The 143,429-nt window shown below is 47.1% G+C and overlaps 8 protein-coding genes and 1 non-coding gene across 9 annotated transcripts in view; 3 read left to right on the forward strand and 6 right to left on the reverse strand.

Annotated features, from left to right (window-relative positions):
- Positions 1-4,630: 4,630 nt before the first annotated feature.
- On the reverse strand, positions 4,631-4,749 carry LOC135807614 (5S ribosomal RNA). The gene has a single exon (XR_010551887.1). It is a non-coding gene; the product is annotated as a 5S ribosomal RNA (ribosomal RNA).
- Positions 4,750-5,770: 1,021 nt separating this feature from the next.
- LOC135808203 (phosphatidylinositol 3,4,5-trisphosphate-dependent Rac exchanger 1 protein-like) lies at positions 5,771-49,124 on the reverse strand. The gene is made up of 40 exons (XM_065321362.1): positions 48,694-49,124; positions 46,735-46,923; positions 45,676-45,783; positions 45,026-45,127; positions 44,217-44,378; positions 43,671-43,810; positions 43,379-43,428; positions 42,890-42,994; positions 42,606-42,752; positions 41,886-41,936; positions 41,212-41,311; positions 40,165-40,265; positions 39,569-39,672; positions 39,243-39,292; positions 38,946-39,024; positions 38,668-38,740; positions 27,605-27,840; positions 27,189-27,328; positions 26,602-26,690; positions 25,617-25,842; positions 25,261-25,423; positions 24,594-24,740; positions 23,862-24,000; positions 23,476-23,552; positions 20,391-20,494; positions 19,952-20,012; positions 18,607-18,765; positions 18,307-18,391; positions 18,002-18,070; positions 17,357-17,494; positions 16,640-16,681; positions 16,080-16,297; positions 14,646-14,754; positions 13,892-14,035; positions 13,355-13,469; positions 12,203-12,269; positions 11,494-11,666; positions 7,546-7,648; positions 7,091-7,158; positions 5,771-6,674 (listed from the first exon to the last, which is right to left on the reverse strand). The coding sequence occupies exons 1-40, from the start codon at positions 48,808-48,810 to the stop codon at positions 6,566-6,568; spliced, it is 4,659 nt and encodes a 1,552-aa protein (XP_065177434.1). The 5' UTR covers positions 48,811-49,124; the 3' UTR covers positions 5,771-6,565.
- Positions 49,125-50,370: 1,246 nt separating this feature from the next.
- On the reverse strand, positions 50,371-52,664 carry LOC135805875 (uncharacterized). Its single transcript, XM_065319994.1, has one exon. The coding sequence runs from the start codon at positions 52,569-52,571 to the stop codon at positions 50,943-50,945; it is 1,629 nt and encodes a 542-aa protein (XP_065176066.1). The 5' UTR covers positions 52,572-52,664; the 3' UTR covers positions 50,371-50,942.
- A 1,900-nt stretch (positions 52,665-54,564) lies between these two features.
- LOC135805876 (aldo-keto reductase family 1 member A1-like) lies at positions 54,565-72,685 on the forward strand. Its single transcript, XM_065319996.1, has 9 exons — positions 54,565-54,735; positions 59,167-59,219; positions 61,308-61,490; positions 61,991-62,078; positions 63,388-63,492; positions 70,614-70,731; positions 70,925-70,981; positions 71,231-71,367; positions 72,167-72,685. Exons 1-9 carry the CDS (start codon positions 54,721-54,723, stop codon positions 72,386-72,388), a joined length of 978 nt encoding a protein of 325 aa, XP_065176068.1. The 5' UTR covers positions 54,565-54,720; the 3' UTR covers positions 72,389-72,685.
- An 841-nt stretch (positions 72,686-73,526) lies between these two features.
- Positions 73,527-79,375, reverse strand: LOC135805877 (uncharacterized). The gene is made up of 5 exons (XM_065319997.1): positions 78,969-79,375; positions 77,306-78,058; positions 76,333-76,842; positions 75,681-75,800; positions 73,527-75,050 (listed from the first exon to the last, which is right to left on the reverse strand). The coding sequence occupies exons 1-5, from the start codon at positions 79,224-79,226 to the stop codon at positions 73,992-73,994; spliced, it is 2,700 nt and encodes an 899-aa protein (XP_065176069.1). The 5' UTR covers positions 79,227-79,375; the 3' UTR covers positions 73,527-73,991.
- Positions 79,376-79,554: 179 nt separating this feature from the next.
- On the forward strand, positions 79,555-87,509 carry LOC135805878 (uncharacterized). Its single transcript, XM_065319998.1, has 5 exons — positions 79,555-80,048; positions 83,177-83,932; positions 84,403-84,912; positions 85,557-85,676; positions 85,887-87,509. Exons 1-5 carry the CDS (start codon positions 79,803-79,805, stop codon positions 86,952-86,954), a joined length of 2,700 nt encoding a protein of 899 aa, XP_065176070.1. The 5' UTR covers positions 79,555-79,802; the 3' UTR covers positions 86,955-87,509.
- A 4,933-nt stretch (positions 87,510-92,442) lies between these two features.
- LOC135807139 (uncharacterized) lies at positions 92,443-110,021 on the forward strand. Its single transcript, XM_065321175.1, has 11 exons — positions 92,443-93,453; positions 94,759-94,870; positions 95,315-95,476; positions 96,259-96,429; positions 98,642-98,715; positions 99,030-99,227; positions 100,029-100,127; positions 101,099-101,227; positions 101,634-101,714; positions 106,722-106,781; positions 108,939-110,021. The coding sequence occupies exons 1-11, from the start codon at positions 92,911-92,913 to the stop codon at positions 109,065-109,067; spliced, it is 1,758 nt and encodes a 585-aa protein (XP_065177247.1). The 5' UTR covers positions 92,443-92,910; the 3' UTR covers positions 109,068-110,021.
- A 1,292-nt stretch (positions 110,022-111,313) lies between these two features.
- LOC135805882 (uncharacterized) lies at positions 111,314-117,727 on the reverse strand. The gene is made up of 2 exons (XM_065320002.1): positions 113,549-117,727; positions 111,314-112,280 (listed from the first exon to the last, which is right to left on the reverse strand). The coding sequence occupies exons 1-2, from the start codon at positions 117,367-117,369 to the stop codon at positions 112,028-112,030; spliced, it is 4,074 nt and encodes a 1,357-aa protein (XP_065176074.1). The 5' UTR covers positions 117,370-117,727; the 3' UTR covers positions 111,314-112,027.
- A 3,178-nt stretch (positions 117,728-120,905) lies between these two features.
- The window catches only part of LOC135805881 (uncharacterized), a 101,764-nt gene continuing 79,240 nt past the window's right edge, over positions 120,906-143,429 (reverse strand). Inside the window, exons 5-6 of the mRNA XM_065320001.1 lie at positions 138,865-143,429; positions 120,906-122,830 (exon numbers count right to left, since the gene is read on the reverse strand). The exon at positions 138,865-143,429 is cut by the window's right edge and continues 9,205 nt beyond it. Of these exons, the coding sequence (XP_065176073.1) occupies positions 122,099-122,830; positions 138,865-143,429 (5,297 nt within the window). The 3' untranslated portion in view covers positions 120,906-122,098. The remainder of the gene's footprint in view (positions 122,831-138,864) is intronic.

Here is a 143,429-nt window from a genome sequence, read left to right on the forward strand (position 1 = left end):
CATTGCCCGGGCAACAAAATCCAAAGTTGTGTCCGTCTACAGAAAAAATGGCCACAGAAAACCCCAACCCCAACACACTCACTGGCACACATCTTCCCAAGCGATGTGCCTTCTTTGTCGGGAATGTTAGCCCTGGAAGTAAGGCACAGTCCATTGTAACCTGGTGCACTGATAGGGGCGTTGATGTATACGCATGCACAATTGCCGAAACCCAATACTTTGGTACCTGCTATGCACGCGTTTCTGTCGCGGAAGAGTTTGAGCAAACGCTGCTTGACAAGGAATTCTGGCCCGACACCATTGCGCACACCGTCCGCAAATGGCGCTATGCCGACTCCGCTAGCAAGTGATGGGTCCTCCGTCACCTAGCCAACAGCTAAATCCTCTTGCCCAACCCGTTGTGCCCCACGCAAGTTCATCACACCCTTCCCCTCATTGCGTTACATATTCTTCTATATCTAGTGGTCATATTCCACTTGCACCACCATTCCTTCCTGATTCTGGACGACAAACTACTAAAACTCCTAATCAACAGCAGCTCCACGACGCCCCCTACCACAAACTAATGTCGGTCTTCACCCCGTTGAGCGCTCATGCTTTCCCGTTTTTCGCGGACCACGCACATTCTATTAACATTGTAACTATCAACTGTCGCTCTGTAACAAACAAACTTCCGGAATTGTACGCAATATTATCATTATTTATTACAACATTTCAAGACTAGGCGGAAACACCGGCCAATGTTACGAGAGCGGGTGATTGCCAACCACGGCGATAAAATAATAGAAATAAGGGGAGGGAAAAAGAAAGAGTAGCAAAACGAACAGCAACAACAACTCCGATTATGTCATGCCAACAAGCCCACCATAATATGTTTAACAGAAACCTGGCTAAGCCCGTCACTTTTATTCAGTGTTCCAGGCTACACATGCTTCCGTAAAGACAGATCTACACATAAGAACCTGAGATCAAACCTACGTGGCTATGGTGGCGTGGCCATTCTCATACGTGATGGGACATTTCCACATTGCACCCGTCGCCATGACCTTGATTCTCCCCAAAGCGAGGCCTTATGGATTGAGCATGGTGCACCGGCAGGTCTCCGGGCCAATCCGCTACTCATTTGCTGTCATTACCGCCCCCCTTCATAATCCCTTCTTGATATCACCTCCTTTTGCGACATACTTACCGACACGCTGTGTTCCTTGGACCTCTCTTTATTTGATGTTTTTCTTACCGGTGACTACAATGCCCACAATTCTGACTGGTGGAGTGGTGACACCACATCCGTGCTGGTACGGAGCTATCACACGTGTTCTCTAGCTTTGGCCTCCAGCAACTTGTCAATTTCCCCACCCGTGTCGCTCCGAATGGAAGACTGTCCTGTCTAGACTTGCTTGCTACGAACCGCCCCCTCTCTGTACGCTCTGTTGACGATGCTGCCCCACTTGCTGCATCGGATCATTTTCAAGTCATTACAACGCTAGCCTACAACATTGCCACTGCTAACACCTCCTCCAACATTACTGCTCTCAGACTCCTACCTCTCCGCGACATGCCTTCCGCAAGGTTACACCCTCCACTTGGTCAATCATCAACTCTGCACTTTTTGCCTGTGACTGGCATCTTTTATTCACCTCCACTACTGTTGATGAAGCTGTGGAGAAGTTTACCACAGTTCTTGATGACGTGCTCTCCTTCTATGTGCCACAATACGGAGCAAGACCCGCTACACCCAAACATGGCAGCGGCACCACCCTCGTCAGTCCAGCCGTAACCCCAAGATCCCTTGGTTCGACAAAGATCTCCAAGGTGCAATTAAACTCAAATACGACTACTACAGCTTAAGTAAGAAGTACTCCACCTATGTAAAAAGGCGACGCGGAGACAATAATCTTAATAATGCAATGAATATAACTAAATACGCACTCATATCACAACCATGGGGACGAATAATGTATTCCAGAACGTTTTCTTGTCACAATTATCAATGGAATTCGTGACTAAAGAGAATGATGAAACTACAATAGGATTTATACACTTGGAGTGAAACAGCGAGGATACATTGTTCCTAGGTTTGTGCTATTTTTCTTACTATGCTTGTATCCTCGCTGTTTCACTCCAAGTGTATAAATCCTATTGTAGTTTCATCATTCTCTTTAGTCACGAATTCCATTGATAATTGTGACAAGAAAACGTTCTGGAATACATTATTCGTCCCCATGGTTGTGATATGAGTGCGCATTTAGTTATATTCATTGCATTACTCCACCTATGCTAATATTTCTTTATACAAAAAAAAAACAGCGCAATCTGGTGAAGTCATTGTCACGTTCTAAGTATCGACCATATTTACGTTCGCTCACTACCACCCTATCTCACCCCTCTTCCAGGCCTAACCTGTATACCTTTGTTCGCACTCAAAGGACAACTAGTACACGTCAAGACATACCTCCGTTATTAGCTTCCAATGGTTCGATGGTGACTGACCCCAAGTCTGTAGCTAATACTCTCAATACGCAATTCACATCAGCTGGTATTCCAGACGACCATTCCTCTCCAATACCACCTCTGCAACGTTCTGCGACTGTGTCTTCTGATCTGCGCTCTATACATACCACCACATCATCTGTTCGCAGCTACCTAAAAAGACTAAAAAGCAACAAAAGCCCTGGTCCTGATGCCCTACCAAATGAAGTTCTCAAAGTTCTGGCTCCATCTCTGGCGTACCCACTGTGCCTTATATTCAACCTTTCCTACTTCTCCGGCATATTTCCTGATCGTTGGAAGATCACTAAAGTCACGCCCATCTACAAGTGTAAAGGCTCCCGATCACAAGCCTCAAACTATCGTCCAATGTCTCTTCTCTGCTCCCTTTCAAAAGTATGTGAAAAGGTATTTTACGACCAGTTGTATTGCCACATTTCACCATGCCTTAGTCCTTCCCAATCTGGCTTTCGGCGCAACGACTCAACCTCTGACCAACTAGATCGTCTAGTACAAGAGGTTGCCACCCTTCGTGATGCTCGACACCATATTGCTCTCTGTTTCTTTGACTTGGCAAAGGCCTTTGATACTGTCTGGCATCGTGGTCTCCTTGCCAAGCTACATATTGTCTTTGGTGTGTCTGGCCCTGCTCTGTCCTGGCTGGAGTCCTATCTGAGTAGCCGATCACAGTTTGTTTCTGCCCTCTCCATCAACTCTGATCCTCTACCAGTGTCTTCTGGAGTTCCCCAAGGCTCCATACTTGGACCTCTTTTGTTCGTAGCATACGTAAATGATTTACCCTCTATAGACCCAGGTGTCTCGTTATTTGCTGATGATACAACCCTACTGTCAGCATCCTCGTCCTCAGCGGCTCTTGTACCTCGAGTGTCGGCTCAGATATGCAGTGTCCTACGCTGGATGCAAACATGGCGACTTAGACCCAACCTGACTAAAACCGAAATAATGTTCCTTCCCCCAATCTCATCCATGTCACTTTTACACCATCCTTATTTCCCAGAACCCATAAAGGTTGTTTCCAACCATAAACACCTGGGAATAATGCTTGATGATCGTCTCTCTTGGTCTTTCCATAGTGATGCTCTTTGCAGCCGTTCAAGCTCTGCCCTAGGTGTTATACGTCCCCATCGGCATTTCCATCTTCCTTTCAAATGTAAAATTTTGTTTTACAAACTGTACATCCTGCCTCTTTTCATGTACGCTGCTGTTAGCTGGTGTGGCTTGTCCTCGGTTCTCGCTGAGCATCTCGAAATCCACCATAGAAAACTTCTTCGTATCCTGTTTAGTCTACCCCCTCTCTACTCTTCTGCTTCCCTGTTTGTCCTTGCAAATGCTTGCCCACTGTCGATTCACCGTCAAAAATTAATTTGCACTTTTGCTCACAAATTTAAACTAGCTCTACATCCTCCTCCTCTTAACGTACGTGTTCAGTTGTTCATTCAGTCATTCATTGTTCATTGTTATTAGTCGATGGAAGTGAAAGATATTGTTGAGAATAAATAGTTGTCCTCGTGCCGTGTGGGGTCGTTCGTTCCTGATACTTTAGAGAACCAGAGGGTTCCGAATCACAGATTGCTCCCAGACAAGATGCTCTGTTGCCCTCCCCTTGGCTAAAACGTCCTCCCTTGTACGCTCTCCACTCTGTTGCTTACTCTGCTTGGCTTGCGCTGCCCGCTACTACGCGCAATGCCAGTACCCTGGACGCATTTAAATCTGCTCACTAGATTCACCATCACCTGTCCCTCCCATGCTTCTCCGTCTTGACCATTACTTTTCTTCTTTTATTCACCATGGTTGGTTAACACCCACATCTCCCGTACTGGCTGATTTTCTTCTCATGCCATGAGGTGTTGTCTATAATACTTCAAAGTAATAATAATAATAATAATGTACATGTACATGTGCATACCATGGCATGGGCCATGGACATGCACAGTAATCAGTATTAGGAAATGTGCGATAAGACTTTCGAATAGAGGGGGCCCGGGGGGGGGGGGGTAAAGTCTATTCGAAATGCGTTACGTTTACAAAAAAAAAGTGCGAACTTATGCTACTATACTAGTACTTCGATGTAGAGAGAAGAAGAAGAAGAAAAAAACTTGATGAAAGAAAAGAAGAAGAAAAGAGTCTACAGCACGAGGTATTCCCAGGCGGTCACCCATCCAAGTACTAACCTCGCCCGACGTTGCTTGACTTCGGTGATCGGACGAGAACCGGTATTTTCAACGTGGTATGGCCGTAGACACCATTCTCCAGTCGGCGACTCCTCTTATAAGATTCGTCGTCACTGCATGTTCGCTCCTTCCTTGTCCATGGCCACTGCCACAAGCTTCTCACCTTTCAAACTGGATTCTAGTCAGTGCAGGATGAACCTTGAAAGCAATCATTCCCCATGGCATGATCGTGGCTGATGGACGTACTTACTGTAAAATGGGGTATTCACACCAGGGAGTAGTAACAAGACGGCAACGTCTGTAGGGCCTTCCCTATCAAAATAATAAATTCTACTACTACTACTACTACTACAATACATGGTCACAGTATTGTACTACTCCCTGATTCACACGGCAAAATCTCAGCCACTTTTCTCGTTCACAGGTAAAATACCATAGCAGTGAATACCCTATAACCTGAGCCTTCCAAGTTAGTTACAGTCGGAAGGTTGTAGGTTTGCGTTTCGGAGCTACAGGTGTCATAACTTGCTACATGTTGTCCTTCAAAGTTTCTTTTATCCAGTATACCGGTAGTATGTACTGTAAATATACAAATTTTCGGCAGCTATTTAATTTCGGCTATATTCGGCACCGACCCAAAACGCCTAAATAATTAAAACGCCGATGAAATTTTTCACAGCATCTGTCGCACTAGTGTCTATACCATGCCCTCTACCCCACGCCGAAAATAAATCACCGCCGAAATGTCAAAAATCGTGAAGTGCCGAAATTTTGTATATTTACAGTATACGGAGGAAATAGAAATGTAGTCACCAGCTAGCTCAAGTGGCCACAACCTAGGGCACCAGTAAGACTGGCAGGGCACTAGCCGTCACAAGGAAAAGGACCTCCAAAACATCTCTGGCAACGTTCTAAAATCGGCAGAATTTGATTGCCAGGTTTTCTGGAAGGGTTCATGCATGCTTTGTTACGGATACAGAAAAGGAGATGAAATGTTTGCATGGAAACTTTTCTACATCCTTTTCCATAATATTATCTAGTGTGTATTGGTAAACCAGCATGCCACCGCACTCTTCCGGCACATCCAATAATAGGTTTCAGTACAGAAGGTTTCTGATTGAAAAAAAAAAGCAGGGCCATCAGGCAACCGATCTAATTCCACGGCTCTGTTAGGAGTGGTACATAATCATTGTAGAGATAGAGAGACAGAGACAGGGGGATGGGGGGAGTGAGAAAACAGACACGTGAAGAAAGGACGAAGCGAAGAGGAACAGAGCGGAAACATTCAGAGCAACAGATGAAACAACAAGAAACGGTCAATAATTTGAATCTACTCAAGGCGATATGGTACACAGTACAGCGTCGCTCAAGCAAGCTGACAGGAGGGGCAGGGAGAAAAGACAAGAGGAGAAAACAGCTGTTTGGCTTTTTCATGGTGGGCTTGACTATAATATTTTGCTGTTAGGGGGCGAGCCTCCTTATGTATGGCAAGTTAGAAATACATATCTATTGAGGGTGACAAATACCATGGACAAATCAGAGAGAATAGAATATTGCAATGACAAGAACAACTATGGTGAGATCTACAAGTTTACAGCTAGCAAGCGACAGATCCCTTTGCTGAGTAAGAAAAGTATGCCCTAAAGGAACGGAGAAAGTGCTACCGACACAACACTGACTACATTCAAAGTGTGTATGTATGTGTGTGCATGTTGGCAACCTGGGCTGCTATTTCATGAACACGACTATCGAGTATGATTAGATATATACAGTCATAGGCACTAGCGCCAAAAGGAGGTACACGTGCACATTTGTATGCATTCATGTTGCCGCTAGGCCAAGGGAAACAGCACTAGTCCGTTTATCACATTGACATGCCAGCGGCCTCATCTCTTGCGAAATATGCTTTTGTTCGTTCGCTTCTTGAAGCCTGTTGGTTGACTTGACAAGTCCTGCTCTTTCTTGAGCACGAGATTAGCAGGTGGTGAACAGACCCTGTTCACATACATGAACATACCAGTAGAGACAATGTGTAAGGCAAAACATGTTTTGTTCCGAATAGAGCGCATCTCAGACAAGGCTTGCTGTATATTTCAACATAGGGCCAGCGATTCAACAATCTGCTAAAACCGCACTTGTCGGCGATTCCCAAATTTTCCTTGCAGAATAACACTTTTTCTCAATTTCTTACAACTAAGAAAGATAATTGGTAGCGTTGGAAAAATCACGAAAGTTTGTTTTCCAAGGAAATCCGGGCACCGAAGGCACGTTTCCATAGATCGCTGGCTATTTAACGTTTTCGAGCCGTTAGAGGTTTGGACTGCACAAACATGCAACTGGCAAGAGTGTTGACGGTGCCACAGGAAAGGATGAGAGAGAGAGAGAGAGAGAGAGAACCGTTAGGTACTTACGGAAGTGGCTCCCGCGTGAAGGGATACTTTGTTAGCGAGTTCTTCTCCATTGTCTGCATGAGCACACCCTGAAGAAAGGTTTAAAAAATACGTAAAGGCAAAAAAATTAATACCATTGTAATGATACTGCAGTACTCCCCAATGAAATACAGAATTGCCGTTGGGCACAGCACTGGGAATCTCGGCGCATACATGTCGGACGAGCACGGGGCTGCAGTATGTAGTATTATGACACTAAATCCGTATTACACTAGCTGCTGCTGGTGCATAATGAAGTATACACAAGCACTTAATTCCGACTCGGGCAATACTTCATTTCAGGTATGCCGAGTGGCAGAAATGACAGACTCGATTCCTGAATTGTTGGCACACTATTCCCAAAATAAAGCTGACAGGATCGCTTTTCTAAATGCAGGCGGTCATAGAACACCAGAACAAGAGGCACCGATACTTACTTCGCTCCTCAGCAAGTCACACGCTTTCCTCAAGTTTGCCAGGGGCAGTTGATGCGATCGGCACAGGAGCATGGCTGCATCCAATGTCGTCGCGCAAACGTTCCTGCAACAAGAAGCCGTGAGAAGTTGGGATATGCCAGTAAGTCAACGTGCGGCATAAAACTCAATTCACACAGCCTGAAACCTACAGTTGCGCTCGGTGAAATCCGGCCCGAAGTGCAAAGCCGGCGCCGCGAAGCCAGCTCCCATTACATCACTGGCGATTTGTGGGTATGAACTCAAATGTACGCACCTCGTGTAAAAGTTCGGAGTGCACGTGTTGCATGCTAAAAACAGTTCAAAATTTCTTTCATTCACTTCATGAAGTACAGCTCAAGATCAAGAAGAGATAGAGAAGAAGGACATTGCCACTCCCAATGTGTGGGCTCTTCTCAAGAAGAGAATAATTCCACATCGCTGCGAGAATGCTGACCAGCTGGTGCAGGCACTGCACCTGGAGTGGGACTCGTTGGCTCCTGACACGGTTTCCCCATACGTGGAGTCAATGCCACGTCGTGTTGAAGCCCTAATCGAAGCAGACGGTGGCCACACAAAATATGGAAGCCCTGCTGCTCTGTGTATGAAATAAACTGCTTCGAAACGATCTCCGTCTTCTTTACTTGTGCTGAACTGAAATGAATGTTACACTTGTCTTTGTTTGGCGCGGTTTTTTACACTTTGGTGTAGCATGCATGCGTATGAGTACAGCACAATCATGCACAGTTCATACGGCACACGCGCACACCAGCACTTGTACAACTTTGAGGGCGTCAAGGGCCGCATCAGTACTGGGCGCCAGTTATGCACTTCGGACCGGATTTCACCGAGCGCAACTGTAGAGTGTTATAGCATACATGGTAGAGTCAGCCAAACTGCATACTAACAGTTAGCCTTTAGACTAGGGCTGAAACGGTTACACATTTGTGCTTAACGGTTAGCTGTTAGCATAACGGTCGGTTAACCGGTTAAAACCTATAAGACTGCAACATGGAAACTTCATTGTTTTTGACGCCATTTTCATGCCTTGTCTGAAGAATTTTCATGGTTCTGTACGAAATACTCGAAAATAGGTAACATCCGCTGGGTAGCTAAAAAGTGGAGTGCACAATTTTCACCTTACACCTGAGGTCATAACTTTGGTGTCCTTCACTTGATTTTCACAATCTTGGGCTCCTTGGAAAGCTCCTGGTGAGAGCAAAGCGATGATGCTAGGTTCCATCAAGCAACCTCCACATATCAGGCGCAGGAACACAGCAAAATCGTTTCCAAACCCGATATGCAATCAAATCCGTCCCATCAACGCCATTTCACTTTCTTCCATCGCAGAACGCACAAATATTTTGAGACGATTGAACTTCAGGCCGCTTTGTCACTAGCAGGGAGTCGTCAAATACAGTAGGTATTTGACGACTCCCTGGTCACTAGTTTGTGCTCAGTCGCTCCAATTGGCCAAAGGCACGTAAAAAAGGATTTGTTTCACAAAAGGTGGTGATGAGTATCGATCGAAAATTTGAATTTGCAGAGATAAAAATTCGGCATGCGATATCTCTGGAGTCAAACATCGCAGATCTTCGGCGATTGTTGCAATGCAGAGCTCAGAGTTTCCGCTACCACGTAGAGCCTTCGATTGTTGAATTTGAACAAGAAATGACGGAGTTATGAAGGTTCCTATTTTTCGAAAAAATGTTCGAAAAAATCGCTGCATAACCGTCGATCAAACGGTTATCCGTTTGTTTGGCCCTAACGGTTACATAACCGGTTATTCGCAATAACCGTTTCAGCCCTACTTTAGACTCAACATGTCAATCCGCAAGGGCACATGTGCGCGACAAGTTGCAGCAGTTGAAGGATACCTCTTGTCGAGCTGGAAAATAACACCTACACCACCTGAGCTACTAACATTATGCAGCAATGCAACATCAATTCACAATAATATTATTTCGAAGTATTACCGTAACTAACTAATGATTTGCGTGTGCAAATTTCTGTATGAATATGACGTCAATTCTGGGTAATAGATATCCTTAGCTAAAAAAAACGTAAACGCAAACCTTTCCGGATCGTACAAGCTGACTTTTCCCTTAGCACAATGGGCGTTACAGTTCAGACGAAGTAGTCGTGACAACCATGGCGATATGAATATTCGTGGAAACAAGTGCGGGAAATTCAAAATTTTGAACCAGGGATTAGTTTGCTGTCATTCTGAAGGAATACCTTGGCGAGATCTTTCACTCTGGAATGGCAAAGGCATGGCGAAAATGAGTTTTCGCTGTTCTCAGGTCCTTGGAAAACCTTCCTAAAAGCAGCACCGAAGACTGTAAAGGCTGATTCACAATACAACTTTCTGCGACGCGCGATTTGCGACAGTTGCGACAAGAAACTGCCTGTCGCGAGCTGTCGCAAGCTGTCACAATGCACCTGTCGCGGAAGTTGAAGAAAGTTCAACTTTTGCGACATGCGACATACACAAATGGAGTACAGTTTCGACCCTGGGTGCACATGCAGTGCACGTGCATAGTACTACTTGTGCATGAGGATGTCGCAAATATGAAGAATATTGTGAACCGTGTGTCGCTGTCGCAGCTCGTCGCATGTGTCGCATGTCGCGTCGCAGAAAGTTGTATTGTGAATCGGCCTTAAGGTGGCTGGGGCGGTACAACTTTTTAGGGGTCATTTTGATCACATTTTGACTGCATTTTTGAGTTTATCGGCAAGGTGGAGATGAAATTTGAAAATGTTTTCTGGTGAATCTCTGGGGAAGAGCCTTCTCTAGCTTCCTATAGTTTTATTTTTACCTTTGGACAAAATTTGAAAAAGTTTTACGAAAGGTCCGTGAAAAAATAACACGAACCTTTCATGAAACGTTTTCAAATTTTGTCCAAAAGTAAAAATAAAACTATAGGAAGCTAGAGAAGGCTATTCTCCAGAGATTCACCAGAAAACATTTTCAAATTTCATCTCTGCCTTGCCGATAAACTCAAAAATGCAGTCAAAAATTTCCCAAAAAAGTTGTACCGCCCCAGCCACCTTAAGGGTTCTCCAGCTCCAGCACGTCTGGGAGAGGGCGATGAATTTCTTCCTCAGGAGTGCCGCGGAACCGGTCCTTTGTTTCCCAGATGGGAAAGAGGGTGAAAGGCACGAAGCAGAGGACGCAGATATTGTCAACTGAAAAGCAAAACTTGCAAAAAAAAGCTATAATTTTATTATGTTACCAGAGGAAGCAATCTCGAATCTGATCTCGATCTGATCTCGATCTGCACATGCTTTTTATCTCCCGCCAGTTACAAAACAATGCGAGTTTTTGCATTTTTTGCAGAATTTCCATCACGAACGTCGGCCCGTTATTTTGAGCTCTGTAACGTTTTTCCGTTACCAGATAACGTATTTTGTCACGGCTGGGAGTGAGTACCGTAAACGTTAGCGTTATCATACTTTTGCTAAGGATATCTAAGAATATTTAATTCCCATTTGCAAATTTCTATATGAATAATAATGCTATGAGTGTCATAGTATACCGTTACAATTACCTCCGTATTAGCGTCTATGAACTACGAGGACACTGTCGCAGAACAACGGATCTTTTTTTCTTCTCTCCCCCCCCCCCCCCGAGATTTAACTCATTTGTGCAATCCAACCCCTTCCTTTTCTATTTGTTCTCTTCTCTTTCTCTTCTTCTGGATGGCAATCTGGCTGAGCTGTCCCTTTGTTCTGTTTTGTTTTATACTACCTATGTCCAGCATAAACGAATGTGTGGGCTGAGCAAGTGTCGAAGACACTTGCTTGGCTGACTCGGCCGCGGGAATGCAAATAATAATAAAAATATCAATGTGCACACCAATAAGATAGAGGTCGGCCAGTTGGCATTTGCAGCATTTCAAATGTTCAATGCATGTACACAACTTCACATACCGACAGTTTCCATTCAAGCTGGAAGAGACGCGTACTCCACCGCAGCGGTGCGTGACTTCACTGGCCAGTGACAGGACTGCAGCGGAGTTGTAGATGTTGTCTCCCTTGCCGTACTCGACGGTCTTGCTCAGTGCGGAAATAGTCTCGCCAAGTGTGTGCAGTGGTTTGAGAAGCTGTACCAAGAAACCATGGAGAGATGCAGGAAACACTTGCCGGTAGTACACTAAGCATGTTGCCATATTGCCTCGACTTTACTCTCTACAATAGCTTTGAACTAAATCCTATATAAATGTATATAGAAGTCCATAAAAAGGGGATACATGTACAGTCAGAAAATGCAACAACTGACTATAATCTAGTTCAGAGGCGGGCAGTTACTCTTAATTCGTATCCACGTGTCCCTTTCCTTTTTTACATTTTCAAATACTGGCTCAACATCCCTAGACATGTAGCTCAGCACCGAAAAATACAGACTTGAGGGCGGCCTTTAGCCTACGAGAGAGGGCTTATGCACAGATTCAGCCAAGACCCTAGAATGTACGGTAACGACCGAGCCAGTACGTGGCCAATTATAGATAGAGATTCACAGTAACATGGCGAAGGTTTGGGTTTGGAGCATCAGGGTTATTTGTTCAGAAACGCATGCAGCAAGCTTCAGGAAAGGAACACAATCATAATAATTCCTTTCGAAGATGGAAGAGCCCCTTACCCGATCGATCTCCACCATTTTCTCCTCAGGGTTCTCTGGGAGGCGAGACTTATCAAGCACACATGACCTGTAACCAAAAGAAAATAGGACAAAAACAAAGGCTGCTATCAAGGCTACCATCACAGGTACTAGGCATATTCATTTCTTTTGGGAAGCCACAACGTTCCACCATGTACCAGTACTGTGCAGGTGAACTTTCATGTCCACAAAGAAGACACAATAACGTTCCACTGTACTGGTAGTAATAGAATGAACAGAGGAGGTTTCTTACGACAGCAAAGTCATAAATCAAAATTTGAGTACCGGTCTAATCGGTAACACGCTCTGCTCCGTGGTAGTGAGCACTCTCCGCACACTGGGTGCATCCTCCGGAGTACCATTCTTCTCAAAATCCATATCAACAACTTACTACCTGGAGTGCAAATGTGGTGATAAATATGTCGGAGAGACGTACCGCAGCCTCGCTACCAGGACAAAAGAACACAACGACGACGCACGCAACACAGTGAGCGGCACCGCGCTGGGTGAGCATTTCGCGGCCAAGCATGCATCTGACCCATTGCCATTGGGAGCAACGGCTTTCTCAGGTATCCGGGTTCTCGGTTCTGAGCGTGACCGCCCCAGGAGGAGGATCCGGGAGGCGATCAATATCAGGGAGCGATCCCCGGAAATTAACAATAACAGTGGCTGGGATCTGCTATAACACCACCTTACTGCGAGTGGCGCGGGGCTCTAGACACCTCACTGGTGGTGTGAGACTGGAACTGGGCTGTTATCACTGCTGTAGCGCAGTATCTACTTTCCTCGCCGTTTGTGCTTGTGTTGTCATGTATATGTAGTAATGCACACCCGCCATGACGTGCTTTGCACTTCTCTACGCGCGCTGTCACTATGTACCGCGCTTTGCTTGCTTGCCTCCTTCTTTTATACTGCTGTTCTTTCCATGTCCACTTCATTCCTGATGATGGTCATAAAGACCGAAACGTTGTAACGATACCAATGGATTTGTGTGAAATGCAGTGCTCTCTTGAGTGTAGGCAGGTTGCCTGCAAACAATTCAAACAACTTACTAGTACCCACAAATGGACTCAAACACAGGGCACACACACACACACTAACATCTTTACTCTATGTCACTATGCTTCCGCTTACCGGAATATTTTGTAGTACTCTCTCAGTTTGTCAACAGAGGTGATGTTGCAGCTGACTTGGAAAGTACGACGTCCTTCGGATGATGCCATGGCCTCTTTCGGAAGCGGGCACAGATCTATGGGAAAAGGAGCAGGTGAGAGAGAATTCATTGTGGCCACAGCACTACCACAACTTGCCTTGTGCAGGTTTTTCCCCGTATGTCACCGTACTGTGCATATAAATTCCCTGTGCCATCACATTATAGCATAGGCCTAAAGTCATCCCGGTTATCCAAACCCTTCTGGGCAAGCATTTTCGATGGTGTATTCTGATGATCCAAACCACCCTCACATCCACACTGCCTCCACTTCAATCTGTTCTCATATTGCTAGAATGTGGAGTAAGTGTATGTGTAACGTACTTTCAGGGGACACAAACAGCTGTACTTTATAGACAATTGTGAAGAACATCCCGCAAGTGATCGTCACAATACATGCTTACATGCTGCTTACGTAGCTCTGTTTTTCACACAGTACTGGGTAATCATTATGTACTTACTTGCAGAGAAGACGCATGGTGTGATGCGCACGGAGCCTGTCTGCAGGCTTAGTGGCAGCTTCTCGTAGCGGCAGTCATCGATGAAGATGGTGACATCCAACTTATACCTGCTGCCAGTGATTTCGACAATAGCCTTGTCCCAGCCTAGAATAGAAATTTAGCAAGAACCCGGGCCACACAGAAACAGACACCGTCATTAATAAGAAAGTTCTGCAAGTTCTAATGTAGATCGTGTTCTTATCTGGTGCGGTCAGTAAAGTAAAGAGCGTCTGGACCGGGTTCCACAACAAATTACTTGAAGTACATACACATGTACATGGATTTCCTTCAAGGCTCTGGTGGTGGCGACCGTGACAACTTCCGTACACATCCGATATGCTGCAATGGTTGATCCGTGTCAGATAACTTTACGCCAAGCAAGGCATGACTCGATTGCAAATGATATTATCTAGTTTAGATTGTACCACAGAATGCATTAGGCGATACGGAGTACATTGTACATCTACTGTGAAGGGCATCTACATGGGCATCTACATGGGCATCGGTTCAGGACAGCAGGAGTTCGACAAGCCAGCATTTAATAAGGGCAGCTGCAGCAACCCCCAGCAGATGTGCAGAAGGGCCTGCAGGAAGTGCTATAATAAGATGTGGTGCTTCCTAGGTGCAAGTCTCTTGTGAGTCCATGATCAGAGCAGTGGTGCACAAACAAGCAGATCTACGCTAGTGATGGTGGTGTAGGCACGCCGCCCCTTACTCTCATCATTCTCGGCCATTTTCTTTGTCCAGCGGCGGATGTAGATGGTGACATTCTCCAACTGTGACACGGCCGGAACAGCATCCTCCAGCATCGACATCTCCGCATCCTATAAGAAAAGAAAGAAAGAAGCACACCGACATGCACATGAAATAACTTGCCAGGTAAGGCAGCTTTATGACTGGCAGATGTTGTACCTGACAGCTAACATAACAATAGACAAGCGCTCAATGTGCAAGTGCATAGCTGATACATTGTATTGTATTTATTCAACATTGCCTGACTCGTCAAACGACTGCCAATGACAAATCAATACAATCATGACAGAGGCAAATCAGTGCCTCCTTTGTATGTTTATCGATGTCTTTAATACTCTTTATATGCTATGTACTAGTAGTACGTACACGTCAGCAAAGCAACGCAGAAAATTCCGACAGGAGCAAGAAAATGAAAAGATGTGATCCGATGCCATGTTCTGTGCACCAGCAACTCAAGATCCTGCATATTGGACAGAAGTGTATGCCCCTACAGTCCATTTCAAAACTATAGACGCGGCGTACCTAGGCAAAAACCGTTATGCCAGCATCTATACCACATAACATCTGTGATCACTTTGTGCATAAATTTTTCCAAATTGGGCGTCTGTTATCCAATCGTTTAGAAACTAGATGAGAGTAATTGTGGAGCGGACCGGAGCAATATTCCGAAAACTATTCTCAAAAAGTTCCAGCCAAATTTGAAATATTTCAAAAACACTGCACGTCTATAGTTTTGAAATGGACTGTAGATTCCGGAAATTTAGACAGAGGATGAGCCGGATGGATTTCTTGTATGCTGCATGGTACATCTCTCTTGTAAAAGAACTTTGGCTACACATACATATAGGTCTGGTGGAAATATCAGGCAAACTTTCGCCATTCTAAAAGAACCAATTCACCTACACATCTGCGTTCACTATTCTAGTACATATGCTATATGTCTTGTGTTGTGTCAACTGTACCCGATTAAGACCATTACAAAGACAACAATGGCATAACACTGCTGCGTTACGAACAGTGGGGAGGGCGATGACGATTCACCACTGAACACCACAACTGTGCCATGTATACATGTAACTAACTGTGCCATGTACATTTTTTATACATGTACTACCGTAAAGGTCCGTAAATAAGTACGTATTTACTTTCGATTTTAGTGACCACACCCGTACTAACTTTCGGGCGGGTACTGACTTTCGGACCTGACTTGTGTGTAGTGGAGAAGTCATTTTCATGTCAATGTACATGCTACGTGCTGCATGTGCGCACCGTACCGGTACTTATTTCGGGCAGTATGTTTATCGGGCTTGACTTGACTTCAACAGACAGGGCCAAAAGATTGAAGGGGGTATTTCTTTCGGGCAGGTACTTATTTACGGACTTTTACGGTACTTACCACCGTGGGGTCAACAATGACTTCGTAGTCGGCAACTATTCCGCAGTCGGCCAGCTGCAGCAGCCATCGGTTGCTCATCAGCTCAGTGTCAGAGTGATGCTCTGGGAGCGGATTCAGCTCACCGCCCAATGCAGACTCCAGCTTGGCCAGGAATCCCGACATGAAGGAGGACAGAACTTGGGAGAAGACAGCGTCGCGCCGCTGTATAAGCTGCAAGTCTGCGGGAAGAAAGCGTAGACAGAAGGCCACAAAGGTTGAAGCATACGTATACTATTACAACACAGTCATTCATTGCCCGTACTGAATTTACTGTAACCCCATACTCAGTCGGATCCCTTAACAAGTGAAGATTCTGCAACTTGCGCTCCAATAGGATAAGAAAAACCCACCGGATAAACAAATGGGTTGCTGAAAGTTCATCACAGTACAAGTGAAACTGAATGAGAAGCGTGCCTGGCAAACCAGCCACCCAAGAACACTGAGTGCATGCTCAGAAGTACGTGTTGATGCCAGCGTATGCACTGGCCCGCATTCAATAATTATGAGAATGCACAACTTACCATCATCTTGAGCGATGGTGCACATCAGACGATTAAAGATTTCTTAGAAAAGCAGCAAAAAAAAGACAACCGAATGGGAAAGTAAATAATTAGAATAGAAGAAATCACATGGAAACGAGTTATGAACATTGGCGTCCAGTTTTGTACAATTCGTTTTCGCAAAGCATCCCCTTTCTTTATCCCTGATATTGCTGACCCACTCAAGTTGGATGGTGTGTTGCTTTGCTTCTTCGAATTGTAGTTAGACCGCATTGTCATGTTATTAACTGGTCTCGTCATCTTCTTGTAACGGTCGGCATTCTTTGTTGCCGTGGGACTTAGCTTGTGCACATTTTCGCTGTGCTGACCATCCTCTCGTTGGTTCTACCATAACCATGAATCTTCCAAGCTGGAAGGCTGTTGGTTTGCTCAGTGGAGATGTGTTAGAGCTAGGTCTTAGGTTGTTGAATGTCTCAGTAGCCTGTCAGTTTTTGTGCCCTGTTTTCGCACTTTCTGGCTGCTTATTATCTTGTTACAGTGGATAGTTGGTTCATAACTCGTTTCTAAATGGAAAAGTGTCATTCATTTCTTTTTCCTCTTTTTCATCTCACTGATAATTACCATGCAATCACAGCAATCTTGCAGTACGCCCAGCATATCACATCATAGACAGCAACTAATCATCATAAAGCACTCCCAATCATTCGAGGCAGCTGTGATGCACAGGTAGAGACTTACCTGAGTGTAATGTATTGAGGTTCTCGAACAATTCCCAAACACACTTGTCAAAGGGTGCTTCATTCGCTTGGATGAGCGCCGCGAGACGCTCGTTCTCCTTCACCATGACATTGGCTGAGCTTATGCTACTTGTCAGAGCTGCAGAGGACGCAGCAAGTCGTGAGAGTGTATGAGCAAAACGGCAAAAATACAGAGTTCTAAGCTTGTACTAAACGGAGGACAGTGCTACTCACTGAAATCCGATTGCGTGAGTCGAGTTAGCACCCTGTACCCATGCACAGCCCCCCCCCCCCCCCCCCCGTGTTCACAGGTCTGGGGGCAGCACAGTGCAAGCCTTTACACTGACTTGCATGATCAGATTTCCGTCAGTAGCACTGCACATGTATACGTCGGCACATTCACACAGGTCACAGGTCAACAGTGCCATTGAAAGCTATGAAACTACATTGTACTTCATACTAGTTCATAGTCACAACGAACTGTGCCTGTTCTGCTCGATGGCATATCGGTGGGAATATCATGAACTTGCCAGTCAAGAACCACACGCATTCATATCACAAGCCTATCTCGTTCGTCAGAATGGCAGCACCACTTCACGAGTGGCAATGGCAATGAACGGCAGTAGCTATCAGAAAGTGTCTGTACCTTTATGTGCCGCCGAGATGTTCGGTTCCAGGTACTGACTGATGGAGGTCCTGCGCTCCTTATCACCCGCTACAATACAACACAACGCGTACAAGAGTACGAGTACAGTAAAGTCAAGAGGCTGTCGTTGTTTCTGCTGATGATGCAGTACTAAGGCTTTCCATTCACGACTTGCTCAAACTTTATGCACACAAGCGGATCAGCAGTAACGCACGTTGCAAAGAAACACACGCCATCACATTTACATGTAGAGGCACATGGGAAATATTCTTTGCGGGTTCAGATGGTTCACAGCAATGGCCTACCTCCTGCACTGATTAGCAGCCCATCGGTCACAAGGAAAGCATTCACGACGGCCTTGTTGACGCAGCTGCCCAGGTATTTCGTCACCTGGTCATTTCACAGGAACAAACAGAAAACAGAGCACAGTGGTCGCATGATTCAGAGTCAACTTTGTGAATAACGACATCGGGCATAGCAACACCTCGCGACTAACAACAGGAAACTGGGGAAAGACGATTCAATTGGCTGTTAAACTGCCCAACAGTCGACACGTCCTGTGCTCGTGGATGTGCGAGCACATAGTCCTGTAGGACACTCCTTACCTGAGAGCAGAACGCCATGGCACGCGACTGAGGTGTCATTGGACTGTTGAGGTTGATGGTGGCAAAGTCCTCGGTGTCATCGCCGCCTTCGTCCTCGCTGACACCACTCACAACGCTTGCTAGACTCACACAGCTCGATGACAAATTGATGAACGGACTCTGCCATGGCAACAACGACAACACAAATTCAGTACTCACACGGGTACAGCTTCAGATGAAATCAAGGAATAGAGAACAGAATGCAGCGCAACAGTACTACTGTATTACTTCATTGCCGTGGCCGCAATGCATTCTAATACTTGCTTATCAGAGAGTAGAAACAAGTGGTGTGGTCAAGAGTTAAGGTGGCCGTGCTAGCTGTAGGCTGCCAGGCAAACACAGACTGCCGCAAAAGAATTGCTCCGTCAGCTTATCAACGGGCACGGCAATTCTTGCTTTGGAAGGGAAATGGCTAAGCAACACATTCTCTGGCACAGAAAAGCTCCAACAGACACAACACACACAAAAGACAGGCAAACAGACAGACAGACAGACAGACAGACAGACAGATACACACACACACATTTATATTGATACAGGAACCAGCTACAATTCTGGCCAGATAAATTAGACCTCAAGATACAAAGTAGCGCCGTACTCAAGTGAGCAGAGCGGTGTATGTGGTGCTAGGGCCGCGAAGTCATCGGTGCTAATTAGGGGTCAAAGGGGTGTTCCGGGTACCCGCCCGTTAATCTCTGGTACCGTTAGTAAAAGGGTACCCGTTTGGATTTCGATGATCCAGTCAGTACGGAACAACACCGCTGGGATCGCGCATTCCCGGCGGGAATCAATTATTTACAACTCCACCCTGCCGGCCTGGATGTCTGCATGCATTGTTGTTGCATTTTCGCACCTAGTAGGTCTGCCTCTGCAACTATCAGACACAAATAAATTCGCGAATCACAATGTGATATCAAAATGCATCCGGAGACCAGATCCAAATGTAAATTAAAATCATTATTTATGTAAAAAACGCGCAAAAATTAAACATGGCTGCTAAAGGGTACCCGTTTACCCGCCCGGTAAGAAAATTACCCGTTCGTTAGTTAAAGGTACACCCGTTTGACCCCTAGTGCTAATATATACATGACGGCGGATTTCTCTGGCCAGGACTTTACAATAACTAATTGTATAGAAGAGCACTTCCCAACACACACACACATGCGCACACACATGCACACACACACACACACACACACACACACACACACGCACACACACACACGGCATACATCTATCACTAGAAGTCTCAGCAGTCCGGCTTTGTTCGGCCAAGGCCTAAAACTGCGTGTAAGCCACAACTCACCGGTCCGTAAGATGGGTTAGAGGACAGTGATGTCCGTGCATGATAATCATCACCGGATGCTCTGTAAAGATGTGCAAAACGTTTGTACAGAAAAAAAGAGTTGGTACAACATGTACCACAACTCCTCCCCCCCCCCCCCCCCCCCAACACACACCCAGGCACAAACACACCGATCGACGAAAACTTCGAAAAGGCAATGCCATAGAGAATTCTCCACTCACGATTGGTAAATATTAATTGAAGTCGAAAATCTGGCTCAGCCCGAACTTCTTCTGAAGTACATTTCTAACTACAAAAAACAATATGCACATTCGTACATTTGTAAGCAGAGTTTGTAGAGAGAATCCTGTACAGTGCAGAGGTCCCTACTGATATAAAAATCTGAGTGTTTGTTGTATTGAATTAGGGCATAGGTGCATCGAGCAAAGAGAGAACTCACCGATGAATGACATCAGCTGCTTGACACACGCGAGCACATAGACGCTGGCAGTTGGTCAGCATAGCCCGAACACCCAGAATGCTGTCCAGTGTTGTCATTTGTGACTGCAGAATACACGTGAACACAACACACGGCACAAACGGGGTAGTACAGATGTTGTGCAACATGTAGAAGTGGGCGGCTCACCCTCCTTAATTGGTACTTGGTACAACAAGCGATGGCTTACACAGAGGTAGAAGTACTGTATCTCTTAGCCTGTCACCAGGAAACCCTATATATAGGGTTTGACATAACGCTACACATAAAGACCCTATATATAGGGTTAGGACCCCTAAAGAAAGGGTTTGATCAGTCCTCACAACTGGGCACACAATACACACAGTTTCACTTGGTTTTTTTTGATATTTTCACTGGATTGCCATTGATGTTAGCAGGAGCGCTCCTACGACGTGCGCGAGTGTCGCCGCATTTGCTGCTTCCGACCCACGTGTGGATCAGCTGATGCAGAAACGGCAATGGCGGGAGCGGCAGCTGCGACAGCCGCTGTTGATGCTTCGCCTTCTTCTTCAGGAGCATCCGACGCTGCTGGAACATCGACATCATCATCCTGAGTCGACACCAGGTCGCCAGGAACATTCTCATCGCCCGAGTTCGTCTCCACTAACTCAAGTTGCTCTTCCTCCATCGTGAAAAATCAAACCCTAGATATAGGGTCTAGAAAATGTTACGACAGCGCTGCACTAAAACTAACCGTACTCGAAGAAAACAGCAACAAAATGATCACGGTCTTCAGCAAGAGAACCGTACGTACATTCTACGTATGTAGGCCCAGGCGTCTAGTTGCCATAGCAGCCAAGCGGGCTCTCAAGAGAGCTCAAGATAGAACGCGCGGCTGAAAACCCTATAATATAGGGTTTGACAGGCTAAGAGATAGCAGGAAATTTTCGGACGGAATTTATTTTCGTACGATTTCGTACACGGCCTCTTTTGTACTAAAATTAATTCCGTACTAAAATTTGTTCATGTGAAATTATGTACACTATACATGGGTACTGCTTGCGAACACATGCATTTAGCATGCAGCACTGTACGAAAATAAAATCCGGACGAAAGGTCGAAATTCGGCTTTGTCCGAAAATATTTCCGTCTGAAAATTTCCTGCTATACAGTATATACCGAAATCTTGTGTATAATCGAAAATTCGCTGTTTTCTGTCCTTTCACAAGTGCATTTTTGTTCGATTATAAGACCATGGTCTTATATGCGAGAGACAAACATCGCATCGACATGTACATGTGTAAGTAGTAAGTACGCATATTATTGGTAATTGCCAGTAAAATGTAACCATGATGAACCTCGTGTGGTTTTGTGATTTTCATTCACTTATAAGTGCATGTTCTTATAAACGAGAGTGCTCTTATATTCGATAATAAGAACATGTCCTTAAATTTCGCAATCGGTACTTTCGCATGCAACTGTAGCGTACACAACAACGCACATTCACAAATTCAGTACACATTTCCTTCTATCAAACTTTTTCTTTCCCTTCTCTTCAGGATAGTACAGGGAATGTTGGAAATTAGGAAAAAACACATACCGTATTTCCGCGCATATAAAGCCATGGCGTTATATCCGAATATAAGGCCACCCTCACTTATAAAGCCATGGTGTTAGAAGTGAACAAAATTCAATGTGGAGGAAGTTGCATATGGCGTTAAAGGTGAGTTCAATTCTTTCAGTGAACCTACAGTAGCGGTGATTCTCTCTGCATGTGCCCATCCCCACGGTCACATGCCATACCGCCACCGTACCTTCACAAAGTTTGTATGCCACCTTGTACACAATAGGTTCACAATTTGAAATTTTCAGGGAAAATTGAAAGTACATGTACATGGATGCTCGACATGAACGTCCAACGGCACCGCACGAGAACTCGAAGTTCATACTCTGCCGATTTTTTCCATGTACGCGTCTCTCACTTTTAGCACCATGGCGTTAAAACCGAGGCTATTTTCTCCAATAAGTTGGTCCAAAACAGCGATGTTTCACCTATAACGCCATGGCTCTATATGCGCGGAAATACGGTAACTATAAAGAAAAAGAAAGAAAAAGTCAACACTTCAACATAGGCGATAAAATGATTTAAGTGTTAAAAACTCAAAAACAAAAGCTGCAAGTTGTCGACAAACACGTTGAACACGCGAGGGAACACTTGTCACACTTTCATGCGCGAGATTACGGTATTTATATTAGGTACAAGTATGCGTCGCTGGCTGGTTTCTGTAATTTGAGCACTTTCTAGCATGAGTACATTGGGTTATCCTAAATATCTGTGCCTCTTGTCACCATGGTGGTCGGCTTAGACCGGTCTCACTGCAGTTCAGTCCTACTTAGCATGTACAGGAAACCTTCAGGATAAAGTAGCCTGAATATAAGCAAGAGTACATAACCCCCAAGAGTGTGCAACTGCCTGCACAACCTCTATGCTGTGCTGCGACGGCAGAACTTCACATCACGTGACATGGTTCAAAAGGTTATGCTGGCAAACAGTGCAAAGTGACCACAAGAGAGTTGTACCCAAAGCTGGGCTGCGTACAACCCTGTATCTATCATGCACAGAGTGCAAATAATGTGTACGGGTTCATCACGTGATGTGAAGTTCTGCCGTCGCAGACCCCATAGCTGGAGTTGCACACTCTTGGGGGTTATGTACTCTTGATATAAGACAACACGGACTATGAAGTATTATTTTGAGGACCATGCACTTTCGCTTTGCATGCACCAGCCGTGGGTGAATACTAGTATACAGTAGTCCAGCAATAAAGTTGGGATTGCGCAGACCTTGGAGGCACGCTATACTGAGGTGTGACTGTAGTTTTCACTGATAAGGCCTCACTGGTTAAAATACGTAAAACAATTACCTGTCTAAAGTATTGAGTAAAGTACAAAAATACATTGTCTAGATGTCGTTTTGCATGGGCAATCCCATCATAGGCAATGCATTGTAATCTTATGCCAGAAGTATCACCAGCCCAGCTCCAAAGACATACAGGGAACCATGCCACAGAGTTCTAGCACCACTCACCTGCAGACCACAGTTGCCCATCTGGTGCACTGTTGACGGAGCTGCGCATAGCACGCTATGGTGTGTGCTGTGCAATGCTGGAATGCACACACGCACGCATGTAGAATAGATACGCACACACGCGCACGCACGCACACGTGCACGCACACACACAGAACAAAGTGCATTAGACATGAAACCAAGTACACTGGTACAAAGGGGAGCGCATTAAATAGAAGCATAGCTTAAAACAACATTAGATGAAACAATCACAGTCAGACATAGTCCCCATGATGATCATTGATTGACACTGGCTGAGTGCCTGCGGTAACACTGTACAATGGTAAAGCGGCAAATACATGTAGACACAATTATATTTGGCACACTCGTCATACTTCACAACTTACATTCACCAGATATGGTATTCGTCTCAACCACTAGTTCGTAGACGTGACAGTTCATCGGGCAACCAGCATACGAGATACGCGCGGAGTCTTTATTGCCTTTGAATGACGGGAAGTGAGTTTGACGGAAACTTGCCTCACACTGAGGGTGAAGATGAAAACAAAACACAACCAGTTGATGAATGATAACAAGACCATAGAATGGACCATAGCCAATGAGTCAATATGAGCCATACTCCAATTTCCACAAGCAAATTAAATGCAAAAGGTGACAAAGTTATTTAGTAGTACAGTAAAACCTGTAATGGCGACCACTCGGATATGGCGACCACTTTTCCTTGTCACGGACGCATTCACGTTCAAAACACCTCGGATAAGGCGACCACTCGCTCAATGCGACCGACGACCACCCACCCGCGACCGCGTTGCACAGTGCTGGTCATGTAAATGTACGCATTGCATGGTGCACCAGGCATGGTAGATCTACACATCAGTGCAGGAAGTGTAGATGTACGTGGTGCATGCACGGCATTTGACAGGTCTGAGGACCCCAGGCACATGAGTCGTGCTAGAGTAGCATAGGTGTGTGCACTGTGATGCACTGATCAAAATGATGTATCACATGTGGATATGGTCACGTGACCCACTGAACCTGGATAAGAAGACCACCTGGCCACGGCGACCACTTTTTCTCGTCCCTTGAGGGTCGCCTTAGACAGGTTTCACTGTATTTACCTGACGATACGTGCCAACGTGACGGTTTAGTCGGCGGTTGTAGTTGAGCAGGTAAGATGAGAAGGGATTGTTCTCAGGCAGTGTGTCTGATAACCGCCGCACATCCTCCGACAGGGCTGCATCCTCGGCTGCCCACAATGCGTAGAGCTGTGGGTACACAGAGCAGGGAAGAACACCATCATGGCATGGCTGTAAGAACACCATCATGGCATGGCTGTAAGAACACCATCATGGCATGGCTGTAAGAACACCATCATGGCATGGCTGTAAGAACACCATCATGGCATGGCTGTAAGAACACCATCATGGCATGGCTGTAAGAACACCATCATGGCATGGCTGTAAGAGCACCATCATGGCATGGCTGTAAGAACACCATCATGGCATGGCTGTAAGAACACCATCATGGCATGGCTGTATTATACTAGTGTACATACTGTAGACTGAAACTCTCCTTCTCAGGCGCGTGCACGTGCACGCGCATGTGCGTGTGCATGGTGCGTTGAACACATGTGCATGGTGCGTTGAACACATTTCCAAGCGGAAATTAATTTTAGCTATTATGTAGCTGAACATATGTCACGCAATTACCAGATGCATGGGAAACACCCACATAGTGGAACAAGAGGTACTAGTATGGATACTTTACATGGGTGCAGTGTATTACCTTTGCTGGCATACTGTAGGTAAAGAGCGACTCGATACTGCGTTCCTGAACCTGAACCGTTGATCCATTCGGTGTGCTATAGTTGTAGAGGACGTTGTGGATTATGTCAGGTAGTGCCACCGTGATGTCAAACTTCTTGTCTTCTTCCGCAACCCAAGACAAGCTGCATTCATACAGATAAACAAACACACGTACACGCGTGCACACACGTGCATGCACACGCACATACAGCAAATGCTTTGAAGTGGATGTGGTGATGTGAAGATGGAACAAGTGATTGGACTTTTTAAAAGTAGCAACTGATATCCAAATCATCTGAGAGCAACACAGTGAACGCTGCTGAGTCACCAACTTACATTTTCTTGGCATCTGAGTCCGGATTTCGATTGTCGTCGACTACGATGGATGGAACGGCAGCAGTAGACTGAGTGCGCAACACCACTGTATGATCATCGTCATCTTCTAGGCTTTTACCGAAAAGAATTTTCATGGCCACGGGTAGACCGGCTTGTAGAGTATCATGGTCATCCACACGTGCAATAGCAAGACCCGGGAACAGACCGACACGAGAGGCAGCCGAGTCTGCAGGAGCAGTGGATACAAGAGAAAAACACATCAATAGGATTTGATGCATTGTACGTGGTTCTTGGGCCCAATGGTTTGGCATGAGGTAGAGCTAAGCACATGATCATAGTGCATTATAGCATAGTGTAGCCAAGTCTGTATGTGGTGCTGACCGCCCAATGGCGTACAGATAGCCAAACTTTACTGCCAGGCTGTGTTACTGCACACATGCAAACACACAGAAGTCGACAGTTACAATAACCAGGCAATATGATGTTGCCTGAGGAGCGCTGCGCCTGTAACTCTGAGTTGCAACAAATCGTCCTGACTTCAATGTTAGAACGCTCAGCCTCTGCCCCGGGTATTGGGCACTGTGTGAGCAGTGCAAGTCATCTACTGTGCAGATCTAAACAGATTGAGATAATTATATGCAGCGGCGAAGCGCCACAGATGACAAGACTCTATTGATCGGGGTTTCTTATTGCAGTGCTCACTAAGCACAGGTCTTATGGCAAGACACGATGTATGTTAATCAAATCAATGAATGTGAATAGCTAAACTGGGCGCATCATAATTCCTTGGACCACACCGGCTAACATAAGGGAGACTGTCAGAAGACTGTCGCCATTCGAAACGAAATGCTGAAATTAGAATCAAGTACTAAGTTACTATTACTGTCCAGCATGTAAGGCTGCAGCGCGTGAGCACCCGATGCACAGCACAACAATGCCATCTTGTTTAATGTGTATCACGCTGAGAATAGGCAAGAGAACTGACCTGGCACGACATGTGTGATGCTGACTGGCTGTGAACCACCCATGCTGTATCCATACTTCTCACCAGACGCCACCTGCATTCGCTTCATCCTAAAACAACACATGCATCAAAGCACATGCTAAGCCATAGTAACATGTCTGTCATGAGCGATGGAGCTAGCCAATTCTACAGGATATATGCTTGCAGTACTTCAAGTGCACATGCAGGTATGTGACTGGGGTGCGGTATGGAAGAATTTCCGGACTCATGCTTCAGCTAACTGGACTGGACATATAAGGCGCGGCCAAAACCGACCGGACATAGCCCTCAAGCCTGGAGTTCCTTGCTTAGGCATGCGTGTACATTTCTAGGACATCGACACCAGTTTGCCCTAGAAGGCGCTGGGGAACATGGAACTCCACGAAATATGTGGCTGGTATGACAAACACGGTTTGACAAATAATGACCATTGATACGGGTATGACAAGATACAATCAGGACTTGGGCAAGCACACGTGAACTGATGCCAGTGTAAGTAATCCAGCCAAAACGGAGGGAAGGACGCATCGACACACTGGCACACTGACACACGTCGCAAGTGCACTTACTCTGTGGAAGGCGACATGTAGGTGAGCGACAGCCATGTCGATCTGTTGCGCAACAAACCCACGATGGACTCGACGTCAATGCCGACCACCGAAACGCCATTGACAGTGTGGATATTGGCACCGACTGTCAGACCTTGAGTCTGGTTAGAAAGAATTTGAACAGAAAGACCACGGCATGGTTTATGACTATTACACGCTGCTTGTATTGCAGGTCTTCACGCACTCGGAGAAACAATATTTTGATCACGCAAGGGCAGGCATGATCAACAAATCAATAGTTGTGCCCCGAAGTGATGATGAATAGTAGATTCAGCACTACACCTGCTGATCATCCAACACACTACTACTGCCCAGACCAGTCACACTGTCAGAAACTGACAGTCACACCACTACTAGCATGTTCACATTTGACTTACAGCTGCAATGCCAGTCGCAACTACCGAGGACACCACGTTGGGCCGGCTGCTGTTGATCGAGAAGCCGAGTGTGTCAGTTTTCGGCCGAATGTTGATGGCACGAGTAGTGGCCGCTGACTGGACTTCCAACACCTGACTTGCACCAGGGGCTGCTAGCTCTGTCTTTTCCTTGAGTTCGTCAGCACAGAAGCGGTAGTGCATGTCCTCCCGGTCTCTGAACTGACTCTTGCCGTCCACTGTGGGACACGCAACGTAAGTCACACGAACACACATACACATGCACGCACACACACACACGCGCACACACACACACACACACACACGCACATGCACACAGAGTCACAAAATACGCCACAGTGGAAAATGTGCTGCACTGGCAGCACAAGTACATGTATGTTTGAAAATGTGGACGGCTCATGAGGAGGCACAGTAAATCCACGCAGCACAACAACTAATCATAGTAGAATGATTCTACTATTCAGAGGTGCTCAAAGTGCCTGGTGGCAAAGCTGTATTTCCCATCTAAAGCTGGCATATGTATCCAATTAATGGTGCGTGAGGGTTGCATTGAGCATGAAACACTCAGTTACATTGGGTAATGGAAATCCTGCTCGACCTGTTCTGTCATGACTAATCACTGATGTCGCTAACAGCCTGGCATTGCAAGACTAGAACACAGTAGTGTTCATTCTCGCATCAAAATGCTCATCCGCCTGAGGACTTGGAACACATTTAGCGCTGAAACAATTAGTACTAAACAGGGAAGTACGTTGAAATGCTGCAATGCATTGTGCTACAACACCAATGCTCATTGAAAATTGAAATGCAATTGCCTGAGGCTGTGCACCATAGCAATGCAACTACCTGGATTTATTATTTATAGCAATGTGTATTTTTAACTATTCACACTCTTCATCCGTGCTCAAGAATAGAACTCTGGTGGGGACAGTGTCGCTCTACAAGTACAAACACCGCGGTCCGCAGGCGCGTACGCAGGGGTTTCCCGTTGCCCGGAACCCCCCCCCCCAACCCCAATGTTCCAAACGAGCAATGTTTTTGGGCATTTTTGGTAGGGCGCACGATCGATCTGGTAAGAATGCAAAACTTCAACAGATCGCAACTCAGTCAAATCTCGCTCAAATCCAACGATCCAAATATCCAGGTCGAATAGAAAACTCTCAGCTGTCGGTTGAAATAATTTTCGACGCGCTGCGAGCAATGTCTCTTGAGATAAATCATTCGTAAGTTGAGCCGCGATCTCGCAATTTCAAAAGCTCGCAGTGCGACTGGAGTATCCAGAATTTGAGACTTTTCGTCGCGTTGATTTGCTCAATTTTGCAGGGGCTTCACTTGTGATATTTTCAAGAGAACACAGGCAAAAATCGAAACTCTGGGATCAAGAAAAACGAAATCGCTGGAGCAGGACGCGTTTGGGCCTTTGGGGCATTTTTTCGCACCGTCGCTGCACTCTACCGCTATAAATAGCCATATCGCTGGATATGTACATGACTGTACTGTGTCCTGGCTATCATGGTCGACCTCATTCTCTCCCTGGTACCTTTCCACTTCCAGGAAGTCCAAGATAATTTTTATTTTTTATTTATTTATTTCACTCAACTCGTGGTTCATGACCAATTGGCACGCGAAGTGCGAGAGAGGGGTTATAGCCAACCACGGCAAGAAAAGAAAAGAAAGGAATATAGAAAAAGAGAAGAAAGAAGGATAGACAAGAATACAGCAATGAGATCCTATCGTACTACATTATGCGATCGGAGTGCATTTTTAAAGCTGGAAAGACATTTTGATGTCTTAACATGCTGGGGAAGTTGCAGCCAAAGGCTGTAGGACAAAAACAGAGGAGAGTTGGTAAATGCGGCTGAATTAGCACGGGGAAGTGAGAGACTATTACGAGTGGACCGGGACAGAGAAAACCAATTGAATACGGAGAGATGAATGGGAATTTTACCTAGGCGAATTCTGTGGATCAAAACGCAAAGCTGCTGTTTGCGATTATCTTGCAGTGGCTGAGTATTGCTGATACAATAGAGCTCAAGACTAGGAAATAAACGCTGCTTGTTAAACAATATTTTAAGAAGAGAGTTATGTTGGATTTCAAGTTTGTTCACAAGATGTTGACTTAGACTACACCAAGACTGACATGCATACTGGAAAATAGGTAATAGATACGAGCGATAAAACATAGAACGGCATGTATTTGGCAAATGAGAACGATGAGGATATAGGATGCCGAGAACACTACTAGTTTTCTTGCAAATATAGTCTACATGAGGAGCCCATGTTAGACAGTCGTCAATAATTATACCAAGGTGCTTATGATCATGGACAATTTCTATGGTCGATGAGCTGCCAGGACATGATAAAGACACATTACAGAACTGATCACTAGCACCGCTACAGAAGAACATCACTTTGGTCTTACTAGTGTTCGGTCTCAGCTTCCAAGTCGACATCCAAGAAATGGTGGAGTTTATCTTTTTCTGGAGGTCATTGACTAGCAATTGCTTGCAACTACTTGAAGCGGAAACTGTGGTGTCATCGGCGAACAGTGAAACATTAGGGACAGACATCGGTAGATCATTGACGTAGACTAAAAAGAATAGTGGCCCCAGGATTGACCCCTGTGGAACACCAGAATTAATTGCCTGGGGAGACGAGAGGGTGTTGCCGACGCGTACAGCCTGTAACCTGTCAGTTAGGTAGCTTTCAAAGAAACAAAGCAGGTTGCCACCAATGCCATAGGCACCCAACTTGGCAATCAGGCCTCTATGCCAAACAGTGTCAAAGGCTTTCGCCAGGTCAAAGAAGCACATGCCAGTATGTTCTTTCAAATGTCGGGACTGCATGATGTTTTGGATTAGGTGGACTAGGTGCAGAGCTGTGGAGTCCCCTCGCCGGAAACCAGACTGCATGGTATGCAAGTACGGGGACAAGTGTCGATATAGCTGATCGTACACAATGCGCTCAAACAGCTTTGAAATACAGCACAGTAGGGAGATGGGTCTGTAGTTCGCTGCATCCGACCGGCAGCCTTTGCGCTTATAAATTGGGACCACTAATGCGTATTTCCATGCGGAGGGAAAGATTCCAGACGACAGAGAGATGTTAAAGAGCAGCGATAACGGATATGCTAGGCTGTCTTGGAGGTGTTTCAGGATTTCGTTTGGTATACCATCGTAACCAGGAGACTTCTTATTGGGGAGACTGCGTATGTATCTGGTTACAGTACGGGATGAAATCGTCAGCGATGTAAACGTTGACTCTACAGGTATTTGGTGGATAGGAGGAACTAACCATTCAGGTCTATCCTTAACGCAGAAGCTGGTAAACTGCTCATTCAGAGCATCCGCAATATCAAGAGGCGCAGTGGCGGAACTTTGGTCAGACCGTGTGATTGCTGTTGGACTAGAGCTCAATGACGATGCTGATTTACGAAGAGTTCTTATAAATGAGTGAAGTGATGGACGCTGGCTGTCGTTGAGAGAATTAGTAATGGACTGGATGTATTCTTTATGGGCTACACGTGATAACGTTTTTGCTATATTCCGCTGACGTTTGTACTGCGTTGCATTGGACGGGGTAGGGTATTTTTTATAGATGCTGTAGAGGTCATGCTTTCTCTTAATGCCTGCCCTGAGCACTGGTGTCATCCATGGTGGATCCTGGCGTAAAGGGCGGCTTCGGTTTCTGGTGGTTGACTGGTGATCGCGGTGAGAAGAGCAGACTGAGAGAGACGATTCGAGGAGGGACGAGAAGTTAGAAACGGCTGTATCAATATCAAGGCCGCATAAAAGGTCACTCCAGTGAGTTGCGGCAATTTCAGCATTGACGCCTTCCCATTGCGATTGAGTGAGCAAGTGATGGCTGAAGCGAGGCGGTGCAGTGTCAGATGTGGACTCTCGAGACTGTGCTATGTCTTTAGCTATGGAGAGCCTGCCGAGGACGATTAAGTGATCGGAGGCACCCAGGGGGCTCAGGGATTCAATGGATGTGAACCTCTCGGGAATGTTTGTGGCGACCAGGTCCAGGCAGCTACGGGGCCCATTGGATGTAAGATGGGTGGGGAACGTAACAAGTTGAGACAGTGCTATGGAGCGAAAAAGGTTACACAAGGCAGAGCCTGCAGCAGATGTTGAGTCGGAGGCACACCAGCTCTGGCAATGGGCATTAAAATCACCAGTTACAATGGTAGATGATGGAGCAGGTAGCTTAATGAGAGCAGTCCGCAGAGTGTCTACAAATATTGTAGGTCAGCAGCGTGCTGGTTAGGGGGTCTATACAAGCAGGCAAACGACAGTGGCTGGGATGAACCTATGGGAGTAGCTTCAACAGCAATTGCTTCAAAGTTCTGTTGGCGAAATGAGTGAATCTCTCTCACTTTGCTGAAGGCGGTAGTGAGCACCAGGATGGCAACACCCCCATAGCCTGTGAAGGGGTCAGGGTTAGAGGGAGTTTGCGGTCGGTCACGGCGGAATACTGCATAGTTCGGCAAGTGTAAGGTATGGTTGGTGGTGAGCCAAGTTTCGGTGATGCAGATAATGTCAGGCTTCTTGGCATTACAAAGGATGGAGAGTTCACCGAGTTTGTTGTTTATTGAGCGTGCATTTATCACCGCAACAGACACGTGGGAAGAAGATTGAGTAGAATGGTTAGAGGAGCTGGAGATAGGATAGAAGGGCTGTGCAAAAACATTTAGTGTAGAGTCCAGGCTCGAGGAAACGGTTGAAGTAGTTGGAGGGTGTGGGTTGAAGGGGAGAGCGTTGGGATTTAGGATGCATGTACTGCTCATTTACCTACACTGTCAGAGGAGAAGCGCCATTCGCGAACACGTACGGAGGCAGGCCAGAAGTCATCATATGGAGATTGAGTGAGTAGTGTAGTGTAATGAGTAGCATCATGACAGAACTCTATCCCTAGGCGTATCATTGTCTGTCTCCAGATTTCTCCTTCCTACTCCCTACACTCACTCGCATTGATCTAACGTGTGTACTGGTATAAGAACCGCAGCCTGCCTGCTGTACCATTGACTCATGCATTCATGTACCGCTGCACTTGCTGGCTGCGCATCACTAACCCTTCCCCTTCGATGGCACAGTCCCCGCACTGAATGCAGTACTCGGGGTGTGCGTGCGTATTCATGTCTGACTGCACTGCCCTCGGGCTCCATCTATACATGGCATCCCGTACTGGGCACGCTGCTTCCGGTCGCTGCTGTGTGCACGCAGCACCGCCGTCCATTCCGCTCTCTGCCTTCTTTACACAGTGATTCCCGATTGGAATCACTCTTCGTTTCTGCTCTCCTTGTAGATAGTTGTGCTTTTCCGTGTCCGATAATGTTCCCCCTTTTGCAATAAACAGTCAGGCGAAACTACTCTATAGTCCATTTCAAAAAGATTAGCAATCAGGTTTTGGTCTTAAAAAGTATGAAGATAAGGGAAATTTGGACAACAAAGTACATAGAATGGCTTGCTAGGACACGGCAAATTGTTCTGTGAAGGTTTCGGAACAATTGGACCAGCCGTTAAGGAGTTAGAATTTCGGCCAGGTTTCCGGCCTTTTCCCATGGTTTACAATTTGCCCTGGATGTCAGTATCGATTTTTTTATCAAACCCAAGATTTATCCGTTCCTTTTTGGCCTTGTGGTTATGAATGCTGTCTGCTGACCATGAAGTTGTGAGTTCAAATCACAAACTATCTTCGTCAAACTTTTTTTTTCATTGTTTTGGTGATCACGCTGGTACAAAAAGTACAAGCCAAAGAAGGTGGCTGCGCCAAACGACTTGTTGTTGTTGGAGCTCGCGTTTTCTGCCGAACTTGCTGACACTTGACTGGTTCACGCCATGTGAACACACCCACAACACTGAAACGGTGTGAGTGAACACGGAAGTCATTGCGCTGTAGCTACGTGCTGTTGAATACAACGGCACATCGATCGATTTCTCTTTGAGAATTATTTTAGTATTTCAAGATCGCCAATTTATTTGAATTTAGGAGTCAATGCCGTCTTCTATCAGCTTTCACAGGCGTCTGCTTTTCTCAAAATGTCGTCGAAGTCACACGGATAGCTTTGCCAAGTCATGGCCTTGGGAATGAGTCTGTGTCGATGTCGTTTTCGTCACATCGTGAGAGTAAATTGCATCGCAGCTCAAAGAAATTGGGCACGAAACGAATTGGGACCCATCCCGCTCATCAACATTCACCACACTTTCGACATGTCCTCTCTGACTCCATATCGATACGAGGAAGAACTCGTTTGTTGTAAACCAGACGTACATGTACCGATGTGAGTGAGTTGTCATTTTTCATGCTTTCGCGCGGATTATTTCTTCGAGTTCACAGTGAGTTTTTCCAGCCAGCTCTCGAGCGCGCATACAGTAAGACGGCAAACTCCCCGGGCGATCGCCAGGATTGCTAATCTTTTTGAAACTGACTGTAAGTAGCTACCGCTACAAGTAGAACTGAAGTTATGATCCAAAGAACATGAAAAAATGGATAATTTTGAAAATTTCCTAGGGCTCTTTAGTAAGGGTTAAAACGAGTCATTGTTTGCGATTCGGTTGGAAACCCCCCTACAGTCCATTTCAAAACTATAGACGCGTACCTAGGCAAAATTGCCGCAAAAACCGTTATGCCAGCATCTATACCACAAAAAATCTGTGATCACTTTGTGTGTGTGTGTGTGTGTGTGTGTGTGTGTGTGTGTGTGTGTGTGTGTGTGTGTGCGTGTGTTGAGTTGAGTCTCTTGAGGTCAGTTTGATCTTTTGAGGCTCTGTCTAGTTCCCGTCTTCTACTTACTTGGAGCTCTCCCTAAGTTAGTTCTCGCCCCCCAGGGCTCTCCTAGCCTTGCTAGGAGAGCCCCTGGCGTCCAGATAGAAATACAGGTCGGAGAGGCTCACGGCGCGTCTTCCAGGACAATTTAAATTTTGATATTGTCACTGGCGCGCCGCTCTCCGTCCTCCATCCGCAGTGGGCTAGCTACCCCTCGGATGTCGCCTCTACCATCCTCAGCTTTTCAGCAACCAGAAAACGGGCGACGTCGTCGCAGGCAGGATCCCCCCAGCAGAAGCGATTCTCTACTAAAATTCGCTTCGTGGAATGTCAGAACTCTCGTGAATGCTGACGGCCCAATCGAAACTGCTGCGTCTGGACATAGAGTAGTCGAGGACAGGAAGATCAATACTGTCATAAATGAGCTGAAGAGACTCGACATCGAAGTGGCTGGACTTCAGGAATCGAAGTGGTTTGGAGCTGAGATCTACAATGTCGCGGATTCGATCGTGTTGTCGTCTGGACGTCCCGTACCATCTGAAAATTTCAAACGCGGAGAAGGAGTCTGCATCGTCCTGAGAGGCCGTGCACGGAACGCTTTCTCGGCAGGAGGAAACCAATGGACGGCGGTATCGTCGAGAATTGCACAATGCAAGTTGAAGTTCGTCCACCACGGAAACAAAAACACCTGGATCAATGTGATTGCATGCTACGCTCCAACTTTCAGATCAAGTAGGGAGTCCAAAAATGAATTTTTTGCATCCCTGCAAGCGAGCGTAAACTCAGTGCCACCAAGTCAACAATTGATTATCCTTGGCGACTTCAATGCACGGGTTGGTCTCATCCAGAGTGCTGATCCATGGTATGGGACTTGTGGAGATAATGGGATAGGGGAAACGAACCACGCTGGACTGGAACTGCTCCAGTTCTTGACATGCAACAGCCTCACTGTGTGCAACACCTGGTTTGCCAAGAAGCGTATCCACAAGTATACATGGCAGCACCCACGGTCGAAGAAGTGGCACTGTATCGATTATGCCATTGTCAGGCGGCAAGATCTGCTAGCCTGCACAGACTGCCGCGTTATCCGTAGTGCGGAGTGTAGTACCGACCACAATCTTGTATGCTTATCGTTCTGTCTGTCGTACACCGTCAACTTTCGCACCGGAGTAGCACGGCGTTCACGCTTTAATATCCAAGCTCTCATGACCCGCCCTGGTATGACCGACGAACAATCTAATGCCGTGCAGGCTACTCGGCTCCAATTCGCCTCCGGTGTGCAACACCATCTGCAATCGTCTGGGCCAGCTGATACCGTTGATGCCAAGTGGTCGGCATACAAATCTGCCTTGACCTCCAGCGCTGAGGCACACCTGGGCAAACCCGTTCGACTACAACCAGACTGGTTCCTAGCAGCAGCAGACATCCTCCAACCTCTTTTTGCTGAGCGCACACGCCTCCATCAACAGTGGCGTCAATCAGAGCTGCCAGCGGACCACCGCCGCTTCCTCGATGTCCGAGGTAGATGTCGTACCGCAGTTGGTGCAGCGAAGAGTGCATGGTTGGAGCAGAGAGCTAGCACTGTGGAGCGTGGCAAATTTAGTGGTAAGCACGTTTGGTCCGCCATCCGAGACATTCAACGGTGCTATTCAGGACTCCGATCCGTCACCATCCATCCGGTCCGTAATGCTGAGGGCATAGTTTGCACGTCTTTGGAGGAGCAGGAAGACTGCTGGTCCACTCACTTCTCGAACTTGCTCAATGTCCCCAGTACCTTCAATGCCTCCACCGTTGCTAACATCCCTCAACGTGAGCCTGACGAGTCTCTGGCAGTCACACCAACAATGGAAGACCTTGTCGTCGCCATCAGACACCTTGCAAATGGCAAAGCTGGAGGTTCCTCGCGTATAGTCCCCGAGCTTGTGAAAGCAGGTGGCCATGATTCCCTGGACGCATTGCTGGATCTCGTCCAACTTGCTTGGACGACGGCCACTGTTCCGCAGGAATGGCGCGATGCCGAGTTGGTTCCTGTTCCCAAGAAGGGCGACCTGTCCAAATGTGATAATTGGCGGGGTATTGCCCTTCTTGATGTTGTTGGCAAGGTGTGTGGCCGCATGATTCAAGATCGCCTGCAGTTGTTGGCTGAGTCGGAACTCCCAGAGTCCCAGAGCGGCTTTCGGCCAGGCAGGGGCTGTGTTGATGCCATCTTCTCGCTCCGCCAGCTAATCGAGAAAGCATACGAACATCGTCAGCAGCTCTTCTGTGTGTTTGTGGATTTGAAAAAGGCGTACGATTCTGTACCACGCGCTGCTCTCTGGGTGGCCTTGGGCCGACTTGGGGTCCCGCAACAGCTAGTGGCCCTGATTAAGGCTTTCCACACCTCTACCTCTGCCTCGGTCCGAGTTGGCAACTCCACCTCTGATGAGTTCCCTGTGGTTAATGGTCTCCGACAAGGATGTGTCATGGCACCCGTTCTCTTTAACCTGTACTTCGGGGCGGTTGTTGAGACATGGCGTGCCCGGCTAAAGGATGCAGGTCGTAGTCACTCTGTCAGCATCCAGTTTTCCATCGATGGCCAACTCTACCCCCGCTCATCATCGCGCAGGGCTGGCGAGTCACTGTCTGTTAGTGACCTGGAGTATGCTGATGATGCCGTTCTCGTGTCTGAATGCCGTAGTGATGCTGAGTTTGGTGTGGAGCTCTTCTGTAGTGTTGCTCGAGAATTTGGACTAACTGTGAGCATCGCCAAGACGAAGATCATGACGGCGGGCCATGGGGTCTCTGCTGAAGACTCGGCTGACATCGTTCTCCCCCTTGGCACTATCGAAGCCGTGCCGAAGTTCACCTACCTAGGATCCATAGTGACCCCTGACAGTCGTTCTTCATCCGACATCAAGCGCCGTATTGCCGAAGCCTCAAAGGCCTTCGGAGCCCTCCAGAAGGTATTCACTGACAGATCTCTGTCCCTCTCTAGTAAACGCCACCTGTACATGGCCTGCGTTTCCTCAATATTACTGTATGGCGGAGAGTGTTGGACCCCACTCCAACGGGATATTAGAAGTTTGGATAAATTCCACCATCAATGCATCCGGACTGTCCTCAGCATCACCAAGCCTCGTCAGTGGTCCGAGCGGCTGTCATCCACAGACCTGCGGAACCGTTGGGGAGACCCAGTACTGATGTCTACACGCCTCCGCAATCGGCGTCTGGAATGGACTGGGCACGTTGCGCGTATGGATGAGGATCGCACCCCCCTCCAACTCCTCTTTGGGTGGCTGCCTGTGCCTCGGCCGTTTTGTGGTCCCCGGCGACGGTGGAAAGACACGGTGATGACCGACCTCAAGGTTGCACTGCAACAGCCATCTCAGTGGTTCATCCTTGCTCAGGACCGCCAACAGTGGAGGGAAGTACGGGTTGCCCCTCAGTCGAGCTCCACCATGCCCAAGTCTGTGCATTGCGCAGTGTGTGACCGGAACTTCTCACGGGTCTCAGATAGGACGCGGCACAAGTGCACCACTCAGAGACGGCTTCCCATCCAGCTCCAGCGTGGATCAGTGCAATGCCAGAACTGCCAGAGGTGGTTCCGCAGCAAGGGTGGCTACTCTGTTCATCGATGCCAGCCTGTCACGAGTTCTCCTACACCAACAGTCAGTCTGTCTGTGCCACTTTCAGCTTGTTGCCAGCAGCACTGCCCAACATGTCAGCGATGCTTCCGTTCTGCGGCCGGGTTCAAGCGTCACAACTGCAATCGTGGTGCGAGACCATCTGCTGCTGAGAGAGCAGGTCTGCCCCTCAGCTGCCCACGTTGTAAACGCAATTTCCGCCGGCAGCAGGACCTAGCCAGACATTCGCGGTCCTGCTTGTGATCCGTGTCCCGTTTTCTGGTCCCCTTTCCATAGGGGTGACACTTGCCCCTCTGGGCAGTCATGCTGCTAGTAGTAGTAGTAGTAGTAGTAGTGTGTGTGTGTGTGTGCATAATTTTTTCCAAATTAGGTTATCCAATCGTTTAGAAACTATATGAGAGTAATTGTGGAGCGGTCCTGAGCAATATTCCGAAAACTATTCTCAAAAAGCTCCAGCCAAATTTGAAATATTTCAAAAACCCTACGCGTCTATAGTTTTGAAATGGACTGTAGAGGTGACCCTGCGTACACGCCTAGTCCGGGTGTGCATGCGTAAGCTGCTTTGGGTGCAACACATCGCACGGGTGTTGCTCAGCCAGCGTAGCTCCATGCACACGATGCACGTTCAGAGGCATGCAGGATTGCTGTACATACCATGTGACAGCAGACCTTCGCCAAGCAGCTCATCGCAACATGCCTGCGCATCCTCCCGTGAACTGAAGTCATTCTGCACGGCACATGTAGAAAGCAAAAAAACAGAAACAAGTTCTGAGAACAGAGCTTTGAGCAGTAAGCATACTATAGGTACTGGGTGTATAAAACAAAATCAAACTCAGGAAAGCTACATGGGTGCTGAGTAATGGCAACACACACACACGCACATACTGGTGATATCAACAGGCACTGGGCAGATAGACGGATGCGCTTCTTACATGTGCTACTAAGAAATCGACGAGCTCTTTGCCGGTGAACGTGTGCTTGATGCCAGATCCCAACTTATGTTTGATATCCCTGACAAGAAGAATGGACACACACGCAACAGAGGCAATCAACACAATATCTTAACATCTTACAAAGCCCCCTGAAAACACACACACACACACGTGCGTATGCGCGCGCGCATACACAGAGCTGGTCCTAAAGAAACCTCGCTGCCATGCAAAGAACATCAGTCCAATGTTTTCAAATTCTGCACGAACAGGGACAATGTGGACATAAGTACCACTCACCGAACAATTGGCGTTGTTAACATGTGCAAGCGCACATAGTACTGTAACGCCTGTGCACAGGGAGGAAAGCCAAAGAAAACTGAACATTAGATGGAAACATGGGCAACATGTAAAAAAATAGCAAGGAAGCCAATAAAAAATGGTAAAGTTCACACATTCGCGTTACCACCGGCTATACAATTGTGTTGAAGAACACAGCAAGAAAGCCAATGAACCGACGAAAACAAGGTTCCCCAAATCAAGAATATGAATTGCAATACACGAGTGAAAAACAAACCTCCCCTTCACTTGCATCCACTTCAACCACCTGTGACCTCACAGCTTACCTTCCTGGAGAATGCACTCGACTCGACGCGTGCCTCGAAAGTGCCATCGTCGAAGCGAAACCGGTACAGGAAATTCTCGTTCTTGAAATGGGATTTGTCGCTGACTGCAGACAGAAAACATACACAAGAATGCCAGTGTTGATGTACTCACTGTGAATGTGCACAATCCATTACTACAACTGTTAGCACGTGCATATTGAAAGCATCACTATCGATGTCGATACAGGATGAACAGAGGATGCAAAACAGGCCATGTACTTGCAGTGCACAACACGGTATTGAATTCCATGTACTACTCAAGGACAAAAGTATGTACTTCGAGTACATGTATCTTGATTCGAGGTCACGGGTGCATTGCTAACACATGAATTCATCTGCGAAAGATGCAAAACTGTAATAGTGACTACTTCAATGGTAGCCCTTGGTTCAGCTGTATGACCCTCTTTCCCCTCCCCAATCTCATCATGCTGGCCAACACGACATCCGCAGGAGGTAAGGTCAGCTCCAGATGGACGGCATAATGTCCTTGGAACTGAGAGAGGTGAAAAAATGGCATGGAACGAGCCAGTGCACACGCGGAGAGTGATAAGTCTTACCATGATGGATGATTCCATTAGAGACCAGAGCACATCCTAACTCCACTGCTTCTTCTTCACTTTCACATTCTTTGGACTCCAACATAAACTGAACAAATTCCCTGGAGAAGTACAGGAGGAGGAGGATGACGACGAAGCAGTTAATCTCCATGTGCAATTTTCAGAGCACTTCAAATCTATCTGTTGCCATCTGTCGTGATTACTTCTTACTGCCATAACTGACAAAATTAATAGATTCACGAACTGATCACAATTGCAGAGCCTACATGCGTGGCGGTTAATTAAATGATAATAGAGAGGTTCCGCACTACGTAAAGTTGAGCAACTTTATGTTAGGGGGCGGCAAAACCCCGTGAATTCGCGAGTTTGTACTCCACTTACGGAAAATTGTCTACGGAGAGTACGTAGATAGGGCTCTGATAACGTAGCTGGTCCGTAAGTGGATTGGGGCACAAATTTATGACTCTCTCCCAGGTCGATCTGGTCATACACTGCCCTGTTCGGAGTTGCCAAGGGCAGCTACGTGATTTGAAAATTTCGTATGGCGGAACCCAGATGCACATGCAGTTTCCGTAAGACTTTCCGTAGATCGACTATGATTTTTGCTAACGTAATAATATATTACGTTATGCGGAACCTCTCAACTAAAGCTATAACATTACAAAAGTTTCCTCGGAGACAAAAAAAAGCTAGAACACCTAGGAAGAGCCTGAAGGTTGCCCTCTTCCGAAGTGTTGAAATATTATTTTAGAACAGCTCACTTCTTTGCGGTGTTCTACTTGCCGTTAATTCAGACCCCATGTGGCGTCTCTGTCTCACTCTGGCCAGCCATGTAACAACAAATCTACCCTGGCAACTTGCAGACTGCTGCCCAGTGTATTGTCAGCACATCACCATGACTACCCTGGCAACTTGCAGACTGCTGCCCAGTGTATTGTCAGCACATCACCATGACTACCCTGGCAACTTGCAGACTGCTGCCCAGTGTATTGTCAGCACATCACCATGACCTGGGGACCTGTACTGTATACTGTAGGTCATACTCACATTCCTGAGAAGCACTTCGCTTCGCCGTTCTTCGAGCCGACGACATTCTTGTGATCACGTATTGTGCCAGATTTGCGCATGGCCTTGTAAACGCGATCACCTGCAAACACAGAAATTGAAATGGAAAGGCACATCAAAAACGCTCGAAATCCTGCAAAAAAGGGGAAGGCTGTGAAATGTGTCACCTGTGAACTCTACAGGAACATGAGAATAGGGACAATCAGGACCAGACCGAGCAGCCGGCGATAGTGCTCAATGCACCAGTGTGCAGAGCGGTATACATGAATGCAGGAGACAACAGACTCTTTTGCTGTAACATTAAGTTTCACACACTGGACGATCATCAGTCGGACAGCATGCCCACAATTTTGTTCAGAGCGGGCCTATGCACCGTAGCTGCTGTATGAGTTAATGTGCACGTGTAAATGTAATACTAGTAGACCAATGGGTCAGCACCGTTAGGTTTGGCTGGACTAGTAAAGCACAGACACACACAGACACACAGACACACACACAGACACACACACACACGTCATCATCATCGCAAACAGTGTAGTAGGGCAGAAAAACTGCTAACAAGAATGATTGGGATGGAAAAAGACCAGCTGAAAATAGTGTTGGCCAGGTGAAATGGCAAAGCTAAGAGTACCAAACCCTTTACTTGGATAACTCACCACGAGCTGCGATAAGAACATACGAATCTTGCAGAGACTTCAGCTTGAAAGCTAGAGAATGAAGACAAGCACCATCAGACAACACACAAAATTACACAATGCGTTTACCCTAAATAGTTTTCGTCCAACTCTGGTCAGGGAAGGTACAGTGGAAGAAAAGAGAACAAGCAGCATAGAAGGCAACATCTTGCTGGAAGTTAGTGCTAATCTGGTGCATTGCACAGTGAGGTGCAAATAGCAACACTTGGCCAAGCACAATCAGTGGCAAAAGTATCATGCAGATCAGGGTGGGATAGCATAGTGCTGAAGCACGGTGAACAGAGCAATAATGAATAACAACTTGGTGAGAAATCCGTTGTATGGCAACACTGGCCAACGCCTAAATGCACTGCTACTTCACACAGTCGGACGGTTCTTTCTCAACGTTTCGGTCACTATGACCATCTTCAGGATGGAGTAGGCAAGGAAGCAAGGCAGACTGTAAAACAGCAAGCTGGCTAGGTGTGTGCGGAATACAGCTTGCTGAGAGATGACACAGCGAGTGAAACAATTGGAGCAATCGTGTACGCTTCATCTGATTTCACGAAAACATCCAACATGGACAGAAAATTCAAGATGGTGGAACTGGAGATCAAACACCGAACAATGGCACGAAGCCAGAGGGAAATTTTGAATCGTGTTTTCACTCTGCCCAATGCAAGATCACCAAATATCACTTACCTCGCACTTTCTCACGCTCAAATAAGATTGACTCGACCCACTCCTTTCTCTCCTCGATTGTTTGCGTCATACACATGAATGCCTTCTTCTTTTCTTTATCCTGGATGCGCCAGCCATACTGGTAATGTACATTGTTGTTGACAAAACCTGGTAGAGCACATCAAAGCAGTAAAGCAAGGACGTGCATGACACTGAAACAGGGACTGCAATGAAGTACTTATGCTCAATTGTGTTGTGCAAGACCAAGTTGGAAGGAAATATCTTCAAGCAGGACACTAACTCACCAGGTCTCTCAACCATCTCATCAATCTCCAGCATGTCCAGCAGAATACTGCCCTTGAACTGGTATACATTAGCTGCTGTCGCTGATAGACTCAGGTTTGACATTGCTATGCAAAACAACAATAACAACAACAAACAACAAACAACAAACAACAACAACAACAACAACAACAACAACAACAACAACAACAACAACAACAACAACAACAACGCCAAACAAACAAACAAAGTGAATAAGAACACAAATTTACAAAACAAGGTTTTACTCCCCACCAGCTGGGGTCAGGACAAAAACCTGGTGGTGATATCAAAGTGTGAATTTACTAGACATGTGATCTGAAATCTAGCATTGGTAGAAGAAAATTTGAGCATGACATTCAGGCTGTGATATTGCATGTAGCTCATCTAGGATATGCATTGTGTGTGTGTGTGCGTGTGTGTGTGTGTGTGTGTGTGTTTGTGTGCACGTATGTGCATTGTGTGATTCGTACGTGTTATCTCAACGGGCGGCTTCACTGTACTTGTAGTCCTAGACTTCCTCCTGCAGATGAAACGAAGAAAAAGCCGCATGCACACATACCATGAAATGGTGACTGAAAATGGCACAAAAAATCACGGTCCGATTGAGACTCGGCTGAAGGCCGAGTGTTCGGCAAGCGTAGGAACGCCACCACTCTCTATGGATCAAGATCAAAATGGATCAACATGGCACAACCAGCACACAATATCAAGGTGACACTTCACTTTTTCACGTCATCAATCGCTCAAGAAGTAAGTCCATACCGTTTGCCATCCAGCTTCTTGCACTGAACCAGCAGGTGATCGAACAGAAAGAAGTGTCTCTCCTGTGCCTTGCTGGCAGTGATCTTCAGAAGCACACCACACCTGAGCAGCTCGTTACACGTGTCCACCAAGTTTGGACCCTGGACAGAGCAAGCAGCACATCAGGACGACATACAGTAGTTCAAATCAAAGTAAGCAAGGTGGCAACACATTGTTGAGAATGGCACGATCTATGAGGTGACCAGTCATATTCGGAGTTTGTAAAAGTCTTGGGACTTCTTGCAGCTTGATGTGTTCAAGAAAATACACTTGGGTGGGTACACCCATTCCCGCAACACTGCAAAACTGAGCAGGTTAGAATGTTTACCTGACGATGACCACATGCCGAAATGTTGCAAGGTTGAAAACGGAACTGGCTCAGATCTAGGGTGTTGTGTAAATGTGTCTGACCACTCAAGTATTATTCTCTTTATATACATTACGTACATGTGTTCTGTTTAGGCATATTGGCGAGGTTGGACAACATGCAGAGCACTAGTAGCTTACCTCCCAGCCTTCTATACCCGCCTGCCAGTCCATAATTTCCTCTAGCTTCTCCATTCTTCTGCGCGCCTCGTTGATGACACTGCAGACCTCCTTCATGACTTCACACGCATGGTTGCAGTCCTCGTAATCAGGATGATCTGGCCCGGTGTGCTTGCACAATTCCTGTAAAGAACGCGCAAGGCCACACAAGACACAAGAAGCATTAGAATCGGAGCACACATGTACAAGACGCACACACTGAATGGAGACCAGCAGCGCGAAACAACAACTTTCCAGGGAGATCCAACAAGAGTGGGTGATCAACAGTTAGGGTGAAGTGATTGCCAGTGGCCGTAATTGCATCGACAACAGTTTCTACTTCCCTGACTCTTGCCTGCCAGATGTGAGCACATAGAAAAAATGACCTTAGTCATCCATAAGCAAAAGTAATTTCATTTTGGCACGTTCGGTCACGGAACTCTATCCTGGCTGATTGTGTGACAACCGAGTGGAAACGGGACATGCTATTACACGTATGCTGTACCCGTCTGTTCCAATCAGACATCAACTTGCCACCACCACCACTGGATGCGATCTTCGTCCCATCTCGTTTACCAGACCAGCAACAAAACTGCATGTACTCCAATTCCTATACTAATCCTTCAGTCGGCTGCTTCAACCGAACCGCAACTAATCAGTGAAGGCAAGGGAATATTGAGTGGCCAGAATATCCAAGCACTCCTTTCTATACGGACACAGTAACGAGAAACAAGGCAGCACGGTTGTGTTGTTGCTTGTATGCCGGCCAGCCAATAGCTGAGAGCACTTACCCGCATCAGCAGTGGGTACTTGCACACTCGCTGCACTGGCGAGAGGAACAAGCCTTGGACATTAGCCACTGTAGCTGCCTTGCCTAGCGTCATTAGCTGCGTCTGAAAAGTTAGCACAAGCACATAAATGGAGAAAATCCACTCTCACCGTGTTCAGTATTAGGTACAAAGGGAATGAAAGTTTAGCACAATGGCAATAGCCTCCCATGCAGGATCCAGACAGTGATGCCTGGCATGCCGCTAACTTTGCAGCATGGCCACTTCCAGTACTTGCCACTTAGAAGGCAGAATGTGTGTCACTGTGTGTCACTGTGTGTGTGTGTGTGTGTGTGTGTGTGTGTGTGTGTGTGTGTGTGTGTCAGTGTGTGTGTGTCAGTGTGTGTGTGTGTGTGTGTGTGTCAGTGTGTCAGTGTGTCAGTGTGTGTGTGTGTGTGTGTGTGTGTGTGTGTGTGTGTGTGTGTGTGTGTGTGTGTATGCGCGTGCATGCATGCGTGCAAACATGTGCGTATGTAATGAAGGGAGGAGGGGGGGGGGGATTTTACAGACTCAATCATTGCAATGTACAGAGAGGGACACTAAGCGGGACACCCATCGGTACTGGAATGGAGCAACTACTAACACGCCCTCCAGGAGAGAGGCAAAGTGCTTACCTGGAAGAAGCCCTTGAATGGTTCACGTTTCATGACATCGCTGACAATAGTCTGCGCACGTTCGTAGTTGCTACCATAAGTGGAGTACTCCATACGAAGTTCATTTTTCTGATCCAGTCCGAGAAATGATGCCATCCATGGACAGAACAAAAAGGAGAAGTCAGAAGTTTAGTAATACGATAAGATTGGCATATGAACAAAGCTGATGACAACTTGCTCATGGACACATGGCGTGTGCAAAGTGTCACCAATATAATGGCATTGCACAAGTTAATGCAATGCACAATGAAAGGCAAAGTAACACTGACCAAACCGGGTTTTTTTTCTCTAACCCCGAGCTTTGTGCTGAGAAACACTCATCAGACAGTGATCAGGTCCAGCTATTCGCTTGCTATGATTATCAGGTGATGAGTGTGCCGGCATATCATGGTTGAGGTGAGGTGATCCTTTCAAGATCACGGGTACATGTATGTTGGTGCTTAAGTACTGCCAGATGCTTGTGCAAATTATTATTATTATTATTATTATTAACTGATAGCAATGTGTGGTATAGGTCCTAGCCAATGGGTTGTGCTGATAGCCTGATAGTAGTAGCCTGATACTATAGTGACAGTTGTGATCTGCATAAAAGGATCAGGCGGCGCCAGGTATCAATGCTAGAAAAATAGCAAGCTTGATAGGATCTCAGGAATGGGGCGTTCTGTATGTGTGTGCTGCAGTATTGGGGCCGATGTTGATGGTGCAATATCTGCTCCCATGCATCAGTGGCTCCCATCCTCCCCCACGAACACACAAATTGCAGCACATGCATAAACAGAACGCCCCATTCCAAAGAACCTGTCAAGCTGGCTATTTTCTAGCATTGATGTCTAGCGTAGCCTCACCCTTTCATGCAGATTGCCAGGACCCAGGAGACATTGTGTACATGCAAAGCAGAAAATCCATGTGCTATGCATGCGCGCATGCACACACACACACACGCACACACACATGCGCACACACACACACACACGCACACACACACACCGCCGCCACCACCGCCAACGGGTGCAGTCTTACACAGGTGAGGAAGACGGAGGCAACCTTCAGGTCGGCAGTGATGCCATCCTGGACGATCTTGTCAAATGCTGCCACCATGGTGGTGTGCAGCTTGCGCAGGTTGCCCGTATTCAGTACGATGCTCTCGATCATCTCATCGGTGAACTCAGGGTGTTCCGCTTGCGATGATCGCATCTGATCTTGGATACCCTGCGTCACAGAATAAAACACCCAGCATAAGTGCCATCAGTCACACAGAGACAGATCTGGTAATAGCACTGATGAATGAGCACGCCTTAGAGTAACAACTTTTCTCACCTCAATGAACCATTTTCATCTTTCTTCTTTCCCTTCTCCTTAGTTGCCTTGGCTGGCTAACGCTCCCCCCCCCCCCATCCATTTATTTTGGATACTGCCGTTGGACAGTGAATAAATAAAAGAACAAACTAAAAAATATAAAACACAGAGCCTGACTCATTTATTCATAAGTTACACCAAGTGAATTAGCGAGTACAGTCTGAAGCACATGATTTGCTGACTCTCTTGCTTGAGCACATGCCTGTGGGAAGGGCGTGGTGGGTCGGATCCTTTGAGGTCTTGGACACATGCAGCTAGCCAAAGTGCAATCATGGATGTGTGTGTGCATGTGTGCGTGTGCGTGCGCGCGTGTGTGTGCAGGACAGACGAGGCTGGCGCCTCGCGTGCAATCGTCCCCCGCCGGCTGTGCCAAAGCCTAGAGTGTTCATTTGCGGCTGTGGCAGGGACTTCTGTCGGCCCAACGATCTAACTCGCCACAGGAAATACTGCAACTCCTGATGCTATCATTGCACGGAGCAATGGGCATCCAAAGGTCCCAAAGGTCCAAAGGTGTGTGTGTGTGTGTGTGTGTGTGTGTGTGTGTGTGTGTGTGTGTGTGTGTGTGTGTGTGTGTGTGTGTGTGTGTGTGCGTGTGTGTGTGCCAGCCACTTCAGTTGGTGGGTGTGCATATGCCAGATAGTGGTTGGGTTTGTTGTCATCAGGCTTGGCTGCTTGAAGGCATAGCTTGAAGCTGCATGTGTGCTTGTCAATTTTGTTGGTTTCGGGATCCATATTATTATTGTCTATTTGACTTATAGAAGAAGAGGTTGGTGCGACTTGGTGTGACACAATTCCTTGATTTATAGAAGTATCAAGACTTAGTATTACATTCACAGGGATACATGCAGTTGGATCGTGGGTCAGATATAACAATGCTGTCGATTCTATTTCTGCACCGTGTCCTCACCCACATACTGCAGTGTGGTGAGCCCATAAGTGTGATCATTTCCAAGTCCAAACTGAATCTGGGGATGTCAGGGGTGTCGGCCAGTGAGCGGTGGTTCAACAGACAATTGAGAGTCATCTTCCCAAGAAGCTATTGGAATCTCTCTCCTCTCTCCTCGCGAGACCCATGTGACGAGTTTCTGGCAGTGAGCAAGTAAAGTGTGTGTGTGTGTGTGTGTGTGTGTGCGTGTGTGTGTGTGTGTGTGTGTGTGTGTGTGTGTGTGTGTACGGCACGTGATCTTTTGATATTTTGCGTTTACAATCCAGTGTGCATGGGAGTAGCCTGACTTTTTATTTTAAATGTGTATCTGCAACACATGCATGCTCTACACTCCGCTACAGCCTACAGTAGCATACAGACACCAATGCAAGTAGTGGGTGCCCATCTTCCGGAGCGTATGCATAGTATAAATCAGGTTTCTGTACAAGACCACCAGTACACCGTACATCTATTATGGATATGTACAGCGTAGCAGAGTACATTCTCAAACAAAGAATGAAGATTCATTTGTTGGTTGACACAGCGCAGGAATTTTCAAGCATGACTACGTCTATCAACAAGCACAATCGCCGATTTCGTCAAGCTCGAGACTGTCATGAAGAACACAAGGGTGTTTCGTGCATCCACCATAATGGAATTGCAATACCCAGTCAATGGAGAACACAGAAAAAACTTACCGTCGACACAAACTCCAAAGTCTGCAGATACGCCCGCTCCGTATCTACAATTTCCTTCACGGTGCATATTCGCAGTCTACTCGTCTTTTCCCTTTCCTTACTAGCTGCATCAGACATCTTGGTAGGTTTGGTGGAATTTTCCAAATTCTACGTCGGCAAGGCCACTGCTAAGCAGCTAATTTTGTATCTTCTCTCAGGTTGAACCATCCAAACTCCAAGGATGTCCCAAGGCCACCATATCAAGGTTTCCAAACCGCACACTTTCGTTAGGACAGATAATGATTGTAGAGTTCCAGATGCCTGACGGACGCAATGGCTACCAGTGACGATCACACTTCCGGCAACTACGGAAAAGTCAAACTAACTTCGAAGGTCTTCACACTCTGACCTACTGACAAATCCTTTTTCGTCGAAACAGTACAGCCGAGTGCACGCCAAAAAGTGCAAGTGCATGAATGATTCTGATCGAAACGGTAGAGTCTACGGAAAACATGCACAGAGAGAGGATCCGAGAACTTTGCGGTTCGTTGTCTGCACCAGGGAGTACTAAAAAGCCGTTTTTTAGTACTCTCTGTTCTGCACTCTGCAAGCCTTTTTGGACTTGATCAAAATAATGGAAGTCAGTTACCTTGGTTTCCCGCATCTGACGCTATCCTGGCGCATGGCCATGGCATGGCATGGCCAGGCTGCATGCTGTCAAGAGTACATGTACAATCATGTATCTCGTACTCTTGATGCTGTCAACTCTGAACTGTCATCATGATGCGCGCTATTACCATGTATAATACACTACCATGGCTACCGACCTTATAAAGCTTATTGCAGGCTCGTACACGTAGTCGTACTGCGTACCGGTCCACGCCTCCACGTGCCACAGGGGGAAACCGGAAGTACGAACGCTGTCTCGGTCGACGAGTTTCACTTATAATTTGTAGGCATTGGCGGATAATGCTCGAAAAGGTGGCAGATTCTGCTCGAAAAGCAGTGAAATTGGCAGAACCATACAAACCTTATGGCGGGCAATTCCTCGAATTCTGCTCCACTTCTTTATCCGCATACCAAACATGCATGAAACTTACCAGAAAAAGTACCGAATTCTGCCAATTTTTCTGCCGGCATTATCCGCTTATGCCTACTGTAGTTTCACTGTCCGATCTTCTTTCAACGACCAGAGTACAGTACTAGTATGCAAATTATGTACGAGCAAGCTGCACTTTTTTTGACAAAACAGGATGTTTGTACGGGGCAATCATTGTTGTACGCATCCTGAACTTTACTTGGCGCGAGTTTGCGTTGTTCAAAGTTTGAGATTCGGGGCCTCTCGCAAAATTCGCAAACATTTTACGTCGCAATAGTTCACAGTACTCCCTAGTTTTGTGTTCACTTGCTGTGGGATTTTGTGTGCCTTTTCAAGTTCTTTGAGAATCCAAGCATGTACGATCTCGTACCGGTATACATATATTTCCAGAAAAACAGGACAAGACAGTGTCAAGTACCAGTAGAAGCGCTACACCAACTCACTTGATCGCATAATACTGTACATTGAGCAGCAGTGAAGTACCGACAACCGCAGAAAGCTGATTACTTCAAGAAACAAAAATCAACGGCACCCGCTTTACCCTGCCCGCTACAACCACTCCCACGTGCATATTATAGCTTTACATGAAGTCGGAAAGAGAGAATTCAATAGACTCTTGCTTTGGAGCCTGGCACATCTTCTAAAGAGCTAATGCCAGCAACAAACAAGCAACATATTTGTCGGGAATATCACACGACGAAAAACCGGCTGCCTGGAATGGATTGGACTGCACAGGCTCACACTTCCCACAAGCCTAATTGGCAAATGGCAATGGTGGTCTTGGCGACAATAATTTAAGCAAGAAAAGCAAAACTTAAAGCACATTTGAATAGTGCATCGTACAAGAGCCTCTTCAGTCTTCATGCAATGCACCCTTGTACTGACTCACAACCGGGTAGGAAGTTAATAATAGAAACCGCCGCCTGAACCTAAGCAGACGTAAATACAAGGGATGTTGTTGTTATCATGACACGCAGTCTATTGTACAAAAAATGACCTTGTCGTCCCCAAAGGTGTGTGTTTCATGAAGGCCAATATTGCAGTTCAATGCGGTAGTATCGATAGCATAATACTACACTGTAGTTCAGTATATGAAATATTATTGTTATTTGTATTTACAGTATGCTACATTGTGCTATATACATGTCAGTTGCAAGCAGAGGGCCGAAAATTACCACTTTCCGAATCCGTCATGGCCGCCGAAACCACCACCGCCGCGACTTCCACCACCACCACCGCCGCCACGATTTCCACCGTACCCGAACCCAGAATTTTGGCCTCCACCACTGCCAAATCCGCCACTGCCACTGAAACCACGGCCGCCACCGCCACCGCGACTTCCAAACCCACCAGAAAGATTAGAATTATCGCCAAACTTGCCACCACCGCCACGGCCGAACCGGTTTCCACCAAACGCACCAGGATCTCCTCCAAATCTACCACCACCGCCACCGCCGCTGCCGCCATACCGTCCCTTACCACCACGAGGTCCACCTCCAGAAGCGCCTGGGCCAAGACCAAGGCCATGAACAATTCCTTCCCATGGCTTGGACTGGTCATGCTGCTGGTTGTAGTGAGGAGCCTCAGTTAACTCCACTTCAACTTCTTTCCTCAAATCCATCATGAAAGTACGGTCCTGGCTGTAGCAAAGGAGAACGCTGACACCCTCACGGCCTCCACGGCCAGTGCGACCGGAGCGGTGAATGTAAAACTCAACACCACTCGGCGGAGCACCGCACTGGATCACCAGCTCCAGATCAGGCACATCCAGTCCTCTTGCAGCTACATCGGTAGACACCAGTACTTCAAAGCGACCGTTCTTGAAGTCACGGAACACCCGGGTGCGCTGGTCTTGGCTCTTGTCTCCGTGCAAGCTGCAGCAAGAGATACCACAGCGAGCTAGGTAATCACCAAGGTTCTGCGCAGAGCGCTTGCTCGGCACAAATATCAAGCCCCGCTTCGGGTTGTGTTCTTCCAGAAGACTCATTATGCACGCGACCTCCCGGCCTTCGTCACACGGCATGACGAGGTGCTTTACAGTGGATGGGACGCGCTTCATGTCCGAGGTCAAGTCCACAAATTCAGGATTATTCATGAAGCGTGTGGCCACGCTGTGTGCAGCACGGGGCATAGTGGCACTAAACATCATGGCTTGCTTGGACTGGGGCAGCTGTGCCAACATACGCTCAATCTGCATCAAGAAGTTAGGAGTGAGCAACTCATCGGCCTCATCCAAGACAAGAAACTGAACATCATTCAGTGGCAACTCGCCTGCCTCGTTGAAGTCATTTAGTCGCCCAGGTGTTCCGACGACAAAATCAACATTGCGCAGGCCTGTTAACTGACGATACCGGCTATCACCTCCATAGCAACGGGAAACCCTCAAGTGTGGAGCCAAATTTTCAACCGCTTGTGCAACTTGGATACAGAGTTCTCTTGTTGGTAGAATGGCCAATGCACGTGCACGTCCAGTTGAAGGTGTTTCCGAAAGAGAGTGAACAATGGGCACAGCAAAACACAGAGTTTTCCCACTGCCTGTAGCTGCGCGTCCAAGCACGTCTTTACCAGCTAGGGACATTGGGATCGTTCTCGCTTGGATCTCAAACATAGATGCAAATCCAAGCTCCTTCAGACGGGACTTCACACGGCCAGCCAACGGCAATTCATCAAAAGATCCTTGATTGAATTCAGAGCCTGCATTGTCCGATGGTTGCGGTATCTGAAAGCGCTGCCCAGAAGTCGATAAACTTCTGCTAAGAGCAAGAGAGAAGGCTCTCCTCGGAATGAGAGATAAAGCCATGGCGAGGATAACAAAACGAGGCGATTACACTAGAAACAACATGTTCAGAACTTCCTTCGCTGTGAAAATAATTTCAAAAAACATTATTTAGATCTTTCGAAGCTGAAATCTTTTGCTTCTCTATCCTCAAGTCTCTCATTGCGCAACGAGGGTCAGGTCAGTCGGTCAGTCGCGCAACCAGCGCGCAACAAACTTGACGCCATTTTGGAGCTGTTGCCAAGGACAGTTGCCTTGGTACCTGGCCAAGCTTTCACATGGAGTCATTTGTACGACTGCATGATTTGTACCAGGGAGTCGTAAAAGCCCGGGAGAGGACACGGCACACATTCCCAGAAAACATCTTTGCCTCGCGCTGCCGGGGAACGCTGCCAGGGAACGGTGTTGCGAGGCAAGGAAATTATTATTTTCGAAAATTGTGATGTCTTCTTGAAATACTAATTGGGACATTCTCCGATTTCTCTTAGAGCACGGAGACGATTGCTCCGTCGAGTCTTCTGATCTCTATTTTCATCCTCAATTCTTCCAGCTGCCTCACTCATTCTCTCTCAGTTTATCGAAGTTAATTTATTCTGAGGCGATGGAAATGCAAGATAAATCCCTAATTGTACTTCAATTTTATTTGAGTTGGGGTGAACGAAATGAGATTTGTGGAAAATGACGCCACTTCCCGTGTTAGCCGCTGGTCGTATCATACAGCCCATATTCCATTGCAGGTGATGGGCGAACGTTCGTGTTGAGATCCGCTGAGTTTCCTCGTACTCGTGGAGTTGAATTTGTGGCAGAAATTGCACTGAATTGCAGTCAAATGGTTGTGAATGAAACGAGATTTGTGGAAAATGACGCCACTTCCCGTGTTAGCCGCTGGTCGTATCATACAGCCCATATTCCATTGCAGGTGATGGGCGAACGTTCGTGTTGAGATCCGCTGAGTTTCCTCGTACTCGTGGAGTTGAATTTGTGGCAGAAATTGCACTGAATTGCAGTCAAATGGTTGTGAATGAAACGAGATTTGTGGAAAATGACGCCACTTCCCGTGTTAGCCGCTGGTCGTATCATACAGCCCATATTCCATTGCAGGTGATGGGCGAACGTTCGTGTTGAGATCCGCTGAGCTTCCTCGTACTCGTGGATTTATGAATTTGTGTCAGAAATTGCACTGAAATTGCAGTCGAGTGGACTTCTGTGCGTGTGTTGTGAGTGAATCGCAAAGGCTCCCTTCCTTCAGCATCGTCAAAACGCAACATAGAGCATTATTACGCACTCGTTCCATGATTCATGATATTGCCTGGATTCTTTTAAAAACAATCAATGTGTGTTCCCTATCTATCTACATTGTACATGGTTGCAGGTCGTTATTTATTATGTAGATCTTGTTAAAATTTTCTACACTTTTCTACTCGTATACTGAGTACGCGGTGACTTTAGCCGTTTAGGAAACGGAAGGCTCAGCCTCCAGGTTGGCCAGAAAGGTTCTCAGTGAATCTAACCGAAGTCTTGGCGAGTGTACAAAAGGTAAACCTATCATTTGTACTTCATAACGGAATTGTGCACAAAAATGCACACGCACGCGTGCGCGCACACACACACACAAACACTGTACAAACACACAGAAAAGTACAAGCACATGTGCACATACACACGCCTCCCCCCACACACACACTCAACTCCCACCCCCTGTACCATGTGTACTGAGTCTGACAGACAGACACACAATCATCTGATCATGTTTATGCTTCCTTCGCCACCAGTTTCGGATAATGGTGTCAACAACGAGTTGTAAAATATTGGTATTTTAGGACTCCCTGCCCCGAAGACGAGCACAGCGCCGTGGATCGTGCAGATCCGGCCGCGCCGGCCTACCGTGCTTCACTTTCTGGCCGAGGCAAACATCGTCCGCGTGCGCGCATCCCGTGTCCTCTCCCGGGCTTTTACGACTCCCTGATTTGTACCACATCCACACCCGGTATACCCGGGGGTACCCGTAGTCCCGTACCCGGATTCGAGGTAGGGTTGTTTTTTTTAATTCTTGTAAATGTAATCCGTGTCCCTGATGATCTACAAAGTCATTGTAGATCCTGAAGAGTCGTGACTACATTTTTGATTCACTGCTGGTAGGGGAGTCGAGAATCGATCATAGCCAAAGACGAAGATGACTTCATTGCAGGTCAGTGCCAAAACTCAAGAGTTTGTTTTGTAACGTGTCTGCAGGTACATGTACAAGGTAATCGTTGGGAGAATAATTATGGAAATAAGAAGATTTAATACGAACGCACTCATCAGCAGTCACATGGCAACAGTTGAGATTTAAAAGACATTCACCAGCAAATTCATCAATTTTTTAAATTATCATCACAGCTAGCTGGTGCCAAAAATATCCCGACATATCACTAGTGCCGTAAAATCCCACCAGGGCGCCCCTATCTCCGCCCCCCCCCCCCCTTCGAGTAGGTCCAGGTGGGGAGGGGCGGATGGGCGAGTCCTATTTGCCGCATTCAGTACTCAGTACTTGAAAAGTACTCACCCTACGAAAACTGTTTGTGCATCTCGTACACCGACCAAAGGTCAATTGCAGGGAGTCGTACAGACCCATCAAAAACTCAGGGTTTGTGCGATCCCTGGTCAAGAGGGTGGGCATCGTTTCGTACATTTCCAACCGGGTCGAGCACACGTCTGCAGTACAGTACGGCATCACAGAGTCATACGAGGATACATGTACAATTAATCACTTCCCTGACCAGAAGTCAGGGAGGGGCGCATGGGAGAGACGGGGTGCTCTGGCGGGATTTTACGGTACATGTACCAGGGTTCTAGCTTCTAGCCATGAAAAAATGTAGGAGGGGGGAGGGAGGCAAGGGAAACAAATAGTTCGCCCATCTTTTCCATATTCCACTATTGCCTTTTACCAACAACAAGTATTCAATGTACGGGTGCACAGAGCACCCTAAAACGATCAATTATTTGTGGCTGCATTTTCACTGTGTGAACTGAAAACACAGAAAAATCGAAAAATGTGTATGGTGGTGCGATATCAGAGTAGGGGGTGGTGGGCATGGTTTCCATAACAACTTTTCCAAAACCGTGGTTTCACCCGAGTGCGTGGGTGTGTGTGCATGATATGGTGCAGTGGTATGTGCAGTCGATTTCCAATCGGGAAGTTGCGGGTTCGATTCCCGACGATTGTGGTCACACACGTCTTTCTTCTCTTTCTGAGTCTCCTCCAGACTTTCTTTCGTTCTCCTGGGTGGTTATAGGCCATTCACGTGATGTGCAAACTCACTTTTTTTAATCGTACCGTTTCCAAGGATGTTTACTTGTACCGTATATTCTCTATTATAAGCGCAGGTCTCCATTACTAGCACAGTCTCTAATACTAGCACACTGTGAGCACCTTTCGAGACATTATAAGCACGGTCTCTATTATTAGCACAGTCTTGGTGGAAATCAATGCGGCATGCATGATATCTAGCATGTATTTCTTCTTGCCCTGTATGGATGTATTGGTTGAAACAATATAAGCACGGTCTCCAATATAAGCGCAGTCTCCAATTTAAGCACGGGGTAGAGGGGTGTTGAAAAAATATAAGCACGGCGCTTATAATAGAGAATATACAGGTATACGATAAACTTGAACACACGTGTGCAACTGATTTTTGAACTTGGCCAGGGCCCTTGTGCTCACGATTGTACTTTGCACGCAAGCAGAAGTGTCGGTTGTTGAAACTGTGCACTACAAATGTAGCGTGTCAACTATTATTTCAAAAGGGAAATTTCAAAATGAAAAACTTCCGGCATTTTCAGGAGGTCACTATGGATACATTGACGCGTGCAAAGTTTGGCCAGTACCCTGTGAACTAGGTCACGGCTTGCAAGTGACTTCATGGTCAGACGCGTGCATGTGTTTGCATGTCCTGTGAATGGCCTATTCCCAACAACCAGTGCATGCCGGAGTATGTGGCGTGATGTGTGTGCGGGAGAAAGATAGAAAACGACCAAAAAGTAGGAATTCACTTGCCAGAAAAAACCCATAAGATTTGAGATAGCTATGCTGTGTAGACCAGGCTGAATAGTGGCGGTCAATGCTTCAGCCTTGCAAGCTGTTGAATGGTACAATCCCAGCACAAGTTACTATGGCTTCTGCTGTAGCATCGCTATCATCGCCTCCGGCGTTGGGCGTCAAACGGTGTGTGTGTGTGTGTGTGTGTGTGTGTGTGTGTGCATGGGTATTGTGACGATTTACTGGTATCAGACTATCGAGCATGAACAGAGCAAGCAAAGTTGTTGATTCTACGTTGTGTTTATGAACTTCATTACTGTAAAGCGTGAAATTTTCGCGGCGTTTTGAGTTCGCGTTTTCAGAATCCGGACAGGTTTGCGAGGTTTTAATTTTGCGATTGCAGAATGTGCTACTATATAGTACTGTGGCATTCTTGCTAAACCTTTCATGGATCTCCTTTTCGCGCTGTCTAAATTTCGCGATTTCCACGTGGTCGCGAATTTCGCAGAAATTAGACCATCGCAATAATTTCACGGTTTACAGTATGTATTTGCCGAAATCCAAGAGAAAGAAAATACAGCAACTGTATTCCAACAACGATGGGGAGAGAACCCCTTCTTTTTGAAGGAAAAAACATCAAAAGGAACCAGAAAGCCAGAAAAAGGATACTGGGGAAATTCAAGTGCAACATAACCGCACAATGTATGTAGTACAGTGCAGGAGAGCCCTGCGCGAGTACGCAGGATCGGAAGAAACATTCGAACTGACGGAACACGTGTAGCACTACACCGTACACGTGTACCGCGTGGAAACAAACAGAATAAAGAAAGTACAAAAATGTAATGAGTTATGACTACCTTTCCACCACAGTAACTAGATAGTGAATCCAAGATTTATTCTTATCCACAGTAACTAGATCATATACAGTCAGCTGTGCGGACTTGACTGTCAGTGTCGCTAATGCAGACCTTCATTCACAATGCGACCGAGTCGACAAATCACGAGCCAATTTGTCAACTTTAACGTTTGGGTTTGCCCAACGTCAAAACACAGGACTCCACACGCGAACTCCACTCAACAGCTCCAGACAACACAGGTTATGGATGGAACGATATAATACATGTAGATCGTGTTATCCATTTACGGGTAAGTGGAACGGGACCACAAAGTCAACCTTGATGATACGAACACTATCCAGTCGTGGGACGGCGTTACGACTAGGTTGACCACTTTGCGATACAGTTGCATGTTGTTGTGGAAGAGGCAAGTAGTCTTGGCGCCATAGCTGCCAAACTGGGTGAGAGTATGCTGTTGCTCTTGCCATCTCTTCTTCAGTTTCTCTGATGGTTTCTCTGGTGCTGCCAAGTACTCACCGTCATCATTGTTGTCCTCCAAACTTGGAAGCGCCATGTCCATCTGCTTACCTTGCGTCAGGAAGTGTGCTGGAGTGAGCACCGTGACATCAGTGTCACTGTTCTCACTCGGGACATGCGTAAGCGGCCAGCTGTTCAGTACTGCCTCCACTTTGATGATGAGGGTAACCATTTCCCCAAACGGTAGCTTCTTCTGGCCACTGGACTTTCGCAACGTTCTCCCCGTCAGACCGATCAAATGTTCATAGATGCACCTTGCCACGGTGCTAGCTTGGTTATGAACTTCCACCTAATGTTCTTGAGTGAGATAAATTTCTGTACGGCCGGATCAGACGGAATGATTGAGATGAATTTCTGTACGGCCGGATCAGACAGAACCTCCTGCCAGGTGTCAGTCAGTGTTGTAGCCGCCAGTTTGAATTGGGTTGCATTGTCGGAGTAGAGCATACCTGGCATACCACGCTGTGACACGAAGCGTACTGTACGCAGTACAGTGCAGGAGAACCCAGAGCATGGGTGCACAGGATCCGAAGAAACTACAGCAGAACACGGGACGCTTGACTACACGGCATTGCTGTGCTTTGCGATAAAACATGCCAAGGATTATGCGAGGTCAACGCGTAACTTGTGCCAGAATGCCGATGGTAGGTGATTATGCCCGAAAATTGCGAGCCAGCGTTATCGCGTAATCGGCAGGGGTATAGCAGTAACAGTACAACATAGCAATGAAATGTTAACCATTGGTAGATACACCAGGGGTATGTCAGAATGGCGGGTGTTGGGAGAACGTTGCACTGAAGTACAGTCTATTTGGCCAGCCTTGCGTATACACTCACACCTCGTTGATCCAGGCGGTCCGAGACCGGGCACTGCCCGTAACTTTGAAATGTCCGTAACTCCGGATCACATGCATTTTGTTGGAGAAAGCCATAGATATTATTACTTCACTATTTCCACGAAAAGTGACTAAAGAGTAGTAAAATGTCCACTGAAACCTGCCCAGGGGGTGCCTGGTAGACCGAAGTGCCCGGTAGACCGAAGTGCCCGTAACAGTTCAGGGTCCGGGTAACCAAGGTATGAGTGTACCGTTACTTGCATGACAAAATGACGTTGACTATTGTGCCTTCCCGTGCTACTGACTGTGTCGGGTGATAATGCAGTGAATCTGTTAACGTGCAACATGCTCTCTGTGTGTATTTTGTTTTACGTAATCGCATTGTGGCTACAGGTTGAAAATGTCCAGTTGAACACCGGTGCGAAAATGCCACTTCTCGGACTCGGGTTAGCAGTTACTGTCTGTTGTGTGTTTAGAAATACAAAGTAGAGACTTTTTGTTTGACGGTGTTCCTTGATTTCCTATTTGTGGTTGTGGTAGTGATACGTATGTGCTGTAGAACTTGGAGTCACAGCAGATGCTAAAGCCTTGCTTCGTTTTCCATGTGTCCTTTGCCACGGTGCAAGTGGCATATGGCATATAGCCGTTAGGAAATGAACCTATTGCTTTGTATTTACTTTGTCCGTAAGACTGAAGCGGCACGCATGGAGGAGTCCATGGCATGTCTCATTGTTCAGCGGGGACATTTTCGCTCCACCCTCCTGGTCATTCGGTGAAAATCTGAGGACAACGGTTAGCAGGCCTGGGCAAAAATGAGTGGCTCTTAGTGCTAGGCAATCTCTTCTTATCCACGATAATTCTGTCGGAACAAGGCTATGCGCTGTCTTTGCGGAAGGTTTTTAAGTTATGAGCTTTCATTGTGGAACCGAGCTTCTGTACATCGCTGTTCTACAAGCGCTGTGAAGTTCTATTCTGGGACTTGATGTTCGAGGTTGCCGATAAACAGAACGCTGTCTTTCTTGGCGTCTTCGGCGCAACTAGCTGCCAATACCCTCCTTCGCTTTCATCCATGTTGGGTTTGGAGGATGGTCAAGCCGTTTAGGGCTGGGTACGGGCGTTGGCGGAGGTTTGATGCACGAGTGCCTGTACAGTACCATGTCTGCCAGATAGTTCAGCTTTCTTTCTCCTTTTCAACTTGGCCTTGGATTCCACCATTGCCGAAATTGGGCAACTTTGTGTATCACTAGTATTTGGAGGGTTTCATATGGGGCACCACCTGCAGCTCTTGATCAGCTCTGGAGAGTTCACCAATATTTAGATGAAACCCTCCCAATACTAGCAAGAGTACATAACCCCTCAGAGTGTGCAACTCCCTCAGAGTGTGCAACTCCCACATACCCTGCTGTCCCGACAGAATTTCAAGTTGACGTCATTATTTATGACGCAATGCTCCTTGCACCAGTGATTTACAACATGTGTACGGGTGTCAACGCATCACACGTTTTTCTTTGCAATAATTTGTACAGGATCGACCGGCTTCGGTCAACCACAGGTTCCGGATTCGTCTGATAATCCGTGTACAGTGCAGTGCGCATTGCATCATCAAAATGACGTCAACTTGAAATTCTGTCGGGACAGCACCCATAGTGGAGTTGCACACTCTGGGGGGGGGGGGGGGGGGGTTATGTACTCTTGATACTAGCAAGAGTACATAACCCCCAGGAGTGTGCAACTCCAGCTATGGGGTCTGCGACGGCAGAACTTCACATCACGTGATGAACTCGTACACATTATTTGCACTCTGTGCATGATTGATACAGGGTTGTACGAAACCCAGCTTTGGGTACAACTCTCTTGTGATCACTTTGCACTGTTTGCCAGTGTAACCTTTTGAACCATGTCACGTGATGTGAAGTTCTGCCGTCGCAGCACTGCATAGAGGCCGGTCTCGAGGCAGGGCACCATTGTTTTTGATCCAAGAGTACCCGCGACTCCCCGGGTTCCCCTCAGATGTGTACAGTATTATGACGCAAAGATCCGATTCCGCTCGACCAAGACCCTATGCAGAGCTGGATCAGGCGTTGCACACTCTGGGGGGTTATGTACTCTTGATACTAGTGATACACAAAGTTGCCCAATAAACTTTATTCAATTTTCAATTCTGAAAAGATGTACCGTAGTGACGCGCATATAAGCGCATGTGCCAATACCCGGGCATAAGCGCACCCTCACAAATAAGCGCATGGGCTTAGTGAACCTAAACGCAGTATGTGCATAATTATGCATGGTACCGGTACACTAGCAACTGAAGCGCATGCGCATATGCATATGCGCCTATGTGTGAGACAAAACGACCTGCAAAAAAATTGCAAAAAAACGCAAAAACTCACTCATAAGCGCATGTGCCTTGATGTGCGTCACTACGGTAGTAGTTCTTACCATAGCTATGACCTTTCCTCAAGTTTAAATATGTTTATATTTGTTTCTGTGCTTGGTTCAATTATGTTTACTGCTTTATTAATGCTGCTTGTCAGAACGTGGCTGTCCGAGAAAGGGAAAGTTGGCGAAGCTGTCCAGGAGGCACTGAAGATTGGCTATCGCCACATCGACTGTGCTCACATCTACGGCAACGAAGATGAGATTGGCGAGGCGCTGGCGGCCTCGTTCACTGGTGACGTGGCCAAGCGCTGCGACGTGTTCGTCACCTCCAAGCTATGGTCAGTGGCATGCAGGGCCAGGTAGTACTGTGCTGAACACACAACGGGGGAATCCCCATTGCCCTCTGCAGCTGTTTCATGATGTCAGGCAGTGACAAGCATGGTGCACGTCTTGCAGTTTTATGATGACTAGTGCTGTGCATAATTACATTGGTACAACGGGATATTTTTTTACGGTACATGTATCCCACCGTGATGCAAAAAACCTCTCTCCCGCCTTAGGCTACTATTATAGTTATATGAGACACACTGTAGACTTCAGATACATGTAAAGTCAGTTCAAGATACAATGAATGAGTTACTGTTGTTGGGAGCAAGAACTGGCATAGTACTGTATTTCCGCTGTAGATGTGCGCGCTGCACTTTTATTTCGGAAATTAGGCTTGAAATCCTTTCTGCAGCTTACACCTTGGCAAAACTGATGATAGTCATGGTTGCTGTCATCTTTTTTCCCGAAAGCGTTATTTGTACTTGTATTTGGTTGATGCCTAATAATTTAGGTCGACTGACTTTGCACCAGGTGACGTAGAACCAGCTTGCCGCCTAACACTCAAGAACCTACAGCTGAATTATGTGGACTTGTACTTGGTAAGAACTTAATAAAAGAAGCATGTTGCAGCACAGTGCTGGTGCTTGCCAGTGTAGTTATTCTCTACCTGTTCATGTGTACGCATGCTGGCATGTCAGTGTGGTCATTTTGCTTGTGCGCGCACTTGTGTGTGTGTGTGTCTGTGACTCTGTGTGTTTCTGTGACTCTGTGTGTGTGTGTGTGTGTGTGCGTGTGTGTGTGCGTGTGTGTGTGTGTGTGTGTGTGTGTGTGTGTGTGTGTGTGTGTTCTCTGCTCTGGTGGAGGACGGTTGTACTTTTTTGGGCTCTTGTTTCTGGCCTCCGTCCGTGCTTGTCCTCGCCGTTATGGACGGTCTGGGGTGTCCCCAGCCGTCCAGGCCAACAGTGCCTGACGTGGGGTCTTCAACGACAGGAGACTTGGTCGGATAGTTACGATGCCGACACTCTCCTCGTCGCCCGCACCTCGGAGTCCTTTGTGAGGCTTTGCAAGCCCGCGAGTGGAGCAAACTACCACACGAAGACGACGACTTGGAACGACTCTGAGCATTGGCTCATGGAATGTTCGCCCTGTTGTGGAGAGTGATGGACCAGTTCAAGCGGCAGCTGTGAGAGGAATCGTTTCCGATGATAAAGCAGATCCATAGCTGCCAGAGATGGCTCTCTCGAACATGGTCTCTGAGTCCCGGACCTATTACCTCTCTCTCAGCGGACTGCCGTCACTCGTCGTTCCATATTGTTGGCCCCGCAAGGGGACACGTGACCGTAATGGCAGTGTTTACCATGACCATGATGTGTGTGTGTGTGTGTGTGTGTGTGTGTGTGTGTGTGTGTGTGTGCGCGCGCATGTGTGTGTCATATGGTGCATTGGTATGTGCAGCGATTTTCAATCGAGAGGTTGCGTGTTCGATTCCCGTTGATTATGGTCATACACGTCTTTCTTCTCTTTCTCAGATTCCTCCTCACTTTTCTTTCATTCTCCTGGGTGGTTACCAACAGCCACTGCATGCTGGAGTATGTGGTGTGATGTATGTGCGGGGAAAAAAATGAAAACACCACAAATAGGGATTCACTGGCCAGAAAAAGTCACTTCAAATAGCTGTATGATATAGACCAGGTTGAATAGTGGCGGTCAATTCTTCAGCCTGGCAAGCTATTGAATGGTGCAATCCCAGCACAAGTTGCTATGGCTTCTGCTGTAGCATTGCTATCATCGCCTCCGGCGATGGGCGCCAAAAGGTGTGTTTGTGTGTGTGTGTGTGTGTGTGTGTGTGTGTGTGTGTGTGTGTGTGTGTGTGTGTGTGTGTGTTTGCATGCGTGCGTGTGTGCTCAGTTGCACTGGCCGGTACGCTGCCGACATGGATGTCCACCTCCAGGACAGTTGGCAGATGACGACATCATCGGATATTCACCTGAGCTGATCGCTGAGACTTGGAAGGTTAGTGCATAGTTCTGCTTCTCTGTTTCTGCAGTACAACATATCCTGGGGATGGAGTGGCATGCAGTACAACATATCCTGGGGATGGAGTGGCATGCAGTACAACCAAGAGTACATAATGTTGTACTACATGTTGTACTGCATGCCACTTCATGCCCAGGATATGTTGTACTGCATGCCACTTCATGCCCAGGATATGTTGTACCAAGAGTACATAACCCCCCAGAGTGTGCAACTCCCACATACCCTGCTGTCCCGACAGAATTTCAAGTTGACGTCATTATTTATGACGCAATGCTCCTTGCACCAGTGACTTACAACATGTGTACGGGTGTCAACGCATCACACGTTTTTCTTTGCAATAATTTGTACAGGATCAATTGGCTTCGGTCAACCACAGGTTCCGGATTCGTCTGATAATCCGTGTACAGTGCAGTGCGCATTGCATCATCAAAATGACGTCAACTTGAAATTCTGTCGGGACAGCACCCATAGTGGAGTTGCACACTCTGGGGGGTTATGTACTCTTGGTACAACATATCCTGGGCATGAAGTGGCATGCAGTACAACATATCCTGGGGATGAAGTGGCATGCATTATCCCATGGTACGGTACTATAGACCAGCGACAAAATGCACTACACAGAACCGTGAGAGGGTGGGAGCATGCCAATGCAGAGTGCACCGTTGGTACAGTGAAAGTGAACGGAGAGAACTTACCTCCGCGACTACGTCCAAAACCAGATTCCACACAAACAAACACCGAACTGCAATCACTATTCAACTCAACACTACGACACAAAGGAGACTTCGAAGTGCATCTGTTCTCATTCACTCTTTGTAAACTCGAAAACTACACAAAGTATCACCATCCGAGTGAAAATTACTAATTGCAAGGAGAGATACCGTAACAACACGAAAAGCACAAGACGTGAAAGCGAGAGGAAAAATCTTGTACAGAATATTCAACACGGTGTGAAAGAAGGAGAGCTCAGCAATCCATGTGTGATGTAGATAAGATATGGATGCAAGATGCGACCCGCAGTGATTATCATGACATTGTATCCAGTACGATTACCACAAGAACAATCTAAAACGTAGATGCTGCTACAAATCCAGTATGCCTATAATATAACAAGATCAACGTTCTTCTGATTGCATAGTGGCCGATGGTGATACAACCAAGAGTCTTGATACAACGAAATGCACTTTACTCACTGGTGCCAATGTCCGACGATATGTACAATGTGGTTACTGCTGCACGGACAGTGTTCAGCAAGGATCCCAAACCGTTGAAAGTTCCACGCCGATCCAATGACAAGGAAGTCAGCACCAGCATCCATAATGACGTTGTATCTCGCCGTGACTTAAAGTATGGCCCTTACTTTGAACCAAATGACTATGTATCATAACAGTTAACAGTGCAATCTTCGTCAATTCTCTAGTCCAACTACTAAAATGCAACTTGTCTCCCGAGCTCCATCGCTCTCAAACCTTGACTGGATTGAAAAGAAAGGCAGCATCTTGTTTTTGGTATAGCTGTACCTTGGTAATTGTATTCAGAACGCAGTTGCGTCGATCCCCAAAATGCGTAGATGTACCTGGGATAAGTAGGATATTGACCCGCGTACTCGGGTGTTACCGTACCCTCATATCATCCCTCCTGCTACGCAGTCTGGATGATATTCGGGAGGTAACACCCTCGTACTTGGGTAATATCAAGAGTGCATAACCCCCCAGAGTGTGCAACGCCTGATCCAGCTCTGCATAGGGTCTTGGTCAAGCGGAATCGGATCTTTGCGTCATAATACCGTACACATCTGAGGGGAGCCCGGGGAGTCGCGGGTGCTCTTGGATCAAAAACAATGGTACCCTGCCTCGAGACCGGCCTTGCGCTGGTGTGGAGTGTACGCATGACATCAGAAGATCCGATTCCGCTCGACCAAGACCCTATGCAGAGCTGGATCGGCGTTGCACACTCTGGGGGGTTATGTACTCTTGATAATAGGGAGGTTTAGTCCCACGTAATCCGTGGGTACTTTACGTGTGTGTACCACGTGATACTCAGTGACCCACGTACAGACGTTTTCTGATTCACGACATACCGTGTATGGAGGCTCACCCACGTTCCGCCAAAACGTGGGTGAAAATCAGAATGGAGCGCATTGTGCGAGCTGTGAGGGTGCTCAGCTGAAGAAGTTTCCGAAGCACGAAATCAAAATATTGGATGAGCTTCTTAGGCCCGGGTAGCTTCGTCTTTGACCAGGTTTGGGCCTTTCGCTTTATGCTTTTGTTTGTTCCGTGTGACTAAACACAACATTGCAACGTGGGTGCCCTTCATCCACTTTACGTGGATCACCCACGTACGCGTTTCCGTTACGTGGGAACTAAACCTCCCTAATATCCTTTAAATTATACTTATAAAAACCTCCATTGATTGTCGTGTAGGGTTAGAAGTTTCTATACTTCATACACACCTGTATAAAAAACCTGGTGGCTATAAAGAACCTGTATAAAAAACCTGCCGGCTATAAAAAACCTGTATAAAAAACCTGTATAAAAAACCTCTTTTTAGGGGTAGATGAGAACAAGAGATAAGAGTATTCAAGAAAACAGTACAAACAGATGCAGAGCAAGATCAGAAGAGCACAAATTGAACTGGAAAGGTTAAATAGTCCACTCAAGAATGGTAAGATGAGAGACACATACATATGATCAAAAGGAGAGAATTGAGCTACTCACTCCTCGTCTTCCTTCTTGGGCCTCTTCGCGGCCTCCTTTTTTCTTGTCCTTGAGGACGGCATCGAGGAGCTTGTTGGCCTTGACAAACACGCCACGCTTCAAATCGAAGCCCCGGTCACGGTCATTGACTTCTCTCTGCAAGGCTCCTCTTGCAGCTATTAGACTGGCCCGTTTATATTCCTTCTTGTCATGAGTTCTCACGGAGCAGTAAAACCTTTCGAGGATTTCCGCCAGTACCTTGTCTTCGACAGTAGCAAAATCACAAGACAAGCTCTCCTGCATCAAAAAATCGCTGAACACCTTCAACCAAAACTTCGTTGCAACTTTGGTTGACTTAGGAACTGCTGATTCCAAAAGTTTCTTGCTTTCTTCTTCAGAAACGGACGCAAAACGTCCAGTAGACGTTGAAGAAGCCATTACACTCGTAAACCAAAATAAACAACACGAGGAGAAAGTTGAAACACGAGGAGTAAGTTCGAGCATGCGCCAAAATAGGTACGAAAATCCAAAATGAAAATCGGTTTTTATAAGTATAATTTAAATAAAATACATACTTCGTCCTCGTGTTTACTCGAATTATAAAAAACCTCCACAAAACCCTCGGCTTCGCCTCGGGTTTTGTGTCGGTTTTTTATTTCTCGTAAACACCTCGGACTCAGTATGTATTTTATAAATACGTACAACATATCCTGGGGATGGAGTGGCATGCAGTACAACATATCCTGGGGATGAAGTGGCATGCAGTACAACCAAGAGTACATAACCCCCCAGAGTGTGCAACTCCCACATACTGTAAATCATATTATTTTAACGACCCGCAAAGTTAACGATTTTCTGATTTTTAAAGGTTAACGGTTTGAAAAGTTAACGATTTTCTCAGACAGATTCAATAATACTAGGACTGCTCGTCAAGGACATTCATTCATGATTGTTGTCCATCACATGCACAGTATACCTCGATGTCAGGAGAATAAAGAAAATGAAATTTATCCAGTGTAAGAGCGCAAAAATTCAAATTTTTCGATCTCCCGCCGCTTCGGCAAAATTCATCTGAGAGACTTCGAAGTTGTTCGAGCCGACTGCTGAGCGTCTCTGCTATCATCTAGATCTTTCAATTGTTGAATTCCGTTGAGAATTGACCGAGTTACGATCCGTTGAACACGCGCTGCATGCCATAATGTGAAATGATCGATTTCAAGCGTGCGAGGCCCAAATCATACGACTTTTGCTAACGAATTTTAAAATAACGACAAATCTTTGCTCGTTAACTCGTTAGATTTACTTGTTCGTTACATATTCATGATTTACAGTACCCTGCTGTCCCGACAGAATTTCAAGTTGACGTCATTATTTATGACACAATGCTCCTTGCACCAGTGATTTACAACATGTGTACGGGTGTCAACGCATCACACGTTTTTCTTTGCAATAATTTGTACAGGATCAATTGGCTTCGGTCAACCACAGGTTCCGGATTCGTCTGATAATCCTTGTACAGTGCAGTGCGCATTGCATCATCAAAATGACGTCAACTTGAAATTCTGTCGGGACAGCACCCATAGTGGAGTTGCACACTCTGGGGGGTTATGTACTCTTGGTACAACATTTCCTGGTGATGAAGTGGCATGCAGTACAACATATCCTGGGCATGAAGTGGCATGCAGTACAACATATCCTGGGGATGAAGTGGCATGCAGTACAACATATCCTGGGGATGGAGTGGCATGCAGTACAACATATCCTGGGGATGAAGTGGCATGCAGTACAACATATCCTGGGGATGGAGTGGCATGCAGTACAACATATCCTGGGGATGAAGTGGCATGCAGTACAACATATCCTGGGGATGAAGTGGCATGCAGTACAACATATCCTGGGGATGGAGTGGCATGCAAAGAATACATGTACCGTAAAGTACCGCCAGAGCGCCCCGTCTCGCCAGAGCGCCCCACCTTGATTTTACAGCCAGAGAAAGGAAAATCGTATGGCAGAGTGCAACGAAGTTTGTACGATGTAAGAAGCTTAGTGTTAAAGGTCACACTTGGCAGGTTTTTGTGTGGAGCTTGTGTCCGCTCGAAGGTACGGATTGACTGCCACACGTGCTATATGTGTACAAGGTTCATGTCGTATGACCTACAGACAGCAGACCACCTCCACAATACGACCACGAAAGGATGAGATGGTGGGGCGCTCTGGCGGTACTTTACGGTACTAGTACTTTCACCGAATACCGAATACATGTACAGTGGAGATTGGATATAACGACAAATCGAGTTTAGGCCCTCTTCAGACTAGGTACAAAGCAGCCTATAAATCACATTTACATAGAAGTTTCCAAGACAACAACAAGAATCTGGCGGGAAGCCTAAAAAGCTGCCCAATCCTTTCAGGCAGGGTGCCAACCCTTGTACAAGGCAACTTTCCTGCATTTATCGTACTTTCACCAGGCAGTTGTACGAACTTTGTACCCGGGTACGACTGTCCGCTGCTTTCACACATCCCAGGCCCCTTGCGCAATTTCGTAGGGTCAAAGGTTGCCTGTATATTGCATGTAGAATGTGTAGTCTGAATGCAGGCATGGAAAAATGTTGCCTTTTGGGTTTTATGTGATTTTGTACTGGATTTTCTATGTACGTAGTCTGATGAGGGCCTAAGCGACAAATTTATGTTGCCCGAGTCGTTTAGCAAGTCCTTTCTGTACATTATAGATCGGGTATAACGACCTCGAAAATAACGACAGATCGAATTTACTCACACTTTTTTGATGCCCGAAAACCTGAAAATGCGTATAATATAACGACTTTCCTCTTTTACCAGGCGGGTTGGCATGCATGGGACATGTGTGTGTGCCATGCCCGGACCTCTGGGTCACTCCACGCGTGCTGGTAGCCGCAGTGCAGCGCGCGGTGTAGTGGCTATATGCATGGCTTTTGGCTTGAACTATGCATGCAAGACACATGCGCATGCGCATCTGAAATCCATATGCATTATAATTATGCACATGCATATCTGGAATACATTTCTGTCATTTTGATATACATATTGCATTCTAAATGTGAAGATCGGATTTAGTGACAGATCGAAGATAGCGACATGTTTTTCTCCCGAAGGAGTGTCGTTATATCCAATCTCCACTGTAGTACCTTTCTGCTTGAAACCATTCAGGCCTTTTCCCACCACTTACTGGCTTGGCTTAGGGTGCTAACTAAGGACTTGGTTAGTAGATTGAAGATCATACCAGGTATTATTTGTTCTGCAGTCATGTACATGTAAAGTGTTTTCGTGGTATTATTTGTTCTGCAGTCATGTACATGTATAGTGTTTTCGTGGTATTAGGCTTCTAACCAGGTTACTAATAGTAGGTGTGTGTGGGGGGGGGGGGGGGCAGGGGGGACTGTTACCCTACAACCCATTTTCCATTTTCCGAAATTGTCCTGCCATGCGAAATGCAATATATGGGGGCGAACACCCGACTTTCCTCCAAACAAGTACCCTCTGTAGGAAGTTCAGTTCCGGCCCATGTCAGGCCAAAAATGCAGTCACAACTCACCTGTAGATTTTAAATGGGGCCCGGATGACAGCTCTTTGGCCTGACTTCGAGCCCGCTTTTATCTGATCCCATGGCCAGTACTCCCTTGTCGATGCTATTTTTAGGTAGCTGAGGTCATTACCTTTCCATTGATGCCACACATGCCTTGCTTGAACAAAAATGACTGCCGCGCTTTGCGCGGAGGCAAAGCGAAGCACTGATCTCGACCAGATGCATACTCGGCCCCGGGATGAACACCTGATTTTCGTGTTTAGCAGCCTCGAATTAATCGAAAACAAGAGGGTTCTAGAACATTTAGGCTCGTGCTTTTTCGCGGTAGAAGGGAAATGATCACAGAAACCAGCTCACGCGATTTCCTGGTGGTGGACGAAAAAAATCGAGTGAACATATTGTAGAAGTGGTGAAGGTGAAAACGTGTGAGTTGTGCAAGTAGGCGCGCACACCATGCATGCGCACATCCTGTATCAGCATGCACTTCAGTTCGCACCTGCATGTACGCACGAGATAGTGCAGTGCGGCCGGCGAGACGTCTGGCAGGACGGCAAGTGAGGCTACCACTGAGGCCACACGTTGCTCAGCACCGGTGGTATTCACGGTAGTTGCTGGTACGGACAGCGGTGTAGTCCTCGGTCAACTAAGTACGCCTCTCTGTTCAGCTAAAGTTGGGGTACCACCAGCAAGGTGTCTTGTCTATAAAACTGCTTAAAAAAGTTGAATTTGAAATTTCTTCTATTTTGATCAGACAAGATATCCTCTCTCTACATGTGCTCTGGATTGGTTATGTTAATGTTGCATTTCCTGATTGGGTTTTGTTGGTCTGTCTTGTACAGGAGATGGAGAAGCTGCAGGCGGCGGGGCTAGTCAAGGCTATTGGCGTGTCTAACTTCACCATTCAGCAGCTGACGGCACTGCTGGAGACTGCCGACACAGTACCTGCGGTCAACCAAGGTATGAAGAGAACAGCCAGACTTTGAAAACTGGTATAGCGGTGTGTGGACGCAATCTAGCTTGGACACACTTGTTATTGTAAGTACATGACGTATTCTGTGTTAGTCGCGTAGGAAAGAAACGGTGCTGCGTGTGGTGACTTCATGTTGATGTCGTGCTCTGCTGTTTTCTTTCTATTTCCTTGCCCGGGCAGTGGAGAGCCATCCGCACTTCCAACAGAATGCCCTGAAGGAATTCTGCTCGTCGAAAGGTGCGTTGATGTTTGCAAAGTGATCACTTTCTGTACTGTTTTTTTAGGAGTTTTTACTCCCACTGTGTGCCACGTGTGCTTTGCGTGTGTGTGTGTGTGTGTGTGTGTGTGTGTGTGTGTGTGTGTGTGTGTGTGTGTGTGTGTGTGTGTGTGTGTGTCCCAACTGAATGAATATTGTAGAGTGTGATGTGTCATGCACAGTTTTCAAGTATATTTCTCATGGACTGGATATGTTTTTGTCGACCCTAGGCATCGTGTTTGAGGCATACTCACCACTGGGTGCTCCATCGCGTCCACCGCGTGCTAAGAAGGAAGGCTCGGCCGTGCTGCTGGAGGATGAGGTGCTAACGTCGCTCAGCGAGAAGTACGGCTGCTCGCCAGCTCAGGTAGGAGAAACAACCGATATCGCGCTAGCAGCTCTAGGCAATCTCTCTGCGTCGCACGTCCTCCTTTGCAGGCATCTTGCACACCACACACACCACACACACCACACTTACGTCTTCCCAGCATCTGACACTTGACTGTGTCATTGTCATTTGGTGTGCACCTGACACCGATTCCAGTACAGTGAAAGTGCCAGTCTAATCCGAGCAGCAGCAGCAGCAGCAGCAGCAGCTTGGGACAGAGCACTGTCTGTAACTAGGAATTGCCCCTAACTCACAACATGCATGCTTACTGCATGCAAGTAAACTTTTTTTTAAAGCCGATCAATAGTTTTTGGGCCGTTTTTCATTGAAACGCAATTTTTGTGACTCTAGATGGGTGAGAAAGGTGCCCGGTTTATGGATTTGCCCGGATTAGGGGCATCCACTTTAGGGGAGTTTGTACTCGTACCCGCTTCATGGGCAAGAAGTGTATGGAGTTTTTTCCTACATCTCCGTATTAAAATAATGTTGCAAACACGTCTTCGACCTTTGGGTGTTCTTAGGCTCGGATGTTCAGCCGAGAAAAAGCTGTTCTTGTACCACTCAGATCTTACAAATGGTAGAGCTTGGGTTCAGTGAAATCGGAAAACTTCATTTAACGAAAATCACTAAAATTTAGTGATGAGTAAAACTAGTACCCCGGTTTTGCAATGCTTGTAGTGGATATCGTGCATGGAAGAAACACCTGAGGGTAGTAAGTACATGTTGTCTTACAGGCTGTATGTGCTACTTCCATCCTGCTCTGCTGCTTTATCACCAGGTTTCTTTGGCATGGGCATACTCGAAGAAAATTGTTACCATTCCCAAGACGGTGACGCCGGCGCGGCTCAAGCAAAACCTGGAGAGTGTCACCGTCAAGCTGGACGATGAGGACATCAAGAAGATCGACGGCATCGATAAGGATATCCGCCTGCTTTATGGTGGGTGGGCGCACAAGAAAGGGCAGACGGCGCACGACTTCTGGGGTGGTTCTGGCGTGTAGACTCACTGTCGTGATCTCGTTAAGCTCATGGGCTTGTGTTCTAGTGCCGTTGCGAATTTCCCAGTTCTCATTCAACTTGTGAACCCGCAGACTTTGCCTTTGCGACTCCGATTTATCCCGAGTGTGCTGGACACACCGCTCTTTATGTGCCTTTCTACTTCTTTTTTCTACTACTTCAAAGTACTTGGATTATTTTTGATTTTTTTAGTCCCTTTTTGCATACATGTAGAAAGGATGGATGTATGCTAGTCTCTTTAGTTTTTATTCTTCTGAAAACAAAAAGAAATAGTTGCCTTTCTCGTCCAGTCTCAGTTCGCCATGGATGTAGCAGTAGCGCAAGCAAATTGTCCGCAACGGTCCTAATAATGGGTACTTATGCCATGTTAACGTAGTGTTAGGTACCTCCTCCCGTGCATTCTAAACTTCTAAAGCCATTTTCCAAGCTGGCCTGCATGCACCCTTGTACTCACCTTTTGTCTCCTTTTGTCACCTTTTTTTCCATTGGCCTGGGTAGCTACTTGGGTGCCCATATTTGCCATAACTACAGGCCCTTTATCTTACATTCTCCCTGACTCGATCTCTCTCTCTCTCTCTCTCTCTCTCTCTCTCTCTCTCTCTCTCTCTCTCTCTCTCTCTCTCTCTCTCTCTCTCTTCCATAATGTAGTGGTTTCATTCGTCTTTGTCTCCGTCTCTCCATCACCCCTAATAAATGTCGTTCCAACTACCTGGTCCCGTTGTCCGTTGTGTCTGGGAGGAGCACCCTTTCTGTATCTCAACAATGGCGCCCGACTTTCGCTGAACCCGTAATAAATATCATTCCACCCACCTGTTCCCGTTGTCCACTAACACGGCCGCATATGTGTAGGATGGCCGGTGCATGTCACTCATGATTATTATGTGCATGCTGAACCTAGGTCGAAATCTTTAGGAGGGGGGGGGGGTACACATGTCCTCTGTGCCTCATGCGGGCTACGCGCCTGCACGCACACACACACATACACACACACACACACACACACACACACACACACACACACACACACACACACACACACACACACAAACACATAATTATGTGACATTGTGTGTGTGCGGGCGCACGGGCACACGTGTGCGCGCGTGCGCGAGAGAGAGAAAATAAAAGAGAGCACGTCGAAGAAAAGTCAGGCTAGAGATTGAGAAATTGACCATTCACATAAGAATCCGGCAAGTTGGATTCTGACGACGAGATTTCTGTATTGAACAACGCATGCACTGCAGCAGATGTTGCTGTGGACATAATTGTGCGCAATGCGAATGCGACCACTCTGCACGCATGGAAAGATGTGCAAGTACCTGCACATGTAGCATAACATCCAGGTACCAAAGAGTCGTTCTAATATGCAGCTCAGACCAACTAAAGTTACACTATTATAAGCTTTCAAAGGGAACTTGACAAATCGCTCTGTCCACCAGGCGCTACAGTGTGAAGCAAAATGTTCCTTAGATAGAACCCACAAACTTCGAACGCCAGTGATGACACGAAAATGGAATGCCAGTGGTGGAAATAAAGAAGAATATCAGAGGATAAGCACTTCTTGAGAGGCACATCATCAATGAAGTCCTATAGAAACCCATGGGACTCTTCATGGCGTCTCTTCATTTCCGGTAGGTTGAACAGCACATGTTCATGGCCAGTGATTTCCAAGTCTGTTGTCAGCTCCTCAACCTGGATATTGTAGCGACCAGGTCGGATAGCCTCCACACCATACTCATCCACAAGAGCTAGTTCTTGAGGACCTACCGTCAAATGAACAGTGGCTGTTTCACCAGCTGCAAGATGGACACGGCCAAAGTCAAATAACTCCTTCAATGGTGCATCCGGCTGTTCTTGCGCCGTGATGAATCCAAGTACAGACACGTCACTGTCCATCTTGCCAGTGTTGGTCACATCCACTGTGTATTCAATGCTGTCTTCTTGACGACCAACTGCAGCTGCATTAAAGCTACGGTGTGACGACAGGAGTGGTGTGCTCCAATTGTAGCTGAATGTAGTGTAGGATAAACCATCTCCAAACGTCCAGAGTGGTTTTCCAGTGTAGTAGCGATATGTACAGCCTGACTCATTACGCAAGTCCATGTTGAAGAAGCTTCTTTTGGTGAAGTCAGCCGGGTAGATTGTGTAGGGCAGTCTCCCTGATGGGCTGACTTTGCCGAAGAGAACATTGGCAACAGCATCTCCGCCCATTTCACCAGGGTAGAATGCTTCAACAATGGCTGGAACGTTGGACTGGATCCACTCGATAGCAAGCTGGCCGCCATTCATCAGAACAACAATTGTATTCTTCTGGGCAGCCTGGACGAGCTCTACCAGTTCTTGCTGCACACCTGGCAGCTCAATAGAGTTACGATCACGGCCTTCACTCTCCTGCCCGCCATTGATGCCAATGAACACGATGGCGACATCGCTGGCCTTTGCAGCAGCTACGGCATCGGCGATGCCTTTCGTGTTCGAAGAGGCAATGTCACATCCCTGGGCGTACTTGACCTTGCTTTCGCCCAGCATTGCCGTAATGGCCTGCAGCGGAGAGTGGCTATTCACCACTGTGTTGGTACCATGATAGTTGCTAAGCATGTCTTGCGTAGAGTTGGCATGTGGACCCAGCAATGCCACCATGGCTTCCTATGGCAACAGATATGGGAAAATAGAATATGATTGGCACAGGTTCCAAGATCACATTTTATTCTTTTTTCCTAATTATTTTGCAATGATTACAGCTCACAAGACAAAAACCTGCATAACGGGAGCACAGTGTAGTCACTTTTATGTGGTTGTAAAGGCAATACCTGTTTATAAAATAATACCTGCGGGGTGCATGCAATGCAGCTATAGCTAGGTTTTCGATGAGGCATCAACATACAAGAGCCATCATCAGCATTGATCATCATCAAACAGTGCTGTGCTGTTCCCCAACCGACTCTTCTGGCAATCGTGCACCCTCCAAGACTCTCAAACCAGTGCAATTGGGCAAAACTGAGCCAAACAAGGGAAGACTGCGGTAAATGTCACGGATTCTTGGCTTGCAGGTGTCTGGGCGTCGTGAAATGCTTGATAACGACTACTCACAGCAGTTGGAATAATAGCCGCAGTTTTCTTAGTTGAGGCTGCAGCCACTTTCAAACATCATTACATGCGTACTGACTTGGAGTGACTAAGTACCAGATTCATACCACTACAAGCTGAACACCTAACTAGGGAAGCGGACATGGCTGATTGCCGATCTCGGAGCTCTACAAATGAGCATTCTAGTACCTTTGTTGGGTCAAGTGGCAGTATTCCACCCTTGTTCTGCAGCAAGACAATCATTTGCTCAGCAGCCGATAGGGCCAGTTGGCGATGATCAGCTGTATCGACATTCGCCGGTCCCAGGGTCTAGCACAAGAATACAGGGCAGAATTGGAGAATACCGCAATGATGGTGAGACCAGTTCACTTATATTACAATCATGCATGTACTTCACTGCATATAAGTACCGTGATTATACGTATGCTTGGATGAGACAATTGTAGTGAACAGTGCACGAAAATGGTTCCCACAGCTCCTTGTGCATGTTCCGCAAATGATTCAATGATGACCTGGACACCATTGAAGTTAACACGATCTCTTCAAGCATATGGCCAATAGATACCCCGCACATGAGTAGAGCAGCAGCACCTATACATACAGCCAGCTCAGCCAGTGTTCATAGTCCTAGCATTGCTCTCCTGTACATACAGCCAGCTCACCTAGTGTTCATAGTCCTAGCATTGCTCGCATGTACATACAGCCAGCTCACCCAGTGTCCTAGCATTGCTCGCAGCTTTGGTGCATGGTGCCATGCATCAGAGCGCATCTCACTTGTTCACCCTGGCCTGTACTATTCAGTCCATGATGCAGTGTTTGCATTGCTGAAGGCAGAACTAACCTTGTAGTATTGCTTGTCCGCAGGGTCCAGCAAACCCAGCCAGAACATGTGCTTCAAAATTCTTCTCACAGCAACATTGAGATCACCCTCGGACAAAGATCCTCCATTGACGGCGTCCTCCATGTGGCTGCCATAGAACCCACCACAGTTCAAGTCGCAGCCACCGAGCAAGCCAGCTTTGCACGTGTCACCCGGCGTAGATGTGTACTTGTGCTTGGCAATGATGTCATTGATAGCGCCGCAGTCGCTCACGATGAACCCGTCGAATCCCCACTCGTCGCGCACGATAGTGTTTTGAAACAGAGAGTTGGCACAGCTCGGCACTCCGTTGACGGCGTTGTATGAGCACATGATTGACTGGGCGTGAGCACGCTGTACACATGATCTGAATGGCACCCAGTAGTACTCGACGAGATCACGGTCGCTGACGATGGCATTGAAATGGTGACGATCAACACCACCCCAGTTCTCCAGGTCGTATGCACTGAAGTGCTTACATGTTGAAACTACCTGCACAGCCGGGTCAGAACACCAGAACCGACAAACTTTTAAATTGGGACACAGCACACTACAATACGCTTTAACAAATTAATAGTTCATCATATCAGGTGATGTGATGATCGTGCCTTCATCATCACTGCGGCCTCATTACTAAACGGTGGGTCTTACCTATAGTATACACTGGGATAAGATGTACACTTGCCCAGTGCATATATCATGCAGAGTGCGGATGTATTACTCCATAGGAGTTTGGATAAGAAGTACCCCGGATACAAAGTGCACTTTCCTGTTCCCCATGGATGTCTTGTCTTATCAGAATTCCACCGCATCTATCATTATAATTCACTATAGTCAGAGCAGGACAAATATGCCATTCTCCTGTCGTTGCTCAACACTAGTACAATGTATCTGGGATGTTCTCTATGTTTGAGTCACATCTGGTTCTAACACGATCACCAGTACCTCCTCTTACTTTCAAGTACTTAGGATCCACACCTTCTTGCAGACCTCTGGAGTAATGAGCCACATACTCGGCTGTCAAGAAAGGATCCTCGCCAGGAACTTCTTGACCTCTACCCCAGCGTGGATCTCGAAACAGGTTGATATCAGGCGCCCAGAACGCCAAGCCCGTGACACCTTGGTTGTTGAGGGCACGCGCTTCAGTGGAAATGGTGCTGCTAACGTGAGACCAGAGAGAACGATTGAAGGATGCCCCGAGAGCCAAGCCATGTGGAAATGATGTTGGACAGCCGGTGCTATCGGATCCTGACGCAGCACCACAGCCACTCAGAACACCATGCAAGCATTCGGAAAACTGTAGCTTTGGTACGCCAAGTCGTGGTATGCCGGGATTGCGGTTTTGGATGAGCTGTGCCTTCTCATGGAGCTGCATACGGCTCAGCAGATCATCTACTCGATCGTCCACAGCGACTGATCTATTGCAAAATGGGTAGGAGTTGAATGGTGCTGTAGAGCAATTGACCACAGTCCCGGCATCCAAACACAGGGCAGGATTCTGCACGTACCGGAACAGGCCGCTGGTTTCATTGTAGATGAACTGTTCGTTTGCAGCATTGGTGCATGGCCACACATAGATGTTGCTGCCCGATGTGTTGCCAAAGTCTTGTGCGTCCACACAATGTCCATTCATAAGGCTAACAATGGTGTTGTGAGTGGTGTCGTATTTGAACTGCTGATTCCATGGTGTAGTGGTAGGGTGAAAAACCTACGTTGTAAGGCAGACGACCACACATACAACGTAACAGTTACGAACATACCCGTCATACACACAGACAGACACACAGACAGACACACAGACAGACATACAGACAGACATACATACAGACAGACACACAGACACACAGACAGACACACAGACATACATACAGACAGACATGCAGACAGACATACAGACAGACACACAGGCAGACATACAGACAGACAGACACAGACAGACACACAGACAGACACACAGACAGACAGACAGACATACAGACAGACATACCTACATGCATACCTACATGCATGCCCAGAACAACAAGGCATAAGGCTAGTATTAGTAGTTGGCTGCAACTCTGACTTTCACGCCATGCAACCATCAGACAACAAGAATATGCTGTTGGCCATATCTGTATTTATACCAGGAGAAATGTGTGTGATTTTTGTGGTGTGATGCTATTCTTTGCATACATACATGCACACAGACAGATCGCCGGAGAGACAGACACTGGACCATGGCACTGTACTATTGGACCATGGCACTGTATTATTAATTTTTGTCGGTGCATGTATTGCTGGATGCACATGTACATGTACATGTGCATCCCTCCCCATAACATTGAGATTGAGACCAAACAGGCAGTAGATGCCTTCATACATGCCGACGACCATTCATAAGTTAATTACAAGCTTAGTTATACACCAGTACTACTGTCTATAGTGCACGGCATGGACAAGATTTTAGAATGGAGCATTGGAGGATCACGGCTCATATGCATGGCACAGGATCCCGGACCAAAGCCAAAGGCCTCAAGGCCCGATATCCCTATTTAAAAGCTACATTCATTCCCAGCGCAACATTGATGTCGAATGCGTGATACATGTATTTGTGACGGAAACGATCAAAGATTGCGTACCTGCAAGTTGGCTCCGCTATCGTTGCTGTATTGCAGAATATCCAGCACCATTCCATCGGCTTTTAGGGCAATGACGTTGTTAGGGTAGCCACCCGTCTTGATCACCCACTCCTGCCGCTCACCGCCCATGCACTCCCAAAGCTGCACGTTGGTCGAATCAGGAATGTCGTCTCTAAGCCGCTGTCCCGCTGCTTTCTCTACCGCAATGCCGAGGGCCACTGTCACGGTGAGCCAAAACAGCGTTCTTTCCCACGACATTTTCTCTGTTGTCTTCAGAGCACGTCCTTCAAAGACGAATAGTGAATGTAGCAACTGATTACTTGCTTCTATGCCTTCAAATTATTTTCATCCAAATCTTCAATCTAGACGTCCCATCCACACATGACTCCCTTATCAATACAATAACGTTGTGCCAAAGCAAGTCCGCAGAGCGACCATGGTCCAACCCACATTTTGACGATTCGCCGGGTTACATCACGTGATGCGCATGACTCTTCGATCCGGTGACCATTGGTTGACCATGGCCCGGGCATGGTTGACATCTCCGCTCGACACAGTCCGGTAATCTCAAACCTTCTCGCGGCCCCGACGGTGTAATATGTAGGACGCGGACAGCCTTGATGTCTTGATCAGTGCATCGAGCCAGCGGGTTTTCTAGGCAAAACTTGAGAGCGAAGACGTTCCGGCGTTCAGAATTTCTTCGACCATAGTCTCATAGAGGAAGAGCCAATCCATAATAGCTATTGACAGCTGGTCGTTGGGAATTAATTGATCATTTGTCAGCATCGGATTGGACAGTGGCTTGTTTCTGAGGAGCCGCGTTACCATTACACCATGAGTGGCAAAGCAGTAGGCGTCGTGGTCATACTGACCGTTGCTGCCGCTCTGTCCCGCTGCAACCTGACTGAAGATGTTCCAAACTTCACAAATGTTCAACTGTGGGCCTGCGATGGCGGATTGCGACAGCAGTGGACGATGCAGACGGGTGCGTATCCTAATAACACTGTCAATATGAAGCAGCTACCCAACATGGTCTTCGACATCAACGGATGGGGAAATAACTCTGGATCGAACCTTCAGGTAGGAATATCATCATTCCTGCGGCTTCCAAGTAACTCCTGCGTGCATATCGCGCATGGCTGGCGAGTAGCCTACACAGACAGTGGAGGCTCGCCCTTTGGGGTTTATCTGTCCCACGTACCACAAGCAGGACTATGGTTGCATAGTGACTGCGATCGTGCATCTGCTCGCTAGCCGATACAAATGGATACTGTGTAGGGACAGGACCAGTCTATGCGTCCTCTGGTCACTTGTGTGCAACAATGAATGAATAATAATTTTATAGTAGAAAGTTCAACTCGGATGGTGAGCCAATTAAATTATGGTGAAATAGGAGAAGGACAAAATCGGTTCCTTGAAGTACTTGTTGCCATGATGCATAGCTCGTGCTCTTCTTTGTTGCGCTTTCCTTCCCCTCTTGGACCTTTCCGAACCTGAGCCTTCCAAGCTGGAAGGTTGTTGGTTTGCGCCTTGGAGAAGTGTTGGAGCGAGGTGTTAGGTCGCCGAATGTCTCAGTACTCCTTGTCAGTTTTGTGCCATTTTGTCGCACTCGCTGACTGCATAATAGCCCTTGGCGGATTATGCCGCCATAATATTTGGCATAATCTTGGGATTTCGTCAAAAAATTATGCTCCAGCATAATATACGGATTCCAACGTGTAAGGTCGGCATAATCTTTCGGTTTAGACAAAAATTATGCTTAGGGCATGGCCGTGTGTGTATGCGTGGTTTCTCAATCCTCTATGTACAGCGTGAATACATAGTGGAACCGAGCATAATTCAGCATATTTGTTGGCATAATTGTGGCATAATCAAAAGCATAATTTGACAATTGGCCGAGCATAGTCCGCCAATGGCTTCTGTATAACATCTGGTTACGTTGGTGGACAGTTAGTCATAACTCGTACAAGTAACATGTTGTCCTTCTCCTACTTCACCATAATATAGTAGAGTACCGATTATCCGCACCTCTTGGGGCGCGGGCTGTCTCCAGGGGGTTCGGATGAGAAGATTGTTCGGATAAGGGAGCAGTCACACATCTATCTAAAACATTCATATTCCAGCATGTTTTCATCGTTTTGCTTTCTTTTTGGCAGCACAACAGGGACTAGTTGCACTTCAGCTCCCCAAAATGACACTATCGTTATACACGTTGACTGCAACCTGCTGTAAGATATCTTGTGCATCGCTTGAATGGTGCTCCAAGTGGGGAATATCAGCAAAAACCTCGAAAAAGCTGCATTGTCCAGCCCGACCAGGCGATCTGGATAATCAATTACCTGGGTAGTTGACATCCGGATAATCGGCGTTCTACTGAGACTGTGCCACTATATTGAAATGTACTGAGTTCCATGGGAAGCCTATGAGATGACAATAGTCGGTTGGATCCCCAAGTGAAATTTTTATCAACAACAACAGCGATGCGCAGGGGAGACGGGCACCACTCTCCTTACTCTTCACTAGGTACTTGGTTAAATGGGGAGTCAAAGCCTTTTGATGAAAATAACCATGCTCGTCTCATTCACAGCGGCCTCGTCCTGTGCACTGAAGAAAGATTGCTCTACCCACCTGGTACTTATGCACTGTGAAAATGGAGGACGAAATTACGCTGTAACTACAATAATGAGGCTTTGGCACTTGTGCAAGTCACTCAGAGACTTATAGTGAGTCTTATCCTCTTAGTGCAAGGTGCTGCATGCATCTGCCGTTGGGCTGCTCCGGCTTAAGATGAGTCGTCTGGTGCAAAGCAAGATCTCTGAGACTGTACGGAATCACTACAACAGAAGTACTTCAAGTAGCAACGGCCATTGTATGTACTACCGATATCAGTTTTCCATTCCTCATACAAACCGTAGTGCCTGGGCTTTATCTACACAAGGCCTGGGTGTTCCAAAAAACCTCTTTAAAGTTCTGCCCTACCACATCCCAGCTCAAGCGTCTCTTGAAAGTATGCTTTCATGGATAATGCTAGGATGGTCCTTTTTTTTTTTTTATGACTTGGGGCTCCCCGCGTGCTAGAGTGTACGTGAAGTGTGTGGGTACAGTGAGGGCTGCGTCCCACCCGCCTGTGTGGATTCACAGGAAGTGTGAGTTACGAAGTCTGAAGAAAATGTTGAACAGTCTCTGCTGGGATGACGACTACACCATAGCTCAGTGGTTAGAGCATCGCTAGCTACAAGCGAGGGTCCCTGGTTCGAGTCCTGGTGGTGACAGTCAATTTTTTCTTCAGACTTTTCCCGTTTGTCTCTTTCCCTCAAACTAATGAAGATGTTATGACTTGGGGCTCCCCGCGTGCTAGAGTGTACGTGAAGTGTGTGGGTACAGTGAGGGCTGCGTCCCACCCGCCTGTGTGGATTCACAGGAAGTGTGAGTTACGAAGTCTGAAGAAAATGTTGAACAGTCTCTGCTGGGATGACGACTACACCATAGCTCAGTGGTTAGAGCATCGCTAGCTACAAGCGAGGGTCCCTGGTTCGAGTCCTGGTGGTGACAGTCAATTTTTTCTTCAGACTTTTCCCGTTTGTCTCTTTCCCTCAAACTAATGAAGATGGTCCTTTCTCCGAGAGATTTCTAGTCTCTCTGTTTTGTGTTTTCTTCGCTTCACTTATCTATCTTTTCTCTTTTTTGCCTTTCCATCACCATCATAACATTAGGTGTGAGCGTCCAGGTTTGACTTGTGATGTAAACTAAAATAGATACAATGCAAATACAAGGAATGGTGACGTATCCCAAGATTGTTACATGCAGTCAAGCATCATTGGAGACTGTCCTGGGGGGGGGGGGGGGGGGGGGGGTTCAAACTCTAAAATGAGTAAATGGAGCCTGGAAGATTCCAAAAGTCAGCTTGGGATTGCAGAAGTTACATTCTTGGAAACCTGAGCCTACCTATAGTACGTACATAACACATTGTTGACTAGTGGTGTGGTTTTACAGCCAAGGGTAGAACAATTGGTAAGGTGATACCGTGACAGGATTGACAGGATTGACATGATGGGTAAAGTCTGGTGAAGTGAGATTAGGACATGATGCATATGGGCATTCTTAAAATGTTCCTTCTAAGGTATTGATTGTAGCCCTGGGAAGAATTCCAGCAGGCACACTCCTCATGATAATGTGTGCCCTTCAATTCCAATTTTGGTTTCTTTCAGGTGTTTGGGAAAACAAACACAGCGTGGAACGAGCAGTTTCTCTACTTTGCAACAAACAAGAGCATTGTATCACTGATGAATCAGATGTGCATAACCGCTACCGGCGCATCGAACACAACAGGAGCAAACATCGTAATGGAGCCATGCAAGGCCAACGCGGGGAACCAGCAGTTCATGTACAGCACACAGGACTCCATGTTCCACTACGTTCCTAACAGCGATCTGTGCATTGATGCTGGCACCATGGTAAATTGTTCTATAGCGCCATATTCGGCCTATGCGTATTGTGATCCATCGAACGATGTGGACACACGTGTGGAGGACCTGCTCTCAAGAATGCAACTAGGAGAGAAGACTCAGATGCTGCAGAACAACAATCCGGGAGTTCCCCGGCTGGGTGTTCCACACCTTCGCTTTTCCGAGTGTTTGCACGGCGTGCTCAGTGGATGTGGCTCAGCATCGGGACCCGACAGCACAGGGTGTCCAACATCCTTCCCACATGCCTTGGGGCTTGGAGCCACGTTCAATCGTTCTCTCTGGTCAATGGCCGGACACACTGTTTCTACTGAAGCACGTGCCCTCAACAACCAAGGTGTCACGGGCTTGGCGTTCTGGGCTCCTGATATCAACCTGTTTCGAGATCCACGCTGGGGTAGAGGTCAAGAGGTTCCTGGCGAGGATCCATTCCTAACGGCTGAGTATGTGGCTCATTATTCCAGAGGTCTGCAAGAAGGCGTGGATCCTAAATACTTGAAGGTAAGGATTTGTTTAAGATAACAGCTCGAAAAGTTCTTATTCCTCAAATTCATAGTGATGTATAGATCGTGGCTTTGGACTTGGGGAATATGAAGCCATTTCCGGCTGTCATCATTGGTTGTAACTTGTATTGGATCGCCATTTGAAGAATACATGTGGGACAGTGGTGAAGCCTGGATTCTGTTCAGTCAGCATTCTGTGTGTGTGTGTGTGTTTTTGTATTTGTGTGTGTGTGTTTGTGTGTGCATGTGTGTGTTTGTGTGTGTGTGTGTGTGTGTGTGTGTGTGTGTGTGTGTGTGTGTGTGTGTGTGCGTGTGTGCTTGCGTACATTAGGCTAGTGTTTTCTCAAAGGTACACGCACGACTTTCCAAAGAGGGGAGTGAGTTATCGCATATAGTGCTCATGACGGCATATCGCCTACTCTGATTGGAGTGATGGCTGGTATTGCTTTGCTCTCGCTCTGTGTGCAGATTGTTTCTACATGCAAACATTTCAGTGCCTATGATCTAGAGAACTGGGAAGGTGTCAGCCGTTTCCAATTCAATGCCATCGTCAGTGACCGTGATCTCGTCGAGTACTACTGGGTGCCGTTCAGATCCTGCGTACAGCGTGCTCACGCCCAGTCAATCATGTGCTCGTACAACGCCGTCAACGGAGTGCCGAGCTGTGCCAACTCGCTGTTTCACAACACCATTGTGCGCGACGAGTGGGGATTCGACGGGTTCATTGTGAGCGACTGCGGTGCCGTGGGTGGCATTTCGTCAGGCCATCACTACGCAAACACTTCAGATGGCACGTGCCGCGCGGGAATTCTAGGAGGCTGTGACGTGAACTGCGGCAGTTTCTACGGTAGTCATTTACAGGATGCGGTCAATAACAAGGCACTGACCGAGGGCGATGTGAACGTCGCGCTGAGACGTGTCCTGAAGCACATGTTCTGGCTTGGCCTCCTGGACCCAGCTGATGGTCAGTATTACAAGGTAATGATAAAAGACCTCCACACAATGTATACCATTTAGATAAATAGTTCATGTCTATTAGTAATACCGTAAAGTACCGCCAGAGCGCCCCACCATCTCGTCCTTTCGTGGTCGTATTGTGGAGGTGGGGTCTCCTGTCTGTAGGTCATACGACACGAACTTTGTACACATATTGCACGTTCTGCAGACCGTCCGTACCTTTGAGCAGACACGAGCTCCACACAAAACCTGCTTAGCGTGACCTTAGTACACTAAGGTTCTCACACCGTACAAACTTTGTTTCACTCTGCCATACGATTTTCCTTTACCTGGCTGTAAAATCAAGGTAGGGTGCTCTCGCGAGACGGGGCGCTCTGGCGGTACTTTACGGTACAGGCAGTGCACATTGTGAATGAGCGATGTGTGTGTGTGTGTGTGTGTGTGTGTGTGTGTGTGTGTGTGTATGAGAGAGAGGGAGGGGGGGGGGCAGGGCTTTCTAGAACTGTTACTCGTATCGCCACCTAGAATTAGCACTGGCATTCAGTGGCCACAGACAACCATGATCTGGCTTTGTGTTCGGCATGGTCTCTATGTGTCTACTTGAAAATAGCTTTGCTTTGAAATACATCACTGAATGTGCTATGGTTTGTGTCTTCCCACGGCAGACTTTGTCTTCGTCGGATGTTGACACTGCAGAGCATCGCAAGCTAGCACTCGAGGCAGCACACCAGATGATAACTTTGCTGAAGAACGACGGTGGAATGCTTCCTCTCGATTCGGAAAAGGTTAGTCAATAAGACTGGCATATAATCCCTTTTTTTTGTAGCTTGATAGTGGAGTTAATTGTAAGTAATCGGTGGTGCTACTGAAGTACTTCACTAGCACACAGAGAACCATGACATTGTGTTGTGCGTGCTGCACGTGCTTTCGTCCCGAGGGAATCTCCAATTGTAACCGTGTGTTGTTTACTTTCCTTTCCCCGTTTCCTGCCCAAGGTGTCAACTGTGGCAATCATCGGTCCCCATGGCAACGCCACGCAGGATCTGCTCAGCAACTATCATGGAACGAACAGCCTTGTTGACTCTCACTCCCCTCTACAGGCCATCACCGCTATGCTAGGGTCCGGGAAGGTCAAGTATATCCAGGCACTTGACACTGTCTCGTCAAACGACACGTCACAGTTCGCCGACGCCGTAGCCGCCGCCAAATCCAGTGATGTCGCCCTGGTCTTTGTCGGCCTGGACCAGCACAGAGAAAGTGAGGGTCATGACCGGACCATGCTGGAGTTACCAGGCGCACAAGAACAGCTTGTGGCGTCTATCCTCGCTGCCAACAAGAACACGGTGGTGGTGCTGGTCAACGGCGGGCCTTTGGCAGTGCAGTGGATTAAGGACAACATACCTGCTATTGTTGAAGCCTTTTACCCGGGAGAATTGGGAGGCGATGCCATTGCAGACATCCTCTTTGGCAAAGTCAGCCCATCAGGAAGACTGCCATACACGGTCTATCCGGCTGATTTCATCCAGCGCAGTTACTTCAACATGGACTTGCGTAATGATTCCGGCTGTACGTATCGCTACTACACTGGAAAACCACTCTGGACGTTTGGAGATGGTTTATCCTACACTACATTCAGCTATAATTGGAGCACGCCACAGTCACCACTCCTGTCGTCACATCGTAGCTTTGATGCAGCTGCAGTTGGTCGTCAAGAAGACAGCATTGAATACACAGTGGATGTGACCAACACTGGCAAGATGGACAGTGACGTGTCGGTACTTGGATTCATCACGGCGCAAGAACAGCCGGATGCACCATTGAAGGAGTTATTTGACTTTGGCCGTGTCCATCTTGCAGCTGGTGAAACAGCCACTGTTCATTTGACGGTAGGTCCTCAAGAACTAGCTCTTGTGGATGAGTATGGTGTGGAGGCTATCCGACCTGGTCGCTACAAGATCCAGGTTGAGGAGCTGACAACAGACTTGGAAATCACTGGCCGTGAACACGTGCTGTTTAACCTACCGGAAATGAAGAGACGTCATGAAGAAAAGAATGGGTTATAGTTATCAGTATCTCCATGCGCCTACGTGATCATGCTGTGCAGGTCTTTGCTAAGATCACTGTTGGTTTTCCATCACTAAGTTTCAAATCTTTGTGGTATTCACTATTACGTATTAGAGCATTTTCATGTGTCTGCACAAATTCCGAAGCAAGCTTGTTAAGGTCACTGTGGTGTCATTCCATCTTTAATCGCTCTTCTGACGAATTTGTCACTGATGCATGAATTTGTCACTGATGCATGTATTTATTTTGCACACATTATAGTATTGCCACTAGCTCTTCCTAATTTTACTTTGTTGGAAATTTACCTGTATGGCTTTTCACGTCGCTAGCCCTGGCTTGTTGTACAAGGTCGAATTTCCCATTATCACCTTTTATACCTTTTATAGTGATACTGCACACCGGGAAACGTTTGCACCGGTTCTAGTTTGTGCTTTTCGAGCACTGAGACTAACTTTGCACCTGCAGATGTTTGCGATTGGAGTAAATTTCATTATGCTTTTGTACTTGTACATGCATCAAGAGACTGAGTCATGTTTATGTTGTTGTTTTCTTTATTTTGAATTCGCTAAAACCAAACGGACAGAACTGTCCAGTGACAAGGGAGCGAATGATGAGGGTCATAATCACTATGCATCAAAACATCTAGAGAGAGAGAGAGTGAGAGTGAGAGAGAGAGAGAGAGAGAGAGAGAGGGAGGGAGGGAGGGAGGGAGGGAGGGAGGGAGGGAGGGAGGGAGGGAGGGAGGGAGGGAGGAGAGAGAGAGAGAGAGAGAGAGAGAGAGAGAGAGAGAGAGAGAGAGAGAGAGAGAGAGAGAGAGAGAGAGAGAGAGCTTAGTCGCATGACACCATACATCCAGTTCAGTTTGCGCTTCTACAATGCTTCCCAGTCGGTACAACCAATGCTTGACTTTTTGATGCATTCTAAAAGAATCAAACCCCGCTGCTTCAGCCAGTCGGCAATATGCACTCTTTGGAGTTTCATGCATGACATTGCATTGTACAGGATCTACAATAATGACTTGTACTTGAGTCCGTACCCCCTCCCCCTCCCCGAGGGGACATAGACTCTTGCTCGTAATCCCGGTTCCTGATCGATATGCAACCTTGCAGGGGAGCCCTACACGTTCGTGTACGTCCCCATACAGATACAGCCCTGGCACTGTACTGCTACTGTAGTAATATACTGTGCAGCTTGCTAGCTGGCAGATACGGTGCATGCGCAGCATTGGCGCTGGGACCATGCTCCCAAGCTTATCAATGCGTCGGCAAGTCTCGGGACTGTCTGTTGAAGCTGCACTACATTTCCGGGCCGGCCCAGCTGACAGACATGCTGCCACCTGCTGCCCCTGAGCCCGCCCGCCCCAGAACCCGCCACCAACATCAAGTGAAACACTCCAGTTGTCAACCCCCCTCCCTCCCCGCAACAAGTCCTGACATCCTACGTAACACCGATCCTGTACGATTCGTACGACACGACATGCAGCAGTCGTTGCGACGTTCACCGTCGAACGGCGCGAGTCATAACGGTCCGTGACGGGGTGACTTTTGGACCTATTTTCTCGTTTTTCGGGACTTCTTTTCAATTATTTCTCCTTGAAAGAAGCGGAATCAAGTTCACAATACATGTACCAGTTTTTCGTGAAGACCGAAAAATTAGCCCTGAAAATTGTGGCATTCAAATAATAGCCCCAGGAACTGAGGAAGTGATAGAATAGTTCGTCTGTCACGCTCCTGAACTATCCCTAAATACAATAAGTGACATGAGATCTTATGTTGCTAAAATTCAACTCAAGTCGTGCCAGCCATTCTGTGAGTTATCATGGGAAGCGCAGTGTTCGAAATGCTAAAAATTTCCAAGTACGAATCGGGAGCAGTCGGCGCACGACGCCGTCTCCTGTTCACACTCGAATTGCAGCCGTTTTGTACGCTTGCGTCCCCGTCTACGCCCGTCTACGGTATGAAAAGTTGGATCGATCCAACTCTTCCCGTCGTTGCGTTCGAGGATCACGCTCCGTTCGCCGCCGTCACATCAACCTTGTGCCTGTCGACCTCGTCCAGGCTGAGGCTCGCCTTGCTACGCATTAGACTGTCTTCACAGCCATTTTAGCTCCCTCCTTATTGGACTGTTTTCACAGCCATTGTATCTTCCTCCGTATAAGACTGTTTTCACAGCCAAAAAAAAGATATCCTTAACTCTTCCCGTCGCTTCCCGATCTGTACGGTAGTACGGTTGCGTTCCCGTTCCTGGTGTTCACATTGGACGCCGTCAGACCGTCCCGTCGCTTCCCGTCGATCCTTACGTCGCGTCCCGTCGCGCCCCGTCAAATGTGAACTAGGCTTTTACATGGAATGTTGTTGTAGAAGTTTATTTAACGTCGCACCACAAACAGGCGATTTCGCCTCCTTTGATACATACATGTGGACGACAGAAGGAATGAGAGAGAGGGGGGGGGGGACAGAAGTATGGAGAGAGGAAGGGTAGAAATAAATAAGCAATCAACCTCAGGGCTACACCAAAGCAAAAACGGAATGGGAACATACTATATACAAAATAGCTTCATACATATATTGCAAAACACGTTTACTATTCTTCAGTCCGCTATACCACAGAAACACACTAGCCGAAAAGCATTTAAACGGAGCCATGATGCGCTTTTAGCAGGGCACAGAACTGAAGGTGGCTGGGCTCGGAACGGAGATCAGGCGGGAGCTGGTTCCACAGGACTGCGCCGATGAACTGCATGGTCGCTCGACCCGCAGGACCGGGCCAAAATGGTACTCGAACGAGGTGATGTGCTGCTCCCCGAGTGCGGTCACCAGTAACTCTCACGAAGAAGCTGGTGAAGAGGGAGCTTGCTCGGGAGAACAGACAACGACGGACAAAGATGAGGAGCTTAATGTTAAACATGTCCTCCAGGGTGGTGAGGCGGAGCTGTTCAAAGATCGGGCTCGTGCGCGACCACGGTGGCAGACCGAAGAAGCCGCGGATAGCGCACTTCGTTAGACGTGTGAGGGGCTCCATGTTGCCAATTTGAAGTGACGGATGAAAGGCGTTGGAAGCGTACGACAACCTACCCTGGATCATCGACCTGTAAAACAGGATCTTTGACGCCAGGGTGAGGCTTCGGCGGCTCCGCCACAGCGCACCTACTGACTTCCGCACCTGCTGGATTGTGTGATTGACGTGAGGCTCCCAGGAGAGCTGCCCATCTACCATTACGCCCAGGTACCGCGCTTGTTCCACAACTGCAAGGGCTGCATTCCCACAGCGAATTCGAATGTTATCTGTGTCAGGGGCTGGGCCTCTTGGGGTAATCAACAGAGCTTGCGTTTTCTTTTGGTTCAGCATTAGTCCGCGGTCCTCCAACCACTGCGACAGGCCAGTGATGGCTGTGCTTAGAGAAGAGCACACTTGTTCGCAATGCTCTACTCTCTGCCATCCTGAACGCTCCCCCATCCAAGGCAGCGCTGCAACGCTTCAAAGTAGCAGTGTACAAGTACCTCCTCGAGCAAACCTGTGGGACTGCTGTCGACGTGTACACCACAGACTAGCATACTACATGTAGCTGATGGCCTAACTCTTTCTTCTTTCTTTCTTTTTTACCCTCCCCCCCCCCCCCCCCCCCCCCCCCTGGTGCGCGTTGTGTGCAAGTATACCGAGACCTCCGGTCGGAGGCAGGGCCTAGGGAGTAGTACTTGTACTACATATATTACTCCCTGGTCGGAAGAGTCCACAGCGCCCCAGTGCCCACCTACACAGCGCCCCAGTGCCCACCTACACAGCGCCCCAGTGCCCACCTACACAGCTGCGCTAGTGGATACTAGAATAGTCAGCCCCGACTCAATACTCAGAATAGTTGTTTGTTCTGTCAACCCACAACTTCTGTGTTCTAGTCGTTTCTTCGTTCTCCCTGCATGCAACTTACTTGTGACTTTGTTATCTTTCTTGTTCTTATTTTTGTCTTGTACGAGCCGGGTTTGCAGCGGCGGATCCAGCGATCTCTAGAGGAGGGGTTCCAGTATAGTCAAAATACTCAAAACTGAATGCTAGTAAGTAGCTCAGTCGGATACATGTAGATCTACATGTACATGGACGCGCGTATGGTTGCCAGTAGTACATTTACGAAATTTAGGGGGTCCGCGGAACCCCTGGAACCCCTCCTGGATCCGCTCCTGGCCTGGGTTTGTGTTCTTTGTAGAAAAAAATAGAAAAAAAGAAAAAAGATCATGCATGGTTGCTTGCAGCTTTGCTTGGTATGGTGGCGTGTACACGTAGATCTACGTGTACAGTAGAGCTAATATAGAGGATCTATATCTATTATAGCAAGAGTACATAGGGGGTTTATGTACTCTTGATTATCGATCTACACTGTAGGTCGTCTGCAGCTGATCTGTAGCTGTTGAGGTCTACGTGCACGTGGCCACGTTCTGCGTGCGTAGATCTACGAGTCTGTTTTGGAGATTCGTACCCGGACATGTCATGATGTCGACAAGATCTTTTTTGAGTACATAAACACAACCTTAAAAAAAAGGCTTTAGGCCCCGGTCACACCGAAACAAGCCACTTTGGGCTTGTTATCGCTGGCGCTCAGCTGGCTTGCGTGGTCCCTGTGACGCGGTCACACCAGACCTTGACTGCAAAGCTTGAATGGCTTGTTTTTCTTACCCGCCAAATTTTGAATATCTCGAAGCACACCAATGTTTGCAAGAAACCGGAAAGCAGAACGTTCGCGATCTAAAACTGTACTTGTTCTTGTGTTCAGTTTTGAGGAAGAAGCAAAGGAAGCCCGGATTCTGAATTGCGAAGTCGTGCTCTTTTTATTTGTTCGGTGTGCATGGACGCGATGGTTCGGGTGGTGTTTCCTGATGTCGAGCTTTCTGCCCCGCCAGTTGCCGTTCTTCAACTCAGTTGCAATCCACTCTCTTCTTCGTACCCGGCTTTCTTCATGAATTCGGTCGTGAGTGTGGTGCCTTGTCTTGGCCTCAAACCACAGCTCCAACAATCTACGCAGCAGTCTAGAGGCACAGCGGCAGAAATCCATGGTCGTCGGACAAAATCCAAATCAAACTGAATACAGTGTAGTTGGATAGACAGGCTCACGGTCAAAACCAAAGGCGCAGGGATAGCACGGTTCCACGGACACAAGAAAGAACATCAATATCAGTTCATCATGTCAACTAGCTACATGGTGTGCTCCAAGCGCACTCAATTTATTTTTTGAATTTCGGCTTTCAGCCGCTTGTACAAGCTGTGGCTGAAACAAGCCGGAAAAAAACGGCTGAGAGTCAGCCACGGCTGAAAGTCGCTTGTTGGACATTTTTCAGCCATTTCCATGGTAATAGTGACGTAAACAAGCGCTTTTTTCGGCTGAACGGCTGAATCGAGCTCGGTGTGACCGCGGCCTTATGGGGAAGCTGTCATATGCATGCTGTGTCCTTTTGTGCCCTTTTCAGGTTTTATTTTTATAACCGACGCATGTTTCTTGAAACAACAAGTTCATTCACCTGCATTGTAGTACCGGTACTTGTGAAGTTACGGTCTGAGCCTTCGAGTATTCGACAGAACGGCCTGGATGGCTTCAAAGTGAAACGCCTAGTACTTCACTTCAGACTGGCGTTGTGCCCATGCTCTCAGTTGCTGCCAGGCCCAGGATAAGATTTTTCGGCATGCGTATGCGTATCAAATGTCTTCTTCAAGATTGAGTGCAGTTGTGAGATACTGAAACCTACTGATTCTGAGGTTCCTTCTTGTGTGCGTCCGTTGCCTTCGGCGGACTGAGTGCCGCTTTGCGGTTACGAGTTGGCTCAGCATCGTAATGCTGCTGGAAGCGCTCTCTTGTGCTGAGGATCGTGTGGCTGCGAAGTTGTGCTCAGAGCAGTTGGTTTGAGTTCCCATGGTTTGGGTTAGAAGTTCGAATTTGGAAATCGTAAGAGCCACCACCTTTATGTAAGCGCCATGGCTGATTCTGACCCGATGAGATCTAGAACGTGCAGCATAGCTAGCAGGTCCCTTACGTCTGCCGCTGCCGGTGAACCCCATCGACCCAGGTCTGATACTGATAGCTGGCCAGATCCTGACTCGCCTAGAAAGAGGACAACGTCACTGAAAAGGGTGCAGCCCATAAGAAGAAATGACAGTCGAGCCACTACCAGCAGTAGGCGGAACACGACCAGTTCCATTGCTAGCACCAAGTCATCAGGTAGCGTCTCCACAGGCGGCAGCAGGAGGTCACATCACAATAGTTTTTCAGCCAGAATACGCCACGCGCTGGCCTTCTCAATTGCTGGCCGGGTGACCGTGTACAGCACAACTGGGTGTCCAGAGGCATCACACGTCTTCTCCAAACTTGAAGCTCTGGGTTTGCCGTTTATTGACATTAATCTAGATGTGTTCTGTGAGCGGCAAGAGGAGATGATTGAACTGTGTGGAGTGTCGGTCACCCCGCAGGTGCTTTTCAACGATCGGCATCTCGGAGGCCTTGATGAATTACAGGAATTGGTGAGTTTGAAAACTTTATCTGGTAGCGGTCTTAAGTACTGTTTACTGATAATGCGCTGAAGAAGGGAGTAAGGCCAAGGGGTGGGGTGCGGGAGGGAGGGAGGGGAGGGGGCTCACTTTTCATATGAATCTCTGAGTAGTAAGTTACTACTAGTAACACGATATTGCTCCACCCTCTGTGTAAGCACGCTCTGCCGAGCTCTCTACGAGTATTGTTTGACTTCTACATGTCCATGTAGCTGTACAATCCCACCCTCAATACGGTAACGGTTGGAAAGACTTATTCACAAACAGAATCACAAGGTAGAGTTTTCAACAATATCCACCAGCAGCAGCAGCAACAACAACAACAACAACAACAGCAGCAACAACAACAACAACCACAACAACAACAACAACAACCACGTGAGAATAAAGAATTCAAACCACCAGCAGCGGCAGCAGCAACAACAACAAGAACAACAGCAGCAACAAGAACACTAACAGTAACTGGTGGGAGAAGGGTACCACAAACAAGAAGACCAGTAAGACTAGTATAGAAACCAGTGAAAATATAAATGGACCAATCTGATCAGCTCTAGTTAAAAATTCATAATGATGTCAGATAAAAATTAATAATACAGCATGCATACAGCGACACAGAGAACCCTAAGTTCCTATCAATACGAGCGAAAGGATGCGTATATTGTGTGGCTTACATAATACACAATACATAATCCATTCAACTGAGTTGCATAGTGTTGCCTTGTAACATGGTGGAATTATAATTAAATGTATTACATGACTTGATCCCTTTGATTGGCATGTGGATTGTTTTGGTCAGGACACGTCAAAGCTTGTTTGTCATGTTGCTCGGGAGCACCTGCATACTAGTCATTATTTTGCGAAGCTTTGGAAGGTAGTAGCTTAGTAGGTTGGTGTGTATAATTTGTGTCACACCAACCTGTCTGAACTTGCCAGTTTTTGGTATTAGACAATGATAGCTAAAAACGCTACTTGCTTGTTTATGTATACTGTGGACGCCTTATATTATAACGACGTGCTAAATCTACCGAGTTAACGAGGAGAAATCTGTCTTTACAATGGAAAATGCTATGCAGAAATCGATACTTATACTGTTGCCAGTGAGCGTTGAGAAGGAGTGAGAATCGTTACCTTTGGTACACGTAAACCAGTCAATTTTAGGAAATCGTTACATTTACGGCTCGTTAGAATAATGGCTTTTTGCAGTAGTTGACTGTTGTCATGTGTGTGTGTGTGTGTGTGTGTGTGTGTGTGTGTGTGTGTGTGTGTTTCTTGCAACAGGAGGCTAGTGGGGATCTGGACACCCACATCCACTACTTGCGGCGCACGCGGCCAACTTCTCGGACACCCGCCCTACCGACCGACTGCTTGCTACCCGCTGTTCAGTCCAATGGTAGGTGTTAACATGAACTTCGGTGACCGCATTGCAAGCAAGCAAGTGAATTTCCACACAATGGCGTTTAGCTCCGGAAAGAATCATCCTCGGCATAGATTGACCAGTGTGCTTCACTTTCGTTTTCATTTGTTAGTTTAGATGGTGTGTCGGCAGCAGACTATTTGTTTTCTTTTCACGATGCGTAGGGGAATTCTTTATCCGCAGATTTGGTCTTGAAACACACAGTTTCGTGACTAGACCTTTTTTCTACCAGCAGTTTGCATTGCACATGAGTTTGATGGGTCATTCACAGGGCCCGTTGGGCTAGCTCACCGTCTGCTGTTTAACTGTAGGCATGCTCATTCTTGCGAGTCATGCTTATGCCATGCCTACAGTTTGCTTTGCAAGCCATGATGCAACTTTACTTGTTCTGTGATCTTCCACGCTGTTTACTCTTATTAGATTTGGAGGTGGTACCAGAGTCAGTGGATCAATATGCTTCACTGGTTCGGGAGATACGCAAGTCAGGCCTTATCAAGGACAGGACGTACCACCTGCGCTCGTACAAGGCCTGCATTACTGGTACTGACTTGGTCAATTTCGTCTGTCGCTTACGAGATATCAGTGAGTGTTCTATGGATGATGCTTAATACTCTTGTTTAGTGATCAGCAGCATTGGACAGGTATTGCGTCATGAATTTCGGAACCAGAGGTTTCGGGGAAACATTTTTGCAATTGCTGAAGCCTGTATTTGGATATGAGCGGATTTGTACTTCCAAAGGTGTTTTGCCAACGATGGAGAAGTTGTAACCAAATGGCGATCAGATGACATAACTTCTGTGTACAAACTCCTGCTTCAGGTTGCATACAAGGCAGGGGATCATGTAAACTTTCTATGAACTTTGCTCTTGCGAGACGACCAGAGAATGATCCAGGGTTCATACTTGTTTCAGGGTAGGTCATCAACAGACTTTCCGAAAGCATACCTACAGACCTCAGTCCCTGCATCCCGGAACGGTTTCCGAGACCCAGGATGCAAAACCTGGATTTCTACATTGGCGCTGTCACCTGTATTCTGGCTATATCACACTTTGTTGTGGCTACTTGTGCTCTCAGGTCGTTTCGCATCCTTGTGGTGCTTTCGTTCCTGTGTCCTTTGGACGAGATCCATCTTGAGCAGTTTTCTTTGGCACTGTTGTGACATGTGCAATGTGTATCATGGTGTATCATGGTGTATCATGGTGTATCATGGTGTATCATGGTGACTCACCTATAAATCACTGTCACGGTGTGTGTCTGCTTCTCTGAATGAAATGCCGTATTGGCACTCCGATATCATCGCAAGCATGGAATACAGTCTTGTTACTTCTTGGTTTACGAGATCTTGGTCGTGTCTTTGTTGCCAGGTCGCAGTGAGGCTGTGGAGATTGGACAAACGCTCATTAAGCGTCACTACCTTCACCATGTCTGCCACGACCATTTCTTCAAGGACGAGAAATTGTTCTACCGATTCCTGGAGGATGAACCAACGGAAGCATTGAACACGTTTATGGTGTGTGAATTGGAGCCTCGGCCTGGTGAGTGTTGATATTCAATTGCATTCACCTGCCGGTGTACAGGGTTAATAACTACAGAAATTTAGCCAGGCCGAAACAAAATGGACACTTTTTACCAATTGGACAAGGGTATATGGATTGGGACATTAGGCCACCTGCTTGAAATTTCAATATCTGGATTGGACTATGGTTTCCCCTCCCTGAACAAAAACACAACAATGCAAGATGCCACACTGAGAATTCAATCTACTACATTGCGGGCATTACGGTGTTACAGTTTTGTATGGTTACATCCTAGTTTTGTTTGTACGCCAATTTTGATCCGTATAGCATAACCAAGATTTGGGGCTGATTTATGTCACCCACCCCCCCCCCCCCCCACACACACACACACTCAGACTCAGACATGCCCATCGCGGAAGCGATGATAGCGAACAGCTATGTTAGACATAGCAACGTGTGCTGGGATTACACCATTCAACAGCTTGCAAGGCTGATGAATTGCCCGCCACTAATTTTAGCCTGGTATCCACCACACAGCTGATTGAAGTGGCTTTTTCTGGCCAGTGAATCCTATTTTTCATTTTTCATTTTTTTTACACACACACCACACCACATACTCCGCCATACACTGGCTAACCACCCAGGAGAATGAAAGAAGAGCTTGGAGAATGAGAAAGAGAAGAAAGACGTGTGCGATCATAATCGTCGGGAATTCAACCCGCAGCCTCTCGATTGGAAATCGACTGCACATACCACTGCACCATATGGGACACACACACACACACACACACACACACACACACACACACACACACACACACACACACACATGCCAGCTGGCAGCTGTACCAACATGCAGACCCTCCAACCGTCTTATCTGAGTGACCATTCTGGCATGGGACTATTTTTGTTGTTGTTGTTGTTGTTGTTGTTGTTGTTGTTGTTGTTGTTGTTGTTGTTGTTGTTGTTGTTTTGCACGCATTTTGGGTGAAGACCATTGTCTTTGTGCACCACTGTGTAGGAGTGTCTGTGATGAAGTTGTACAGCCTTACGGTGTCATTTAGCATCTTACACGAGGTTGAGGCATATGTTGGTTGAGGCATATGTTGTGACACGAGGTTGAGGCATATGTTGTGACACGAGGTTGAGGCATATGTTGTGACACGAGGTTGAGGCATATGTTGTGATGATATCAACGACAAAGAGCAGTGTATGCACAGTGTATGCACAGTGTATGCAGTGTATGCACATTGTATGCACAGTGTATGCACAGTGTATGCACAGTGTATGCACAGTGTATGCACAGTGTATGCACAGTGTATGCACAGCGTATGCACAGTGTATGCAGTAGTGTATGCACAGTGTACGCCGCAAATGTTTCCCGGTTTACAATAATTGCTGAAAGGCGAATTGCCAACATTCTATTCTAAAGCATTGGCAGTGAACTCATTGACATGTAGTACAGTAACCATTGTGATAAGCACGCACGATACATGGACTGCCTTAGTCGGTTTTCATATAGCTAACTGGAGTTATCTTGTACAGCATCATCTCAGTGCTCTAGCTGCCCTTCTCAGTGCTATTGCTGCCTCTTCAGCTTCTCAGTGCTATTGCTGCCTCTGGACACAGGTGTCAGAACACTGTTCTCCCTCCTTTGCCACACAACACTGTGCCAATCTATCACTTTACGTGAAAATACATAGGTCCGCTCTACACCACTTACCGTATAGGCGCGAATAGAAGCCCCGGGGCTCTATTTTTCCAGAAGACACCCAGAGGGGGGGGGGGGGGGGCTGTATTTTGAGAGGGGGCCCTATTCGAGAGTGGGCTTTATTTTTTCAGCTCGCGGTGTGCTCCCCTTTGGTTACACACATCCGTTTTTGGCGCAGTGTGTTCCCATTTTTGCATGTCTCTACGTTGACCCCAGAGGGCCAGAGCAATCCAGTACCTCCAATACGGATCTAGTGATCCGCAAAGCACACTGTGTTGATCGTGCATACCGTACATGGTTCATGTACTGCACTACAACGTACGGACTGTGGGCGCTCGATTAGAGCCTCAGGCTTTTATTCGAGACGGGGCTGTATTACTTCGAATGCCTCTGAGGGACGGGCTCTATTCGAAGGGGGGCTTGTATTCGTGCGCGTACGGTACTAATCATTTCCTCCTATTGTGTATTTCTTGCTTGTTTCCCCTCTATGTTTTCTGAATGTTGCCACTCCTGCCGCAGCTAAGGTTCTCGCGGAGATAATGCGCAGAAAGATTCTCAGCATGTATGACTTGTTCCTGTCACCTGATGGCAAGGTAAGTTTGTCAAATGCCCTCTTATGATGGGCAAGGTGGATTATAGTTCTCATGTACTAATCATGTACGTACTGCTCATTCATGTGACGCTGAGGCTTGTTAATGATGGAGTGTACCAGTTGTGTAGATTTCCCATCCTCTGGCTTTCCACAATTTCAACATCCTCACCCATCAGGTACCAGCATGTGTCATCATGGTATGTTTTGAGTCTTGTTTGAACGAACGATGCTGTTGCTTTTCTGGTATGCAAGTGCCTTAATTAAACCTGTCTGCTACATGGGTTGCTGTGCTCTGCGTGCGATTGCTGATTCTAGGCGGTTGACTATGAAGCTATGGGGCGCAGCGAAGCCTTTTCTCAGTACTCTCAACTGGCGTGTGAGCTGCAGCGCTGTGATGTGGCAACACTAGATTCACGGCAGAGGACGGCTTTCTTCATCAACATCTATAACGTCCTGGTCATGCATGCCACAACACAATTTGACTCGCCCAAAACCGCCTGGGATCGATTCAAGGTATGCCGATCCGTTCACCGATTATTTTTCCGAACATGAGCTAAGCTACTAGCCTTGCTGGGAGCTTAGCCTGTGTGTGTGTGTGTGTGTGTGGTGCGACGCCATGTGTAGCTCTGGTGCTCTTGTCTACTTGGCTGAGTGACTGCAGTGGTTGCACTGTGCTGTGATTGCTGCTAACTAACATTCAGTAATATGGTACTAGTGCTGTGTTTACCAGCGTATGGCAATAAATAGAATAAGTGAGGCGGACATTGAGCTATAAAGTTCTTGCCTCTTGTCTTCATGTTGCCTATTTGCATACCAGAGTATGGTACGCATTTAGTCCTATACTTCACTTTTGATAATCCATGTACTGTACTGTACTGTACTGTACTGTACTGTACTGTGGAAAGTAGTGCAATGTATTATCAACTGGTGCCAGATTCGCCACCTCTGACCTGACATAAGCCGTACGCACATACCTACACTATTCACGGTGTCGGTTGCTAGTTACGCGTACCTGCAGTCGGTACTTGTCAGGTATCGCATGTATCACTTTTGGACGTCCGCAGCTAGCTTGTACTTGAAGGAGATGTTTAGTACCATGAATCCCGGTTGTCTGACTGATATTGCTGTAATGGTGGATGTGTGTGTGTGTGTGTGTGTGTGTGTGTGTGTGTGTGCGTGCGTGTGTGTGTGTGTGTGTGTGTGTGTGTGTCACCGTGTGTGCATGCGTGTGTGTGTATGTGTGTGTGTATGTGTGTGTGTGCGTGTGTATGTGTGTATGTGTGTATGTGTGTGTGTGTGTGTATGTGTGTGTAGTTCTTCAACAGTATATCCTACATGATTGGTGGCCTGGAGTACTCGTTGAGCGGCATCGAAAACGGCATTCTCCGTGCTAACAAGAGAGCTCCTAATCAGGTGAATTGCAGTGGGTGGATGAGCGATGTGTGGATGTGATAGAAGTGCGGTGAGATTTTTATTGTATTGTACTACAGTCGTCTCTCTCTAATCCGGCACTTGTTTATCCGGAACCCTTGCCAACCGGCGCACTTTCTGACGAAACTGATTTTTTTCGTTCAATTCCTACATCTTAATCCGGCACTTGAATTCCGCCTCCGGCAGTGACTTTTTGAAACGAATCGCTCAAACTGCACGTAGGTTGATTTCATAATCCGGCAGTCGTAAATCGCGTGCCGTACAGGTGCACTCCTTGCCAGGCCAGGCTAGGCCAGTCTGGTCAGTGCCGCGCGCGCGGGGCCACTTCAGAGTTCAGTTCAGTTGACAACTGTACTTGACCTCGCGCGGGAGAGTTCAGTTCGGTTGGTTGTTAGGACTTTTCCGAACCCTAACTCAATTTATACCAAGAGAAAGACCAAGGAACTACAAGTTACGCTTTACTGTCCACTAACACCACCAGTTACTAAACAATCAGCTCATGCGATAACAATATAAAGCCGTGCACCAAATACTTGGGTCGACACGGAAAAACCCTGCGTTTTGACGTATGATACATGCATGCAATTGGGTAGGGCCGGATCAGAGGGCAGGATTTCTTTATCCAGCACCCTCGTTAATCCAGCAGAAAACGCCGTAGCAAAAGGTGCCGGATTAGAGAGGGACGACTGTATTAGATGTCGTATGTATTGGGCTTGTTTGTTTCAGTTATTTATGTTTTGTTTCAGTTATTTATGTTTTCGTGGCGTTCCCACGGATGTGGAAAACTCAGCCTCTAGCTGGGCCTCACCCGAACTGTAATTTTTTTGTGATTGCATGACTTTGAAGCAGGTTGCACTCATGTAGTTCGAATGTTGCACGTGTGATTCTTTCTCATGGACAGGCTAGCTGTTGTTGAGAGATTTTTACTATCACTTTGGTTATCTCTCTGTCAGGTACATCGACCCTTCCATAAGAATGATCCTCGTCTGCAAATGTGCTTGCCGACTTGTGACCCACGCGTGCATTTTGCCATTGTCTGTGGTGCCAGGAGTTGCCCACCCATCAAGGTCTACTCTGCAGAGGTATGCAATGCAAACAAGACTTGTTTTCAAAGTGTACATCCCAACAGGGATATGGGTAACAGAAACGAGACATTATCGACTCATGTGACCTGTTCTTCAGAGGCTGACAGACTCTTTTAACCTTTTTCAGCTGATGAATAGCGTTATGTGATGCATTGGACAGTCAATTGTTTTCTTCAGACATTTTGTACCTTTTTATTCCCGCAAACTGATGAATTTTGACTCATCTTTCCGTTCTTGGTAGGTTTACGCTGGGACTGGGTTGGTGGTAATGACGGTCACAAAATGCCCCCTTATCTTGCCCCCTCCCCCCCCCCCTCCCCCCTTTCACTCTCTTCTGCCCACCATTTGCTTGAACGAATGAGTTGAAATTTTTTTGGCCACTGTCTTGATATATTTGCTCCAGGAACTTGATGAGCAGCTTGATGTAGCTGTTGCTGCGTTTCTGGATGACGGTGGCATTGATGTGGATCCTGATAAACACGAGGTATGGTCAATGACGTTTACCCAACTCTCTTCTGCACTACCTTTTAAGGTACATGTAGTGCGGAAGAGCGGTTGGACTTTAAAACGTGTACAGCTGTGAACCTGTAGTGTATAGACACAGTTAACCTGTAGTGTATAGACACAGTGAACCTGTAGTGTATAGACACAGTTAACCTGTAGTGTATAGACACAGTGAACCTGTAGTGTATAGACACAGTGAACCTGTAGTGTATAGACACAGTGAACCTGTAGTGTATAGACACAGTGAACCTGTAGTGTATAGACACAGTTAACCTGTAGTGTATAGACACAGTTAACCTGTAGTGTATAGACACAGTTAACCTGTAGTGTATAGACACAGTGAACCTGTAGTGTATAGACACAGTTAACCTGTAGTGTATAGACACAGTTAACCTGTAGTGTATAGACACAGTTAACCTGTAGTGTATAGACACAGTTAACCTGTAGTGTATAGACACAGTTAACCTGTAGTGTATAGACACAGTTAACCTGTAGTGTATAGACACAGTTAACCTGTAGTGTATAGACACAGTTAACCTGTAGTGTATAGACACAGTGAACCTGTAGTGTATAGACACAGTGAACCTGTAGTGTATAGACACAGTTAACCTGTAGTGTATAGACACAGTTTTTACATGTAGTGTATAGACACAGTGAACCTGTAGTGTATAGACACAGTGAACCTGTAGTGTATAGACACAGTTAACCTGTAGTGTATAGACACAGTGAACCTGTAGTGTATAGACACAGTTAACCTGTAGTGTATAGACACAGTTAACCTGTAGTGTATAGACACAGTTAACCTGTAGTGTATAGACACAGTCACGGTGAACCTGTAGTGTATAGACACAGTTAACCTGTAGTGTATAGACACAGTTAACCTGTAGTGTATAGACACAGTTAACCTGTAGTGTATAGACACAGTGAACCTGTAGTGTATAGACACAGTTAACCTGTAGTGTATAGACACAGTTAACCTGTAGTGTATAGACACAGTTAACCTGTAGTGTATAGACACAGTGAACCTGTAGTGTATAGACACAGTGAACCTGTAGTGTATAGACACAGTGAACCTGTAGTGTATAGACACAGTTAACCTGTAGTGTATAGACACAGTTAACCTGTAGTGTATAGACACAGTCACGGTGAACCTGTAGTGTATAGACACAGTTAACCTGTAGTGTATAGACACAGTTAACCTGTAGTGTATAGACACAGTTAACCTGTAGTGTATAGACACAGTGAACCTGTAGTGTATAGACACAGTTAACCTGTAGTGTATAGACACAGTTAACCTGTAGTGTATAGACACAGTTAACCTGTAGTGTATAGACACAGTGAACCTGTAGTGTATAGACACAGTGAACCTGTAGTGTATAGACACAGTGAACCTGTAGTGTATAGACACAGTGAACCTGTAGTGTATAGACACAGTTAACCTGTAGTGTATAGACACAGTGAACCTGTAGTGTATAGACACAGTGAACCTGTAGTGTATAGACACAACCTGTAGTGTATAGACACAGTTAACCTGTAGTGTATAGACACAACCTGTAGTGTATAGACACAGTGAACCTGTAGTGTATAGACACAGTTAACCTGTAGTGTATAGACACAGTGAACCTGTAGTGTATAGACACAGTGAACCTGTAGTGTATAGACACAGTGAACCTGTAGTGTATAGACACAGTTAACCTGTAGTGTATAGACACAGTTAACCTGTAGTGTATAGACACAGTGAACCTGTAGTGTATAGACACAGTGAACCTGTAGTGTATAGACACAGTTAACCTGTAGTGTATAGACACAGTGAACCTGTAGTGTATAGACACAGTGAACCTGTAGTGTATAGACACAGTTAACCTGTAGTGTATAGACACAGTTAACCTGTAGTGTATAGACACAGTGAACCTGTAGTGTATAGACACAGTGAACCTGTAGTGTATAGACACAGTGAACCTGTAGTGTATAGACACAGTTAACCTGTAGTGTATAGACACAGTTAACCTGTAGTGTATAGACACAGTTAACCTGTAGTGTATAGACACAGTTAACCTGTAGTGTATAGACACAGTGAACCTGTAGTGTATAGACACAGTGAACCTGTAGTGTATAGACACAGTGAATCTGTAGTGTATAGACACAGTTTTTACATGTATTGTTCCTTTGGGCTCAGGCTTGAAGACTTGAAGAGTTGAGTCTAGCACAACTGTCCACATCTACATGTACCCCATGCTTATAACCTAGAACAGTGAGCCACAGCGTCTAGAGAGGCGACACGAGCGACTGGAATACTAAACGACTTGGGCTTTGGTCCTGGGCTGCCTGTTCTAGTCTCCCTAGACGGCCTAGATGCTATAATGACTCGTTGATCTAGAATAATCCAATGGTACTCTTGCAGGGGGTTATGCCAAGCTGAAATAGATCTGTAACCAATACTTGGTGTTTGACTTTGTCGAAGGCCTTACTCATGTCGACAAGTACAAGGCCTGTATGGCGCTGCTGATCCGCTGCCTCCAAATATCGGTCTACAGCCAATGTCCGGGCATCTTCTGTGGAGTGAAGCGGGCGATATGCAAACTGGTTTACGGGTAATAAGGAATTTTCAGAGAGGAACTTAGTAGTTCAACTTACAGAATCTCTCATCGACTACCCGTTCTAAGACTTTGGAGACTATTGATAGTAACGATATTGGTCTACAGTTCTTAGCTATAGCTTTGTCGCCTGACTTGAAGAGGGGACGAATATCCGCAATCTTATAGGATGCAGAAACACCACCAGAAGCTAGAGATGCATTGATTAGTATTGTTAGGGACGATGCAAGAACAGGAGAACAGTGTTTCAGGATTGCAGCTGGAATCTGGTTGCTACCTGCAGCTTTCCGCGCATAAATATTGGAAAGCAGCTTAACTATTATCTTGCGCACTTGCGAGATCAAATTCTTCGTCATTCTCCTTCTTTACTGGATCCAGTGAGGCTGAACGACGCAGTGGTCTGGTTAGGTCGGACCCAACACCACTGAATTGCTCAATGAGCTTAGAAACACGGACGACTGGTGAAATTGAGGACTTGCTACGACCGCTGAGATAGTTAATGGTCTGCCAGGTTTATCGTGCGTTGGCCTGACTAGCAGCAAGAAGTCCCTAAGGGGTCGTCGCAAAAAAAATGCTGTCGTCCCTGAAACGAACATGATTCGTTTGGGGGGGGGGGGGTTGCGAGCCAAAATCGCAAGTCGACCGACACTGGACATATGGCATGTACATGCATGCGATTTTCGTCGTCCAGCATAACAAGCTGTGGTGGTTTCAGAGGGAGGGGAGGGGTCCGAGTACGAAATGAACAATGTTCGTTTCAGGGACGACAGAAAACTTTTGCGACGACCCCTAAAGTAGACGGCTCCGAGATGTCGTGGCTAGCCAGCTCGAAGGACCAATTTACAAACTTCAATTGCAATAGTGACTTGGCTCAACGTGAGCACATCTTGGGTTATCTTTACAGAACAAAAAGTATCGTGGCATACACTTGGCTTTGTCTTGGGCCGAAGTGAAGACATTGCGTAGAGCCGCGTCTGCACTTGATGCCTTCCACCGCCGATGGGTCGTATTCCATTGCTGGACTAGGTTATGCAGAGCTAACGTCTTCCAGGGAAGGATTTCCGGAAAGGAGCTTTAGGGCGGTGTAGACGGATAGGGGCATGAGTGTTCAAGACAGTGACACGTTTCTCCAGCCACATATCACACAATTCGTCTTCTGTCCGCGCAAGGTTCTCGAGATCACTATTAAGAAGATCATGTGCAAATTGACCCATGTCGATTCTTGCTATGTTCCGACTACGTCGCACGGGCGGTGTGAAGGACGTTGTGAATCGCAAGGCAAGTGCTACAGTGAAGTGGTCACTGATTGTGCTTTGTACAAGGTACTTCGACACAAGAGTGCATGTGTTTGTCTCCGGCCAAAGCGACGTCCAGCATTGCTTGGCTGCCCTGGGGTTCAGCTCTGGTAGGACTGTCCACTTTGTTCTTGGTGTTGAAAGAATTACACAAGTGCAGCAAGCTGTTGAGCTGAGGACTTTCGCAGAAGCTTACATTGACATTGAAGCATCCAACAAGGACCATAGGTGACGTCAGCAGTGTGGAGACGACGGTGTCTAATGCTTTAGTCAAGTCCTGCAAGTATTGCACTGGAGTGCCTGGAGGACGGTGCACATCACCAAGGAGAACCTTGGAACGCTGCCCGCTGACCTCTAACATGAGCATTTCCATCTGGGTGTCAGCCTTCACAATGCGGACTTGGAAATGATCTTTTACATATGCTACTAAGCCTCCGCCATGAGATGGTCTATCACGTCTGAACAGGGTGTAATTCTGTATGCTAAGGATGTTATCGGAAACGTACCTGTGACGACTGTACCGCCGCACTGTATAACCTGACGCTGTCATCTGCTGCAGCAGGCCGTTGTACTTCTGCGGATTGAGTTTCAGGCGTACTCTGGGTTTGTACAGTCTCATCCTGGGGGTGGGAGTTCCTTTGTTTGAGGACCGCCAATTCTCCTTTCGAAGGAATCTCACCTCCAATTGCAGGTTAGATATCAGGGCTACCTGGGCAGCCCATTCTTTTTACACTATTTGCCATATCGGCCAAAATAATCTAGTATGAAATTCATTGTTGCAGAGAAACAAGAAAGAAATTGGTTTATCCCCATCTACTCCCATACAAAGTCTATCTCTCTGACATCATAAATCCGGCCTGGTCTGGGCCAGTTAATGATGTCATCATGATGTCACCAAATTTAGTGCGAACTTCAAGCAGGTATAACCCCAGAACGGCTGCTCCGATCAACCTCGGACCTTCACCATTGGAATCAGTGCATTTTTCACTACAGGTTGTGAAGTTTTCATTTTAGGGTGAACTTCCCCTGCTGCTCTTCCGTATTTTCTCCAGCACACTTTTAAAACAGTTCTGTCTTGTGTTATGTTGGGGTGTGTAGATTCACTTGAGCAGAATATTCCAGTGGTATCAGTCAGACTTTGCTGAGACTAAATACGAGGTGAGTTATTTTAGAAGATGAGGGTACCTTCCATTTTGATTTCCTTTCTCTTTGCTTGCTGCTGCTCCTGTCGCTGCGATGTGCTCCATTTCATCTTGTGTGTTTGGGTGAAAAGACAAAATAGATGTTCCACTTCACATGAAATGTAGAGAAATCGCGTAAAACATGCATCTAGGTTACAGTACATTGTGGATCCCGATTTTTACGTAGAGATAAACGATCTCTACATTATGGCACAAGCAAACAATTCGCACGAATCTGGTGCGTATCACCCAAATTTGGCATCCGACCATCAAAAACCGGCAGATTTGGAAGAGGGAGTTCCCTGTACACAGTTCATGTGATTGCTTTGTGTTGTTGTAGAGGAGACACTCACTCATCTTTGCAGCGCATAAAGCTCAAGAATGCAAGCGTGCTGGGTCACATATCGCTGGTGCGCATCGGAGCTGGGAGTGCCTCTAACAGCCTCTCCTGGTGTATTACAGTTATAGTCGACTCCACTTGTCAATAACAAACTCGCACATAGCGAATTCCGTGATATAGCGAACCAGTGTCCATGTTCCTGTTTGAACCCATAACAACATTGATCCTTTATAGCGAACAGTTTCGTGTATAATGAACCATATTGTGCAGGGCCACATGTAAACTAAGTGCAATCATACTGTGATGGGCCACATGACATGTTGGTTGTATGGTCTGAGTGCATTTCGGTTATAACAAACTTCGGCTATAACGAACTAATTCTCCTGTACGATGGCATGGGCTTATATAGTGTTCGTTATATCAGGAGTCGACTGTATGCAGTCATGTGAACCGGTGCAGTGCGTACTCAAAATCATACGGCAAATCACCGGCGGTGAGGGAAGGGAGAGCTGGACAGTGTTCAAGTTTCGTGGCCTGCCCTGGTACCGATCCCGTACACTGGTGGGAAAAAAGTGGCATACCGTACTTCCGCACATATAAGCGCATGTGTTTATGTCCGGCCAGAAGCGCATGTGTTTATGTCCGGCCAGAAGCGCACCCCTCAATTATAAGCGCATGCGCTTATATGTGAACACTATTGTACGGGCAGAAAATTTCGTCGGTCAATAATTTTGTCCAACTCCAAAGAAAGGGAGTTCGTCCGGTTGAAAATTTAGCCCATGGACTATGCCAGTGTATTGAAACGCTGGACAAATCAACATTCGTCCGGCATTTAATTTAGTCCCAAAGCTCCTTGGACGAAAAAGACGAAATTAAATTCCAGACGAATATTTCTGCTTGTACAGTATTGGTGAAACACCCGGGAGCTGAATATACTGCTAAGCATTGTGATAACACCGTTGTTTAGGACACAGACAAACCTGTATTGCACATATAAGTAGGGCTCAAACGGTCACGGTTTTACCCCTGACGGTTAACTGCTAAGCTAACGGTCGGTTTAACGGTTATAACCTATAAGCCACGGCAAGTCTGCGAACTCTTTTTTAACCGTATATTTGACTCTACTCATTCAAAAAGTGTACCCTATTCAGTACAGCGCACACTTGTACATTCTCTTGCATGCTCATTCATACATACTCTCACACCAAGAGACCAGATATGACCGAGTTGACAGCCCAGAAATTGCGTACACGTGCGACAGCCCGCGAAAGTGCACACTTTGCAACGACCTGATACTTGAAAAATGGACTGAAAAGTTACTTCGTTAACCGTTATCTTTATCGGTTAACCGTTAATTCTTCGTAACCGGTCTGCAACCGGTTAATCGGACTAATCGTTTGAGCCCTACATATAAGCGTATGGGCTTCTACCCGAACATGTTCACACAGCAACAAATCTTTTTTGTAGCAAATTTAATTTTCACTTATAAGCCCATGGGCTTATATGTGGGGAAGTACGATATGAATTGTGCAGGCCAGTGATATCCGGTGCCGGAACCCAGACTTTTGTCAAAATGTCATACTGTTCTTCAATGTATGACACAAGATTCAAGTAAATGAATCCTAAAGGTGGCAGACACAATTACATGCTGTGTGACTTCATCAGTTTCCACGGATTCGCGTTGGCATTGCCTGAGGCGTTGAGGAACATTTTCGTACCAGCGGGCCACCGCTGCGAGTCTATTTGTACTGCAGATGTAATTCAATTTGTTCTTATCTGTTTACTGTGGTGCAGCTACTGAAGTGGATTATCAAATATATGCCACCTGGTGACATGTGTCGGAAATTGTTCGGCATAGTGCGCACTCTGAACTATAAAATTATCTTTCAGACTTATGATTGGTCCTCGAATAAAAGCGAGTAGATGCCAAGCTGTCCTGTGCGAGGAACGTGCCGGTGCGCTTGGCTATGTGCACGCTACCCCTGCACTGCTCATGTACAGTGAGGATCTGTTTACGAGTAGCTGCGTGTCATAATCAATGACCTCCACTTGTCAACAGTCTAGCATGACCCTGCACCAAGGACCATGTAGTGTTGGCCTCTGCACTGCACTCCAGCCATGTCTAGAACTGTGCTTTTCGCTCCTGGCACCATGCTTTCGGCCTATTTACCTTGACTAGAGAAAAGCATTGCATGCTGCCATCCCATTCACTGCTCTCAATTGCATAAAATGCACTATTATTTTCCTTGTCAGCCGCCTCTAGCTGGGCTGGATTGAAGAGTGCCATATTCTTGTACCCTTTTCTTGTTCATTTCGACCGTTGACCGAGCATGATACGACACATCACATCATTACAACCATTTCTCAATTGCTCTTACCTTTTGCTGATACTTTTCTTGCCCCATACCCCTCCTAAGACTGTGGTCACTTTTCGACTGCTATTTTCTTTGCCAGTTTTGCTTACCTCTGTCCTCCATCACGAGGCTTTTCTTATATTTTATTTTTTTTATTGTGTGCAACGGCAAGTGTTTAATCAAAACATTGCCCGCATTTAGGCTTGCCCAGTGTTGCAGCTGGTCTCTTTCTCGTTTGTGTTTGGTACATTGGTGCAGTTTCAAACAGTGCTCTAGTGCTCTAGGCTGTCATCTACTTGTAGTGTTCCCGCATTTTAGCCTTCGTATCTCGGTGTCTGCTTTTGAACAGTCGGGAGCCCTCCTGTTTTCACCCACGACTATAGATTTGTCGCATACTTTTTTTGCAGATTAGTGCCCTGCCGCGGTATGTAGAGGTATTCATATATTTGAGAGAGGTCCATTGGCCATTATCAATCTGTTCTTGTTTGTAGGTAGAACATTCACAAGAAACAAGAATACCTCATCCTGCACTTGCGTCTTCGCTTGGTCATGACTGCTGTGGGTAGGGGGACTATGCCTCGTCTATGATTCAGTAGTGCCTTAATTTTTCTTGGTCCTGGACCTGGATGCTTGCACAGGCCCCTACAGCAAGATACTGTAGCGGACATGGAAATCCAGTCGATTGACCGGGGCCGGCGCCCTCAGCGCGTACAGAACGCTGCGTGCAGTGCACATGTTGATCTGATGCGACCAGCGAGCTGCAACGCATAAATGCATGTGTGTACCGCTTATCCACGGCTGCATAGCCAGCGCCCTGCGGCCGCTAGACGTGCGACCGGATTTCCATGTCCACGACAGTACATGCACATCTCCATAAAACAACACTGGTTTTAATGACCTCTTTTTGCAATGCCGGGCCCGGGGTGTCCAAAATGAGAAAATCAATATAATTACAGTGTTAGGTTAAGCCAGGCCGGGTATTAACTGTTACATTTGGGCACTTTGAAGCGGTTATGGCTGCTTGAAGTTGCTGTAACACGCCGTTCTTTCAGATAGAGGCAGGTTTACTTGAAGGTACTTCTGAAGTTTGTTTCTAAGCACTTGCATTAGGGTACCTCAACTCAAACACAATACGGTCTCTTTGCTGCATACCTCATCAACGGTACACCAAAACTGGCATTATGCAGGGTGAAAACAGAAAAACTTCTGAAGTAATAAAATAATGGCATACGGCCTTCATCTTGTGTCATAATTAGTACTTCAAATACTAGTATTCGTTTCAGTAATACATCTACCTATGTTGTCAGGGCATGTCAGGATAGATTGAAGAGCAGGAGTACACTTTTTTTTGGAAATACACTGGTTGAAAGTAAAGGTTTATGTGTGAGGAGATGAAGCCCCTATCCCAAACCCCAATATGACAGGGTGCCAAATGCTTTGAAATTAAAAATCTGCCCGGAGATAATTGAGTTTTTTGTTGCAATCTGCATTCCTCTAGATTAAAAGCGATGTACAATTTTGAAAATTTTGAAGGACGCTTCACGCAGCTTCATTATACTTGAATCGTTTGCAGGCAACGTACACGTTACCTCTAATGGATTTGTGTGAAATGCAGTGCTCTCTTGAGTGTAGGCAGGTTGCCTGCAAACGATTCAAGTACAATTTTGATGTATAATAAAGAAAAGGATCAAGGAACTACAACTTACGCTATAAGGTCCACTAACACCACCAGCTAAATGACAATCAGCTCATGCGATAACATTGCACAAAACTGACCGACAGTCACTGAGTACTGACATTCTACAACTAACTGGCTATCACTCTAACATGTCTTTGGCTCTCCATCCGAGTCTAAACCTTGATGGTAGGTAATTGGGTCATTTGAAGGTATATTGAAGAATCTTGTCTTGCAAGCAGGTCAAACGGAAGTTAAAAGAACATCTTAGTCACAGTTTGTTGAATGTGGCATGCATTCTTCTTCACTTGATGGCGATATAGTCAAACAAGCATCCCTAGAGGGTCCAGACCAGCTGGAAAGATACTGGGATGATTGCCAAAAAATGAATCGAATTGTAACACTAAGAGATGGATTTGTTGAATACTCCTTTGCTAGTTCCTCTAGACTGAGATGCTAGACTTACTAATCACTAGATACTAGTCACCAATACTGGAATTAAAAAAATTGAATAATTATAGTAAAAAAAAGTGGCTTGTGAACGCCACTGGCTCACACTTAATCACTGCTTTTCACAATGAATGTAGTGTTTACATAAAGTCCACATGGAGGCAACAGTGTTTATCAACTTCTTTATTACACCCCTCCCTCTCCCATTAGCTCCCAACCAGCAAAGCAAACTACCACGAGGAATAGTTCAGGCTCCAACCAGACCTAACGAAATAACTATAGTATGGGCTTGTGTGCTTGTGCACAAGCATGTGTCTGTGTCTGTGTGTGTATGAATTCGTGGACTTGGTCCGACGCAGCTTGACAGGGCTTATTTTTGCAGCGCTGGAAGATGCCTGTACCATTCAAACGGAACTCAGCTTTTGGAGGCGGTTGACAATGTCGGCGAACGTTGGTCGACTGCTTGGGTCTGCTTTCCAACAGTGCTCCATGAGCATGACATACTCCACGGGAACATCATCGCCAAACGAATCTTCACTGACATCTGGTCGATAACCAGATACTACAGCATCCGTCAGCACACTGTAGAAGCGGAAGTCTTCCCGTTCCACGAATGGCCGCTTGCGGAAGAAGATCTCGTACAGAACAATTCCAAAGCTGCAAGCACCACAGCATTGCAAGCACCACAGCATAGCACACAGTTACGTATTAGTCCACGAGTTCTTTCCGGTAAAATAGTGATGTTCTGCTCTACGTTATGGGAACACGACGCGAAGAATCAGGAGAACTCTCTTCGCGTTCCCGTAACGTAAAGGAAACCTGTTCTGCAGACATCACAAGGAATGTGTACTGGGAATTTCCCCTGCCATATTTGGCAGTTTTCTGCCCGCATTTGAATGATACCCAACGGATCTGCACGCATTTTCTTTGCGTGTGCCACAACGTAGAGAACCTAATCTATGCGTAGAAATTTGCACCCAAAACACGCGAAGCCGTAGACTCTAACCCAGGCACCTACTCTCTACATGATTTCTCTACGTTTCACGTATAGCAGTACCTCTCTATTATGTTTGACCAAATCTTCAAGATACTGCACAACTTTACACAGAATGGCTAGTTGGCATTTACACCTGGCCATCACCGAACATGCAGACCTTGACTGGACGGACGCAGAAAGACGAACATATGACGGTATGGGTTTTGACAATTTACAGTTATCCAAAGTGTTTGCCCCGTGCGGCGATATGCAAGACCATGGCCGCAGCGCATTGTTTGCTCGGAGATGCCCTGTTTTCTCCCTTGTGCAACATACATGATATCACCCCGGCGCTAATGCAATTCCAAAGATACCTCTGTACAGTGAAGCAAGGCACAGTCACTAAAGAAGCACATTCACAATAGCTCATTTTATTACATACAATTCCCTAAATTCCAGAATTCCCTACGATGCATACACTGTTCGATTATGCAGAGGTCTTCGTCAAAATCCATGGAATCCAATTCCACCCATTCTGAAGCGCATTTCGGATTTCTATCTGTAGGACTCGTGTGCTGTAGAAGATACAAGTACATGTACTGTCGTGGACATGGAAATCCAGTCGATTGACCGGGGCCGGCGCCCTCAGCGCGTACAGAACGTTGCATGCAGTGCGCAGTTTGCAGTCACGTTGATCCGATGCGACCGGCGCACTGCAGCACATTTATGTGTGTACTGCTTACCCACGCCTGCATGGCCAGCGCCCCTGGGGCCGCTGGACGTGCGACCGGATTTCCATGTCCCCGACAGTACATGACCAGTGATGTTCTCAAGCAGCTGGGAAGAATAAAGCAGCTGGGAAGAATAAAGCAGCTGGGAAGAATATAGCAGCTGGGAAGAATAAAGCAGCTGGGAAGAATAGAGCAGGTGGCTCACATGTAAAACTCACCTATATACGTCAGTGCTAGCGCCGTACTCTTTGCGTAGCATCATCTCCGGAGACTGCCAGAGTGAAGTGCCGACTGCCCCGGACAAGTAACCTTCACCTTGCAGCAGTGGAGTCCTCTCATCACGCGGCACGGCTATGTTCACACACAGACCTTCCATCTCCTGGGAGACGGGCTGCTGTTTGTCAAGAGTCTCTATTAGGCGGGCTGTTCCAAAGTCAGCGACCTTCACCACCCACTTGTCACTGACAAGCAGATTGGAGCTCTTCAAATCGCGATGGATGCGAGGTGGTGTCGAGCCATGTAGAAAGGACATACCCTTGGCGGCATCCAGAGCAAAGCGTAACTTATCACTATAATCTAACGGAGTGCTGGTATCTCTAATCAAGTTACGCAGAGCACCCCGTTTCAGGTACTCCATGACAATGAATAGATGTCCGGACCCAGAAGATCCAGCCCCTAGAAACAGGACTATGTTTGGATGGCGGAGAGTCTGCATTAGCTCCACTTCACGACGGAAGTCTTGCACACTGGCGGGCTCTGTGAGCGATGACTGCTTTAAATGCTTGACTGCCACGAGCATGTCGCTGAGCTCGGCCAGCCAGACTTCGCCAAAGCCACCGGCTGCCATCTTCTCTCTCATTGTCAGCTGGTGCCACTGGATCTCCCAGACGCGAGTCAGCTCGGTGATCTTCTTGCGTGATGCACGGAGCTGCCTTTGTTTCTCCTGCGTCTCTCTGCGGCTTCGATGGTACTTGCGCGCCACAGTGAGCACAATCAGCAACAGGAGCAGCGCAATAAAGCCGGCAATTAGGAAGTAGATTGGTAGATAGCACATGGTTTCAGGCATATAACCTGGATCACAGAAGCACTGGGCACGTCCAGCCTTGTTCTTACATGACCCATGGCCGTGGCATGGGTCAGGAATGCACGGGTCGGGAGCAAAACAGGCATTGACCTCGATAGCACCCGGTGCCCTGGTCAGTGTACCATTCACGCAGGAAGAACAGTTCAAATTCAGTGTGGACGAGTAGCTACTGTTCGGGCAGAGTTCACACTCACCAGCCACACTCTCCCTGCCAAGCGGACACATGCCGTAGTCCAGAGTAGCATACTGGTTGCCATAAACAAAGGTTTTCTCGCCCGCATCGCCGCGTTTCGAGTTCTCAAACGTGGTGCGACCACCCAACAGATAGCCGCCTGCCTTTTGCATGAAGAATGTGACGTGACTGGTAAATAATGGTAGGACTGTCACAGCATCCTGGCCATACGGTGCATCACTGTTGATCAGAAATAGTTCCGTTGTAGTATAGTACTTTAGGCGTTCGTATGGCTTACTGTGATTGCCCATGACCAAGAAGGAGCGATTTGTGTACGGCGACAAGGTGTGGAAGCGTCGACCAACAGGAGGACCGGTAGAGTCGAAGCTCAGATTCCTCCACGACACACTGCTGTTCTCAACGTCAGTATGGATCGTGAACAGCAGATTAGACATGCAGCAGTGCGTTCCACTATTGCCGCCGCCGAAGACGATGGGATTTTCCCTGTAGTAGCTCAGTGCATGGCCGTACAGCTGCGGTAGCGGCGGACTCGAGGCTAGCGTCAAGTCCGTCCAGTTTCCGGCACACTCGCCCAGGTCACTAAATGTAAACACCCAGAAGTCATTGGTTGCACTGAACACACCCTGCGGCTGTGTTGTCCCACCATAGACCGCAAACGATGTGGAGTGAATGGGAAATGAGACGTGAAACAATCGGGCACTGGGACCGTCTTTTGCACCCGATAACACCCACTCATAGGTGTTGATGTTGAAACACCAGACTTCTGGTGGGGCCAACACATAGCTATAGTCAACGATGGACTTTGCAAGACCGCCGCCGAAAAGAGCTATGACCTCCACCCCGTCAGCAGCCTGATAGACTGTTGTGTGCCCCATGCGCTGACCGAACAGAGGGCCAGGTGCTGGGAGGTTTTTGGTGTAGAACACTTTGGCCGTGGGTACATCGATATCGCCAAGACTAGCCAGGGTCCATACTGGCATTACTTCTTGCTCCGCTGCGGGTACGTCACCATGTCCATTTCCACACATGCCGCCGAGTAGAAAGGAGTGCACGTCCACTCGCCGCGCAAAGTCTGTGTCGTAGCACTGCGATGCTGCAGGCATGGGCAGAGTGACGGGTCTAGATGCCACACAGCCCCAGTTCCCAACAAACTGGTCCTTAACGGCATCGTTGATATCCAGCAGCGCGGCACTAGCAGTCCCAGTCGGTTGGTCAGGACTGACCGAGCTGCGATCAAACACAAGACGATGTGTCGAAAGACCGTTGTTTTCCACTAGGTACAGGGAGTCGTTGACAGAGGCCAGTGCAAGTTTGGTCATCGTATCCGTACCCGCATCGTAGAAAAAGGAGAAGTCAGAGTTGCCAGTCAGCGATGACTTCTCTGTTGCCGTCCACACTGCATCCGCTGCCTTGCCGTCCAGTTGAATACTATACACAGTGTAGTCACTACTCTGGCATAGTGCCACTACCACGACTAGCGTGCCACTTGTCTCACTGTACACTGCAAGCTGCTTCACTGCCACTGGGAACACATTCACACAGCGAGATCTCGCCTCGCAGTCCGCCGTCAGATTGGCCATCATCTCCCAGCTCTGACTCACCCTGTCGAATAACCAGAGGTCACACAGAGGCGTGGAAGAGTAGTCGGACTGTGCAAAGCCCCCGTACATTACCAGCGTGCTGCTGTTTACTGCGAACATGTCTGCTGAATACCTTGGCTCTGGCTTTGGTGACTGTTCGCTAACATCTACTAGTTTCCATGAGGGCAAGTCTGCTTGAGCTTGCTTAATTTCTAGCTCCCAGAGTGTATTCGTACCATTAGCATTGAGCACACAGCTGGCCTTCTCAGCCTTGTCAACATGCAGGCAGAACTTTCCACCAAAAGCAACAAGGTGAACATCAGCGCCTGTGCCTCCACTGCCGTTTTGAGATGCTAAAGCGTGGTAGAGATGTGGGACCAGCTCTGAGCCATGGTTCGTTTGGACATGCTCCAGGCCACCTTGGCTACTCCAGGAAAACAGAACTGCACATTCGTCATACACTCCCAGTCCAAATATGAAAACACTATTCTTGGACGGGCTGCTTGTCAGTGCCGGTAGGAAGTTTTCTGTCGCTTCGGCCATGCACTTCGGGTCGATTCCTGTGAAATTGATAAAGCCCACGGTGCGCCATGTCTGCCCCTGGCTGCCAGAGATATCCAGTATTCTCAATTTGACTTGTGGAGAGTGATTAGCCGACTGTGTGTTGTCGGCCATGCCAATGCATACCAAAGAACCGTATTCATTACGGTGCGTTGTGGCTGAGATAACGACAGCTGATGGCGGCATACTCAACATGTAGACGAGGTTGGGCAGCGAGAGCAAATCACTTTGCCCTGTACCCGGAGGTAGGGGCCGAGCCACCCCGTACTTCACTGGTGTGAGGACGCTCTGCAGCAACCTCTCTATGTCACTCCCTTCTTCATACATACGCTCCTCATTCATAACGTTATCTGCAGACATGGTGCCTGCTGCCACAGGGTTGTAGCGCGTTGTAGAATAGCCAGATCGTGGATTTCTGGTTGCTGTAGAATAAGCAGCAGCTGCCAGCTTGGGCTGCAGTCTCTTGCTGGCATTATCATCCGACTGTACACCACTGGCACTGGGGTCGACGATATGAGCCGCAACGCAGGTTACAATAGCCACAATCTGCACAAACCGGGACGTCGGAGCGCTTACTACGACACGTACCGCCAAATGACCTAAGCTACTCGCCGTCATCATTACTCTGCTCGTTGGTTAATTGCGTCTAGCTTTATGGCGACTCTACGCTATCTAGCTAGCTAGCTAGCTAGCTAGCGGCGTTCAAACACACAGACACATAATTATTGTAAAATTCGAGTTGATTGCTACCAAATTAATCGTGTTTCCTGACTACATCGTAGTGTATAGAGACAGACAGCTTTGTCGGTGAAACTGCTCAGTTCAACTCTGGAGAAGGGGCAGTTCGTCCAGCGACAAAATAATCGTCCAGGAATGACGCGAAGCCTGCTGAAGGACATACATAGTCATAGGCCGTTAGCAGGTTAGTCCCCCTGATCATAGCTGATGAAAGCTCTTTGGATGAATACTCTGGACGAAAAAAATTGGCACGAGTATTCGTGCTGTTCGGCTAATAAGTATAGGGCTTGAAAGTGATGACGTCAAAAACGGCCTGGGAGTAGTAAATTGACATCAGATTTCTATTTTGGATCCACTAAGGTGTGACTTTGCTATTGCCTCAGTACGTGGGTGCATAGCAACCCACTCATGTCGTATGCAGGTGCAACTTTTACTTCGCCACCAGTTGTCACCCCGCCCCCACTAGCCAAATCAGTCAGTTTCACTGGCAACATCACCTTGCTGTGAGTGAGACCGCTTGAAATGTGCTTGGATCCATACAAAAACTGGATCCAGGTGGATCCAGTTTTCGAATTTTTCAAATTGTTGCTATGCCATTGCTATGGAGTGACGTAGCACTTTCAAGCCCTATTATACGTCATGTACTTGTACATGTAACCATGATAACCATGATAACCGGTGCACAGGCTGATATCAGCTGCTGCAGTAACCGAACTAAATAATTACAATCTGACATGTAATGTATGATGTAGTTCGTTATAAACAGAAATGCACTGACACCGGCATACAAACAACACAATCATCGTGCTTACCCCCCCCCCTGGCTTTATGCCCCGGCGGATAATGCCCGAGAATTTGATGGATTCTGCTTTTCAATATGCTCGCATTCTGCTCCAAAAAATAGCACTGATAATGCTTGAATTCTGCTTCGGAAAAAATAATGGAAATAGTGGCATAGATTACTAATGTTGCAGATTGCTAACAGCATACAATGTCATGTATTTTGCAGCAGAAGTCGTGTTCTACGAAACAGAAAATACGAGAAGCACAGAAAGTATTATTACTCAGCACCCAGTAGGCAAAGGCGCGGTAGAACTAGTCGCGAGGGCATTGTGAACTCTCACGATAATCCCATATTATGCAACGAGAGAGCTTGGAAGCTCAGAGCCCTACGCTATGCTTTCTTGCCTTGATGACCTAGACAAAAAAAAGCATAGGGATGTTTTTTTCAGACATAACCTGGGATTCAAACCCGCACTATACTATCGCCCTGCAAGCATCCCCCGATACACTTCGCATACATACTAATTCTTCCAAGTTGCTTCACGTTATGATCTTGCATTTCAAAGCCCTATTTGAATATTGTGGCCAGCCGTCTTTGATGGTACAGTACGGTACGGGACGGGTACGGGCGAGGGTAATACGACACCGTCTACCGCCTTGATGACCTAGGCCAAAAAAGCATGAGGATGTTATAAATTTATCAATTCTCCTATTTTTTCAAGGCATCACCTGGGATTCGAACCCGCACTATCGCCCTACATGCATTCCCCGATACACTTCGCATTCATACTCATTCTTCCAAGTTGCTTCACGTTATGATCTTGCGTTTGAAAGCCCTATTTGAATGTTGTGGCCAGCTGTTTGTGGCCAGCTGTCTTTGATGGTACGGTACGGGACAGATACGGGATAGCGCCAGGCGTGACACAAACAAACACATAAACACCAAATTAAAGCTGTGTGGACCCTGGCTAGAGCCAGACGTTACTGAAGTAACGTCTTCTGCATAGCTACGAGAATAATATGCTAGTTTTCGCCAGAATATGCTAGTTTTCGGCAAAACTTGTCGGATTATGCTAGCGCAGTGCTAGTCTCCAGAAAGTGCTAATTATGCTCAATATAATGCTAGCATTATCCGCCCGGGCCTACCTGGCATACAGCCAGTATTGTGAGTAACTGCACGAGTGCACCGGCTAGGCAGTTCCCAAATCGGCCCGATTTTTTCGCCTAATCGGCTTTTCGATCCACTAAGATAATGTCCAAATTCGGCCATTATTATGAGCCCCAAAGTCAAAGCAGTACAAGTATCTCTGTAACTCGGATCGCTAAAATATTTCATCGCGGATTGGTCCTGATTCAGAAAACGCAAAAATTGTTGCCCGCTAAAATTTGTCGTTCTACAGTAAGCGGAGTTGACTGTACATGTAATTGCAAAGACCAACTACGGCTCAACGCAGTGCATGCAGAGGTCGATGGTAGCAATGTGTTTACATCAGAGCCATAGCACCCAGTCAGGCCGGCCAAGCCATGGCCGGATCTTACTTTCCTCGAACAACACCGACCCAACCAATTCTTGCAAAACTGGGGTTTTCCTCAATACGGCTCATTCCCGTCAAGTATCCCACTTCGCCAGACCACCTGAAATTACGATCCTACGGCCCTGCATACCTTGTCTCTGCTCTTGTACTCGTGCCGCTCACGAACGGCACAGTTCTACGGACTAATAATAGCAGTTCTAGCTTCACAGAATAGGCATTATTATACCGGCATGCACAGAGAATGCATGCAGAGAGACATAGACATGTACCAAGAGCAACAGCACAAAATTCAGGCCAGGTAGATAGCCGCAGCTAAAATTTAAAAATGTGAATAAATTATTATTCACACATGTCCGCCGGATGAGTACGTGTGGCCCTTGCAACATGGGGACCCACGAATACAAACCAGCATATGTTCCCTCAGCAATACAAGCAAGGAAAGAGAAATGAGAGCCCAGGCAGAAAGAAAAAAAGCGAAGAGAGATGAGGACATACGCCGGCAACGAAAACGGTTCCAAAGCGTAGCCAGGAATTGTATGTGTGCATATTGCTACGACAGTAAAAACGGCTAGTGCAGTCGAGGACAGCATAGCGGCACGAAAAATACGAAAATGCGACAGCAGCAGCCGAGAGTGTGCAAACACTAAACAAAACTTATCCCATAAATTTTTTAAATTATTGTCGTCACAGGTCTAAAGAGATCCTTCAAAAAGGAAGAACGGAGGAGTATACAGACCGTAATCCAGAGAGAGAGAGGGAGAGGGAGAGAGAGAGAGAGAGAGAGAGAGAGAGAGAGAGAGATAGATAGATAGAGAGAGAGAGAGAGAGAGAGAGAGAGAGAGAGAGATAGATAGATATATAGATAGATAGAGAGAGATAGATAGAGAGACAGAGAGAGACAGAGAGAGAGAGAGAGAGAGAGAGAGAGACAGAGAGAGAGAGAGAGACAGAGAGAGACAGAGAGAGAGATAGATAGAGAGAGAGAGACAGAGAGAGAGAGAGAGAGAGAGAGAGAGAGAGAGAGAGAGAGAGAGAGAGAGAGACAGAGAAAGAGAGAGACAGAGAGAGAGAGAGAGAGAGAGAGAGAGAGAGAGAGAGAGAGAGAGACAGAGAGAGACAGAGAGAGAGAGGGAGACAGAGAGATAGAGAGAGAGAGAGCCTCGGAGAGAGAGAGAGAGAGAGAGAGAGAGGCAAATGAAGTTCTATACTGTAAAGAAGGTCCTTCAAAGGCATGTGTGACAGCGGGAAGAAGATTGCGAGCATGCGGTCCTTTTTGAAGCAGTTCAGCAACCAAGAGAATGTTTGAGGTTAGGTGGGACGGAAAGGGCAAGGGAACATCTTAGGTTTCAAAGCTAATGGTGCTTAAATAAGGGTTTCTAAAAAAAATTCACTCTCGAGAAAGCACAGACCAGGGAGCAATACAATGACAAGTGGCAAAAAGACAATAGAAAGAATGGTATTGGCAAAAAAACAATGCAGTGGCCCGGGGCAGTGCATGCGCCACGACAGCGATGTTGATATCATACTTGGAAAATCATTATTATGTGCACCTAATAGCAGGCATCAGCATCAGTGAAGACTGGCATTTGAATGCATCACAACATAGATGCAATTGCAATGATTTGAAAATGCCGTAGAAAATGTTTCAGAAGAGAATATGTATGCTTGCACAACATGATAATCGACTTTGGACAAGTGTTGTTCTTCTTGAATGCAAGGAAAACATGTTGGGTACAGTCACCCTTCACATTGCAATGGAGGGAACGGACGTACATTATACGCTTCAAGCACACTAGGGTGATCCTGTCAGTCTTGTCTACTGGCATGCTGTGCTTGCTTCCAGCGAAACACAAGCAGTAACGGAAAGAGAACAAATATGCGGTGCAATGAACACACCTGTACAGTGCATGGCATGAGTGATGCACGTCAGATAATAATACATGTAGATACAATCATGATCATTGCATGGCACAGCATCCTGCTGAAGGATATAAATACGTAAACATTGCAAAAGTAAACCAAAGCATAATCCAATGCATACATCGTGCATTCCAAAATAATCAAAAAACAAACAAAACAATAATGTATTTCCAGGGTACTGGAAAGCCAAATTCATAGGGCACAGTATGTCATTAGCTTGGAACACATGTATATCTTATTGGTGTTGGATGCTCTTCAGAGATATCCATACTCATGTGGAAGGATTGATGCCGACAAATATGCACACGCACGCACGCACACGGACACGCCCGAAAACACACACACACACACACACACACACACACACAGACAACTCACCAGAGTAAAACTGCACATGTCATGGAGTAGCCAATGAGGCACCATAGCAAAACGAATCTGATGCGGTCTCCAGTTTCGTGAACTGGGATCATACACTCCATTGGTTTCACATCTGTTGTTTGCATCACATCTGTTGTTTGCAGCACGTCTGTTGTTTGCATCACATCTGTTGTTTGCATCATTTCTAGCAAGCGATCTGTAGACATTAGATTATGGCCAGCTTCGCTTTCATTGGCCACCAACTTAGCAGAAACGGAACTTCTATTGATTTCACCAGATTCAAGATCCCCTTCAATGTCTGGGGATTGTTCAACAGGAAATGGATCGCTCTCCTCATCTGCATCATCATCCATCCTCCACTCCGTGAACACATTGCTAGCAGAGTCTATGCCTGCGGTGTCTGGCGAGTCACTCCAAAGCTGCACTGTTTGTCTTGCTTGGTGATCCATGTAGTCGGTATGAAGTTTCTGTGAAAGCTGTACCACTACGGTGACAACAGCAGCAAGGTTCTGGCACTTCACGCTCGGCGGCAGCGATTGGAACAGACCCTTGTAGGTGTCGTCGCAAGTGTTGCCTATGGTGGACAGACTGGCATCTTGTGTTTTCTCCGCCCGCGGTGCGCATTCCAGCAATCTTTGAATTGCTCCTTCGGTGTAATGTAATTTCTGCTCAACATTAGCGCTGGGTATACACTGGGTTATGACTCGTTGCACCTCTGCTTTGAGATTCTGCAGGAGTACAAAGGTAACAATCATATACACAGCACAGATAACGGTACATAACATGAACATACTTCCTCTGGAAACAAATAACTTCGTGACTTTTTCACTAATTTTCGCTACTGTTCTGTCGCTCTCTGTGTGGTTCTGTCGGCCTAAAACACCAACAGATGATATTTCCGAACTGTAGGAAGGCATGATTCGCATTCTGGAAAGCCGACAGTCATCGCAAGGCAAAGGTTTCGTGCTGTAAACCAAACAAAGCGACGATGTTTTGCATTTTTGTCCACCAGGCACATTGCTAACAAAAGAACTGCGCTCACTGCTTGTCGTTGCTAGTTTTTGGTTCAGAATGAGGAAGAGCAGGACAATGGCACTGAGAAGCAAGAAGAGTGTGAAAGGGATAGCAGCTAGCGTTTTGAAATCTGCGTGATCCAAAAAACAGCAGCCAAAGTGAGAACAGGTCGGCAAAATCACAAAAAAATCCGAAAAACGCAAAGATGTGACAGCAAAGCTAAAACGTTCAAAACAAAGTTGTCGTCCAGTGGAAGACCTTGCCTTTTTCAGCAGCCTCCACTCCGATGTCTCCTTGGTAGCATAGGAGAACAAGGAAGATCTCCTCGCAGCAGTCGTGACGTGATGGGACGACTATAATGCGGAGAAAAATGCGAAATGTTTGGCTTTGCCTGTACGCGTCGTTCCGGAGCATTGTCGAGAGCCAAGGCGATACCAGAGTGCCAGCGCCACCGCGGTCTCCTAGATGCTAGGGAAGGCACTAGTGTAAATCAAGTACTAGTAACAGCAAAGACGATCAGGGACGCGGAGAAGCTGCTCCTTAACATGCGAGAACACGTCGATCGACCTGCCACTTTGGTTGGTTCCAGCCGTGATGAAATCGAGCGATGGCGACTCAGACTGATACTCTATTCCCATCAATCGATCTTGTAGATATTGTACACATGTCCATTGACCGTGTGGAAGAGTTTCTCTTTCAATAGAACACTTTTGTTGAGCACAGTAACTCCTTGAAAAGTCATGTGAAAAAGTTCGAAGTTTTGTTTCTGGAGGAAGAATTTAGGAATGTGTATTGCAAAGCTCAAGTGTAGACTTAGAATACATGTACTGTACATGTAATGTAAAGATTCAATCTCAGGACAGCTAACGATTTCCACCTTGTTAGGTCTCATAGGCGTAACAATCAGAGTCACTGACCAAACCGATAGCAAGAATTCGTTAGAATTTCATGTCGCTAAGCAACAAAAATCCCAATATCGTTTTAAATTACAGATTAATGCATGGAGGGGGGGGGGGGCTTATGACTGACTTGTTACTGCCCTATCCGGGGCTAACATGGAGGGGGCTAACAAGCTATGTGGCCCAACCTGAGAAAATTGGTACAGTATGCTATCACAGTTTCCTTCGGGAACTCAACAGCACTGAGTACTACCAATCAGAGTTTCATGCTGGGTCGGCCATCATTAGGTGACAAAACATTAATCACTTGATGATTGACCACCCGTGACCCGGCATGAGGCTCTGAGTTGTGACATCTCAACCTTCATTGCAATGACCTTAGGAGTTGCTTGTGCAACCAAGTAGGTACACACGCAAGGTAGAGCAGCTGGGGATAACGCTATTACTCCAAGTTTCCTGCCCATAGCATGTTCAGGCAACCAAGTGCTGCAAAACGGCAAATTTTAGCGACGGTGATATTTTAGCGACTATAGCGAAAGGAGTGTTTTCGCCAAAGTTTTGCCGCACGAATTGAAAATTTGCATGTACAGTACGAGTCACAGCACCAGTCATTCTTCTTTTTAGAGTCTGAACTCGGATCGCTAAAATATTTTCATCGTGAATTGGTCCAGATTCAGAAAACGCTAAAATGTTTACCTGTTAAAATTAGCCGTTCTACAATACTCAGTCTGTGCTCATTCATCTTTTTTGGGATCATCAAATTGAAGCCTAGCAGCTAGTATAATTATAGTCTATCGAGAGTGCGGATGCAAGTTTTTGCGCTCCGCGGTCGAGTTTGTTTCACCGGTGTAGCTGCCTTCGGCAGGACCGTACCTACACTGATTTGTTCTAGTGTTTATGTATGACTCAATATGGCAACTGACGAAGATATGGACTTAGCTCTGCTAACATACGAGGAGCTGCTCACAGTTGCCCGAGCTACAGGACTGACCAACCCGGAGACATTGGGCCGACAAGACTTGGCTGTTGCCCTTCGCAAGGAAGGACTAGGAATATGGAAGTCACCAGATCAAAATTAATGGTAAGCGACCTGCTCTCCACTTTCCAGCTGCTTAACGAGACTATCAAAGGTATGGCTTCAGAAAAAGAATGTCTTCGAACGAGCAAGACAGACGCCATTGTCTCCTTGAAGTAGAAGTTGCCCAACTGAAGGGAGAAGTAGAGAGAATGCGGTCCACAAATCCCGTACCCGTAGCGTCCCTAGCTTGCACTGACCAAGAGAAATTGTACAGTAGCACTGCAAGGAAAGCTGCCTCACCAACAGGCACACACCAGCACGGACGGTAGTACACGTACTACTACAAGAAGTAGTACCCCAACAGCCAGACCTGACCTGCCCGCCAAACCTCAAACACAAGCTACAAGCACAAGCGTCTATGGGTGGCAAAACCCACGCCGCCGCCGCCCTGCACAAGCCGACACCAACACTACCAGTACCAGTTGAAACGCACTATCAAAAGAGCCAGCCCGTACCAAACACACCGACCTTCAGGGCATGGAGCGGGTGAAGCGCATGGCTTTCTACCTTGGCAATGTAGACCTTGGATGCGATGCTGCCTCAATTGAACTGTGGTGTAAAAAGAAAGATCTTGAAGTTTTTCACTGCTCAATCTCGGAATCACGGTACTTTGGTACAGCTTATGCCCACCTGGTTGTGGGAGAAAACTGTGTAGACAAGATCCAAGGGCCTGGTTTCTGGCCTGACAAAATTTGTATCCGGAAATGGAGGTTCCACACTGACCAGGCTGAATCTGAACAATGAGTAAACCAACACCTCAACTTGACCCTTATAGGGGATTCACTCACGGGGAAACATGAGGTCACGGGACAAGGTAAAAGTTCAGACCTTCGGTCAACGGAGTGGGGCCGTTCACACCCGTGGTCTGTTTCCCTTGGCCGCATGTTTGCCCATGCATTTGTGGCGGGGCAATTAAAAAATTATCTGTACTGCATTTTTGTAGTACATTCTGTACTATATTTTGCATTCGCCATGCACAATTTTCCGATGGGCACTGTCTGAAAAAAAATAGGAAAATGCAGGTTGCGATGCACTCGTACAACTAGGGTTCAGATTTCTCGCCAAAGACAAGATCTACGCATGCGCGTCTTATAGCCATGGGATTTTTCCCTTGACAAACGCCCTGAGGCCCATGGCCACGGCTTTGCCAATTTTTTCCCGAGAGGTTCTTCCTTTCCCCCAGTACCATAGTTTCCGTAACAACTTTCCCATAACCGTGGTTTTACCCGTGTGTGTGTGTGTGTGTGTGTGAATCCCCTATAACGCAACACCCTTCTATCCTTCAACGCCCCTAGCCTCCTTTCCCCGTAGCCTGTATCAACGCACGTTCCCTTAGAAACAAATCTGCTGAGCTATCCGACCTTCTCACGACCAGCTGTCCCCTTGTTGTTTGCATAACTGAAACCTGGCTGTGTCCACAAATGTCCCTCTCCTTCCCAGGCTATGAATGTTTTCGAAGGGATCGACCCACCTCAGAGAATAAAATTAACACCAACGACTTCCTGGCCTATGGCGGTGTTGCTATCTTAGTAAAATCAAGTGCATTTGGTCCTATTACCCGCCGTACAGACCTACATCTTCCGCAATTCGAAGCTACCTGGGTAGAGATATCGCCATCTACTGCAACCTCTGCTTGCCCCACGCGCCAGCAGCCCATCCAAATTGCGGCTGTCTACCGTCCACCGTCCACCGACCTGTCGGTGATAGATAACTTCTACGCCTCGTTGCAAAGCTGCTTGACTAAAATATGTACCCCTGCCTCAATATGTACCCCTGCCCCCTGCCCCCTGCCCTGGCTCGCCAGTCCTCATCACTAGGGTTCCCTGTAAAAAGGTGTCGCCGCCTGTTGGGAATTCCCTAGTAAAACAAGAATAAAATAATAATATTAATAATAATTTGATAACCGCAATCAGTAATACAAGCTGGATCGACATTTGTGTACACTGTATTCATGTATTGTAAAACTGTGGAGACCATGTGCAATAAAACGATGAAAAATGTGAAGAAATTGTGTAGAGAAAGAAAGGGATTCAAACAAGTTTTCGTACAACACTCATCAGGAATCGTCGTTGTACTAAAGGACACTGAAACAAAAATTGAACTATTATAGAAAATCTAAGTTACAGAAATAACACTAAGAGCAACAACAGTGAAATTTACAAGTGTGAATTTTAACAATCAAAGCGAGAAATGAACAAAGGAGAAAGGAAGGAAAGACAACGTGATAACACATAACAGCAGTACATTACACCTAGAACATTAACGGCCAAGCTTGGCCGCACTAAACACGACACGTTACTTGAACAATTTCAACCCAATTATACTATCTTTCTGTACACACAAATTAGGCTTGTACAGACGCTGATAGATAGCTTCCAACACTTTTAACTGTAGTCCATAACCATGACGACCACGGCACAATACAGTGAACGAAGAGTCGGAATACGCACCGCAACAATCAGGACTAGCCAGCAGATGATTGTACACTGAAGACTTGCTACCACGAAACCTACGCACAACACTAACACTCTCACGGGCACTCTCACCATCACTCCCATCACTGCTCTCCGACTCACTGCTCCCTCCGCCGTCCGTTCCATCCTCCGCTTCCTCTGTACTCTCTCTGTCTCGTCCATCCCGCCTGACCGGGTCCATTGAACTCAACTCGGCCGTCCCCCTGCTATCACGTCCCTCCTTTCGCCCTCGTCCGCTGAGTGCGTAGCTTCTGTTGTAGTTGGCTGTTGATCGTCTTGGTCTTTCAATTATGGGCTTGGATGGTGGATTAGTTGTGGTTGCTGTAGATTGCGTTGTTGGTGTTGGTGTGGGAGTTACTGATATGCAAGGTGGGTCTTTTTGAGTCAGCATTTGTAGTGTTAATGCAGCTGTCAGTGTTGTTCGCGGTCTGCCACTGGCAAGCTCCACCGCCGCAAGAACCGATGGCGGAGGATCAGGAGGAGGCAGTGGGACAATAATAATTGAACAAACGGCAAGGAGACAACAATTTGATAACCGCAATCAGTAATACAAGCTGGATCGACATTTGTGTACACTGTATTCATGTATTGTAAGACTGTGGAGACAATGTGCAATAAAACGATGAAAAATGTGAAGAAATTGTGTAGAGAAAGAAAGGGATTCAAACAAGTTTTCGTACAACACTCGTCAGGAATCTTCGTTGTACTAAAGGACACTGAAAACAAAATTGAACTATTATAGAAAATCTAAGTTAGAGAAATAACACTAAGAACTGTTGCGTTACTGCAACAGCACTAAGGATAAATGCCCATGCACACTCTCTCAATCCAACACAACCATCACACTCCGGTAGGAATTACCAACTATACTTGATGAAGACAGAAGGAGAAGTCCCGAACACCAGGAACAGAGTAGGCATGTAAACAGCACAGGCACGCAACAGTTACCGCTGGTGCATGCGAGGTGCATGTGCGTACGCGAAGGTGTGAAATAGGAAGCGGGGTCAAATTACATATGGATGCACTATGCCAAATATATAGGCACAGGTAGGTGACTGTACATCTCCCCCCGAAAAAATGCGAACGGAGGGACACGAGAAAGTGTGGAGCAAAGGAGAGAGGAAAAGGAACAATAGCAGTTCTGGAGCGGGTACCAACGTGAGCATTACTCAGAATGATAGAGAGAAAAAAAACATGAAAAGAACACAGTCATAGTTCAACTGGAACACATGGAGTAAACAGTGTTACTGTGTTCAGGTATTGGCAGCATAGCGTTGCGGCGCATGGCGAACACGGCTGGATGGTGGTCGGCGACCGGGTGGCAGAGGCTTAGCAACTCTAGGAGACTGCGGCACAGGCAGAAGAGGTGGCAGAGTAGAGTTAGCTGGTAGTTGCAGGGCAACATGCACAGGAGCCGGAACACCATACTCAACCTCATACATGGGCTCAATGGAGGAGGGTGAGCGGGAGGGATCAGGGCGTTTGGCTGGCGTGGATGGCAACGCACGCACGTGGCGACGATTTCGGCGGACAGATGACCCAGGAGTGAGGTCGATCGTGTAAGAGCGTTCGGACAGGCGGTTCTGGACGTGTCCTGTTTTGTCCATATCGGGGACATACACAGGAGCACCAGGGGCGAGAACAGGCAGCAGTCGAGCACGGTGGCGTTGATTGTAGCGATCAGCCTGCCGAGACCTGGAAGATGTTTCTTTGTCGGCAAGGGCGGTCAAATCGGGCCAGGCTGGAGCAGGGAGGGGTCCTGGTAGCCGGGAGCGGATTTGGCGGCCGAACAACAGCTGTGACGGTGAATAACCGTTGGCCAATGGCGTAGACCGGTAGGCCAAGAGAGCGGAAGGCAAGTCATCATTCTTGAGGATGAGCTGCTTGGCTGTCTGAACGGCACGTTCTGCAGCGCCGTTGCTTTGGGCGAAGCGAGGACTTGACGTGCGATGGGCAAACCCAAGCTCGGCAGCAAATGCACGGAAGCTGGCACTAGCAAATTGTGGACCGTTGTCAGACACTAGCGTGTGTGGAATACCATGGGTAGAAAACACGGAGTGGAGAGAGGCAATCACAGCGGCAGACGTAGTAGTGGTAAGTTGTTTGACTTCGATGTAGCGCGAGAAATAGTCGACAACAACTAGGTAAGTGGATCCTTTGGCTGCGCACAGATCACACGCGATCTTTGACCATGGAAGAGATGGGAACTCGGACGAGATGAGCGGCTCGGCTGGGTTAGGACGGGCCTTGGCACAGGTGGCACAAGACATCACATACGACTCAATGTCCGTAGACATACCAGGCCACCACATCACAGCGCGCGCACGAGCACGACACTTACCAACGCCTTGGTGACCCTCGTGAGCACTGGCAAGGGCGGCGTTGCGCTGGGATGCAGGGATGATGACACGTTGGCCACGGAATATGAGACCATCAGCAGTTGAGAGCTCATCACGAACAGCGAAGTACGGGCGGAGGCTAGCGGGGACCGAGGTGGGCTTGGCTGGCCACCCGTTGAGGATGAGGGCACGGAGGCGACACATGTCGGCATCAGCGTTGGTCGCGTTCCGAACGTCGACCAGGAGCGGGTCGGTGGAGCAATGCGATGTGACGGCAGACACATGCAGCTGTACTTCATCAGCAAGATCACTAGTAGGCGAGGACTCTTGCGGAGCACGGGATAGGGTGTCGGCAATGACGAGTGATTTGCCGGGCACGTGGATAGCGGTTGGGTTGTACCTCATCAGCCGCATCAGGAGTCTCTGGCATCGCAGAGGAGAGCGGGTGAGATCAGCGGAGTTGATGAGAGGCACGAGAGGCTTGTGGTCAGTCTCGACTGTGAACTGAGGACCGCCGTAGATGTAGTGGTGGAAATGCTCGCATGCCCAAACGATGGCGAGACACTCTTTCTCAATCTGGGCATAGCGCTGCTCAGTAGGAGATAGAGAGCGGGACGCATAGGCAACAGGGCGCCAGCGGGAGCCATCAGGCTGCAGGAGGACAGCACCCAGTCCGTAGCTACTGGCATCAGCACTAATACGGACGGGCTGGTCGGGCGAGAACAGTGCCAAGCAGGGAGCAGTAGTAGCGAGTTCCTTGAGGCGACAGAAGGCAGTTTCTTGCTGGGTGTCCCACTGCCAGGCGGTGTCGGCCTTCAGTAGAGCACGGAGCGGGGCACTGACATTGGCCATATCTGGCACAAACTTCGCCAGAAACGTGAACATACCCAGAGCACGGCGTAACTCGGGCACATTGGTCGGTGACTTCAGAGCTTGGATGGCAGACACCTTGGCTGGGTCGGGGCGGACACCGTCAGCACCGATGAGGTGACCCAGGAACGTCAGGGACTTCATACGGAGGCGACTCTTGGCGGGGTTGAGGAGTACGCCTGCAGAAGCGAGAGCTGCGTGGACAGCAGTGAGGGCAGCATCGTGCTCAGCTAGAGTGGCACCGAACACGAGGATGTCATCCATGAAGACGACCACGTTGGGAATGTGCCCAACGATTTCCAGTAGGCGACGCTGGAAAACCTCTGGCGCACTGGTGATACCAAAGGGTAGACGGTTGAAGTGAAACCGGCCAAACGGTGTCATGAACGTAGTGAGTGACGCACTGTCGTCAGCAAGTGGAACTTGCCAGAACCCAGACGCCGTGTCAAGCGACGAGAAGACCTTGGCTCCGGACAGCTTGCCCAGGGTGTCTTCGATGGTCGGCAGAGTGAAGTGTGAACGCTTCACGGACTGGTTCAGGCGTTTGAGATCCACGCAGATGCGGATGGAGCCATTCTTCTTGAGCACGGGCACCATGGGCGCACACCAGTCGGTCGGATCGGTGACAGGAGAGATGACTCCCATCTGGACCATCCGGTCAAGTTCGGTCTTGACCTTGGCTTGCAGGTGGATGGGAACTCGTCGTGCGGTCTGGCAGTGATATGGTTGGGCATTGTCTTGCAGCTCGATGGTAGCTGCAGGACCGGACATGCGACCAATGACAGGAGGAGCGGACGGAGGGCTTGCGGATGCCTCGGACACATCGCAAGACAGGAGGTTCAGGTCCTGGCACACACTGCGGCTCAGGAGGTTGCTGGGGCCATTAACAACAATAACACGGAAAGTGACGTTGCGGTCCTTCCAGGAGCTGGCAGCAACAAATGCGCCGTGTATGGGTAGAGGTTGGCCGTCAGGTCCAGTGACCTTAGTGGAGATCGGGGTGAGCTTAGGTTGAGGACTGAGGCTATTGTAGGAAGGCAGTGACAGGAGTGTGCAGTCTGCGCCAGAGTCCAGCTTGAACAACACTGACTGGCCATTGATGGGGAGCTCAACAAGCCAGGGTTCAGTTGAGTCAGGAATGGATACTGAACTCAAAACACAGATACTGGGTTCCTGTGACTCGGATGAAGCACTACCCATAAAACAACTAGCACTAGCACTAGCACTAGCAGAATCACTCACCGGATGGTCAGACATCTCACTCGCGCCCACTTGACGAGAGCTACGACACACTTTGGCAAAGTGACCACGACGCTGGCACTTACGGCACTCGACGGACCAAGCAGGACACTCGCGGCGCGAGTGACCACTGGATGAGCCACAGCCGGAGCAGGGAGCGCGCGGAGCAGAGGTTGCTGGAGGGCCACGTGTCGAGTAGCTAGGCGCGGACTGGCGAGATGCAGCGGGAGCATTCTTCGGTCTGCCAGTTCCACGAGATTGTTTGTGATGTCCGCGAGCGACAGCGGCTGCGACGGAGGGCTGAGTGGCTGCGGAGCGTTGAGTGGCTAGCTGGATTTCGAGGGTCTCAGCTGCCTTGGCCTCCTTGAGAACATCGGCGAGGGTGAGGGAGCCTATGTCCTTTTTCTGCATCGCCTTACTCACTTCAGAATCAGCCATGTGGGCGACGAGGTGATCGCGGATCCGTTCTGACGGCTTGTCGAAACGGCATCTCGCCGCGACAGAGTGGAGTCGGCTTGAGAACGTGGCTACGGACTCACCGGGGAGCTGACGGAGACGAGCGAACTGCGTCCGTTCGTGGATAACATTGTCCGCAGGTGCAAAGTACTTGTCGAAAGCATCGACCACTTTATCGAAGTCGTCCTTGTCGGAATCTTGGGCGAAGGACAACTCACGCTGGAAGATATCATCCGCAGTTGGGCCCAGAGAGTAGATGAGAGTGGAGATTTGGACATCTGCGGATTCGGAAGAGAGTTTGGTAGCAATCTGGAAGCGTGTGAATCGGCTTTTCCAGCGGGGCCAATTCTCAGGTGCGGAAAAGTCGAAGCTTTCAGGGGGCTGAAATTTCGCCATGGCGAGCGGGTCCGGTGGCGAGGGTTCGGGGTACCAGTTCTGACACCAAGTGTTGCGTTACTGCAACAGCACTAAGGATAAATGCCCATGCACACTCTCTCAATCCAACACAACCATCACACTCCGGTAGGAATTACCAACTATACTTGATGAAGACAGAAGGAGAAGTCCCGAACACCAGGAACAGAGTAGGCATGTAAACAGCACAGGCACGCAACAGTTACCGCTGGTGCATGCGAGGTGCATGTGCGTACGCGAAGGTGTGAAATAGGAAGCGGGGTCAAATTACATATGGATGCACTATGCCAAATATATAGGCACAGGTAGGTGACTGTACAAGAACAACAGCAGTGAAACACATACTGATGGCACTTGGGTCTTTCTCCCTCCTCCAGGGGACCCAAGTGCCATCAGTATGTGTGGCACGCGTTGTGAGCTGCCTTTGGAGTGAAAAACTTGTCAGCACCTTCTAGGTTCAGCCCGGTCCCACAGCTCAGTGGTTAGAGCACTGCTCATGACAAGCAAGGTCCCGGGTTCGAGTCCTGGTGGGTCTGGCGATTTTTTCTCTTTTCAGGCAGTTCACTTCCCCAACTGAGCCTTTGAATAATAATAATAATAATAATGATAATAATTATTTGGAACACATGCTCAATTCATGTGCGAGGTTGATTGCTATCCCTTGCATGTATCAGGGCCTGTGCCCTTTCCTGTTTTATTTCATCTCATAATAGTACATAATAAACCAGTTGATTCCTGGTTTAGTGTTATTCGTTGCGCACGTTTCTTCAAGCAATTGCAGGTGTTGGAAGCTGTGTATATTCGTACTCGTGACCCTGTGCTATGTAAACAGAAAGAAAACGTATCACTCACACTCTTCAAGTAATACACACGCACCATTGCATTCATTCACACAGTATCACATTCATCTGCCACTACCTTTCTCACATACACTATATTCACACATTGCAAAGGTGCAAACTTCGCTTTTTGTATTTGTTAGCTGCTGTATTTCTACCTGAAACCATATTAGCTACATGTATATAAGTGTGTGTTTTAGTTATTACATTTTTATGTGACGGCGTTCCACTGATGACAGTCACAAGAAAACGTTATGGAACTTGACTTTCTTCATTTTTGCTGTTGTTATGAGTGTACAGTTTATCTTATTTATTGCCATTTTACGACTATTGTCTCCTCGTCGATTGTTTAAATAAACCAGTTGATAATAATTAAAAAATAAAATAAAATAAAATGTGGAAGAGAAAAAGACATATGGATAAGAGTTAAGAGTAACTCTCCATCACTGTAACATGATACTATATACCTGTCTCCTAGTATAGCTATCCCTCTCAGCCGAGTTTTCAACCAGTCCTTCGCCACCGGAATCTTCCCTGATATCTGGAAGGCAGCTGTGGTTGTGCCTATTTACAAGAATAAAGGCAGTAAACTGTCTGCATCCAATTACCGGCCGATTTCACTCCTTTCCACCATTTCAAAGCTCTGTGAACGTGTGGCATTTGGCCACTTATACCAACATGTGAACCCGGTCCTTGACCCGTCACAGTCTGGATTTCGGCGAGGCGATTCGACCGCCTGGCAGTTGCTGAGGCTTGTGCAGAAGCTATATGAATGCAAGGATCAGAAGCAATTTAGCCTCCTATGTTTTTTCGACCTGAGCAAAGCATTTGACACTGTCTGGACAAGGGGTCTCCTCCATAAGTTAGCAGCGTTTGGCGTAGCCGGGACGTGTCTGCAGTGGCTCACCAGCTATCTCACTGAACGTCGACAGAGTGTCCGAATTGGACATGCCCTGTCCGCCCCTCTAACAGTCCACTCTGGAGTGCCCCAGGGCTCTATCTTGGGGCCTCTATTGTTCATCGTATACGTTAATGATTTGGCAGGTTTGGATCATACCTCACTCTACGCGGACGATACAGCGCTCCATATAACCGAGCCAGGCTTATTGCAAGCCTGCGACTCGCTACAGTATCACATTAATCAAGTTGTGCGCTGGATGTCGAAGTGGAAACTCCACCCCAATGTGTCGAAAACGGCAATCCTTTGTATCCCCGCACGACCCTCCAGTGACCGCACCCTCTTTACGACTCGGCTTTTTACTTTCCCTGATGATCCCATTGCTATCAACATTGTTAAAAATCACAAACACCTTGGTATATTTCTTGATGAACACTTGTCCTGGGATTCGCACGTAACCTATATTGAAAAGCGAGTTTGCTCCGCGATAGGCTGCATTTCTCCTCACATCTCCCACCTACACCATGGTTGTCGAATACAAATTTATCACTCTTATGTTCTTCCTTTGTTTGATTACTGCTCTCTCGTTTGGTCCTCCGGTCTATCCTCCGCTCTTATGCATCGGTTAGAAGTCACCCACCGTAAATTACTTCGATTAATATTTCGCATGCCCCCCCTGACCTCCTCTCAGACGCTATACATTTTCGCTTCCTCTTCCCCTCTCTCAGAACGCTTTCCCCACTCGGCATGCAAATTCATTCACCGTATTAAGCTTCAACTTGCTCCTCCACATGCACTTGCGCATTTAAGCTGGTTCAATAATAGCTCGCGTACTAGATGTTCTCTCCATTTCCCACTTGCCAGGTCATCGATCCTATTAAAATCCCCTCTGTTCAAGTCCCATTCTCATTGGTCTCGGCTTCCGCAGGAGGTAAAGTCTCGTGACACCTTCGCTGCATTTTGTTCCATTCTGCCCGCGCCTAAGTTGAATTGAATTGAATTCGTTGTTTTCCATTGCTAGCCTAATCTTCATACTGCTCTCTCCAGGTTCCTATAGTACTCCTTTTGTTTTCTTTTCTTTTCTCTTTTTCTTCTCCTTCTTTTTCTCAGTTGTCCCCACCATGGCTGGTTAAAATCGCCCGCATCACATGCTTATTGGCACTATGTCATCGTCATTGTGAAATAATAAAAAAATAAAAAAAATAAAAAATATATATACAGTCAGAAAGTGCAATAACTAGGCACAAAACTGACAGAGTACTGAAACATTCGACGTCCTGACACCTAGCTTCAACACATCTCCGTAGCGCTAACCGACAGCCTTCCAACTTGGAAGGTTCAAGGTTATGGAAAGACCAAAGAGGGGAAGGCAAGCGCAACGAAAACGAGCAAAAGCTACAGTCCCAACGGAACAAAGAATGTCGATTGTCATCGTCCAGTAACAATCGACATTCTTTGTTCCGTTGGGACTGTAGCTTTTGCTCGTTTTCGTTGCGCTTGCCTTCCCCTCTTTGGTCTTTCCATAACCTTGAACCTTCCAAGTTGGAAGGCTGTCGGTTAGCGCTACGGAGATGTGTTGAAGCTAGGTGTCAGGACGTCGAATGTTTCAGTACTCTGTCAGTTTTGTGCCTAGTTATTGCACTTTCTGACTGTATATAGTATCATGTTACAGTGATGGAGAGTTACTCTTAACTCGTATCCATATGTCTTTTTCTCTTCCACATTTATTTATGGCTCAACATCCGAGTATAAAATAAAATAATAATAATGTGATATGGAAGAAATGATGAACAAAAAATCTTACTTCGAAGGAGGAAGGAGGAAACTGTAGTTATCACCAACCCTCACCGCGCCCAGCTCACGCCGCTACCGCGTGCGACCTGAGCTGGGCGCCCTGCCGTGAAGTATAGAACTGTCCTCAAGCCAGTCACGTATTTGGCAGCCCAGTGAGCCGTCTACCGGATCATAGCGTTTAGAAGCGCCAAATGCGGCAGGACCAGTCTCAGGCTGGTCGCGTAAGCGGCAGGCCGGCGGGCGACCGGCAAGGCTGCATTCGCATTTGGATCACCGAAGTGATACAGGTGCTTCGACTGCACCCCGTGGCGCATCAGGGAGGCATATCTGGGGCCCAGGCAGCCCGTAAGCACACCACCGTATCAGGTACTAGGTATGCGCAGGTGGAGCAGCAGAACAAGATGTGTGCCGGACACTCACCATCATCCGGTCGACTTCATGGTTGTGCGACTTTACACAGCCGGCACTCATTACTTGTTATTGCTTGCAGAAGGCCAGAATTGTTTTCCCTTTTTCCAGGCACGGCTTCATGTTAGAGCAGTAAATAGTAGTTAGGGACTCGGCTGAGTCAAGCTGGACTCAGCGTGTCAAGTTTGGCATAATACGAGAAGCGCGCCATCCCCAAACAGTTGTGTGGTTATTGTGTGAGTGTATATGCAGGAGTCCGCAGTCACGTGAGGGGGGAGTGATAACCACGGTTATGGGAAAGTTGTTATGGAAACTATGGTACTGGGGGAAAGGAAGAACCTCTCGGGAAAAATTGGCAAAGCCGTGGCCGTGGGCCTCAGGGCATTTGTTAAGGGAAAAATCCCATGGCTATACAACACGCGTGTGTAGACCTTGCCTTTGGCGAGAACTCTGAACTCGTAGTCATGGTAGTTGTACGGGTGCATCGCAACCTGCATTATCAGACAGTGCCCATCGGGAAATCGTGTATGGCGAATGCAAAATACAGTACAGAACGTACTACAAAAATGCACCACAGATTATTTTTTTCATTGCCCCGCCACAAATTCATGGCCAAACATGCGGCCAAGGAGAACTGACCATGGGTGCGAACGGCCCCACTCCGTTGACCGAAAGTCTGAACTTTTACCTTGTCCCGTGACCTCAGGTTTCTCCGTGAGTGTGAATCCCCTATTAGTCCCCTTTGTCGGTACCAACGCATTCGTAACTCCGATTAGTAACTTCGGCTCTGCTTTTCTTTTTTCTTCTTTTTTCATGTTTTGAACTATGTTTAACTCATTGGATTTCTTTGTATTCTGTATTTCGTTATCGTTATCTTTTCCTCTAGCCCTCTCGCTTAGGATGAGCTTTCTTTTTTATGGCAGCTTCAGCGAAGGCTATATACCTGCTTTATGCAAGTTGATGCCAACGCGAACAAGCAAAATAATAATAATAATAAACTTGATGTTCTCTCCAGTTCCCACTTGCTAGATCATCGATCCTTTTAAAATCCCCTCTATTCAAGTCCTATTCTCATTGGTCTCATTTTCGAAAGAAAAGGTGTCAGCACCGACGCAATCCACACAGTCAAGTAAGCCAATTTTGTAACTGAACGTTTTCGTTCCCTTCTCATCATGGGTTAGTACAGGGAATAATGGAAAAATGTCAAAAATACAGCAACTTATAGAGCTACAGCAAAAGCATAGAACAATAACCTCACGCTATACGTGTGGGAAAAAATTCAGCAGAACTTGTCGAAAGCAGGGTGAAGGTGAAGAAATGACTAAAACATAATGAAAACATCAGGGAGAAGAAGCATTCCTGACACTTTCACGAGGATTAACGCCAAACAACTGAGGCAACAAAGCATTTTCCTTCTGAACACATAGTTCAGGGGACAACTTACGAATATATAACGCTTCCAAAACAGACAAATGTAATACAGATCTGCCACGAGCCAAAACTTACACCTCATGACAACTATCACTAACCGACAGATGAATCTTGATAGCCGATTGCTGATTGCTAGCATGTCGCGTATTTTTGGTCACCTCCAATGTCGCAGCTCTTGACCCGTCCTTTCCACTGGGCAGTCGCCTTGTAGTCACTTCCGATGCCGCAGGTCCTGACTCGTCCTTTCCACCACACCGCCCGGTTACTCGTCCGGTGTCTGATTCTTCCGTTGTCTTGGCCAATGGCTTTCGTGGTGGTCTTCCACACTTTCTCCCACTTACGCTCGTTGTCACTTCCAGTATCGCTCGTCTCTTCCAGTATGCATCCGCACCTGGCTACGAGTGAATCTTCGAGTAGGTGTCCCTGGCATTGATAATTGTGATGATTTGCCCCAGATACCCCGTGAATCAACAAAATACATTGATCTTGGATCTAAAATTCCAAAATGTTCGGCTCAGCCACCACTCCCCCACGAGTAAATTGTACTTCAGATGGCTGACCGTACCACACTAAAATACCTTCCAACACCCCTGACCTATATGCACGTACCTCCGGTTGAAGATCGAACCGAACTGTCAATGGAAGATCAGCATGCAGATAGCCCATTGTCACGATGTGATTATGAACCATTTTGTGTACCCAGGAGATATTGCCAAGGCGTACATGAGCTTGTTGTTCCAGATGCTGGAGATCCGGCAGAAAGGATGTGTCGTAACTCCTTTGTGAGCTTCCAGAGATATCCTTGATGCACTTGCTCAGCAAGCAATCTTGATTTGAGCTAGCAGCAGGCTGGTTGAAACATTGCACATTGGAGATTGTTGCTAGAGCGTTCATCAAGCTGATGGCCTGCTCATGGTTCAATTTCCTTACAAACATTGTTACCAGGCGAAGACGATGGTCTTTTAATGGCTTGCAGAATACTTCTGGCAGGTCATTCTTCAGACGATACCTATCGAGGAACTTCTGTCCTGAATCGAGGTGTATAGCAAACTGCAGCGGAGCTAACAGATGAGATTTTTCATATGTGACAACACGCATAGACTGAGCCACATAGGCTAAGATCAACCGTTGGAGTCGAAGTAGATCATAGTCCACTGTTCGTCTTGTCAAAACAAAATTGGAGCACTGGCGCACAATGGAATCAACTTCATCAGTGTCGATGTACAGAGCACCTTTGCCCTTCATTTCTGCAACAACCTCCAAAGGCACAGAAGGTTGTGAATCCAGTAATTCCACGCCCAACTGGTTGCCTTCATCGAGACTTGTAGATGAAGTTTGGGTACAGTCATGATAAAAGTCCCACTGAACTTTCAACAAGTATTTCAGAACCTTTGGCAACATGTCACTGATGTAGGACAAAGGTGTGCCATCTCCAATTCGTTCTATCCGGGGAGCAGCACAGTCGACGGCAATACGACCGCCGTTGAAGGCATGTACGCTGTTCCAGGCATCCATGCCTTTGCGTAGAGTCTCTCTTTGCACACCAACTTTTAGTTGTGACAGACAGGCATCTGGCATGTACTGGTGAGATCCAGTTGTTTGCAGCCATTCCATCATCACCAGCAAATCTGAAAAAGCCGTCAACAGCTCCAGCTCTTTGAGATTAGAAAAGAAGTGCCTAATGCAGTTGAGGTGCGCTCCAACAGCAGTGCTGCTATTGCTCTGCACAGCTTGGAGAACAGTAGTGATGCCCATCGGTGGCAACGGGCCAGGATAATGTGCTATCTTCTTTGCAAGATCGCCATACGAAATATTCGCCTCAAATTTGTCCAATCTGTCAAGTATGTTATTGCACAGGTCTTGTTGAAATGCACACTCTGCAGTTTCTTTGAGACCACTGTCTGAATATTTCGGTGAGAAGAGATGTGTGTGTCTGTACTGCATGGTGACAACTTTCTCCAGGCATCGTGTGATCAGCAGTGCGGACTTTTCTTGGCTCAGGGGCCCTCGTCCAGCAATACCATTCACCAAACAGTTGATGGGCATTCCAATTCGCTGTCGACAGAACCACATTGCCTTTACACGTGAGCTACGTTCTGGTGCGGCCATTTCTACATAGTACCTGCTAACGACTTCGAAGATATCATCTACTCCGACTAGAGCCACATGCCAGAAGATGGAGCTGAATGTGAACAGAAGGCAGAGTAGAGCCATAGTAGAACTCAGCCTGCTGTCCGGAGTGCATGTTGGTCGCCCTTCATCATCAAACTGGCTGTAACAATCAATGTTATACCCCCCATCAAGCCGGCCTTTCCGCCCTGTGTAGGAAACTGCTCCAAAATAGAATGAATCTTTGAGGCTGTCTGGGTTGGCGATGAGTGAATACCAATGTGTTTGCTGGCTGAAGAATAGATTGCAAACCAGTACATTGACCATTAGCTGAGGCATGATATGTTGATCGTTGCTGGACTGTGGATCAAATAGAGAATAAAGCTCATCATCAGAACCAAGGGCTGATTTTCGATAGGTCTTACTCAAGAAGAATTGAAACGCATTCTTCTCCAATGTTGAAAGCCGTAAACAATTGAATACGGCATCAAAATTGGACCATAAAGCTTCAAGCGGTTGACATTTGCTCTTCTGGTGATAGTCATGGAAAATGAGAAGCAGCAGAGAGCCTTTCATCCATGCGCGTACTGGTATACCATCCACCAGTGTGTTTGCCGAAAGCCGACTAGAGATCCACTGTTGAATGACCGAGTACTCTTTGCTTTCCATCTTCTTGAACACACTTTGGAGCTCAGCGTACTGTGAATGGGCTCTCTCAAATCCAATATGTGTCGACTCGCCAGTGGCAGGTGGGTTCGGAGAGCGCATGAATGAGAGAAACGTTACCGGTAAATACTCGCTAGTGCCTTGGTTAATGCTCAAGAGAACTGCTCTACACCAATCACTGTTGTATTTGGTCAACCACTTGATAAGGTGCTGTGTGCTGACCTTTGATTTCAAAGCCTTGAGGAAGAACAAACACATGGATGATGGCTGCTTCAGGTCAAAGTCCTGTGTACTTGTCACATAGTTGAACACTGTTCTGAAGTCACTGTCAATTTGGATTACCGAGGCAGCAGATTGTCTGGAGATAATCGCGACCATTTGCTCAAGTAGGCAGTATTTCCAGCCAGCCAAGACAACGCTGTGAAAGAGACTGGACGGTGAACTATCAGTTCCAAAGTCAAGTATTCTCCGGTACAACTCATCAATTGATAGTTGCCTTGTGCCTTCACCATGCTTTCTAACTTGATGGAAGAAGAGTACATCAGCTAATGGCTGTTTCTTGAGGGGTGAGTAACCTTCATAGACTGGGGGCTTGTAGCTGTGGTGCATCGATAGCTCGCTCTTCAGACAACCAACTGTCGTCTTATCATCTCTCTTCCAGAGGTGATCGGTGATTTGTACACTGAGTTCTCTGCACAAGCTGGCATAACGGACATCACTGGCGATCAACCCTCCATTCAGAAGGCGAAATATGGCTTGGATGTCAGCTTGTTGGATTTGGCCGTTTGATGACCAGAACTGGACAGTCTCTAGAAGGGCCAGAATGACCCTTTCTTTCTGATTGGATGTCCCTAGATCAGTTGCAAGTGATGTCATACACTGAATGAATGCTTGGCAAGATACCTGCTCAGCGTGCGCAGTATGGACTGCACTGACTTTGCGAACAGAAGCCGTGGCAATGGGCCTTGTCAGTCCACACAAGAACACTTTCATGCTACGCATCAGTGATAGCCTGTCTACAGTGGTTCCAAGTTGACCTGACATGGCAGAGAGACAGTTGTTGATATCTGGTTCATTCCAAAGTTGGAGCAGAATAACCCACTCAGCGAGGGATTCGGACCACTCTTCAGCCTCACCATTCTCTGCTAGAGTCAGAAGGTGTTTCCATAGCTGATCACATAAAAAAGACAGTAATTGAGCAGAGAAAGCATCTTGTAAGGAGTTATGCACTGCCATTCTTGCTGAGATGTCTGTGATGGAATTTGGAATGTTATCCACTGTCATACTGCACTGGAACAATGTGGCAATGACCTCCCTTTTCTTTTTATTCTTTTCCGTTGCCCAGTACATCACGACAATCAGGTTGCGAGGTGCAGACTGGCATTGGTACTCCTGATCAAGCTTGAGCCATTGGAGAATTTGCTGCACAGACAAAAGTTCACGCGATCCCTCGCAGATTTGTTTGCTACCTTTTGCAAGCAGCAACAGGAGATAGTCCTTGCAAAATGTCTCCTGTATCTTTGATGCCTCGCTGCCTGACAGCAGCTTGCCAATTATCTTGTCCTGTTCTAGCAGCTGCCTCGCCTTGTCCACATTGAATCCAGTATGCAACTTGGAGAGTACTGATAAGATTCTCTGCCTGAGCAGAGTAAAGAGAGGCAGTCCAGGCACCAGGCGATGGAGTGAGAGTTGAACCTGCTGGACCTGTTGACGTTTGCATGATGATACAGGAATCAAGTCAACTAGACAAGAAATAGTCTCTTCTGACCACTCATTGAGATGTGCCAAGCCGTAGTTGCTACAGACACTCGTCAGGACAGGGTCCAAGACGGATGGAAACAGTTGCTGGATGCTTTGATTTATAGCTGCCGCAAAACTGCCTGATGTGTTGCGACTGGTGAGGTCCCGAGCAAGACTGCACATCAGCTTGTAGGCTTGACGATCGGAATATGAGCGTGAAAATCTCTTACATGCCAGCTTGAGAATGCAAGGGAAATCATCTAGTACACACTGTAGTTGCTCATGAAGTTCACCTTTGTTCTTGTAAAGCCGTTGGCAGGACGCCTTGACAGTTTTCGGAAGTTTCACTTTATTACTCAGACAGGGAATATACCGGGTGGCCAGCTCTTGGCCAAGCTTATCGAATCTCGTTGGTAGCACCAATTCTGCAAAGTCCTGATGCTTCTGTGTTTCTTTTAGGTCCACTTCATTGTCGTCACCATATGACTGCGACTCTCTGACAATGATTCCAGCAAGGCGGTGTAGATTGAATGGAGGTTGGCACACCGAATCCAGGAACAGACAGCTCCAATTATTTAGGAAGGTTGCTGCATGGTTGCTTGGTAGATGGACTTCCAATTCTGGAATGTGGAAAAGCATTACGAAGAATTTGTTGCTTT

Source organism: Sycon ciliatum, chromosome 1, assembly GCF_964019385.1.
Source record: "Sycon ciliatum chromosome 1, ocSycCili1.1, whole genome shotgun sequence".
Taxonomy (NCBI): Eukaryota; Metazoa; Porifera; class Calcarea; order Leucosolenida; family Sycettidae; genus Sycon; species Sycon ciliatum.

What these genes read in the sequence shown, in the direction of transcription:
- LOC135808203 (XM_065321362.1), bottom strand. Translation starts at nt 48,810, where the DNA reads ATGTCTGATGCAGCTAGTAAGGAAAGGGAAAAGACGAGTAGACTGCGA. An exon ending in CGAGTGCATTCTCCAGGAAG is followed by an intron (nt 39,293 to 39,568) that starts GTAAGCTGTGAG and finishes CCCTGTGCACAG; the next exon opens with GCGTTACAGTACTATGTGCG. An exon ending in CCATGGCGTTCTGCTCTCAG is followed by an intron (nt 18,392 to 18,606) that starts GTAAGGAGTGTC and finishes TGAAATGACCAG; the next exon opens with GTGACGAAATACCTGGGCAG.
- LOC135805875 (XM_065319994.1), bottom strand. Translation starts at nt 52,571, where the DNA reads ATGGCTTTATCTCTCATTCCGAGGAGAGCCTTCTCTCTTGCTCTTAGC.
- LOC135805876 (XM_065319996.1), top strand. An exon ending in ATGCCACTTCTCGGACTCGG is followed by an intron (nt 59,220 to 61,307) that starts GTTAGCAGTTAC and finishes GCTGCTTGTCAG; the next exon opens with AACGTGGCTGTCCGAGAAAG. An exon ending in AGTACCTGCGGTCAACCAAG is followed by an intron (nt 70,732 to 70,924) that starts GTATGAAGAGAA and finishes TTGCCCGGGCAG; the next exon opens with TGGAGAGCCATCCGCACTTC.
- LOC135805877 (XM_065319997.1), bottom strand. Translation starts at nt 79,226, where the DNA reads ATGTCGTGGGAAAGAACGCTGTTTTGGCTCACCGTGACAGTGGCCCTC. An exon ending in ATAGCGGAGCCAACTTGCAG is followed by an intron (nt 78,059 to 78,968) that starts GTACGCAATCTT and finishes CTTACAACGTAG; the next exon opens with GTTTTTCACCCTACCACTAC. An exon ending in TGGATCCTAAGTACTTGAAA is followed by an intron (nt 76,843 to 77,305) that starts GTAAGAGGAGGT and finishes CCGGCTGTGCAG; the next exon opens with GTAGTTTCAACATGTAAGCA.
- LOC135805878 (XM_065319998.1), top strand. Translation starts at nt 79,803, where the DNA reads ATGAGTGGCAAAGCAGTAGGCGTCGTGGTCATACTGACCGTTGCTGCC. An exon ending in CTGATGGTCAGTATTACAAG is followed by an intron (nt 84,913 to 85,556) that starts GTAATGATAAAA and finishes TTCCCACGGCAG; the next exon opens with ACTTTGTCTTCGTCGGATGT. An exon ending in TTCCTCTCGATTCGGAAAAG is followed by an intron (nt 85,677 to 85,886) that starts GTTAGTCAATAA and finishes TTCCTGCCCAAG; the next exon opens with GTGTCAACTGTGGCAATCAT.
- LOC135807139 (XM_065321175.1), top strand. Translation starts at nt 92,911, where the DNA reads ATGGCTGATTCTGACCCGATGAGATCTAGAACGTGCAGCATAGCTAGC. An exon ending in TGAATTGGAGCCTCGGCCTG is followed by an intron (nt 96,430 to 98,641) that starts GTGAGTGTTGAT and finishes CTCCTGCCGCAG; the next exon opens with CTAAGGTTCTCGCGGAGATA. An exon ending in TCAAGGTCTACTCTGCAGAG is followed by an intron (nt 101,228 to 101,633) that starts GTATGCAATGCA and finishes TATTTGCTCCAG; the next exon opens with GAACTTGATGAGCAGCTTGA.
- LOC135805882 (XM_065320002.1), bottom strand. Translation starts at nt 117,369, where the DNA reads ATGATGACGGCGAGTAGCTTAGGTCATTTGGCGGTACGTGTCGTAGTA. An exon ending in GCTAGCACTGACGTATATAG is followed by an intron (nt 112,281 to 113,548) that starts GTGAGTTTTACA and finishes TGGTGCTTGCAG; the next exon opens with CTTTGGAATTGTTCTGTACG.